Consider the following 144,179-nt stretch of genomic DNA (forward strand, 5'->3'; position numbering starts at 1 on the left):
AAGATTTGCTAGAAAAACAATATCAGGCCCACACCCTTGACTACAAGAGCCTAAGCTCAATTCTCAAAAATGATGCACCTCTGTGCCAGCAAAGTTAGATCCTTGGGTTGGTGCAGATTATCGACTTTTTGCACTTCATAAAGCCTTTCTCAAGTACGCCTGGCAAGTTGCCCCAGCTGCCAGAAGACATTTGTGATTTTTTTGTTATTTACTTAGCATCTTCCTGTGATTCACTATGCACGCAACAGCTGTCGGGCAGCTTTCCTTGGCACCTGGTCCCCGCATGCTCTTGACCAAACAATTTTTATTTCGGCTGTCAGGGAATTGACACTATTTTTCTTATCAGGTACATTTTGCTGAATTTGTTTCCGTAAAAGAAGTAGCACACTGACTTGGCCTTTCTCAGCAGTTTGCTCCTGTGAGTTGGTTGGCCTTCTGGAGTTGTGTGATTTCTCCTAATTCCTACTTTCTGGACTGAACAGGCATTTCTTCGTCCCAGTAGTGTTTTATGTCAAAGCCAATCGAATCAGGAGTTCAAGGTTCATAATAACCGGTTACTTGTGTAGTGCATCATCATTAAACCTTCAAAATGCTGTGATAAGTTGACGCTATTAACCCAACCGGATGGTACTGATTTTATCAACATAAAGATGAATCTCTAAGTGGATTTGAAGGATTCTGACCTGTGCAAGTGAGGTTAAACCGATTTTTCTGCAGGGATGCATTAGTGCACTGAGATCTCTCATTGGATTTTTCTAAATGAATAAGCCCATTTCCTCATAAGCATACTAGACTAAATCCCACACCTGGAGAACCCCAGTGTCTTCAAGCTCCGCATTTAGGATCTGCTCTGCAAGCTTCATATTTAGGATCCGCTGCATCATCTATACTGTAGTCAACCACAAGACTTCAGCATCCTGGTGACCAAGAACAAGACACCCACAGGAACGTGCACAACACGCACCAGTAGCATTCCCTGTCTGGAAACAAGACCATGCAATTGGGAAAACATGATAAGTCTTCTCCTGCTATGTACCCTACGGTAAGGAATTCCACCCCAATAAAAGTCCATCAGGATCCAGCTCTTCCTCCAAAATCATGAAAAACCAAAGATCCATTTTTTCAAGCAACAACTTATTTCAAAATAAACATTCTCCTACTGAGCTTACTGATGAAGTAGTCATATAGGTACGCAAGGGTCAACCACATTGCCTCTACCACGCAGCCTGAAGCACAAATGTGCCTTAACCACACATTACTTTACCATGCATGCCTTTACCACGCAATGTCATGGTAAATGTATGAAAGGTAAGGGTGTATGCATGGCTAAGTGCGCCACTACTTTGATTCTCCTCCCCTCCCCTCTTCCCTAGGCACTGGTCATGAGATTTGTTATAAGTATGATAAGCTTACGAGTTGGTGATATTCGCCTGTGATGCTCCTGAGAGAGGTTTTTATACAGTTAAGTAGTCTACTTTGATCTAGAATCTATTATCTAGTTATCCTGAATTCACTAAGAATAGAAAGGTTAGGCTTGAGGCATACATCCATGTTCAGGTATATAGGCATGAACGCCCACTATGGACCTCCAACGGCAACAGTGCCTCTGGGTTTCCCTTTCATTGCCCTGGCATCACCCTTGCTACCATTGGTCCCAAGAGCCATAAACGTAAACAGAGGAATAAGGATCTGATTAGGAGTTACAGTGTAAATTCCAATCCTTATGAAAAATTGAGTTTGTATAAAGATTTAAATGACAAGATCTCTAGCTTTCACTTGGGAAAAAAATTGTAAATACAACAACCATTTCTGGTGGATGCCTGGAAAAGCACGAACCAGGCGGATGATTTTGATGTGATAAATACCTATATCCTGATGTTGTTGATGCTGATGTCAGGGCAGACACGTGTAACAGGACTATTAACCGTTCCCACTCAGCATCTATCTCAACCCAAAGTAACTGTATTTACGGAAACAGTTAATGTCTCTCCACGTACAGAATTTGGGATCATGTCTTTAAGAGTTTGTTTCCACAGCTAGCACCAGAAAATCTGTGGTAATTCAGGGACCATCTGCAGGACAAAGAGTTAACCCTATACTGTCGTCATAGGACACAGGGTGCGTGATGTCACTTTTGGTATCCCTGAATTCTAGACATCCAAGTATAATCCTTAGCAGCTATTAATGATAAGAGGTGACATGGGTTAAAAGCTCCTTAGAGATATTGTTGTCAAAGCCCACGGTCAGTTTCCAGTTGTTGTTACAGGTCTAATGTTATCTTGAGGTTCCACACAGTCTCTACAAAGTCAGTAGTTAATGGTGGTAAATGAGGAAGTAAAAATTATTCTACTTGGAGATGTACTGTTGTGATTTTCATACGACACCCCCAGAACTGCCCTGGGGCTCTGTTGTTTCATTTTTTTGATATTGTATCTAATAATTTGTAATAAAACAGAAATGAGGTTTCACCTGTCTGCTGTTTGTGACATCATGATCTCCAATTTTTACTGTTAATATTGGTTTCTCAAATTCCCCACTAAATATCATAGTATGCTACTGATGTATGGCGTTTTGAAGATTGTTCAACCACCAAATGGAATTGAGGGAAATCATATGCTGCAATATCCAGGAAAGCCAATTTCTCACTGTTGAGTTGCAAGTGATTTGCAGTGTCTCTCAAGGCTGGTAGAGGAGATAGCTTGTCAAGGCATGACTTTTAAAAACTATGCCAATGACCTCCAGCTTGCAATGCGCATCGATGGACAGAATTGGTAGGCTCGAGGACTCCCATTGCTCTCTGAAGGTGACCCATGACAGGCCAACAGTGGATGCTATATGACTGGTGCACCCTGAATGGTTCAACAATGGAGGGCATGAGGAGGCGATCCCTCTGCAATGTCTCTACCACTATATCTTTGGCTGACTTTGAAGAGTGACCACCAAGCTGGGAGAGTTAGTGCAGCAGCTCAGTATCATGATGATGCAAATGAGGTCTCCATGGATGTCAAGGTATATTTTGCTGCAAGACCAGGCAATTCCAAAGCGTCCTAAATAAGCTTGCTCCAGACTTCGAGTTACAATGCACAGCCCCCCTAGAAAAGGCTGAGATCATGTCCTGTCTTGATTATGGAAAAGCCACATTCAACAGGTTAGGAACTAAGGACCAGATGTAGTAAGAATCAATTTGCAAAATGTTGTCGCAAATTGCGCATCGACCTTTTTGCAAATAGATTCTGATATTACTCACCAACATGAGGTACTAATAGATTCCCATTTGGAGTGGGTCACAATTCAACCCACTTCGTAAATATTATTGAGTTACATAACAATTATGACTCATTCTAATTTGAGGACCTCACATGCATGGGGGGGATCTTGTTACCTGCCTGCTTTCCGTCTGCTGTGCCCTGTGTGCTCTTTGCTGCCCGCAACGCCGCATCTGTCAAATTTTAAACCTCTAGTGGTACGAGGGTCCCAGGGGCTACGCGGCAACCACTGCATCTCCCACAGCATCTTCTACCTTGCTTCACACACTCTGGGGAGGACCACAACCCCCAGAGTGCATTTCACCAGCCCGCAGCTGCCGCGAGTGAGGGGGAGGCAGGGCCAACACGCATATAGCGCAGCCTCTTCCACCGCGGCGTGGGACATGCACGGGATGCAGCCCGGACAAAGCCCAGACCAAGGGTGCGCCCGTCTGAGCCCATCAGAGGCTGAAGGAGGCTGGGCCACCCTTCTTTTGCTGTGCTAAGACTTTCTGAGCCCTGGACTTTGATCAACTCTGAGGTTATTTTTGCTTTTTGGCCATGTCCTCTAAACGTAAGGTTACTGGACTGAGGGTTGGGGGGTGTAGTGGGAATGCTGGATGGATCAAGTGCAGAATCAATTTTAATGCACGAAATACAGCTCACAGAAAAAAGGCTTTCTTTGGGGATGTATGCAGGGCAAAAAAGATCATCTCTGGGGGATATAACTTTGGTCAAATCTCCCTTGGGTGCCTTGCAAGCCATGGTCTGCCCAAGTTTGGATGCATTAGATGCCAGTTCGGCTGGGGGCCCAAGTTATGGCCTAAACTCTAAATCATTGGGCCTTGGAGGCGGACATCCTAGGGATCTCGGACTCACCCAAAGGCCAAGGTTGTGTTTTCCTAGGGATCAGTCGGTGACTGCTACTGAGGAGAAGTCCTATCCCAAGTTCACACTTCAATCACGTCTGGGGCAGCCCAAGATGATCCCGCCACCAGACCTAAAAGAACTGTTAGGGAAAGGGAAAGTGTGGCATGTTCCTCTAAATCTAGGTTGGGGGCTAATTTTATTTATTTATTTATTTAGTGTTTTATAGAGCGCGAACCAGACCCGTGAGGGTATCAAAGCGCTTTACAGAAGTATCAGGTTGGATACAGAACAAAGGGGGGGGAGAGTCCAGGGATAAGGAAACAAATAGAAACAATATATGGTAAAACAAACAGTCATAATATTCGACTACTCTAAGGGATAGGAACAAAAACGATGCAGTAAAACTAGAAAAGCAGTGTCATCACCCTGAAGGATTGTTCAAAGTGCAGGGTGGGTAATATAGGGGAAGGCAGCCATGGAATAGTGCCGTGATCATAGGTAAAGTTAGGTTGCGGGGGTGAATCTAGCGTGATCTTTAGGAGAGGAATTTGCCCATTAGGAAGAGATTTGGTCTCCTTTTTTAAGTGGGCTAGAGACGGTATTATTCTAATGGCGGGTGGGAGTGAGTTCAATATTCTTGGGGCGGCCCCAGAGAAAGTCCGATTGTGTGTTCTTTTTTTCTTGAAGTGTGCGGGCTGGAGCAAAAGGGTTTTGACGGACCAGGAGTTTCTGATTCCTCCGGACAGTACAAGTTTCTGTGCGAGAAAAGCAGGGGACTTGGAATAGAGAGTGAGGGAGGGAACGGGGAACCGCCTGCAAAACACACAAGGGTGGAGTGGCAATGAGAAATAAGGCCAAAGCTAAGCTTAAACACCAAGCTTTAGGGACATGCGAGAATTACTCCCCAAAACCCAATGGTGATATGCCTTTTATTCTAAACCCTTAACCCCCGCACCATGGTGGAGCACGGAGACGACCCTGATCATTCGAAACGCTTGGAGACGTTCATTACTGTTCTCCTCGCGCCTTTCTTAAGCAAACTAGGGGCGATTAAAGAAAAATTGTCTCATCTTTTAAAATCAAGCAATGTTCGAGACAATCTGGAGGCATGTGAGTATCATAATGCTACGCGGGGGGAGCTAAAGCACCCGCGGTGCCGTCGCTGCCAGAGACCATTGGTCCTGTGGGGGTTCATAATAGGGATGTGGCCCATTGGGTAGGAAAAAAGCTTACTGGTAATGCATGCCCTGTTACGTCACGATCACTATGTTTGCCATCTGGTTCACGGGGGGATTTCACCCTATTGCCCAAGGGAGGCCAGGGGACAGGTGGCCCGGCGAATTTCTTTCGCCGACATGAACAGAACCCGCTCACGCCCGTGGGCTCCCTGAGACCATTATCTGTTGAACAGGCCAAATCCATCTCTAACTCCAGTAATCACCATAGAGATGATCCCACTATGTCGAATGCTGTGATCACGAAGATCTCTAGGGATGGCTTAGATCTGCCACCGGCTGCATGCCCTTATGTCTTGGTTTTGGCTGGTGTTCCCCCGCTCAGACCAGACCAATCTGAATCTTGGACCCAATTGCGTAATAAAACCGTAGATTGGTTATCCAGACATAAAGGCTTTAGGGTACCTATGAGTAATAACATCATTATGGTACGTAGAGTTGGGTGGGTGGGACGGTTGTTAAAGAATATTGAGGGGGATTGTGTGGTTGTCAACTTCCGAAATCCTTCAATTGTCCAGATGATTCTAAGGGCACAGGCTCCGTGCCCTATATCTGCCTCCTCCATCTGGGCTTTGCCATTGGGATATTTCTACAAGCCCCTATCGAGAACTTTGATGGATATAGCTCCCCCATCCCGGTTTCAAATAGGTTCCAGGCACTCTCTCGACTAGATACCCAGGACTGACTACCCATTAGTAACACAGTATCAGCGGTTTTAGATAACCTGGAGGAAGTGATGGAGGATGAAATACATGCCCCGACAGTTAGTTCACCACTTTCGATTATATTTCCCTCTTTGAACTGCAAGCCCCCTCCAGCTGGTATTCAAACCCTAGCTCTACCCGGGCATTAACTGACGGAGGCAGTATGAAACTTTTATCCTGGAATGTTGCTGGCCTAAGGGCCAAAAGGTGTGACGCCAATTGGGAACGTTTCCTTGCTACTCACCATATTATAGCACTACAGAAAACATGGGAGGCTAATGAAACCTATTTTTTGGATGGGTTTATATCCTTTCGTAAATGCACTATACCATCCCGCATGGGGAGAGCTAGGTGGGGGCTATTGTTGTTGTTTAACCTCAAATTATTATATAAAGCAAAGTTGTTAGATACATGTGCCCCTAATATTTTGGCAGTTGAATTGATAGGGAAGAATCTACCAACTCTTCCAGTGGTAAATGTTTATAATTCACTCACTAGAAGCGATGAGTTAGAGCATCTAAGAGCCCTCACTGCCTTTCTGGACAATCATGCTGACAGCCCTGCAACTCATTATAATATATTAGTCCTGGGTGATTTTAATATTCATGTTTGCCCTACCAATTGTCTAGCAAGACTGGAAGAGGAGTATGGCCCCCAGGGGTTAACTCATTTTGAACATACCCCTTCTGGGACCTTCTTAGAAAGTTTTTTATCAACCCATAATTTGATCTGCCCTGCACAGTCGGATAGGATACTTCCTGTACCTACATACATTGGCCAAGGCCGACAAAGTATAATTGATTATATTTTAGTCTCATCTTCATTGTTGTCGTCACTAGGCACATTAAGTGCAACAAATGATTGTTTTAGTGACCACAACCCGTTGATACTGGACCTTAATATTTGCGCTGTTAACAAAGGAAAGCCTATGGGGCAACTTACCAACGCTAACATCGCACCCGTAGATCAAGCGCGCAGAATAAAGTGGGAAACGATCACCCCTGACAGCTTTATTGACAAACTAATCACTGATTGTGCACAGGACTTTGGGATTTGCTCAGATCAGGACTCCCATCCACTATCAGTCCTTGGTGCCTTTCATCCAATCACAAAGCAGGTTGCCTCAAACCTAACTGTATCCCGTAGACCAAGGCCCCTAACATATAAAAAATGGTTTGATGAAACCTGCATGAGTACCCATAATGAACTCATGCAGGAACTCAAGCAAAAACCCAGGGTAGCCTTAGGGGTCAAGAATGTAAGGAGGGCATACAAACTTGTGATGGAAAGGAAGAAAAACAACTATGGGAGATGGTGTGGGAGGAGCTCAGTCAGGCCAGTGTTCTGGAAAATAGTACTAGGTCAGAGGTCTTCAAACTTTTTGATGCCGAGACCCCCCTGTCAATAAATGTTAGTCATAAGGACCACCTCTGACAAAAAATTCTAGAACTTTGTACTCATCATCATCGACAACCAAAAGCACCCCCCAATTACCACGGCAAATCATTTTACGGTGGGAAAATAGTATTAAACAGTGTTTAGCAAATAAAAGGTTTGTGGGTGACTGTGGTTCTTCACAGGGTGAGAGTCAGAACAGAGGTTGTGAAAGGTAGCAAAACACACTCGTCTAGAGATGGAAGCCAAAAGACACCAGTTGTTTCTTTTTTGTGGGTGAAGTTCATTGTACCCAGAGGCTGGTAATCTAACAGACAGGTAAACTGGATCATTCAAGATCACACAGGCAGTCGGCGAGGAGCTGAATAGCCTCCAAATTAGAACACACAGCGATTCTGTGAGAGACTGGCCTTGTCATGAGACAGACAGCTGTTTACCGCACACCATTGTCTCCTCCTTCTCCCCTCCCCGGTACCTGGGTGATTTATGATTATTTATTGCTGACAAACTTATAGACCAGTCATGGAAAATGATGCCACGAGAGAACAGTTTTGGCACACATTGGTATTCAATACCACAATGACACAGCATATATGCGGAGGAACCATTCAACGTTGAGTCACATGTGCTTAGTTTAGGACACAAAATCTCATTGCAAATGGCAGATGTTTTTCTATATGAACTGAAGATCAACAAAGCATTCACTGCTGCTGCAGTGTGTCAAAGGTATTGTATTGTAATTGCATTTATATAGTGCTTATTACAACTGACGAAGTGTCGAAACACTTTTTCAGCGAGTAGCACGCTTCGCCAGAACCCTTAACGGATTAGTGGTGAATTAGTATAGTGAAAAAAGGAAAGTAATTTGAGTGGTGGATATGGTATTATGTTATTTGGATTGAGAAGGATAGTGGAGGGATGTTTTGGAGCTCATAGCTGTATTAGGAGGCTTGGGATAAGTAAAAGGAAGACGGAGGGGAAAGAGTCAGAGAGAAGGGTTTAGAAAGGCTTGTTTTGGGGGGTCAGAATAGTAAAAGAGGTATGAACAAGTTAAGAATGAACTAATTTTGCCACGCTTGCTGACTGTTATAATTTTACTCATGAGAAGATACTTATGCATTGAAACTGTAGTTGTATCTACATGGTTGACTAAATGTTTTGGCATATTCTTATGTTTTGCTGTATTAACGCAAATAGTACTTTCATTGCTTGTCATTTATAGAAGCTTTCTTAAAACATTTGAACTACACAATTTAAAAAACTCCATGTTTTGGAATCTTGTTTCTTTGCAAAACACATGAACAAAAGATAATTTTGTAATTACAAAGGTTGTCATTAGGTCTCACCTGCGATTACAGCGCGAAAAGCGCTGTCTCGCTGCGAGACCTATAGTCACCGGCTCTGCTTCCCGGGAGACAGGAGATGGGCACGCGCAGCCTCAGGAATCGGATCAGGTCACGCGCAGACAGCATGCCTGAAACACACGCGTGCACACCCATCTCCTGTCTCCCCTGCAAGCCTCCTGCTTACTTTCCCTTTCCCTCCCCCCTCCGCCGTCGGCTCCACTGCCCATCACCGCGCACAGGAGTGCTCCTTTCACATAGCACAAACCTCCCCCCATGGCCCCCACACCGAGGACCCTCCTCCCCACTGCAGTCAGGAGAAACGGGTTATCTCAGCTGATCCGAGACGTTAATGAGGACTTTCCCTCCAATACACTGGCAAGAGGCCCCAGAACGCTTCAAGGAGGACCTTGGTGGAGAAGCGCTCAGCGGCGTGTTGGTGCTCCCGGGATTGGGGAGGGGAGGGATCTTCTCATTAGATATAGCTGGCGCCCCCCATGATGGGTGCACAAACGCAGGGCAAGGTATTTATCGGGCAGTGACTCACCCGGTTCTTGGATCCTGTGGAGTCGGCTACCATGCACCAGCTTGCCCCGCCGGAGGCTGCCTCTTGTCTTCTCTTGACTCATTGTACATGGCCTCACTAAAGGCGTGTCCTCTCTCTATATCGATGCCGACTTCCGGTGGTGACAGGAAGTGGTGGCGGATTTGAAACTGCTCCTATGGATAAGCTAAAAGTTCTTTCTTGGAACATTAATGGCTTGCGTTCTAGTCCAAGAAAGTGGAGGATTATGCAGTACCTTCGCGATTCTGACGCCCAGGTACTCATACTTCAAGAGACCCATCTCACAGAAAAGGAAATTCTTGCTGTTGTTAAAAAAAATAGTTGGGTTGATTTCTGCGAATCTACTATGCAAAACTCTAACACCAGAGGAGTGGTGATTATCTTTAAAAAAATCCTTAAAAGCAAGACTAGTTGATAAACTTGCAGACTAAGGGGGCAGATGGCTCATTGTCTCGGTAGCTATAGCTCGGGCCTCAGTCACCATAGTGGGCTAATATGGGCCTAACCAGGACGATCCTTCAGTTCTGAGTTCAGTGTTCTCTCATCTCCTTCTTTACCCGGAACCAATCATTTTGGCCGGAGATTTCAATGTGGTACTGGATCCTAATCTAGATAAATCTCTGTCGAACAGACCGACACTTCCATCTAAAACCAGGGCCTTCCTAATTGAAAAAATGAAGGAGTTTGGGTACGTAGACATATGGAGACTTAAACATGGGCTAAAACTGGGCATCGCATTCTGAAACTATAAGTACCACCACCAGTCAAGAATTGATCTAGCGCTGGTCAGTCAGGTATTAGTCAAACTAGTGCAAAATGTTTATTTTCTTCCTTTTCATTTATCAGACCACGCAGCATTGTGCCTGGAATTGGTTGGCCTGTTGAATACTACACCCAGAATATGGTCGTTTGATCGCTCCCTCCTTAACGCCCCAGACGACATTTCCTTTTTAAAATCAGAAGTACATGGGTTTTTTGATAATAACATCTGGTCCGCTTCCCCAGGCTGCGTCTGGGATGCATTTAAGGCTTTTCTGCGAGGCCTAATTACCAACAAGGTCTCGTATAGAAGGAAGATCTACAGAGACACGGTCACCTCGCTGGAAGCCAAATTGGCTAGGGTGCAGGAAAATATACTGTTTCATCCTACAGCAACATCTGAAATTTATAAAGACTGGCAGAATGAGCTAATTACATTAAAAAGGAAACTGGGTTCAACTCTGAATGCACGAGTTCTCAAGTGATGGGAGGCCAGTAAGATGGCTCACTTTGAATATGGAGAATGTGCAGGTAAGCACCTGGCGTGGAAGTTAAAAACAGATTGTGTTAGAAACAACATAGACCATATTAAAGTTGAAGGAGTCGCCCACTTGGAAGATAGCGACATCAGAAATGCCTTTCGTGATTTTTTTAAAGACATCTATCAAGAAGATGAAACTATCGAGGTGAGGCAAGTGGATGATTGGCTGACTGGAATATCCCTTCCTTCTCTTACGCCCGACCAGAAAACTACCTTAGGCAGACGCATTACAAATGAAGAGGTCATTAGTGCTATCACAGATAGTAAGAGGGCAAGGCTTCAGGTCCTGATGGCCTCCCCTCGGAGGTCTATCTGGCCCTATTACCAACAATAGTCCCCTCCTTAACCCAGTTATTCAACCAGATCTTCCAGGAGGGGTTGCCCCCACCTGATTCCTGGAATGAAGCTTCAATCACTTTGATATTGAAGCCTGGTAAACCAGCTGATAGCTGTGGTTCATATAGATCGATCTCCATTTTAAATTCAGACTACAAACTTTTTACATCTGTCCTTGCCAGAAGACTGGGGCAGGTGGCACCCTGTATTCTACATCGGGACCAACGAGGCTTTGTGAAGGGTCGTCAGCTCTTTGAGCTGACTTACGATCTACTGGGAGCCATTGAAATGGCGACTGCGGACTCCTTGCCCCTAGCTGTGATCACGTTGGATGCCACCAAGGCCTTTGACAGGATGAATTGGGCATTCCTGTTGGGGGACTTGGTGAAGTTCAACATTGGGGAGGGTTTCCGCAGAGCAGTGAGCATACTGTATCGGAACCCCACAGCTTCTTTATTGGTCAACGGGGAATTGTCAGCCCCTTTCAACATCACTCGGGGAACGCCTGTTTGATTTATATACCAACCCCTTGCCCAACGGCTGAGGGACGAGGTTAACATCAAGCCTTTTATCTATGGGGGATGGGAGAGGAAAGTAGCCCTGTACGCGGACGATATCCTTATTTTCTCCTCAGATCTGCGCACAGCACTACCCGCGCTCATTAACTGGCACATAACTATGGCGAGATATCTGGATATCAAATCAATGCATCCAAAACTGAGATGATGCTGTGGAATGAGGCTGAGCCAGTGGCAGGGGCTCAGTTAAGCCATTCCATGCGTTATCTGGGACTCACCATTGTAAAGGACATTGATAAGATCGTACCGCTGAATTGTGACATTGTTGCGAGGGACTGTAGAAAGCTTATGAGGTCTTGGTCTTCGCTCCCTCTTTCCATCTTGGGTAGAGCAAACCTGGTTAAAATGTCTATTTTACCCAAAATCACCTTTTTGTTTAATACTGTTCCGTTACATTTTGAACCCTCTATCTTAACAAAACTTCAAGGCCATATTAGTTCTTTTATTTGGAATAACCACATACCACGGATAGCATGGAAAAAGATCATGCGCCGAAGAGAAAAAGGGGAATTGGCAGCACCTGATCTACAACTCTACGCCTGGGCTTTTCAATTTTCCCATGCCAGGATGCTGCTTAAAATGCCGGCTAATAAGGGGGTAGGCAGTATGTTTGCCGCACTACTTAGAGGAGAGGGAGTAGGCCAGCAGGGTTTTTTGCTTAAATTCAGGGATCCTAAGTTTAAAAAAAAAGTTAAGTTGGAGATTTTGTTGGGCTTTACAAGGACATGGGTTAAATTAAGAGGTGCCATAAAGGCGGGATACTTTGCAAGTAGGTCTCCACTGTGGGACTCTCCAGGTTGTCCGGCGTGGCTTCTTGACAGCCTGGCAACACCTTTGAGAGAGGCTGGCCTAGAAGTCTGGGGGGACCTTTACCGAGACGGTGTCTTGCTATCTTGGGACTACCTATCAGATAGAGTGGGGATGGGTCTCTCTAGATTCAAATATCTACAGATAGTGAGCTGGGCCCAGGCACAGAGTACTGTCAGGGGCAGATTACAAATTGGAGGGAAGAGCAGAATACTGTCCCTGATACTGGACAAACCTCCTGTAACTAAAGAGATCTCATTTTGGTACAACCTGTTACTAGAAGAGGTCGATGGAGATTTCAATCTACCCGAAACATTGTGGAGTTCCTCATTTATTGGAAAAGATCTTGAGAATATCTGGTATTCCTCCTTTAAGATCCTCTGGGATACAGTTAAGCCAGCGTGGTTGCGTAGGAACCATCTTTTCATGCTACATAGGGCGTACTATTCTCCACAGAGGTTTTCTACAGACTCCACGGTGGCGTGCCCTAAGTGTGGGGTGCCAGCAGCCTCAGACCTACATATGTTCTTCGAATGCCCATTGTTGTCATCTTATTGGGACTCTATCAGTACTCTGTTGTCAACATCTTTGGGGTATCAAATCTCAATCAACACAATGCTTGCAATTTCCGGAACATATTTGAAATCCATGGTCCTGTTAAAAAACTTTTGCTCTATTGTATCCTATTGGCAAGGAGAGAAATATGCAGGAAATGGAAAGAGCCACTGCCCCCGACCCTGTTAGATTGGCGTATATCAGTCCTGCAAACGTCTAAAATCGATCTATCAAGATCTGGTAACCCAGAAAAACGTGGCTTTTGGCACCTTTTGAACTGGGCTTAAGGAATTGTTTATTTGGCCCGTGGGTTCCCCCCCACCAATTCCCCCCCCCTTCACTATCCGATGATTAACGCTGCTTGGTTTACTCTCCTCTCCTCGACCTACCCAAAGTTATGGCCTTCCCCGGTTCGCAATGGGTTCTGAATAGTAGCAAAATTGCTCCTTCATGGTTAACATCCCGCGGCGCACTTTTTGGAGAGTTTGAACAATACTGAGTGTCAATTCCGGTTGGTTGATGGCACTACCAGTTTACCTGTGACAGTGTCGTTCATCTTCCTCTCCTAGTGTTCCTATGTGGTTTTCCAAGAGCAAAATGAGGACACAAAAAAAAAGAAAAGGTAGTGCCGCTGTGCTGGGGCTGTCATGGCAGAGGTATGCCCCGCCGCTCCCTGGGCCCGAAGGAGAATAAGTCGCTGCGGCGGTGGCTCTCCCCGCCCCGGCCCCGCGGCTCTGCCTCGCTCATGGGCCGTGTCCTGCGCACCCTCACCACCCTTTCCCGGCTCAGCTCCGAGCCCCCTCCTGGCCCTCCAGCACCCACTCCTCCCGGACCACCATCCCCCCGGCTCACCCCGGAGCCAGGTTCCCCGCGCATCCTTGACCCCCCGGGGCTGTCCGGCCTGAAGAACCATGGGAACACATGCTTCATGAACGCCGTGCTGCAGTGCCTGAGCAACACCAACCTTTACGCAGAGTATCTGGTGCTGGAACAGTACCGGGGGCGGAGGGGGCTGGAGAGCTCTGAAGTGCGCTTGGAGGGCCTGGATGGGCTTGATGTCTCCGAGTCTCTGGACCAGTACCGGGGCAGCACCGGGGGACGGGGCCCGAGTTCACCGAGCAGCTGGCCAGCCTCTGGACCCTGGAATACACCCCGCAGCACAGCCGCGATTTCAAGGTGAGGAGGAGAGGGGACCGAGGGGGCGGGAGAGCAACTAGCTATGTGCGTGGCTCACTCTGTCAACATATCCTCTTCTACACTGTGGATGAAGTTTAGTACATAGCCAGTGGCCATAGATCACTCGTCACCCAACCATTAATCTCCCAGCCATTCGTGTTATTTGCGCTGATATTGTTTGCCCATCGCCAGGGACACCTCGCTCTGCGACGATCTGATTTGCTTGTCTCCCGTGACCCATCGCTAAGCAGGTGTGCCTCCCGGCTTCCCACTTTTCTGCGTCCACCTGCCCCTTCCAGTTATCCACTTCTATGCTTCAGTGTGTTCTGGTTGTTACTCAAATTTTGCTGTCCGTCTCAGTACGCGCCCGTCCTTTTGATTTAGTTTTTGTATTATTGGGAGTCTCACAATTGTAATGGGCTCCTTCTTTGGTAGGTTCCTATGCCTTTTGACAACCTCGCTGTGTTGTCATTTGTCCATATTATGTAAAATTTACGGCAGTTGAACTGCCTTATATGTCTTCCTTTTCTGAGTCTTAATTTTATGAATAGACACCTAAGGGTTTATGCGACTATTATATTTAAATACAAATTGATAAAGGAAGTGCTTTCCTCTGGAAATTTAACTGTTGCTCAGATCACTAAGATTTTGGTTATTCAGACCGGGTTCGAGCCTCGGCAGTGGCGCTCATGGGCAAATCACTTAATACCCAGCTGCCTAACACAATCGATAAATGTGTGTCCTCATGTAGCGCAACTGGTGCTCATGTAAAGTGCTTTGATCCTTCGGACCTAGTACGCGCTATATAAAACTTCAAAAAAAATAAAAGCTAGGGTGGAATAGGAGCTGAAACAAATGTTATTTTCATTTTTCCGCAAAGGATGATGGAAGTTTCCCCGACAACCACAATGCCCTCCCATGCAACTTCCATTAAGTCAGGTGTCTTGGGGAGGCTGCCTTAAAACTGGCTCGACTCTCTCCGCCTGTGGCCTGCTGAGCCCAGCCCAGCCGAGAGCTGCCACTTCCACTAGTGCAGCAAGTACCGTGGCACGAGGCTATGCTGCTGCCTGTCATTCGTCCTGAGTGGCAGCGAGCAATAAATGGAAGACCAAGTCATGCTCAAATCGCTGGAAGTCCAGCGCTGAGAAGCAGAACATCGGGGCGCAGGGAACCGAACTGTGCATCTTCAGTGAGAACATTAGTGCGCTGACTCGTGCAATGGAGATGGGTGGGGACAAACTACCCTTACAAACTGCGCGGCCCCCTCGCCCCCTCACAAAGGCAAACACTCAGTCCGGCTCCCACAGCACATCAGGGGACATAGTGGGGGTCACTGGGGTGGGGGGGTCGCCCACTTTTAAAGGGCTCAACTCTGCTGTACCACACTGCTTTCAAGAACAGCATACTCTTGCACACACTCTCACTGCTCACCAATTCGAAGTTTGCTAAAAATGTAATGCAACGCATTGTCATACACAATGCCAATAACTCAAACTTTAATGCTGCGAGACCTATCGCATTGTAAATGCTTGTTTTTCTAATGTGTATAGCACCAATATCTTTAAAATACATTTCTTTGCAGGACATAATTATCTGTTTCTAACCACAGCTGAAATTTAGAAGGCCATTAAGGTTTCAATGAGCCCATACTCACCAATCTAGTGATTAGCGAAGTTATAAACCACAACCAATGCCCTCCTGTAGGTGGAATCTATAAGTGGGTGGAACAGCCTATGAATATTGAGACTGCATCAGGTGTTAGATCAAAACCTAGACAGTTGGTCCAATATATATAAGAACCTGCTGCTAATAGATTGGAACTGGGAAAGTACATAGAATGTGGATCTGATCTACATAGCCTTGACATCAGGGACATGAATTTGTGATCTCTTGTTTACATTTATGAAGACGCTCCTCCCAGGGTAACCTCAAAGAGTTAGGAAGGCCCGAACTGGTGGGCGGCGTTTTTCAGTCACCGCTGCAACCATCTGGAACTCCCTGCCGATCAGTCTTCGCTCCGAACCGACCTACTTGAAGTTTCGTAAACTTCTGAAGACATACCTGTTCCCACAAGATTCATAATATCACCTGTCACCCCCCCACCCCCAGCTCCCTCAGGTCCCATAGGCACCCCAGCGCTGGGACGCTCCCGGGCAGCCATGCGCTTTATAAATCTTTTTTCATTTCATATACAAGGATATTATAGATCAGCCATTGGCTGCAGGTTTCTGCAATTTGCATCACGCACTATTTTAAGAGTGTGATCACAAGCTTCATTCCAAATTGCCGAGTTAAGTTCAAGGACAGCTTCATTTTCCCTTGCCTTTAGAATTCTCTCTAGTCACTGCAACATCTGCACTAATATTTCATTGCACCTCCTAGTGAATTTAATAAACGTTATTTTGCCTATTTAAAAAATACTACTACATGTAATAAAAAGACATGAGACGCTATTGAGGCCACCAGTCTTATATATTGTGATTTTGTGAATATTTACTATTCAGAACTTTTTGACAAAAAATGATGTCCTCAGATGAACTCTCCCACACAGTTTTTAAATGATTCTTCCACGTGATACATTTTTTTGTAGTACAAAAACCACCACATCAAGTAAGGTGCAATCATGGATGCTTTACTCATAAAGAAATAACCATAGCTTTTTTTTTAGAGTGTGGCAACTGTAAGAACACGGAAAATAAACATTTCAATGTCAAACAAATGAATATGAAACTGCTGCTACAAAATCAGAAAGTACACAGAAAATAAACACCATTCCACAGTCATAAAAATTACCCTTAGACTTTTTCCTGCCTCCCTTTCCCCCCACATGGCTCAATCAAGATAACAGATCAGAATCTGTGTGTGTGTTTTTGCGTGCAAGATAGTTTCAATGTATGTTTGCAGCTGAAAAGCCAGGGCATGGGGGATGAGGAGGGGGCTTACCTAATTATTCCTGGAAGCTTTGGGTTGCCTTGGAAACCAGCCCGGAGGCACCAAAGAGCCACGAAGATGAGTTTGAAAAAAGAACTCGAGGTGAAAGCAGCCAGGGTCAAGAAAGACAACTGAATCCAGTGAAAGGCAGCAGTGACGGTGCAGATGAAGGTGCTGGTCCATCTTTATGGGCAAAGTTCGCGGTCATTTCCTGATGTGCATGCTGCAGTCTCTCTGATTGGAGGACAGGCATTGATGATGTAGCCACATTTTGATTGGCTTATTTTGCTTATTTTGCCCTGTCCTGTAATCAGAGAGCTCCAGAGATGTAATTATTTCGAATCCAAAACGAAACGTAAAGTTTTGGATTCGAGGTAGCAGTGAGGCAGGTGAATGCGTGACCCCTTTCTAATGACTCCACGCCCACCCCTGGGGGTCGCGCCCCATAGATTGAAGACCCATGTACTAGGTTCTGGTCCGTTGTCAATAGCCCAATGTTTGATGAATCACCAAACTCCAGTAAAGACTGTTTAGTTCCTGCTGATAGGTGGGTTCAACACCAGGCCCGGACTGGCCATAGGGGGCACCGGGCAATCCCCCGGTGCGCCGCAAGGGTGGGGGCCAAAAACCAGCCCTGGCAAAGCACTCGGCGGCACCTCCAACCCCGCCGAGTGGGGAGGGGGGGCCGGCCGAGCACTTTGCCAGGGCCGGTTTTGGTTCCCAGTCCGGCCCTGTTCAACACTTTGGGAAAGTGTATAGTGAAGTGATTATCGCAACACCTGCAGGGTCAGTAGGTAGTGATCGTGTTTCATATCCCTTAGTTTTTAAAACGGATGAAGTTATTAAGGCGATTATATCAACGTCAAGGGGTAAAGAGCCGGGTCCTGACGAAGTACCGGCCGATCTCTATAAAGCAGATCCTAAGCTATGGGCTAAAATCTTAACTCAGTTTTTTAATGCAGCCACCCTGTCTTGTTTTCCCCTGTTTTAGGCCAAGGCGGTTATTATACCGATCTTTAAGAAGGGAGCCAGAGATGACCCGCCCTGCTATAGGCCTATTTCGCTTCTTGACTCCGCGGCCAAAATTATGGGGAAAGTTGTCCTTGCACGCCTAACAGAGTGGCTTGATCAGGCAAACATAGTCTCTGACCTTCAAAACGATTTTAGGCAAGGGAAAGGTACGCTGGGCCAATGTCTCAATCTCCATTTGGTGATAGGGAAGTACATAGTCGCTGAGCACGGGGGACCTCCATCTGGCTTTTATGGACCTAACCTCGGCTTTCAACCTTGTCAATAGATCAAACTTTGGGCTACCCTCCAAGACATAGGGCTAGATGCTGACCTGATCTCTTTTTTGGTGGCCATCCATGAAAATACAACAGCGGCAGTGCGCTTTAATGAAGATGGTAGCCTAACTGATTCTTGAGCAGTTAAAAGAGGGGTCCGGTAGGGGTGCATTTTGGCACCCTTGCTGTTCACACTCTATATTAACAAGTTAGGGGATGCCCTGATCTCTTGCTGCAAAGACATCCCTCGAGCTGGCACTAAAATGATTCCCGCACTTCTGTACGCCGATGATGCGGTGTTGATGGCAAGGACTGCAAGGGGGCTGCAAACACTTTCAAACTGTTTTATAGATTTTATGGAGTCCCTGAACTTGATTATTAATTTTAAAAAGTCACATGCTATGTCCATAGGTTCAAGGAGGGCAATGAAGGTTGAATTCTAACATCTTTGCAAGGATCTAGAACTAGTAAAAGTTCCCGCTTTTCCATACTCAGGGGTTCTTTTTGATGATAGGCGTTCATGGTCCATGCAGCACACACACAAAAAGAACGTATGAGCTAGAGCTTCGGGGACTATCCTAGACTTTGCAAAAAGAATTGGATCTAAACAACTCCCAGCACTCATGAAGATCTATAACGCCAAGTGTCTCCCCATGGCGACTTATGGGAGCGACATCTGGGGATATATAGATGTCAGAGAAATTCAGGGGGCCGAAAATACTTTTTTGCACCGATTGTTATTGGTCCCGGCTTCCATGACAGTTTTTAACATAAATGAGAAGCTAGGAGCAGGTTTTATTTCCAACCAGATTGTGGTTGCCCCTTTACTGTGGGGCTGAGAATTTGGGCATAACCCATGCCAATTCTCAACCAACTGATCATCCAAGATAGCCTCTATTAGATATGGTGTTAATATCCCATGGACTCGATACATTAAGGTCCAGATGGAAATCCTTGGCTGTCCTGACCTATTCTAGAGCCCCATAGCATTGGGCAAATCAGCCATTAGGGACTTTAGGTGTCAGTTTTTGGATAGATGTATGTCATTAAAGGAGCAGAATGAATTGGTAAAACCTACGGTGAGAAGTTTTGTCACACTGAGTCTGGGCACACAGCTGCAACCATATTTATCCTATTTATCCTATATAAACAAACCATACCACTTGTTTGTTTTAATAAGATTTAGGCATAATAAGGTCCCCTGGCTCTTAGCATTTCCGAAAGGGTATTTTAAAGAAGGAACCTTAAATCCTTGCTCATGTGATAACTTCTCAGACCGGAACACCCGCCATTTAATATTTGTCTGTGCTTATTACAATCCATTACGCAGGAAATGTATTATTCCTTTACTTAGAGGCTGTAACTTTGAACAAGTTAAGCCGGCACCCGCATATTTTGCAAATGCTAGCGTCGCCTATGGTGTGCTTTGGAGTAGCAAGTTTTCGAACAGGAGCAATCAGGCATAGGAACAGTCTACCATTGAACCACACTGTGGACTCTGTTTTAAATCATGTTACTTAGTTATCTATTTTTAATGTTCTCTTCATATGACAGTGGATAAGAGCAAGATGGGTTAAATTTGATCTCATTTATTTATTTAATTCCCGGGACTAATTATTTTTTGTTGGAGTGCTGTATTTTTATTTCCCCTGTCATAGATTGACGGGGTGTTTATGTCTGCGCATGAAGTCTAGTGCAATTCTGCGAAGTGTATTTTAACCTCCTGTAGTTAATGACCCTGAGCAGATTAAGATGTTATGAAGTGTAATAATTGTTTTAATTGTCCTTTGTTAAAAAAACGGATGTCTGTCACTCTGTTATGAGTTGGGCGAAATTAAATGAGTCTACATTTATGTACTTAATGTATGTAGTTTTGATTGGTTTTGTTTTGTTTTTTGCACTTTGCTGGTTTTAATTAACCGAATAAAGTTAACTTTGAACTTTGAGCATGGTGGCCTGCTAGCATCAGTAGTCCACTATGTCTGTGATGACCTTTAAATAAGGTAAATGTTTTTTTAATGCAGCCTATTTTCCTTAAAGGAATATGAGGAGCCTTCAAAAAGAAAAGTTTAATAAAAAAAAATAACATCTTTGAGAGTTGTCAGTGGTCTTATGGTCAACTGGCTACTCCCTAATAAGCTTTGTCTAACAATCACAAAGTTGAAGGGTATTCTAGAGGATCACAAATGAGTTACGGCCTCCTTTGCAGTGTTGTAACTGTTCAATGGTTTATGACCAGACTTACAAGCTCAAATTATTAATGCATCAGATACCAACTTGCAATTTTGAAGGGTCACTCTTAACACAACCCTTTCAAATTGTAACTCAGTAGACATGTTTAAACTAATTTTGTGATTTGGTAAGCCATTACTGCATTGTAAAATAGGTTCAGTGAATACCAAAAAGCCACAGAGTGGCCCCAAATCCTTTAATTTTGCAAATTAAAGGATTTGTGATTGCAAAATGGCTTAGTACATCTGGCCCTAAAATGTTTGCAACAGCGTTCTTTAGTTTGACACCCCCAGGTTATAAGTATCCTTGTGGCTCTAACAGCATGGCAATATACCGACCCATAAAACTGATAAGAAATTGGATACCTATGACACTCACTCCTCCCTGTGACAATCTGCAGATCTTTTGAGGCAGTCCTCTTTATTTACAGGAACTAAAACATTGAACGTCTGGCCCGACAACACATCACACAGAAATTCGCCATATATGTTTTAAACTGCAAAGAAACATTTTAGTTTAGAGCAGGATCTACTGCTTTAAGTTATGTTGACCAAAGAAGGATATTACTTCCTAGCTCATAGTCACTTAGGATGGTATTGTGTGCCATAGTAATCACACCAAGTATTAAAACGACATGATACCCAAGAACTGAATGACATGGCAGTGTGTCCTCCACCCAATACAGGCACCAAGTCCACGTCCCAGATAAATGGGCCAAAGAGGTGGCGTTAATAATTGTTGCACGAGTTTCTAAAAATGGGTAAAGCTATACATGCTACAGGTGTTTAGGCAGGTAGGAGACAGAGATGTAGGAAAGAGGATCCTATACTGAAGGCCCCCATAAAGATGTTTTGAATAGTGTAGACGTATTCTCCAGACGATACAGAACACCGCCGCCAAACTTGTTCTTGGCATCCCCCAGCACAAACACATCAGCCAACACCTACGAAGACTCCACTGGCTCCCCATGGAGAAAAGGGTCACCTTCAAAATGCTCACCCACGCCTACAAATGCCTACACAACACCGGAACCAAATACCTCAACAACAGAATCAACTTCTACGTACCCAAAAGAAACCTCCGATCTTCCAACCTCGCACTTGCTGAAACCCCACGCATCCACAGAGCCAGAGCAGGAGAAAGATCCTTCTCTCACACTGTGACCAAAACCTGGAACGAGCTCCCGGCAGACATCAGACTCCCCCTTCCCTGAACACCTTCAGGAAGGCCCTGAAGACCTGGCTCTTCGGCTAACGGATCTGCGAATGCCCCCTCCCCCTCACTCCCGCTCAGCACCTTGAGACACTTACGGGTGAGTAGCATGCTTAATAACCCCTGATTGATTGAGTGATTGATTCTTGAATTTTCAAAGCTAGGCCTATCTATTTTGTAAAACAAGTTGCAAGAGTTAATGGGACGTTGGCATGTCCATGTATTATGTGTGGTGGGATGTTATTACTACGGGGAACTTCATTTACGATGCGGTTTTTACACCGCAGTGCCTTTACCCCGCAGCTATTACAACGCAAGTCGTTACTACGACTTGTGCTGGATGGCGCTGTGGGATAAGGAATCTTGCAATTTTATATTCCAACACCTTCCCTACTGTTACGGGGACTGGTGTCCGAATATAAAATTATAAGATTCCTAAATCCACGCCCTCCAACGCAAGTCGTTGTAACGACTTGCGTTGTAAGACTTGCGTGGTAAAGGCATGCGTTGTTACAACATGCGTTGTAACAACGTACATCCTATTACTACATATAGGATCCAGACGATCTTTATGCCTTTTCTTAAATGATTAATATCATACTCCTAACCCTGTGGTTTTCAAATGCTTGACATTTGATGAGGTTAGGTGCAGTCCCATTAAAGGTTACGTGTATCAAGGAAAGAGATGAGCTTCTAGGTTGCTTATTGGGGTCTCTGGGTTTTTTCATTACTGATGGAGAAATCTAAAATATCCAGAGAGAATAGTAGATCTTTTGTTTGGGGTCCCCAACCATGAGCACTAAGGCATGACTGTTGTCATGTACATCAGTGGATATCAGGTCAACAAGTTTGGGGTGCATTGATTGATACAACTGTGTTGTAAGACCCTTTCCTTTGGTGGAATGTTGTTTTTCTCCTAGTTATTGAGTTGAATTAGCAGAACTGCATGATAGTTTTGAACCTGATTGAGGTGTATAAGTAGAGATGGCTGGGCTTCCTGGTCTTAAAGAGTAGGGGGTGATAGTGTCTTGGTTTGAGGTGCATTGGCTGACCTGCTCTACAGCATGGTTGAAAGAAGCACATGATCCACCAAATTGAACTTCTTTGATTCTGAAACTTTGGGTCAGTTCTTCTGCCACCTCCAGCAGCTGGGCAAGGGGCACACTATTACTCACAAGGATCATAGAAGCAAAGGTTGATGTTAACTAGGTGGGGAATCCCCCCCAGACCAAGTCATAAAAACTTAATTTTCAGTATGAAGTTCAGATAAGTTCATTTGTCTCCAGTAAAGTTCAAGCAAAGTTCATTGATGATCTTTGATACTGCATCCCATCCTCGTCGCCACTGTAAAGACTGGAGATACGTAGTATAAAGTTGTTAAGTAGGTTTATTAGTATAATCAACCCCTTCAGGCATCAAGGTCCTGCTCCTCCATTAACTCAGTCAGATCTCTGCCACCTGGATTCTACATTCCAGAATCCAGTAAGCAAAGTGAACATTTGCATATACAGTAACACACACATTATTTAAGATATAACAAGATACAACAATAACCAACCCACCTCCTCCTTGGAGACTCTGACTGGCTAGTTCATCTCATGTCTGAGATCCACCTAAAGGCTGTCAACATTGCTGCATTTCCTCGAAAGAAAAGCCTTAACAGGCACGTATTGGACCCAGTTTAGGCACGAAAAATCATCAACACTTAATCATTTTTTAGAGTACTCTGTTTACTGTGGTTTTCAACCTTCGATGTTTGTACAAAAAATCCCCACAGAAAAGGCAGCTGAGTTGTTCCGAGTGGGCGTGTAGCCTGTTGGGTTTGTCTAAGACTAATTCTACACAGGCAAAACAAATACAGAATATGCGTGCATGAGTATGTGAAGCCAGGTAGCAACAGAGTCTTTTATTTCCCTTGTGCTAACTGTCAACTCCAGGGTTTTGTTTCTTCAGGCGCTAATGTGGCCGAGCCAGTTATGGAACAATTTTTTGCTGCAGCTCTGCTTGCACGGCCTTTATAAGGAAGCCGCCTTCAGGTCTACGCGCAGTCTCCTCAAAGCAATGTTCTTGGCTGGTGAATTTGCTACAAGTGCAAGTTTCTTTCAACACTGAGGATCAGATCCTTTAGCATCATGTTTGCGCGGCCAACAAACTACGAAGCCCATATTGGGCCAGGAGCCAGAGGGCCACTGAGGTCTCCAAGTATGGGTGGTGCAGTAGGTGGAAGGGAGTCCAGAACCTCTGTGGGTGCTGGTCTCTTCAGCACTCTCAATGGAGGGGGTAACATTGCCGGCTTTGGCGCCAACTTGGGGTTCAGCGACAGTGAATTTAGCATTCTCAGCAACAACGAAAAATCAACTATGCAAAACCTGAATGACCGTCTAGCTGCCTACCTGGAGAAGGTAAGATAGCCCCCAGCTGTAGGTGTGAGTGTTGACCAGCATAAATATTTATATTTTTCTTCTCTGTCCCTCCATTTTATGTTTGATGTAACCACTTTCATTAGATATTTCAATAGGTCTGGGACAAATAATCTTGTTGTTTCTGATTTGTGGGTCCCATTGTAACTCATGGTCAGATTTGAGCAATTGGATGGATAGAGAGAGTTAAGATTTGTGAAGACAATCACATGCCTCTAGGGACTAAAAGGAGCCTCTACGGTGTCCTAGTGTAGAAAGCGTGTGAAAGTGAAAACAATATACCCCCTTTTTCATAGGTTTCAGGAAGCAAATTATTTTTAAGGATAAGTATTTTCCATGGTAAGACAAAAGGTTGAAAAATATATTATATTATATAAGGAATTATGTCCCATTCCTGCATGTTCAAATTGCTCTAATTAAATCTTGTCTCGGGAAAGGAGGCAGAAGTTACCTTCCCTTGGGTCCCACCTTTCTCAGGGCTGCAAAATAGAAGACATTGTAGGGTTGGGGTATTTTATCAAACCAGTGAAAAACTATGTGTTCCTACCAGTGGTGGAACTGCCTCCACTGTAATGTATGGGGAGGGGATACTCTCCATCCAGTTCTAACTTGGGCATGTGGCAGCACAGAATAGGACAGGTCACTGGTGGGGTCTACTAATCCTAAACTGATGAAAGTGGACTACGTCTTCTCTCTTAATGAGGTTTGCAGTGTACCCGGGGCTCCCTCCCGGTCTGTCATGTATGCAAAATGAGCCTGGGGCATTTCTCTATGGGGGGAGGGACAGGGGGGGGCACACGGGTCACATCATGCCTCCTCCCCGGGGTGCCCTGAAATCCAGTAGCAAAAGAGGACATCCAGGCACTGATGCACTAGTTCCACACTTATAACTGCACGCACAATGTAATCAACAGTGCTACTTGAACAGGTACCCTGAGGCATCGAGTACCTGCACTTCTTAAATTTGAAAGGCAGGCATGCAATTTCTTTAGTGGGAGAGGAATGGCAAAATGTGTCCAGTGTTCCACCAAGCTGCTAGGCATACACACCTGATCGTAAAGGTGCATCAGAATGTGTATTCTGATTGGATCCCTGTCCCCCATTTTCCTTCTGGGGCCCAGCTACCCCTGTAATACCACTGGCGGCTGTGGTCAGGGAGTGGAAAGGTGGTGGTGGTTAGGTGTAGATCTCGGCGGAGTTGGGACTCTGCCTTGGTTTTAAAGGTGCAATTGAATGCATTTCTCTAATTTGCATCAGTATGTGGTGGAAGGGAAGACTTTCCATGAAAGAAACCCATTTCCTATGAAAATAAGAAAGGCATCAAATAGATTTTAAAGTTTGTCTGAGTTCCCTAACTCACCACTTCTGTAAGTGCACAAAAGTGGGAAGGATTAAGTTTGACCAGCCACTGTAATGGACTTTGCTGGGACAGCGCAAAGGCGAGCGCCTGTTTTATGCGGTTGTAGTGCATGATAGTTTAACTCAAGATTTTTGCTTTTTTTTCAGATGATAAAGCTGAATTTTTTTTTACGGTTTACCTCCGTTCTGAGCGGTGCTGTCTGAAAATAAACCACTAGCTCAGAGAACTATCAAGTTACATTAATTCACTTTATGCCCAGCAGGCGCCTAAGTAGCCTCTCTGCGCTGTGCCATCAAAGCCCATCATCAGACAGCACTAGAGGTATTTACTCTCCACATGAATAGAGTAAGATGAAAGTAGGCAGCGCCCCAAGGAAACTAGAAGGCTGTGCTAATATGGGGTGGGGGGGGTGGTTGCACTATCGTCCCAAACATGTGGGATAAAGCTTGAGACTAAAGATGCAGTCATAGAGATTGTGCACAATGACTTATCATTAATGCACTATCCAAAAGTTACATTTACTGTGTAAGTGAAATCAAAACAAGAAATTAAAATAACCTAAGGCAAGATCGGGCAAGGTGGGGCGGAGAGCAGACAGGCAGCACAGAAATTTCAGGTGAAGAGCTTTCAATGTCTTGCTGACACTCTGTGTGATTCTGAGCAACTCTCAGATAATCTATGCTATATTTGACTCTATTGCTGCAGGCATCACATTATCAGTTCTCTTTAACCTGACGACTATCCTTGCTGTGTGGGTCCCAAGACTGTAAGGTCTTGGTCATTTCAGTTTTGGAATCTCTTTGCTGACAATAGCCAGGGCACTTGAGTATGTGCATTCTGTAGGAAACGTCTGCTGTGTTATTTCATGACTATGATGGGGTTTATTCACAAAGATACATTCACAAAAAAGTAAATTTAAATACGAAAATTTACTTTTACGCTTTGGAGTACATTTATAACTTTTTGCTATTCACCTATTCCGAGTGAAAAATGTACTCCAAAGTGTAGACTATTTTCCAATGTAAAGTTACTATTTGTAACTTTTCAACCCATAGACGGTGATCTCTGTCACCTTGGTGGAGATCTCCACCTCTGTGGAGCAGAACTCTGCCACCACGGTGGTGATTCCCCAATGGGAACGAACAGGGCAAATGATTAAGGCTTATTCATTTTGTAAAAATATTTAATTTGTCAATTAAATGCAAAACAAATTGAAATAATTATTTTTACACTAGTACTAATAAAGTACAATGTTAGAGCACAACCCAGCTTTAAAATAAATGTTTACTAGATAATCTAAATATATTAATTCATTTTATAAATAATAATTTTTAAATGAGATAGATGTTCTGTATCAGGCAATTTTATTTGTGGTTAACAATTAGTACATTTAATTAAATGGTGTATTTAATGTTTTTATTTTTAAATAAACATTTAAAATGTATTTTGGAGTGTGGGATGGCCTTAGAATTATCCCCCAAGATATGTCTGCTCAATACATAGGATGCTACAGACTTCAATCAAATGGACCAATCATGGGCAGCCACAGGCTTCATGCTAGCGAAGCGTACTATTACCTGCAGATGGGGGGGTCTACGAGCTGTCAACTATAGTTGACTTGGAACGGGATGTCGATTGGTGCATGTTGGCTGAACGTGCAATCTACACAAATAGAGGATGCCCTAAGAAGTGGGACAAGATGTGGGGGAAATGGAATACATACCATGCCAATATTTACACCTCCTCATTGGCGTTAGATTAGGGGCCGACAAGGATAATTCAAAATAGGAATCCTGGATGTGGGAGGGGAAGGGAGGGTGGTATAGGAAATGTCTTGTGCTGAATTGTACCATCTGTTCAAGATCTATCGTGACGCATTAATTGTAATATGTCTTTAATAAATGCTAATAAAAATTTTAATTAAAAAAAGTATTTTGGACATAATGTAAAAGTTGAAACAACTTAATGACTTTAACATTATTTCCTATGAGGTGGTATATTAATTCCTATGGGTTGTTAGCTGGAGTCCCTGCCTCCATTATTTTCTATAGGGCAATAGAGATGTGTTGCAGTTCCTAGGAGTAGCCTCATGTGTTGCTAAACTTACTCCAAAGTTATCCTGGAGTATATCCACTACTGTTTTGTCACCTTGAAGGCAGTACTACCTTTAAAGGTGCAGTTTATGGAGAGCAATAATCATGCTCTCTGGTGGTATGGCTTAATAGCATGCCCTGCCCTAAACTGCTCCTTACCGCTTTGTAAACCCACTCATTTAGTAGTAAGTTTGCCCCATTTTACCACCACTCCCCCAGTCCCTCCCACATTTAATACTATGTAGTAAACTTAAATTGAAGAGATCTCCCCAAAGAAATTATAGGAGAGGTGAAGCCTGAGATTTCCACCTGTAGGTTTGTGAATTTAGTAAGTCGTACAACTTTACATATTACAAAATGGAGTTTGTGAATCAAATCCCTATGGGTTGTGGCACCATATTCTATAAAGTATTTGATTACGTACTGAGTCATAGATTGGAAGGCAGCAGGATCATTTTAACCCCTTGTGTGCGCATGACGGAATCACGCCGTCATGAGTCACGGGCGGCGTGTGCTCATGACGGCGTGGTTCCGTCATGCGGATGCCGCTCCACTCACGCGGCATTAATTCCCCGCCTGTGCGGGCGAATTAATGAGCGGGCGGGGCCGTGACGGAACCATGCTGTCATGAGCACACGCTGCCCGTGACTCATGACGGCATGGTTCCGTCACGAGCACAGCAGTGCCGCGCTCACCCCCGCTGCGCGGCAAAATTCACACCGCAGCGAAGGGGTTAAATGTTAGTATCTCAGTAATAAACTATTCTGCTTTCAGAAATTTGCCTCTAAAATTCCTCTACTGCCACTGCTGGTTAATAGTATCTTTTTCCAACAGTGTACTAATTGGACAGTGCTTGAATAATTGTCCAATAGCCGGTGCTGACTGTAACATTGCTTGCACCCAGTGAGACAATCTTTGTTGGCTCCCCCTTCCTCATGACCTCCTTTTCATAGATTTCCAAACTACCACCCTCCAATAGTGTTCCACATCTCGCCTTAACTCTTCCCTCACATTTATTTACTTTGTAGCGCTACTTATCCCAATGTACAGTGTCAGAGCGCTTTATATAAAAACACATTGTACAGTGAAAATAGGTCATGCAAACGTGTGAATGAATATGTAATGTTACGTAAGACAGTGAGGACTGCAAGGTGTAGTAATCAATGTCATCCATACTGGTGGGCTTTATATGTTAAAAATTCTTGGTCTGTAGAAACAGAAAGTGCACAACAATATCAGATCTACTAAGAGATGCTGCTGTTCCTCTCTCCTCTAGTGCCAACTTACTTAATGATTGCCTTGCACCAATGCAGATTCCCATACACAATAGTGCAAAGGTGTGTCTATGTTGACAAGTATGTTTTTTATAATGGAAGGGTACCGTTCAAGCACAAATTTGATGCTTTGACACAGTTTAATATCTTCACCACTTTAAAGCACGCGTATAAAGTTGGAAAGGTTCTTAGATAGTAAATCGTTTCTCTAACCTCGAGGGTGTGTTATTTTGTATGCAAATTCCAATGTACTAAAGTTAGTAGATAGGGATTTGCATCAGAATCCATTGGTAGGAGCAAGGGAATGTCCATGTAAAAACTCATAGCATGCCTTATTGATGCAAAGTAGTATATAGTACTACTTATGATACCTTATTGCAACTTTCCAACACAATTCAGGATTTGCACTGGAAAGAAAACCCTAAAACAACACTTTGCAACTGGTTTGCTTCACTTCTGTAATGAACATCAGGCAGAAAGTGTTAGTAAATCTGCCCTTTAAACTAAGGATTTGAAAGGTAACTCCATATTAGGGGTGTCATTTTAATAAAATGTTATTGCTACTTAAGGAAACCACTTTTATCAACGTTAGAATAACTAGGGCCGGTCGGTAATTTTAGGAGGCAGGGAGGCAGACGGGTGGGACACACATGCACATGCACACATACACATATGCACTCACAGCCATACATTCACACACCCACAAACACATCCATTCACAATTCTCATTACCAAACATTCATGCACACATGCACGCAAGCATGCACCAAACATTAATTTTTTTTAAAACACACACAGCTCTGCCTTAGGTCTCTATAAGGGAAGGCAGCAGTCCCAACGTCATCACAAACTGTGATGGGGTCAGTGAGACCGCTGACCCTACCCCACTCTGTGATGAAGTGTCACTGATTGACACTCAACCATGGCCGCTTCAGGGTTTAAAACTGAAGCGCCCAGGTTCGAGGCAATCAATGACGCTACCCCTCGTCACTGAGTGGAGGGCCTCAGGGACCTATGCTGTGTTGAGGAGGGCACACCCACAGGAGCTGTGACTTCCTCAGCCCACCAAATTTCAGCTCAGGCAGCCCGGAGCCTAAGCATTTAGATCATGTCTTGCGCCTGGCTGCCTCACCTGAAAATGAGCAGCATCTGTCAGGCTGACCCTTGTTCAGCCTGACAGACACTGTTCGTGAGGGGCAAAAGATAGGGTGGCCTGGCCCCACAGCCCCAATGGACTGGCCGCGACTGAGAATAACAAAGATTGAGGAGGAAAGCAATAAGGTTATAAATCTATGCCTTGCAATTTGCTTGCAATGCTTTGGTGCCAGTTCAGGTTGTACGCCGGTACAATGCAGGTAATTACTATGCATGCCAATACCACACATTGTTTTTAGATTTAAAAACAATGTATTTGTGGGGGGAGACCCCCACCTCCAATTTACCTTAAATGCATGGTATTAGCATGCATTGTAAATGCATATTCGCTGTAAAAATATGCGTGCGAAAAAATGCATGGTAAAGGCACAACGAGGTAAAAACCTTGTTGTAAAGGCTGTTTCCCACAAGGGTTATATGACGGTACAGTGCAGGTAATTGCTATATTAGAAGTTATGTAACTTAAGAAGTCCAAAAAACAAAACAATCTGTTTGACAAAAGCCGTACCCCTCTGAGCTAGCTACACAAAACACAAATTTGTGATTTTAAGCAGGAACATTACACTTGTATGCTACTTTAGCATGAGTCTAAACAGATCTCTCCATTAAGTTTAGTAACCACCAGAGTTACCGTGCTGTTATTAGTCCCTGAAAAATGGTAGGCACAAAAAGATTTCTGTAGGCCGCTCTAAACTTGCCTCAGCATGTCAAAGGGCGCCCCCTCGACCTTGACACCTGGTGCGAGGGCACTGATCGCACCACCCTCACAAAAGCACTGACCGTTTGAAATGTAAAACACAGTAATAATCAGGGTTCAGTGGACCTCTTGGCTCCAGTGCCACTGCACCTTCTGCACTCAGTGTTTAATTTGAACCAGTGGTTTCCAGTGCTCGGCACTAATTGCCAACACCGGGTCTTATGACAGTCTGCCACATGGTGGTAGTGTTTGTGTTTTTTTTTAGAAATGAGCACAACAGTTGCTTATTAATTTAATATACATTAAATGGCTAATACCGGCCACCCAAGCCATTCTTATAGCTTTGGTGACCCGGCTGAAGTGTCACACCTGAATGAGTTCAATGTTCATAGGTGTGCTTGTACTGTCACCGGCAGCCCTGGCCGGAAGAATGGGTGGTGCAAGCTGCAGAGGCCTCCCAACGACAGCCATGGCACCTATTATTTTTTACAAATTAGGTACTGGCTGCACCAATAGAAGCTATACACCTGCATGCAATTTACTTAAGCAAGTGATAAAGTAGGGGTAGATTTGCATAAAAAGGGTTGTATGACATTACAACGCATGCTTTTACATCGCATGCTTTTACAACGCGGTTTTTACAACGCATACCATTACAACGCATAGTGCTTTTAGGCGCTGGATAGTGAATTGTTTAATTTACTATTCCAACTCCAGTCCCCGTGGATAGTAGGGAAGGTGTTGGGTAGTACATTAAACCTATTCCCTATCCTAGAGCGCCCACCAGCGCAATGCGTTGTAATGGTTTGCGTTGTAAAAGTTGCGTCGTAAAGGCACTGCGTGGTAAAAGTTGCGTTGTAAAGGTTGTTTACCCATAAAAAGGAGTGTGGGAATTGGTTTGCCACCTTTCCCAGAGAAAAATACAAGTCATTTGTTCACGTATTAATATTCTTTAAAGGCCCAGAGATGAAACTTAAATAGAACTTTACATATATTTAAATACATATACATCATTATACATATACTTTCCAACCATCCGTCTAAAACAAATTTGGGAGCTTAGTGAACCACAGTTCCCAAAGATACTGGGCTCATAAGTAAACACATAAGTAAACACAGTCACGCAATGCCACCATATCACCATGTCACCTTTTCAAACTTTACAAAGGGGGCTTATTTGGAATTTCGGTATACCTAGGCCATGACTGGCAGCCTCACTCTATGGCATTAAGGGAAGAGTTTCAAAGCTGGGACTTTCATGTGACAACCTTATGAGTGGTCGATGTTTATTTTGTATCCATTGAACTAATTAAATGAACATACCCAATGGCGATTGTTTGTGTGGTAAAAGCACATAGATTGAATCTGAATGTGTCTGCAATGGAGACCCCAAGATTAGAGACCATTCTACTGCTTACTCCCAAAGGGTGTATTCTGATTGGTCTGAAGGCTTTGCCTTTCCGGTCTTTCACTAGAGCTCTATATTAAGCATGGATTGCTTCCTTTCTCAATCAGTCAACAGTACATAAACAAGGGTTCTTATGAGAGCTGTGCGAATTAATAAGCATTTATTGTAAAACGTCTAACCCATAAAGACCTCAGGCAGCTGGACATTTTCTGTACAAGCCTCCTGCTTGTGGAATTGACCTCAGACAGATGGACATTCTCTGCACAAGCCTCCTGATGGTTGAGTTGACCGCAGGCAGATGGACCTTCGTTGCACAAGCCTCCTGCTTGTGGAATTGACCTCAGGCAAATGGACATTCTCTGCATGAGCCTCCTGATGGTGGAGTTGACCTCAGGCAGATGGACATTCTCTGCACAGACCTTCCACTTGTGAAATTGACCTCAGGCGAATGGAGATCTCTGCTCATGCCTCCTGCTTGTGGTATTGACCTCAGGCAGATGTGCATTCTCTGTACAAGCCACCCACTAGTGGAATTGACCTCCGACAACATGACATTCTCTGTACAAGCCTCCTGCTTGTGGAATTGATCTCAGGCAGATGGACATTCTCTGCACCGACCTTCCACTGTGGAATTGACATCAGGCAGATGCATGTTCTCAGCACAAGCATCATGCTTGTGAAATTGATCTCAGGCAGATGGACATTCTCTGCACAAGCCACCGACTTGTGGTTTTGCTGACCACGACCATGAACATGATCAACCGTGCGGTGAACCCCATCTAAGTTTATGCTAGAGTATGGTTTGGCTCTTTTAATTAGATGCTTTCATTGTACATCGACAGTTAGGCAGTGCCCTCCACATCAACAAACCACTCCTGTAATGGATATGCAAATTTATGAATAACCCGTTCAACATTACATAAAATAATATCTCTCCCCTACCTCTAGTTCTTTCCGATAGGTCCAACAAAGGACGTGAACGCCGGTACAAGAAAAATGGAACTCTATTTACAGGGCTGGCCTTTTTCACAGGCACCCATCAGGCAGAACTAGCGAACACATCGCCTATGCTGATGTGGTCTTCCACCTGTGATTATTCACACACAGTAGACACCTACCCACTTGATGAAACTGTAAACAATGCAATAAGGCAGTGCAGGTATGCAATGTGTATTGATCTCACACATCACAGTGAATCATTTAAACATAGTTTGTTAACAATCATTTAATTTATTTGTATGTATATTGAGTTACCTATTTAGTAGCATGACATTTTGAACAGAAATATGTTACAATAGAATATTAACAGTATAGAGTATCTTAGGTGATGTGGTAGTTGACATGAAAACAATTTTGAGCGTACGAGTATTTGTTGCTGTGTTTGAGTCTGAGCAGCAAACACACCCAGACATACTCATGAATGATAAACTACACTGATCCTCTTCTATTAGTAACACTTAGCAGCTTCTCCTGTTTGGGATTAGGTTTCTAAAAGGGCTATAAAGTACTGTAATACCAGTTACAATGGATGTGAACGCTCCATCCCTCATCGGTATCCACTGTTGTCATTAGATGCACAGATGTAGTTTGTGGTTAACAATCCAGCACGTCTCATAAAAAGGTGAATACCTCACTAATGCAGCCTTTCTTTGCAGCATCCGTCCCCACCCAGACGGACATGTTTTCACTGGCATGTTATATAGAGCTCAGGAAGGATAATGAAGGAGGCTCTCTTTGTACTTCCGGGTTATGTCCTGTCTGTAGGGACATTGCACTCAATTTCAGTGATATCACTCTCAGCTGATGTCCAAAGTTAGTTCTCCCAAAAGTGACACATCCACCTTGACCTTCCAACTTACCACATATAGAACGCTGTTAAATCTGCTCCTTAGACCTATTCTGATCCAATCAGTATGTATATTCTCACTTGCAATATAGAATTATAGGTGAATATCATGGATGTTTTCTCACAGAGGGGGCCTAAGTGACATCAAAAAGACAATGAGAGCAAAGCTCAAGCTATCCACGCTGTCAGTCAGACCCAGAGGTGAATAACATCAAATATTTACTTCTTATTGATCTATCATTTTATGTTAATTATAGTCTGCTAAATTATCTGTCATTGCTTTCAACTGCTACGCAAGGGCAGAGCAGTACATGACATGGGCTTTCCTCTGTGACCCAAAATAAATATAAGTATCTGACCTCTTCAACCCACCACTCTCTGTGCCTTCCCTCCCCTTCTGAAACTGTACGTCCTGCTCTCCAGCCCTGCACTGACAGGCTGCCAGAGAGGCTTATCAGAGAAACCTGGAATTCCTTTGTAATTAAGGAAAAGTAGGTAACGAGTTCTATTACCCACTGTCATATGTCAATGTCATAGAGGTGAATTTCTTGATTTAGAGTCCAGTTGCCATGCTAATGGACCGTAATAAGAGCCATGAATAACAAACGCATTAATATCTATATGGCTCATCTCTCCATTGCTGAGTGACTTCTTGACAAGCGTAATGCATCAGAGTACCACCAATAGGCAGAAGGAAACTACATAATCTGGTGTGACTTTATTTTACGTTACTTTACCCTCTAATGCTTAGCAGAGGATTTAGGATGACTCGAGGTACCCCCTATAGATGGAATGTAGCCTGCACAACTGCTTACGAACAGCTGAAAGCGGCCATTTACACACACCCTCAGTCAAGACAAGGAGTTAAAGATGCTTTAGAGGTAAGAAAAAATGAGGTACAACGAGATGAGATAAGGGGGATGATCTCTAAGAGGTGGTAGAGTGAGAGATAAAGGAAAATTGTGGGAGGTAGTAAACTGCCCTTTCTTTTCTGAATATGAATCCCCGAGGGTTGAGACTTTAATTCCAGCTGATTTATAGGTGACCCATTTCTCAACGATGTTTCAATCTGAGAACATGTAGGTTACTTACCCGAAACAAATAATAATTTGCATATGAATCTTCAAAATCAGCAGGGTTTTCTTAACTCAATAGAAGTCTGGAAAGTAGCATTAGCAATCCGTAAGGGCATTGCAGGGAAGGTACCCGGGCCAGATGGTGTACCAGTTGATATTTTTTAAACAATATTAAATTATGGGCACCACTGCTAAGAAATGTAATGAGAGCATTAGCGATAGGCCCTATACCTGTTTTACGTGGAGGGGGATAGGTTTTCACCATTCTGCTATCACCCAATATATTTAATTGGGTCTAATGCCAAGATCTTGGGTCGGGTACTTCTGTCCTACTTGAAAGCCTGGGCGGAAGAAAAAGACATACAATCAGAGGGCAGTAATAAACGATATACGAACAGATGTACAGTATTGGGTCAGACCTGGAATTGGTACTGTAGAATAATTCCTCAATCTCTACTTACTGCTGGGGAAATATGTCATGGTCAAGGAGAGCACTTTACACTTAGACTTTATGGACCTCTCTAGTGCCTTCGACCTGGTAAACCATTTGAAACTCTGGATCCTAATTGAATAGATGAGTTGGAAAATTAATTGCTCAGCTTAATAAGATGCCTGCATCACAATACATTGGTTAAGGTCTGTTATGGTTTACTAGGTGAATATACCTCCCAAATTAGAACCGTGAGGGGCATGAGACAGGGGAGCATCTTGCCCCCCTTTTAATTTTATTATATATAAATGGGATTAATAACCATTTATTATGTAAGGGAAAGGATATGACTCGAATGGGAACTAAGGGGCATATACAATGGTGATAATGGGCTTGATAATATGTCCTTGCGAATTCCCATAGCAACCCAGGTTCTGGTTTTAACCTGGGCTGCTATGGGAATTCACAAGGGCATATTATCAAGCCCATTATCGCCGTTTTAAAGCGGTGATAATTTTATAGCAGTTCTTGATAATATGCCTCTAAATTCATTCGAATTTTATTGTATGCAGATAATGGGACTGTCTGTTTACTAATTGTTAATATTTTATCTGGTTACTAGCAGCCCGTCCCGACGTTGTCCGGGTATGAATTGCAGCCGGCCAGTAGTATATTGTTTTGTAGGATTTCGTTTTGATAGCATTTCTTATCTGTGAGAGGCCTGTGAAACGCTCCGATTCACAGTGCACTGCTGATGCACTTAAGAGTGCGCGTTCAGTATTGTGTGAACTCGAGTTTCCCTACTTTATTTTTCCTTGCAATATTATATAGCGCGAACTCGACAACATGGCATGAGCACAATTTACATTACAGAAGAACACATTCATTGTGGCAGGCACGGGGAGACAAAGCGTTTTGCCTAGAATCACAGGATGTTGAGCTGATGGCGAGATTCGAACGTAGCTCCCCAGCTCTAAAGTTCGCAATTCTAGAACTTGTGGCGGGAGGTGTGTCTAAAAGTGTATGTCGGTGCTGGCCATCAATGAGAGAGACCTGTGCATTTTTCAAATCGGTGGTGAAAAAATATGAGTATGTGCTGGAGATGTGGGCCGCCGTGCCACCAATGTACTTACCGGGGGAGGGTAAACACCCATTATTCCGCAACTTTCTTTCGCATACCATCACTCCGCATACTTTCATTACGAAAGTACCATGACTCCGCAATGCTATTATAATGCATGGCATGACATTTTATATGCTTTGACCACGCATACATTTACAACGAAATTCGTTGTAAATGCATGAATGGTAAAAGCATGTTTTTTTTAATGTTTGGATAAGGTAAGTATGGGTATAGGGGTATATGTTTTGGGGTACTGAGGTATATGTTTTGGGGTGTTTGGGTATTTTAAGGGTTCAGATATAGTTTTGGGTTATGGGGTATAGGGGTATTTTTAGGGTTCTGGGGTATGTTTGGGTTTGGGGTACAGGGGTATTTTAAGGGTTCAGGGCTAGGTTTGGGTTTTGGGGTACAGGGGTATTTTTAGGGTTCAGGGCTAGGTTTGGGTTTTGGGGTACAGGGGTATTTTAGGGTTCAGGGGTAGGTTTGGGTTTTGGGGTACCGGGTTATTTTTATGGTTCAGGGCTAGGTTTGGGTTTTGGGGTACAGGGGTATTTTTAGGGTTCAAGGGTAGGTTTGGGTTTTGGGGTACATGGGTATTTTAAGGGTTCAGGGCTAGGTTTGGGTTTGGGGGTACAGGGGTATTTTAGGGTTCAGGGCTAGGTTTGGGTTTTGAGGTACAGGGGTATTTATAGGGTTCAGGGCTAGGTTTGGGTTTTGGGGTACAGGGGTATTTTTAGGGTTTAGGGATAGTTTTGGGTTTTGGGGTACAGGGTATATTTATAGGGTTAAGATGAGTTAGTGTTTAAGGGTGTTGGGGTATTTTAAGGAGTAAGGGTGGGTTATGATTATGGGGTGCAGGGGTATTTAAAGGGAGCAGGGTGGACACCCGGAGCTGGACTGTACAGAACCTGGGAAGAAAAAACAATGAAATATTGGGCACAACGCTCGCTTTTTTTCCGTATTCCCGTGCCCAGCTCACGCCCACCCCCCCCAGCAGACGCCCACAGCACATGATATGAGACATGGCATAAAGGGCAGAACGTACCACACGCCCCCACCGTTTGTCACGCCCCCAGCACACACCCATAGCACAACGCAGACACGCCCACAAGGGACTACTTTGCTGGCACGGTTCTTTTACCTTTTAAATGTATATGGTGGGCGTCTGCATAGCCTATGTCCTTCTGCTGCAACTTCCCTTTCCAACGCTGTATTGGGTGTTGTGATTGGTGCTGTGGCTCCTGAGATTACCCGCCTCAAAGGTTTGGGCTCTCTCTTTATTATATTAATATAGATTGCTCATATCTATGAATTGCATATATTGTGCTTTTTATACTTTTATGGCATGTGCCGAATAAATGTTACTGACAGAGTGACTAAGGAGTAAAACTTCCTAAATTCTATACATGTTTCTAACAAATCATGTTATTGCAATGCACTCAGGGATTAAACAAATGACAAATGTTGTGTAGTAGCTAAAAAATATCATACCTGGCTTCTGATTGCTAGGCCCCGAATAGAAATACTCTCAGAGGAACATTTTAACAGAAATATAACAAGCAGTTTAAACATTAACAAATGGAAAACGTTAGTGCCTGCTGCCATACTCAATCTGGTTGACCGGTGCACTGTTAGATGTGTCTCGGCTGTCAGAGGTTAGATCAGATGGGGCAGGGTCAACACTAATTTGCATATTGCTGGGTCCAAACTGAGGTGACATGGTGTACAAAAGAACGATGGGTGGAGATGCTACCCCGAGCAAGTGCTGGTGGTTAGACAAATTTCAAGTATTCCTCCCATCACCTTTTGTATGATTCATTTACAACCCTCAGTGGCATGGATATGCCCGGACATGGGTCCTGTACTCACTGTGTCATTGGAACTACTGATGAGTCCATAACTAGGGAGTAACCAGTCTTGGGTTCGGGAGGACTTGGCTTGGTAGTTCAGGCTGGACTATTCCCATGAGGAGCAGTGTCAAGACTGATTTGCATATGGCTGGGTCCAAACTGAGGTGACTTGGTGAGCAAAAGAACAATGGGTTGGGATGCTTCCCCGAGTGATTGCCAGTGTTTAGACAAATTGCATGCATTCCTCCAATCACCTTTTGTGTGTTTCATCTCCCACTGTGAGTGGCATGGGTGTGCCCAGACGTGGGTCCTGTGTTTACCGTGTCACTAAAACCAAGCTGTACCAGGTTGTTGAGCCCATAACTAGGGTGAAAAGGGTCCTGGGTTGCTTGTGGTCCAACTCATTCTGTCTTCAGAGCTGTATAGCTGCCTGAAGCAGTACACAGATATTCAGAATGCATTTGCTTTTGATTGGTTTTGACTGTCAGAAACATCTCCTTGCTGTATATAAGTTCAGTGATATTATTGCACTCCCAATAGGTGAGGTCTCTAGAAGAGGTCAATCAGGAGCTGGAACTTAAGATCCATGAATTCCTGAAGACAAGATCACCAGTGATCGACAAGGATCTGAGTGATCACTATGCCAACATCAGTCTGCTCCAATCACAGGTACTGTAGTGGCTTCTGTTTTTTGGCTTTGCCAATGCCTATTATGTTTGTGAATATTTTAATATGAAGGCAGGTATTTATTAAAAACCAAGCATTGCACTAGTAGCTCCTGGCACTGAAGAGGACTACTTATTAAGCAGTTGTGCACATTGTACAAGAGCTAAATTCTGTCACTCACATAAAGGTAAGCCAGTGGCTGAAATGGGCTGACCCTGTGCCCCGTGCTGTATGCTGTGGTGTACAAAAGCAAAATGTGAATGACATTACAGCATACCAATGGATGTAAATGGCTGACTGAAAGTCCCATAAGTAAGTATGTATAGTTTACATTCTTATTTTTTTTTTTACGTCTTGGCTAATACAAGACCTACAAAGGCTGGGTGTCTGCTGTACGAAATGTACAGACTCCATCAATCAATCTTTTCAGTTGTATGCATGAATAATAGCCACACTGCAGCTACCTGGACACTTTGAGTTGGTGGATAGAGACAACCATAAAACCCACAGTCCTAAAAAAATGTACCTCTCATTTTTTGTCTTTGCGAAATCCAAGCAGATGTGAAAAATCCCAATAATTCATAACTGGTTGGAAAGCTCTGCTTTGTGAGATGGTTCCAACATAGGGTTTAGCTTTTACTTTTATTTCCTGATCTAATTATTTATTTTCAAAAGGAAAATACACACCTACATTTCCTGATTTTTATCAAATTTTGTGATCTAAAAATACAGCAGAGCCAGCAAAATAACAACCAGATGGCAATTATTAGGGACGTAGGGCTAAATCCTAAAGCTGGGCCCTCCAGATGTTTCTTTCATTTTTGCCAGGTGCTAAAAGCACCTGTTTCCAGGTAATAAAAATGCGCTGAGTGAAAGAGAAAGCATGGTGTCTGTCCCCATCTAGTTATATGGCCATATACGTTGCCTCTTTTATTTAATGAAGCTGGCAGGTTGGCTATTATTTAACTATCTATGAATACCTTTTGCTGAAGCAGTGTGTGGCCTTGGAAATCGGAGGGGCTGGGGCATAATTCCTCATGTATCCCTCCTTCTGACAGTCCTGTTCTAAATGGATACATTTTTAGAAAGGAAGATCAGTATTTGTCTATTAAATGTATAAGGATGAGTTCAGGTCACTTGCTCGACATAGGAGCTCATGAAATTCTCCTATACACATATATAGAGCGAGAGAAGTGTGGAAGGGCGGGCGTCAACAAGCAGTTTTCCATCTGAGGGATCTCAGTATCGTCATAGACAACAAGAATTTTGCTTTTGCTCTCTTTGTCTACAATGTCACTTGCAACCTCTCTGTGTAAAAAAAGATAAGCGGAAGGTAAGTGGTTTTATGCCTACCCAGTTGTTTGTTGACTCCCCCGACCCTGCCTCACTGCTCTTACCTGTGCTGGCTGCCACTACCTGTCACCTTCACCCACTTCCCTTAGACATTCCCTTCCGCCTAAATGTCCAAGTAAAACAATACCTGGTGTCCTGACACACTGCCTCACTTCACGTGGGCTTCCCTCACTTCATTTTCCCATATATGAAATCATATTTGGTGTCTTACCACGCCTAGTTGTTTATGATGTTAAATCAATAAAATAAATGAACTCATCCTTCTACTCCAATTAAACTAGGAGTGTGTGAAATTTGCGTAATTTGCTTTTGTGTAATTATGTGAAACTTCGGGCAAATTAAGCAAAATTACATGTAAAATCATATCTATCAGTTAGCACTATATTTTAGCACCAAATGCACCCTCACATCAATTTTTGCCATGTGAACGCATTTTGAACAAAAAAATGATTGAAAAATACAATTGCAGCGGACAACAACAGTTAGCGTTCTGATTGCTTGCGTCTCGCACAATAATTTTGATGCAAATAGCTGCATAATTACGTAATCTGATTTAATGGTGTTATTTCAAGAATTTCACCTAACTAGCGTAACACCATATTCCTGAAATCACGCAAATTACGTCAGCTTAATTTAAATTTCACCCAGGCTTAATTAACCCCTCCATATGCCCCTATGAGTAAATCAGAAAAGCAATTTAACGTGGCTATACACTCAATAAAATGGGCATATTTAAAGCCATTGTCTAAGGGAAGCATCCAACTTGAATCCAGGACTGAAAAATTTGAAAAGCCCAAATTAATTTGTAAAATTATAAATACTGGTGGCCAAAGTTGTGCTCGGAAGCCGACGCAACAAATATAGGGTTGCTGAACACCAAAGATGCTTAGTCTTGATTCCATCTCATATCACTTTCATCCATCACCAAACACTCCCTGCCTCTTTATCTCACTCTTGCAGGTTCATGCTTTCTCCCTTTATCACGATTTTCCCATCTTTCTTTTCCTCCTTTTTCCCCTGGTGTGTTTTTCTCTCTTTTGCTCAAGGTGAAAGTCTGACGAGGAAGAATAACTAAGTGTATCAGTGTTGAAGAGTGAAACGGTTGATAAGATTGGTGAAGATCCACAGACAAATTCAACAAACATTTGCAGGTAGCTTCCCACATTGAAAATTGTCAGAGAGTTACCGCTACGAAGGGCAGGATTAAATCGGTTTTCAAAATGGGAAGGAGACACACCAAAAATAATGGCGTGTAGGGTGCCGGATTTCTTCATGGAAGCACAAAAAGTTAACAAATGCATTTTAATTTGACATACCTGCATGAAGAACATAAAAAATTGCATTTTCATCAGTGTCATTGAATGGGTGTGTGAGATAGTCACAGCTTCAAAACAGTATTCCTGATAATTCAACAACATTCAAAAATGTACTCAAGACATAGGTGAAGGCCTGTATCACCCACAAATCTTTACACTTTAAAAACAAGTTCAACTTAGAAATATTTTTTCATTTTAGTATCTAAACAGACAGTCAAGTGAGGAAAGTGGTTGTGAATCCATGGGTTCCTGTGCCAGTCCTATCAAGTCTTCCTACTTCCCCTGGCACTGCCCTTGCTCTCAATGATGGGTACTTTAGACCCAGTACTCCATGCATGTGACTTCTTGTCTTCCTTACAGATTCAGATGGCTACCATGGAGAACTGGGGGTTAATGCAGGAGATAGACAATGAAAGGCTGGCCATGGAGGACTTTAAAATGAAGTAAGTGATCTCTGCTTGTGCAGCACCATCTTAAAAAATAACACCACATGCCCAATTCACAAAGGTAAACTTAGACCTGAAGTCTAACTTTAGAACTGAAGTCTAAGTTTGAACCTGAAGTCTAACTTTAGACCTGAAGTCTATGTTTAGACCAATCTAAGTTTAGACCTGAAGTCTAAGTTTAGACTGAAGTATACGTTTAGACCTGAAGTCTAAGTTTAGACTGAAGTATACGTTTAGACCTGTAGTCTAAGTTTGGACCTGAAGCCTAAGTTTAAACCAGAAGTCTAAGTTTAGACTGAAGTATACGTTTAGACCTGTAGTGTAAGTTTGGACCTGAAGCCTAAGTTTAAACCAGAAGTCTAAGTTTAGACTGAAGTATACGTTTAGACCTGTAGTCTAAGTTTGGACCTGAAGCCTAAGTTTAAACCAGAAGTCTAAGTTTAGACATCAGATCTTAACTTATACTTCAGATCTAAGTTTACTTCTGTGACTTCAGGTCTTCACTTATACTTCAGGTATAAGTTTACTTTTGTGACTTCAGGTCTTAACTTATACTTCCGGTCTAAGTTTACTTTTGTGACTTCAGGTCTTAACTTATACTTCCGGTCTAAGTTTACCTTTGTGAATCGGGCCCTGAACCTATACCATCAACCTCTATAACTCATACTATACACTATCTTGTTTCTCTACGACTTAATTGGTGATCATTGGGGAAGAAGAGGGGAACTTGGGTAAAAATTTTTATTGGAAAAGTGATTTTCGTAAAGAATGGACGGAGAAAAACAAGTATTGAGAAAGCCTATGAATTAGCTTTTTTTTATTATCACAACATATAGGAATGTTTTGACACAGACAAATACAGAGACGGACTGATGAACACAGCCACAGGCCTCCATGCCCACTCAAATTGAAAGACTCATACAAGTACCTAGGCATAGAAGGAACATAAGTGCAGTCCCTCAGAGCCCTACGAACAACTGCCCTGTAGACCTCCAAGCACACTACACATATCCATGGGTCACAGGTACACATTTATTGATTTAGATCTCCCATATAGAGCCAGAACGCGTAGTCTTGTGGGCACTATAGAATATTAAATGAAAGAGAAGCAATCCAATGTGGAGGAAGCAGCATCCTGCTGAATGTGAGATGAAGCATTCCTGTTCTCTAGTACTGTAACCCTGCTCATGAGGATGGCAAGATCAGATGATAGCCTGTTTAAAGTGTCAATCTTCAGAGGTTTTGCTGAATAGCAAACAGACTGAGCTCTCTGGCTGGTATTCCAAAGTTTAGGACTTTGGACACCCTGGTACCTGCCTTAGCGTGTTTGTCATTGAATCAAATGAGGTCCTTTGTTTGAGTAGGCCTTGTGGATGGTGCATAGTGCTTTTGAATTTAATCCCGGATTACACTGGTTGTCGGTGGAGTGCAATGAGATCTGTTTTCACATTGTCCTGTTTCCAGAGGATGAGTCAGCATCTGGCTGCATGATATTGCCGCTTTTACAACTTGTCAAAGAGCTTTTGTTTGGTGTCTTGAATAGGTAGCCTGGTAGTAGCACTGGCAACCCATAGAAAGGGCTCTGTCAGTTCCAATAGTAGATTATTTATTGTTTTTCATTAGTGGCAGGAAGTCCCTTAGATTGGACAATTGTAGGTTAACACCACTAGATGCAGCTGTCACTTGTGCAACAAGTGAGAGGTCTGCGGGGAACGTTATCACAAGATTGTTTACTTTCTGAGATGTGGACATGCCAGAAAGGCTCCTGGGCCATTCAAAAGTAAGATTTCTATTTGGCTCTCCTAGATCTAGGAAGTCTGATTTAATTCCATTTAGACAAATAAAGTTTTCTCTTTTCTCAGAAAAAGAGTTCCCTCTGTATTTTGTGGCTCGGCTCCCAGAGTTGTAGTCTATTCATAATGGATTTGGCTATCACCAACATAGATTTGGAAGCATATCTGATGAAGCTCAACATGTGTGTTAGTGGAAGCAAGGAAATGTTGAACTGTAGCAGTCAGTAGAAGCATCCTTTTGGGAAACCCCAGGTCTCCCTACAAATTGACAATTCTTCTATTCCAATGCTCATTTGACGGCTTCAGTTGTAGGGGCGAATACATGGATTCACTGTTCAGCTCTACCAGATTGTCAGTCCATTCACTGAGTCTTGACAAACTGGCCGGACAGCACACGTACAGGCACACAGACAACGTGGAGATTTTCAGACACACACAACATGTATACAGACTAACACTACACATACAAACACACACATAGACATGCACTCACAGATGAATGGATTGATCATAATAATATACAAATGGCTTTCATGAAATTTCACTTGTTTTTGTTTTTGCATTCTAAATAATTATGAATGTGTGAACACTGAGTAAGTTAGTAATATTGTAAACATCAACAAATCATTTTGTGACACCATCCAGAGATAATGACCAGTGTAAAATGAATACTTAACTGCGATACAAACCAGGTATTTGAGTTGGAACCATTTTATTCTATTTAGAAGAAAAAAAACACTAAATTCTACCAGTCATGCATCAATATTTTATCAAACATACAAAAGGTGATAGGGGGAGTAAATAGTCTACACCATTTGCAGTAGCTCTGATTAGCATTCCAATCCATCGTTTTTCGCCTTCAGTGCCACTCTAGACAAAGCTCTGCAAGAAGACTATGGGCCAGAAGCATCAAGCATAAAACCGGTCGCAAAGGGGCAGATTCTGAGAATCTGCCCCTTTGCGACCGGTATTTTTGCATTTGGGATGCATCATCCCAAATGCAAAAATCGCAAATAGAGAATTCGCTACATTGCGATTGTTTGCATTTAAGGAATCTCAAATCGAGATTCCTTAAATGCAAGGCATGAAAGTTTCAAAAATAGCAAATTCGCTAATAGGGCACGCAAATTACCACGAAGTACAACTTCATGGTAATTTGCAAAAACTTTGAAAAATGCACTTTTGTGCATATTTCAAAGTTTCATGTTGCGCACACACATGCCCTAAGGGCATGTGTGTGCGCAACATATGTGCATAGATCAAAATCAGGGGTGCAACAGGGTGTCATTTTGACACCCTTGCACCCTTGAAATTGCATGAGCAATTTGCGAGTACCTACTGGTACTCGCTAATTGCTCATGCAATCTCCAATACATTCCTATGGGCCTGTAGGCCCATAGGAATGAATGGGGAGGTATTCATTAATTGCGACTCCCAATTTGTGAGTCGCAATTAAGGAATTCTAAGGAATCGCTATTTTTGTAGTGATTGCTTGATGCATTCCATTTTGCTATTCCTTATTAGCGATTCCTTATTTTTCGCTAATAAGGAATCGCAAAATGGATGCTTGATGCATCTGGCCCTATAACAGTTACTGATCAAAATGTGGCTCTTATGAGAGAATGCAATGTTATAACTTGCAAAGTTGGTGAAACAATCTGCCTCATATCAGACTGTTGAAATAGTAATGTCTTGCATGATGTTTAAAGTCCTTACAGACAACCAATAACAAAGCTTAAACCCACACCTAGCAACTGTAAAAGAAAACAGGCACTTGCAAGAGCACATGGAAGCCTTGCACGTTTAAAGCAAAAATAGCCTGCAGGCAACAAGTAAAGGCAATATGCCAAATCAATAGGCCAGAGCTCCCCCCATGTCAACTGGAGCAAAGCAATGCTAAAATCCATGCATTGTGGTGCCACGGTTACATACTTTTTCTCTATATAAGTGAATGTAAGCAGGAACATGTGACAGACAGAAACCTGGGCTCATTTCGAGGGAAGAATGTGATAAGAGCTTGGAAAAATGTACCAGGTTTCCCAGATGAAGGCTGACTATTAGTTTCTGCAATCCTTGCTTCGTTGCGTCAACATTCAGAACAAGGCTTCGCTTACTAGAAAATGTGCAATGTACACCACAGGTTAACAAAATGATAATTTGTTTAAAATACTTAAAAAGGTGCCATAGTGATAAGGCTTTAGTGAACGTGAAACTCGTACAAAACAAAATCGCAATAGATTAATAAATTGTATAATCACACGTTAAGGCACACGTAGATTTACGTTCTCACAGCGTACAAGCGATTAAGGCATATATGTGGATTCACGTTCTCACAACCCTCTGACCATTTTCTGTATGATTATAATGGATTTGTGGCAAATTGCACTGAAGCTCCATTAATCCAATCCATAAAGGGTTTCTTGTCTTATCCTGACAGAACATATAGGGTCCAACATTACTGCCTCACCTAAATCATTGCTACCTAAACGTTATCTGCTCCCATCATAACCACCCCATAGGGCTAACACTGATATCTAAATAAGACATTTTTAGGAGCGTTGTGGTGCTAGAATCAAGAGTTGCAGAGGTGTTATGTGAACTCATTTGTCCAGACAATACATTTGAGTGGACATCGCCTGCCGCATCAGCCCAGTCCAAAGAGGACCAAGATGATCTGAGCTATGAGAAACTGGAAAACAATCACACCATAATGGCTGAAGCCCTTTGAGCCCAATGGGCTGTGCACGCCTAATTCCTTCCATCAACTCTCAATGAAGGGATAGAAAGAGACAGCTCCGAAAAATCAATGTTTGAATATCGACTGTGTTTCTATAACTAATAGGTAAAAACATTTTTTTTTTTAAGTTTGAAGTTTATTGAAATATAAAGAACCAAAGACAGAAAATGAAGAAACAATCAAAAGTTATGCGAAAAAATGAGAGTAATCTTACATATTAGCGAAATACATTTAGGATATTGAAACATAAAATATGAAAATGCAGGCAATGAGTATGAGGAACATAGGAGGATGAGAAGACACCTTAAAATACGAAAACAGATTAAAAATATGATAAAACATTTGCTGTAAATAATAATATGATAATCGAATAAATTAAGGTAATGCATTCATGGAGGTTTACAAACTTCAACCATACGTAGTGGAAGTGGTGGAGGAGGTTTAGCCACTGAGGAGAGATAGTCAGTGAGGGGAAGCCATAAGAGATCTCGTTTGATTGCTAAGGAGATAGGGGAGACAAAGTTAGTGTCAAGTCGGTGATTAAAGCAAACTGCATTCCACCATGCAGTAAAAGAAACATCCTTAGCTTGCTTCCAATGCGATGTGATATGGTGGAAAGCAATGGCTATGCATAAGTCAAGTAATTTGTGGTTGGAGTCGGAGTCAACAAAGGTAGGGGATAGGGAACCTAAGAAAATGTGTGAAATGGAGAATGAAACCGTAAATTTGAAATTTTTTTGTAACTGGGACCAAACTAAGTGCCAAAAATGTAATATAGGGGGACATTCAAATAGCATGTGTTTCAAATCAGCTGAAAGGGATGTGCAGGACCAACAAGTAGATGGAGTGTCTGGGGAAAAGGAGGACAGGAGCAATGGAGTGAATAATGCACGATTATAAATGAAGAATAAGGTTTGTGTGGTATTTGCAGCTCGGGACGTACTGTGAACCTTGGACCAGATTTTGTCCCATAAAATAATGGACCATGTGTGAGATAAATCTTCTTCCCAGGCCAACTCAACCTTAGATTTGGAACGATCAGCAGAGGATTGTAAAGATTTATAAATAAATGACGCAGAAAGAGATTGATCGATAGCATTAGAAATCGAAAGATGTGTGGTAGGAATAAAATTAGAGGTTGGGAGGGAAGAAATATATTGAGTAAGGGATGGAAGTATCGATAAATATTGTTTACGAGATGAGGCAGGTAACAAGAATTGAGTTTGAAGATCTTGGAATGAAAGAGGCTGATTATCCGAGAGAAGTTGTGAGATCCATTTTAGACCAAGGGAATGCCAGGATTTCCAATATATGGAACGATTGCGAATTTTGAGGAATTTATTATGCCAGATAGGTTGAGCGTGGGTGGAGGAGGCAGATGGGTAGGTGGATATTAAATATGGACGAAGAAGAGAGCAAGAGTGAGAAAAGATGGGGGAACCTATGGAGGACACCTTAGAGGTAAAGGATAGGACTTCTCGAAAATCGTAAGGATGTAGAAGAGAAGATTCTAATGTGAGCCATAACGGAGGAATTGGAGGAAGATCTGAAGAGAGCCATTTCATAGATTGTTTTAATGAAAATGCGTTATGATATGACTTAAAGTGGGGGAACTTGACACCACCAAGGGATTTGTCTTTTTTCAGGGAAGAGAGTGCAATCCGAGATTTTTTGCCTTTCCATAAAAATTTTAATAGAAGGGAGTCTATCGTTTTAAAGTAATGATCTGGAATACGGATGGGAATCATGGAAATAGAATAGAGGACTAGGGGTGCTAACATCATTTTAATGGAATCAAGTCGACCCCACCAAGAAAGGAAGAGAGGATTCCATCGTGTTATAGATGTACTGATTTTGTTAGAAAGAGAATCGAAATTAAATTTAAGAGTGTCCGGAATACGGGGGGCAAACCAGATACCTAAGTATTTAATCTTTATGGGTTGCCAGGAAAAACCAGAAGAGTCAAAAAGATGTTTGTGGCATAAGGGGTTTAAAGGTAAGATTTCGCTTTTATCAATGTTAAGACGATATCCGGAGACGGAAGAGAAAGAAGAAACTTGACTAAGGAAGGAAGGAAGAGTAGTTTGAGGATTTGAGCAATAAAATAAAATGTCATCTGCGTATACAGATAGTTTAGCTTGTTGGTGAGTACCATATTGGAAACCAGTAATTGTGTCATCAAGTCTAATCTTTGTTAAAAAGGGTTCTAAGGCTATAATAAACAATAAAGGAGATAGAGGGCATCCTTGACGAACCCCTCTTTGGAGAGGAAAGTAATCGGAAATCATACCATTTGCAAAAATTGAAGCATGGGGGCTTGAGTATAGTAGAGAAATTAAAGATATGAATTTAGGGGGGAAGCCAAACCAATGGAGAGCTTGGAACATAAAGTCCCAACCAATTCTGTCGAATGCTTTTTCAGCGTCAAGGGAGATAGCAGCAAGGGGGGAGGAAAGGGATGGAGCTTTATTCAAGATATTAAAGAAGACACGGGAATTATCTGAGGATAAGCGACCCTTAACGAAACCGGATTGTTCAGGACCTATAAGATCTGGTAATAAGGGATCTAGTCGGAGAGCTATAATTTTAGCGAAAATTTTATAGTCAGTGTTGACTAGTGATATGGGGCGATAGTTCTTACAAAGGGTGTGATCTTTATCTGGTTTAGGTATTAAGCAAATCAATGCTTCTTGAAAGGTTCCTTGAGAGGATCCGGAGACCGCAAAAGATTGGAATAGGGAGTGCAATTTTGGGAGAAGAAGGGAGGAGAAGTGATTATAGAATTCAATGGTAAAACCATCGGGCCCTGGGGCTTTACCTCGACGGAGAATAGAAATTGCATGAGAAATTTCCGATTGGCTAATGTCCATGTCCAATGAGTGAAAGTCAAGATGGGAAGCTTCTGGAGGAGGGATGTTTTGAAAATATGAAAGAAGATCCTGAGGATCGGGAATGGATTCTGGGGTGTAGAGAGTTTGGTAAAAGGAAACAAATTGATCAAGTATGTCTTTATCTTTAAAGAAAGATATTCCATTTGGGTTTTGCAAGGATTCAATTTTTGTACGTTCTTTACGTATCTTAAGGTAGTTAGCCAGGAGCTTGCCCATCTTGTTTTGTCCGCCGTAGTAACGGGAATTGCATTTTAAAAGAGAGTTAGAGGCGGCGTTGGTGGTGAATTTATTGAAGTCAAATTTGGCTGCGATTAATTCACGTAGAGAAGATTCAGAATTTGAGTTATAATATGCATATTCCAACTTCTTAATTTTATCCAAGAGTTGAGTTGACTTAGAGATTGATTGTTTTTTCTTTTGGGAAACAAAATTAATGATAAAACCTCGTGCAGCTGCCTTAAACGAGTCCCAAATCATAACAAAGGGGGATTCAGGAAGATGGTTGTGTGTAAAAAATTCAGTGGAAAATTGCTTAAATTGGGTGCAAAACTTAGAATCAAGAAGTAGGGAATTATTAAATCTCCAACGGCCTGAATGAGGGGAGTAGGGAATAAGATCAATGTCTACAAATACGGGAGCGTGGTCCGAAATTAGGATGGAGCCTATATCTGAATGAATGGCAAGTTGAGCTAATGGTTTGCTGAGAAAAAGGTAATCAATACGTGATTGGGAGTGATGTGTAGGGGAGTAAAAAGAGTATTCTCTGAGGTCAGGGTGACAAAGCCTCCAGATGTCAACTAATGCATTATTCTGTATAGAGGAGACAAACTGGGTGTGCATCTTGGAAGGAACAAATTTAACTTTCGAATTTCTATCAATAAAGGGGTCATAAACTTGGTTACAGTCACCTCCAAGAATAACGTATTGTTCATTGAGGGTAACAAGTTTGTCCGAAATAGCAGGCCAGAACAGTTTATCAACACCAGTTGGGGCATAAACATTGAAAATAACTAGAGGTATTTTATCTATAAGAAGATTAACAATTACCCAACGACCATCATCATCACATTCTTGAGATACGATTGAAACATTTAACCTTTTATGACATAGTATAACTGTACCGTTTTTCTTACCTACAGCAGGTGAATAGAGAACATGACCCACCCAACATCGTTTAAGTTTAGTAGCCTCTAAATCTGTAAGGTGGGATTCTTGAAGGAGGGCTACATCTGCTTTAAGTCTGGTTAAATGCGTTAAAACTCGTTGACGTTTAATGGGGTTATTTAACCCCTTAACATTCCAGGTGACTACTCGGAATGTACATTAGCAGGAGAATGATATAAAAGAAAAGATAAGGTGAAAGAAAAAGGTAGTTGAGCAGTGTTGAGAGAAGTAGTAAGATTGCAAGAACAGACGTATGAGAGAGATAGAGAGAAAAGGTGAGAGTAAGAAAAATATGAGAGAGAGAAAAGAGTATAAGGAAGATAAGAGAACAGAGCAAGAGAAGAGACATAACAACAAATACAAATGAGAACTGGGGGGTGACGACGCCAGAAGAGGACGACATCAACAACAGAAACTCACGTCATCGAACACCGGAGGAACCAGCTTAGGATCAATTGAAGGGAGCAGAAAACTACACCGGGATGGGGAACAGAAGGAGAGAATCTGTGATGAGACAAAAATGGAGAAGAGAGGTTAGGAGTACATAAGAACGCCAAATGTAGGAACTACGTAACATTATAACAAAAATATATATATAAAATATACAAGGGGTATGTGTGAACAGTAGGATAAGGGAAGTCGATACTAGGCACAGTAGGGAAACAAAAGGAGAAATACTGAATTAATCAAGAAAACACATGAATTATTAAACTGGTCTGGCAGTGTCCATGTTGATGGTTTCATGTCGACGGAGGAATTCTTCAAGGACTCGTGGATCTTCAAAAGTCGTTGTCTTTTCTTTATATGTAACCTTGAAGAGGCAAGGATGTAGGAGACCGAATCTGGCACCAAGGTCTCGCAATCGTGGTCGTAGATCCAGAAATTGTTTCCTTCGGTCAGCTGTCACTTTGGCTACATCTTGAGACAGATACAGACGATGGCCTTCCCAGATGATCTGTTTCTTTGCTTTGGCTGCCGAAAGTACTTGAAGTAAATCGGTATATTGTAGGAAAAGCATGATGACTCCGCGTGGTTTGGAGGAAACTCTCGGACCCAGTCTATGAGCTCGTTGAATGTTAAGAGTGACAGAAGGTGGAAGATCTAGAATTTTCGGTAAAAAGGTTTGGAAGAAGGAGGTTGGATTGGACCCTTCTGTGAGCTCTGGAAGATTATAAAGGCGTAGGTTATTGCGACGATTTCTATTTTCCAACTCCTCAGTCTGCCGCCTTAAGAGAGAGACATCCTTCTCCAATGTAGAAATTCTAGAACAAGAAGATTGTAGAGCTTCCGTTGATTGTTCCACTAACAGGACTCTGGATTCGAGAGTGGACCATTTATCATGAAGAAATTGCAGTGTTTTAGTAGTTTCAGCCATAAAGGGTTTAAGTGCTCGAAGTTCTTCAAGAATGAGATCCATGGATGCGGAAGGTGTCTCAGAACCTGGAGATGGAGGATCTTTCTTGTGACGTTTTGTGGAGCCTGGTTGTGGAAGTTTGCTGGTGACAGTAGCCTTAGGTATTGCCCCACGAGTGATATCCGTTTTAGAAGGAATAATGTCTTCCATAACGTGCGACGCTGAGTCAGAATCAGAGGAGAGAGGCAGTTTGGTTTTGGAAGCCGTGAGCTTGAGAGTGCGCAGTTTCCCCATATATGGTATGGGAGATAAATAATAATAATAATAATGTACCTATATACTCCGTAGAAATAAGTTGGCGCCCCTCAAACTGACAAAATAGCAGTGTTGTGGAAGGTAGAGTTCAACACAGTGATGTCAGGACCAGGTGCGCAAATGAAAGAAAATGCGTCACACAGAAGACATCAGTAAAATAAAAGTGCACACATAGCTGAAATTACACTGCATACGGTGAACGTGAGCAGGGAAATCGTCTGCATTCTGCGTAGGAACAGATAGAAATTATTGAGGGTAGCCAGAAACAAATGGTATGCTATTCGGTGAATGTCATTGAAGAGCGGCGTCCAAATGAGGAAAACAGCTTGAACATATCACTAGCGTGAAGAAAGCTAGAGGAGAAGGGTATACCACAGGCTGAAAAAGCGCCAGCAGGAAGAGTCAGCCAACAAGGAATAGGAACAGTGCGTAGTTTAGCATTGCTGCATTAAGCGCGTTTCACCTGGAAGTCACCGCGCTGTGGCGCAGGTTTTCCGCTGACAGAGTCCGGATACGCGGCAGAGTTGAGAGAAAATGGCGGCCGCTGGAAAGCGCGCCGCGTCAGTCACGGAGAAACTGCATTGAAACGGAGCAGAGGGTCGCAAGCGGTATCAGTCCGCTCACCTCATGTTCCGACGTCTGAAAATGCAGTCGGCGCCCAGAATGGTGCAGCAGGAGAGGAGAAAGCCGCTGGTGTCGGCACCCGATGCCCGGAGCTCCGCAGTTAAGCCGCCATCTTGTGCGGCGCTCAAGCCACGCCGGTAAAAACATTTTTAATGGTAAGATTTAATACAATATATCAAATGCTCTCATTCACACAAATTCCAAACTACAATATAATTTGTGAGAGGAGGAGCTAATTTAGTGGAGGTTACGTAGGGTAAAACTAATTTGTCAATACAAAAAGGGGGGGACTGGGGTAGGACAATATTTTACGGGGTCCAGTGTACTCGTCCAAAGACTTGTGGCACAAAAGGGGTGTACAAAGTTCCCCGGGAAGAGTGACGGAGAGGTGTGTGTGTGCTAGTAAGTGGGGGGAATCCCCTAGTTGAAACTAGAACCCTCACACACCCAGCAAGCTAGATGTCATGCTTCATCATATGGGCTCTGCTCCTCCTCAGACTGGCGCTGCAATGTCTGACGGGCTCCCGAAACCGGGGCTCTTTATCGGAGATCTTTTGTTCCCGCCATATGGTGCATGCGTGTGAGAGGGCCTGGGGAGTGTGGTCGTGACGTGAGTGCTTGATTAAAAAAGGTGAGTCAGTCCACACGCTAATTTTATTCCCGTGGTAGACTCCCTTGGTTAAAAACAGAGGGTGGTGGTGTATGAGGGGAGAAAAAATTACCCTAAGACTGTCAGAGTAAACTTAACTACTACCCTCAATTTATTGGTCAACATGTTTCATGCCTAGTGGCAATTCTTCAAGACCTAGTTAGATGGTACCACACAGTGAAAAATATTTAAGTGAAGGGTCAAAACTTGCAGATAGGTATACGACCTTATTTAGTCAATAATACCGGGGTGCAGGCCAATCGGTCCTGCTGCAGTATAGTTACCCTAAAAGGTTCCCTGACGGACCTCGCAGTCTGCTCCCGTGGGACCGGCTGGGGAGGTATGGTACCTTCGGCGGCAGCAGTCCAAACCGATGCACCTACCCCACGAGCGGCGTCAGGTTGATTTGTCCCCATAAAATACACATAACCTAAATACAGGCACTCCCATGGTTATCCTGAAACTTTGGTATGGATCAGGCATCCTTAAGCCACGGTGGACAAGTAAGTTCTACATTTTGGTGGAAAAAGTCATTTCCCATTCACTTGCAATTTGAGACTTTTGGTAAACTGAGCAAGCGGGGTCCTGTTTACACCAACGCTGCTAATGGAAGAGCCTTTTGACCATGCCTGACTGAGTAGATGGTGCTCTTGATGATAAATAATGTCAACTTTTATCTTCTTCCAAAAGACCGGATGGATTGACTGATTGGCTGTCGACAGCTAATTAGATAGCAAGGTTTAACTGCATGCGCGCTAGCGGTTTTCCCGCTGTGCGCTGCGTTTTTGTAAAAAACGCGTTACATGACGAGCTCAGCTCGTCATGAGCGTACAAGCGTCGCGGAAGGGGTTACATTTGGGGTCCCCAAACTAAAAGCCTCTAGGACTTTTATCTACGAGAAAGAGAACTTAACATCCATCCGTGTCATCGAATCAAGGTCATTTAAGGGTCAATCAAACACCCCTTTGCATCACTTTGTCAATACAGCGACCTTCACAGTTTGAGTGGAGGTCACCAATTTGGATAGACAGGATGGAGGCAGTCTTGAAGAGAGACCAGCTCAGAGGAATCTTGATTCTGTTTTACACAAACTAGAGGGCTTCTATCATTCACTGATTGGATCAAAGAAAGCAATTTTATTTAGACCCGTCCGTCATACCGCCATTTCATGATTGGTCAGCTGAAATTCTGATGAAAGTACTCCTGCTATTTTGGTAGAGGCACATTCAGTGACCCCTCACCCCCATTACGCATAGTGAAGCTTAAAAAATGGTATGTGGGGTAGAGGGGATCTAAAAAAATCATAAATTCTGTTTATCCAAAGCAGGTGGAAGTGAATAATCATTAAGATGGATGAAAAAATTAGAAAATGTATGACAAGGCATCATAGATCAAAGAATCAGTAACAAGAATAAGAAGATCCTGGAGGCTTGTAAGAGAGAGTACAACACTCTATTTTTATTTGTTAGATACGAGACATGGCTGATGGGGCGGAAGAGAGTGGAGCAGGAAATCAACGACCTGCGCAGAGTACGCGACGAGCTCACGCTGGTGAAGAGCGACCTGGAGATGCAGATTGAAGGCCTGAATCAGGAGCTGGTGGAGCTGAAGAAGAACCACGAGGAGGTAGGCCTTACTGCACCACCGAGCACTCAGGGGGCAGGACACACTGAGGGGTAGGTCTAACTGCACCACTGAGCACTCAGGGGGCAGGACACACTGAGGGGTAGGCCTAACTGCACAACCGAGCACTCAGGGGGGCAGGACACACTGAGGGGTAGGCCTAACTGCACCACCGAGCACCCAGGGGGGCAGGACACACAGCAGGGGTAGGCCTTACTGCACCATGGAGCACTGAGAGGGGCAGGACACAAGGCGGGCTAGGCCTTACTGCACCATGGAGCACTGAGAGGGGCAGGACACAAGGCGGGCTAGGCCTTACTGCACCATGGAGCACTCAGAGGGGCAGGACACACAGCGGGGGTAGGCCTTACTGCACCATGGAGCACTCAGAGGGGCAGGACACACAGCGGGGGTAGGCCTTACTGCAGCCCGAGCACTCAGGGGGGCAGGACACACTGAGGGGTAGGCTTTACTGCACCATTGAGCACTCAGGGGGCAGGACACACTCTGCGGGTGTAGGTCTTACGGCACCACCGATCACTCAGGGGGGCAGGACACACAGCGGGTGTAGGCTTTACTGCACCATTGAGCACTCAAGGGGCAGGACACACTCTGCGGGTGTAGGCCTTACGGCACCACCGAGCACTCAGGGGGGCAGGACACACTCTGCGGGTGTAGGCTTTACTGCACCATTGAGCACTCAGGGGGCAGGACACACTCTGCGGGTGTAGGCCTTACGGCACCACCGAGCACTCAGGGGGGCAGTACACACAGCGGGTGTAGGCCTTACGGTGCCACCGCGCATCTAGGGGTTAAGGGGGGCGGGGGTGGGACACTGCCTGGGTAGGTCTTACTGCGCCACAAGCATCTAGCGGGGGCAGGACCCTCGCTTGGTACTTCCCAGTATTGCACCTTTGTAACGATGGAAACCATGGTTATAACTACTGCTTATCTGAATAAGACTCGTTTTTTAAGTGAACTGGATGAATTGCTGGATATTTCCCTCTGAGACTTGAACCTCGGGGTTTTCACAGATCTCTGCAACAGATGCATTAACCCATAGAGCTATCGTATTGGTCATGCATTTATTCCTCGAAATCACAAACAGTAGCAGCATCATTTCCCCTTAATTCTCTGAGTAATAAAGCAACACAAAAAAAAGGAAACATTGGTTTCACTGACCAGTTATCCTGATTAAAGACATGCAAACCCCATGTTTTTATGTTTATGGGCAAACCCGATTATATGTGTTTTACTCGTGGTCAGGACTAGCTGAAGCTGGTAAAGCCTTGTTTTGACTACACATTTGACCTAGGCGGACAGAAACTGATTGCTAAAATGGGTCCAAAAAAGCAAAGCTATTTGCATGTAAGTTAAACTTAATTACGCAAATAGCTTTATTGAGGAGCGTGAATAGGACGACCAGATGGCTCCATGTCACCAGGACACCACATGTCCATTCCTGGACTTCCCTTTAACATGTCATTGTTTTCAGGTGTGTTGGTGCTTAATTTAAAAGCACCAAGACTATAACTCCCAGAATGCACTGATATTTAAAGCAAAGCCCAGGCATTGACGAAAGTGCTCCCTCTGTGTATTTCTGTTTGATATGGTGCGTGTCTCCCAGTAAGCCGTGTCTGCCTTCAGGGGTATCCATTCAGTGGGTTTAGAACTATAACCTGCTTCTAACACTCGGTTTAACAATTTTACAGGATTAGTTCCTTATTACATATATTTATGCCAATTAACACAAACATATTAGGGATGTTTGATAATGTTTGAAACAGTAATTTTGTTGAGTTATTACTGCATTAACTCTGGGGCAGCAGGACAGAATAATTAATCATTTTGAAGATTTCATAAGAATGTGCGAGCAGGTGACGAGGAACTGGGAGATCTTGTACATACATGCTTAATTACTTTTTAGGTGACAGCCTACCAGACAGCTCGTCTGGATTGCTAAAGACATCCTGGAGTCATTCAGAAAGTTGGCCTAGGAATGAATTCCACCTGTCACTTACCATTGGCTTTGTGGTTTGTAACTCACATTTTCTGGCTTTCTATTTGCTGGCTTTATTTGCTTTAGTCTGTCCAGCTCGAGTTCGTCCCTCCTGTTGCTCGAACATTGTTTACTGTATTCTTCCACTAACTCTCTTTCTTGAAACAGGCATTTAAATCTTGTTCTGATCTTGTCACATTTGCTGTGCCTTCAAAGGCAGAGGTGGAATGTCAGGCTGTGTCTTTCAGGGAGCTTGGTGTTTATTTTTCTTTCTCTGACTTCAAAGTGAGAGGATTTATGAAACAATCATGATTGCTAGTGGGGTCTTCTTGAGGAAGTCTGTACAAATGTTATATTTTTTCTAGCACATATCAATATTTAAATGTCTGTAAATGATCTGTGCTGATGATCAAATCAATACATTGGGTGATAACATTTCTACACATTATTTGTGCTCTGTATACTTTTATCATCAAAACTGTATGTGAGTGCAAATGTAATGGTGATTTCAACTGAAGATGTGTTGTCTGTAATGGCAGTACGTTACCATACTATGCAAACTCCACGTCACCCCACTCCACTCCACTCTGCACCACTCCAGACCACTGCACTCTACTCTACACCACTCCACACTACGCTACTCCACACTGCATCACTGACTCTTCTCTGCATCATTCCACTGTATGTCGCTCTACTCTACACCACTCCACTCTATGCTAATGCACTGTACCCCACACTACTCTACTATGCACCACTGCACTTTTCACCACTGCACTCTACACCACTCTGTGCCCCCCTAATCTGCAACACTGCACACAATGCCACTGCACTCTATGCCAATGCACTCTACACCACTTACTTAAAACCAATGCACTCTACGCCAATCTACTTTGCACCAAATCACTCCAGGCCATAATAGTCTACACCTCTGCACTCTACACCATACTATTCTACTCTACACGCTATGCCACTCTACTCTGCACCACTTGACACAATGCCTTACTACCATGAGTCACTCCACTCCATGCCACTTGACACCACTGCACCCTACAACAGTATACTCTGCAACACTGCACTCTCTGCCAATCTATGTTATGCCACTCTGCGCCACTGAAATCTCCACCACTGAACTCTCCACCACTGAACACTATGCCACTGCACTCTACGCCAGTCCACTCTAATCTTCTCTGCAACACTGCATTCTACAATACTCTAGTCTATACCATTGCACTCTAAGCCTCTTCCCTCTACTCTGAAACAATCTGCTCTGCCACTGTAGTCTACGCCACTCTATTGCACTCTTCACATGCCACTCCACCCCACTCCAATCTACACCAATGTACTCTACACCACTATACCTAAAACCAATACACTCTACTCCACTTCACTCTATGCTAATTTACTCTGCACCACTTCACTATACATGGCTTTATTCTGTTCCACTGTATGCCACTGCACTCTACACCAATGCATTCCACGTCACTCTACTTCACACCACTGCACTCTACTCTGCAGCACTGCACTCTCTGCCACTAAACTCTCTGCCACTGAACTCTGCAGCACTCTACGAACTCTATTGCACTCTACACCAATGCACTCTACACCACTCTTCTCTACTGTGAACCACTGCACTCTGACACTTTACTCTATGCCTCTTCAGTTTATTTCCTTTCTACCCCACTCTATGCACCATTGCACTCTTTGCCACTGCACTCTACACCACTTCACGCCACTCCACTCTGCAACACTGCATCTACGCCACTACCTTATACCACTCCACTATACCCTGCACCACTGCACTCTATGCCACTGCACTTTACACCACTCTGCGCCACTCTGCTATGTTCTACTACAATCAGTGCTTCACTACTCTACTCGGCGCCACTGTACTATACTCCACTATTCTATAGCACTACACTACTTTACACCACTCCCCTCTACTCTGAAACAATCCACTCTACACCGCTGCACTCTATGCCACTCTGCGGAACTCTACTCTATCCTGTCCACTCTTCCACTGCACTCTACTCTATGCCATTCTACACCTAACCACTGCACTCTACGCCAATTCATTCTACACTACTTTTCTCAAAACTATTGTACCCTATGCCACTGTATCTGTGCACCACTGCACTTTACGCCAACATACACTACAACATTCTACTTTATGCCACTGCACTCTACGCCACTGCACGTTACATCACTCTACACCATTGTCCTCTGTCACTGCACTCTACACCACCCAATTCTACTCCACACCACTGTACTCCTTGTCACTTCTCTCTGCAACACTCTATTCTGTACTACTCTACTCTGCATCATTGTACGCTACTGCACTCTATGTCACTATTCTCTGCAACAGTCTACTCTGCATGACTGCACTCACATCACTGCACTCTACGCCACTGTACTGCACTCTACACCAAGGCACTCTATGCAACTCTACTGCACTCTACGCCACTGTACTCTATACCACTGTGCCACTCTACTGTATGCCAATGCACTCTACACCACTCTACTCTCCATCACTCCACTCGTATGCCACTGCATTCTACCCTGCACCACTTCACTCTACTCTTCACCTCTCGACTCTATGCCACTTTACTCTACCTAACTCTACTCTGCAGCACTGCTCTCCTTGCTGCTAAACTTTGTGCCACTTAACTCTGCATCGCTCCACACCACTGTATTTTACGCCAATCCACTCTAATTTACTTAGCACCACTGCACTCTACAATACTCTACCCTATACCACTGTACTCTAATGCCACTACACTCTACTCTGAAACAATCTACTCTATGCCACTTCTGTCCATGTCACTCCATTCCACTCTGTGCCAATCCACTCTACGCCACTCAAATTTATACCGCTGCACTGCACTGCACTGAACACCAACGTTCTCTATACCACTTTACTCAAAACCAATACACTCTACGCCACTGCAGTCTATACCAATCTACTCTGCACAACTGCACTGTATGCCACTATAGTCTACTCTGACACTGTACTCTATACCATTTAACTCTATAACTTTAATCTGCACCACTCTATGCCACTGCACTCTACACCAATGCACTCAACGCCACTCTACTCTACATCACTACTTTCTACGACACTCTACTCTGCAGCACTGCACTCTCTGCCACTGAACCATTTTCTACTGCACTCTACAACACTACACTCGACAGCACTCCACTCCACTCCACTATACTCCACTCTATGATGCTCGACTCCATTAAACTCTACTCCACTCTATGTCACTCCACTCTACAGCACTCTGTGCCATTCTGCGACCCTACTCCCTCTTTACCACTCCATGCCACTCTGCTCCACTCTATTCTATGACACACTACTCCACTCTACTCCACTTTATGCCACTCCATCTATGAGAATCTACTCTGCTGTACACTACTCTTCTCTACACCATTCTTCTTCACTCTATGCAACACCCTCTAAACCACTCCACACGGCTCTACACCACACCACGACACTCTATGCCACTCTACTCTGACACTCTACGCAGTTCTGACACTGTGCTCCACTCTACACCACTCAACAGCAGGCCCTTCCGCTCCATGACACTTAACTCCCTCCATGGCACTCCACAACATTGAACGCTACTCCATGACACTGCACTTCACTCCTCTCCACACCACTCAACTCTACTGTTCGCCACTCTATGCCACTCCAATTTATGACACTCCATGCCACTCTCCTTTGCCCTGCTAACTTTTAGCCATGCTGGACAGCACCCATTTTGTTGTACAACATTGCTAAAATATATTGGCAAAGCAAATAGTTCTTGCATAGGTGAGACCTATTGGCTTTGCCAATGCTTGTTTTCAGTGCATCACAGGCGTGTGAAGGGGCCTTGACATGTGTAGTGATTGTTGCAACATTATCTTGGTTAATTGCTTTCTGAAAATATTTTAAAAGGGCAACCGAAGCTAAAAATAGCCACTTCTTCCTGAGAAAGAGTTTACTGCAAACTGACAGGTGACGGTGAGACACGTAATCCCACAATGGAAGGCGTCTCTTCAAAGCTACGCGTAGACAAGAAAATCAGAAGACAACAACACAAGGAACCAAAGAGCAACGCTATGCTTCATTTGATTTAACACAAACACAGGTTAAATAAAAACTGTAAGGGGCGAGAGTGCCTACGCAGATTCTTTTAGGATTGTTTCACAAGGTTTTATTTCTCAGTTATTTCGTTGACGGTTGGCGGCCCACAGGAAAATACAAAAACTGCCGTGGTTGTGTTTACACGCAACCAGCCAGTCCCTGGTGACTACTTCTAAACTCCTACCCTCATTTACCAGGGGAATGTGCTTGTTTTGTTTTAGCTGCAAAGATGGATGATTTAGGGTGTGGTTGAAGGCAATGGTGGAGTAGAAGACTCGCCACTTCTTGTTTTTGGAATAATGAATGGATGAATTAGCCTTTCATTCTTCCTAAATCGATAAAAAAAAGTGATGACTTTTGGTACCCTTCAAGTGCCTAAAGGAAATTCAGTTAGAGGCATATGTCGTATAAATGGCCAGTACAGACAGAAGCTAACCCCACCTAAGGTCATAATATCATGTTTCATTTTCCCTTTCTCCATATCCCTTCTGCCTCCTATTTTCCGTGTCCTCTTCATTCTCCCTAACCATCCCTCCTTCACTTCTTCTTGCCTGCTTATCCTCACTTCCATCCCAACTTTTTTCTTCTACCATTCGTTTCATTCTTCAATCCATCCCTCCTTCCCTTTGGGTCTTCCACAGGTTTTGACCCTGGGATTTGATGATGTAAAGGGCTTTACAAAAAGCATCATGGCTTGAATAGCATGATGAGAGAGGCATGGTGGGAGAAGGGGGAAAAAAACGATCTTGAGCTGAGAACATTGGGATACTAGGCCATCAGGAAAAAGCGGCCATTTACATTGGCATCCCAGGATGGCACAATAGGTCTAAACCTTGTGCAGGGAAGCGATACACTATAGTGAGCTGGGGCGGGCAGTGGCTGGATGATCCTTTTGGCCTTCTGTCTCCTCCTGGCCATTCTGATGGTCTTGTGGTACTTACAGTCCTTCTCCTACCTGCTGCCTGTCTAGTGACGTTCAATATTCACTAGGGAGCCCATATGTCCCCTTGGCATCAGGCTCCACTTTTCAATTACTGGGTTTTCATTTAACAAATCAATGCACTCTGGGAGTTGTAGTCTTGGTTTCATTTGTTACATACTTGATGACAATTGTTTGGAAATGGAATGGTCATATATACAAAATGACAATCCCCACCCATAGACACTTGAAGCCAACCCCACGTTCAGTTTTGCCATCATCTGAGAGGAGGGGCTGTTCAGTTTTCATGCTTTGACCTGCAGAGGAAGCTGCCCAGAAGTATGGACCGCATCAGATGCTGGTTCACAGTCATCGTCCTTGAGGAGGAGCTATGTCTGGATTACGCAGGGTCACTTATCACAGGCAACCTTGGAGCCTGCAGTGCTGGCTGCTCCAGCCCTGCCACAGCACCATATCCTGTGCAATACCCCTTAAGTGGGGTGTTGCCAGCGACATGCTTGATAATTATACATGGCTTCTCAAGGCGTTTTTCCTCATTACAAGGCTTTCCTAGTTTTGGTATTTTCGAGGATTTCTCCACTGTGAAATTTTGGCAGGTCAAAAAATCCAAAAGTGCAGTCTTCTTCCCACTGACGTGAAGTTCTAAGGTCTGACTCCATTTTTAATAAACCCCAACTCCATCTTAGGTACTGGAGGTCTCTATCTTCTCAATTTTAGGTAAAGGCAGTCACCATTATCCTCAGATTTATACACAATTATTGTCATGTCTTCCATTGACGTAGATGTTGTTGGACATTATCTTTCTAAGAACTTTCTAAGAACTATGAAAGTATCAAGTTACTCGGCTAATGAGACAGATAGAAAACCTGATGTGACATCAGTCTGGGACAGGTGTTTTCTTATCACAATATCAAGGTCCAAAAAGAAGAAATACAGACATATAGCCAAAATAGTGTAGTCTGAATTGATGTCCTTTCAACTTATATGTGTATAAGGAAACATCAAGGATGCACACCTTGAGGCACATAATCTATGTCAGACATTCCTAAACTTATGTCAGGAATTCAAATCTCTGATACGATTTAGTATATAAGGGCTGCCTCTTGACCACTTGTCAGGAGAGGCACTTAGCCCAGGTTATCACATGAGAATCTGCCAGAGACGGTGTAACTTACTGCCAGCGCACTTTGAAGAGGCTACGTCTTGCTTGCTACAGATACAGTAGAGTCCCAGTGGAAAGTTGCTCCCCAGCCTGTGTCTGCCCTTCTCACATGCCTCGACGGATAATGATGGATGCTGAAGGTCTTAGTTAGGGGCAAAGAGTGGAAAGTACAGAAAGTAAAGGAAGCTCAAGACCCCTGTCTATGTTCCATATATAACCTCTGAAGCTAGAGGTACCAAATGTTAAGTCAGGAGTGGCATCTCCGTGACTTCCAAGGTGTCATGGAAACCGTTGTTCTTTTAGATTTTATTGGTAGACGTCCACACTGTCGACCCTACTATCCACCCTGCTAGATTGTACTGGGCCTGCTTAAATTGTTTATGGGAGTATTTTATCTTCATTTATATAGAGTAAAACTAGCTATGAAATGCAGCGGATCCATTTCCATAGCATAACTATATTTATTTAATTTCATTTGTCGGTTTTGTAAAGGACTGTAACTGATCATGTGGTTGCATCAACGAGCTCTCACTAGGGAAAGCAGGAAGGAGAAGGAAGGCAAAATCTTGGTGGTGGACGGACAATGGAACAGACAGCAAGAAGATAGACTGACATGACCCTTCAACCATTGCTTGGGTCTGCTGATGAAGCCTTAGGAGTTTCAGCAATGTTCACAGGCCTCAACTGTTGAAGACAGTAGCCGGTCTTAGGCTTCTGATTAGCAGGACAGCATGGTTGGAAGACAGGTGTAAATGTAAATTTGCATTTGTAAAGCGCTAACTACTCACCCTTACGAGTCTCAAGGCGCTGGGGGCCGTTGTGGAAATTAAGTGAGCCATTGCCCAGAGTCTCATGGTGCTGAGCTGAGCTTCTAAGGGATCCGGGGATCGAACCGTGAGCCCTGTGAGGCTACTTTACAGAGAAAAATCAACCATAGACCAGGCTGAACAGAAAATGTAATTTCATTGACATTCTGAATGAACAAAATATATTTCCCTGTCTTAACTGGTACGGGGAGGGATTTCCATAAAGAGAAGCTATGAATATCCAGCAAATTGTTTGGAGAGTGTGAACTAAATGAAGTGCAGTTTATGATTTGCAGTACGTAGAAACAAATTTGGAGAGGTAGTATGCTTAGTGATTGTAACATGGGTTACATTGCAGGATTGGTGATTATAAACTTATACAATAGTGATTGATGGTGTGTAGTATGATAATCCTCATTCGCACAGAAATTGGGGTTTCAGCTCAAATCAGTTTTACGAGGTATGCAAAGAAACCTACACCTATGTGATTTACCTCAGGTAATTTCTGACTGTTAAAAATAGGCAGAATTTGTCTTTGGAAAGTCCTTGGAATGATGGGAATCTCTGCAGAATCAGTGTACAAACACCGTACTCAAGTTATTCTTGATTGCGAGTGGGAAAACTGGTGGGACGGTTAATTTCCATGTCAAGCGATATTGGTTAATGTGGGTGCAGTAATACTGCTTCCATTTTCTCTTATAATGAAGCCCTGTATATCATGTTCCTTGAGTAGCTCTCTCTCTCTGATCACCCAAGACTCCTCATGCTGTTTGTTACTGTGCTTCAAACTATCTATGTTTTCCAAACTCAGCATCCTGTGTAGACCTGGGTGTGAAATTCCCCTCCTCTTGCGGAGTTTGCAGAGTTTTTCCCACTTTACGCTTCTCGTATGGCACGGAGTCCCGAAAAACTATGCGTTGTGGCTTACCAGTGTTAAGTTGGCGAGCAAGGAAAATCTTACTCTTGACTACCTCCTGACTAGATTTCTCAGCACAGGCGTTCACAGCTGGTCGCAAAGGCTCGTGTTGAGAAACCTTCCACTCATGCTGAGGAAGCTGCCTCTGGAGTAGAACATCTACTCGAGTGTCAGAAAGAAGCAGCACCCTCTCGTGCTGTGCATGGTGCCGTTTGGGCTGATTTTACAGCACAGGACAACACCCCATGCTAAAAATCAGTGCAACTAATTCCACAGCTTATGGAACTCTGCGTAGCGCAGCTGAGTTTTTTGGTCACTTCGCGGAGTAAACCATGCAGGCTTAACCCTGTGAGCCTAATTCTTGTAGGAAGTTGTAAATCTGTTCTAGTTGCTCTATATTGTTACATGTGTGCAGTGTTTGAAGAATTCACAAAAGTATCCAAAGGTATGCCTGGAAACCTGCAGCGGCTATTGGTTTTGCAGGCATACTCCTGGAAAACTTAGAGAAATGCCCTTTTTGCATGAGGATAACTATTAAGTAAGTGCAAATGTACTTACTAACTGATTTTTTTTATTTTTTTCTCAATAGGTAAAGTATGCTCGCCCTACACCCCATCAATTCTGTGAGTGCTCTTAAACCTTTCCTAGCCTATAATCTCAGGGGTAAATTTCCTCAAAATTTCCAAGGTGTAAGGGTTGGAGAGAGGTTTGTGATTTCAATCAATGTGTTGGTTTGTGGGTGTATTCAAACCTGCAGAGAACACCCTTTTGATGAACATATTGCACCGTGAGCAGATTACTCAATTGAAAATCATTTTACAAGAGCAAAACTAACTTTTGTAAACTGCAACTTGTGTAAGTCAAACGCATACATTTAAATAGCTTTGGGAATCAGGCCCTACATGTTCACGTGCATGAAACTCTTCACATTTGTATGCTTTTCTGCCTCAAGCTGCTCACTTCCAAGTATCTGAAGCTGCATTACCAAAAACTATTTCATACGGTGTCTTCCTCTACTAAGCTCACACCCTTTGTGTATTCTCACACTTTCTGTTCATGAGATTCAAGCTACCTCATTCACTATGGGCCATATGCATGAACACATTTTCCCATAGACCCAGAATGGGCAAAACCCTTTGATGCATCTAGCCCTATGTGTGCTCACATGTCCCAAGTGCCTCACACCATCTGTTCATCTAACCAAAGCTACATTACATTGGCATGTGCTCTTCTTTCCTCACTCTTTTTATTTGCCAAAACCTCCCTACATTGTCCATGTGCCAAAGCCCCTCAGACAATGGGCTTAGAAGGTATTTACACATATAAGTCAGATCAGATGGATCAGCCCCCAAACATAATTTTGCAAGAGCAAAACACCTTTTTGTATTTAGAAACTTTGATTTTGCACTCATAAATTGAATTTCTTGCATGAAGGTTTTGTATCACTAAATCTACTCTTGTGGTTGCCCGTGGATGCTCTAGAGCAGGAAAGCCCTAGAAGTCGGTGAACACCCACAAATTTACACGTTGGTGGGATTCAATATTCATTTTCGGACCTGCTCAACTCTGCAAAAAGGTCGGAGATTTAAGTAAGTCATGGACAGGAATCAATCTCATTGCCTTGTGGAAAAGAGTAGGCAACATGGTGGGGGTGCAAGGAGGGTGTTTCTGTGCAGCAATACTATTTGTTCACATGGTAAACAAAGATAAAAGGTGGCATTTGCACTTTCTCAATTTCTTTTTTGCAGGCTGGATTATAAGTGTTTATCTGCTTGTATGCGAAGAAGATTTTCAGCTAACAGTTCTTGGATTAGGCCTGGAAAGCTTTGACGTGCCCACGTTTCCATTTGTGATCTGGAAATGTTTTGTGAATCCCTGAAATGGGTATCTCTAGTCTATACCCATGTGAGGCAGTAAACCAATGGGTTCAGATTTACCTCATTTCTTTAAGAATGATAACCTTTATATTCATGCTCCTAAATCGCCCCAAACTCTTCAAATGCCTCCAGCTGCTCACACTGCCAGTCCATGATCCAAAAGTGGCATCAAATGGAGGAGACGAACTGCCACCTCTACCCGGAGATTTAAGAGATTGCGAGAGAACAGTATGTCAGCAAGTGACGTGGTGGCATATTGGCTGCCGTGTCGGCATATGACATAGGGGTGCACGTTCGGCGAGACAAATCAATTCCACGTCTGAGGCTCACCCCCTGCCCTAGTGCAAGATTGCCTCTTGCCTGGAAGCTGGTTAGGCAGGGGGCATGTTTCTGTATTGTTTGTTGTCCCAGTAGGTAAACAGAGAGAGGGCTCGAAATAGTCGGGGTAGCAGGAAAGATCTTCAGATTGGGATTGTACAGAAGAGAATGTTTCAGATGAGGTAGTAAGAGGCAGCCTTGGCACTAGGGGAGGTATTTAGACAGAATTTGGAAAGCACAAATGTTGTGTGACAAAATATTGTGTCAAACATATCGAGGACAAAACTATTATGAAGGTAAGTCTCTATAGTTAAGTAAGGTTTTACTATATATAACTCTACTTCTATGTACTTTGACGATATATATATTTTCAAGGTATGTAGATGTGTATTTTTTTTATATAGCTAAAACTCGATCCGAATGCACCAGTTACGTTACACAAGGACACATTCATTTTTGGTAGGCGCGGGGAGATTGAGTGATTTGCCCAGAATCACAGGATGTTGAGCTGATGCCCAGGATTGAGCCCGGGTTCTCCAGCTCCAAGGTCGGCAGCTCTGACTGTTACACCACATCCTCAGTTAAGAATAGTAAATCTCTACTTACCTTGTCGATATCTCGATCCTTGATATTTTTGACACAATATTCTGTCCACAAGATATTTGTGCTTTCGATATACTTTCGATATTCTGTCAGTGATCCATTAGGGCATGCATGCTGGACGCAAATGCTTTGAGTGTTTGAAGATCAAAGGGACAGAAACAGTAGCCTCTACTGGTAAGAATAAGACATGGGATGTTTTGAGATAGCTGATGTCAAAGCAAAATGGCTTTACGAGGTTCATGGGCCAGAATGTATTAGGGGAGGGAGGATTAGGTTAGTTGTTGAAATTACAATGTTAGTGGTGTCATTTTAGATTGAACAGATACAGCCAAAGGATGAATACAGCATGTTACATTGCATGCTATTACATCGCGTTCTAACAACGCGGTTGTTGTAGCAACCGCGGTGTAAAGGAACTGCAATGTAATGACTGCGTTGTAAACGCTGTCTCCCATTGGTATTTTATATTACCCCAAAGCTCCTCACACAATTATTCAGGAGCCTTTAGCCCCTCACACTGTACACATGCTGCATCCCTGATCGGGTGGGTGAAGTGGCACTGCGTTGCAAACCTTTTTTCTTTAATTCTCATTCAACATTAAAAATGCTGAGAACATCCACCAGGCAGTTTCTCCAAGTGCCTTCCCTTGATTGTTGACAAAGATATCAGAAGGAAGCTGATTTGTCTGGACATGCTTGTTCCCATTCTAGGAGCAAGCTGATCTTCAGAACCACATGGGAGGTGAAGTCAACGTAGAGCTCAACTGTGGACCTGGTCTGGATCTGCTCAAAGTCTTAGGAGACATGAGGGAGCAGTACGAGGCTCTCACTGCGAAGAACAGAAGCGATCTCGAGAAATCGTATCAGGTGCAGGTGAGTGACCCGTCAAACTGACAATAGCCATGTAGGCAATTCTGCAGAAATGCCCATAGTTAAACCCCAATGTTTTCAAATTAGGTCAGCTTGCATCCTTTAAATGTATTCCACAGAGTTCAGATTCAGTCTTATACATTTATCCACCTGAACAATTTCTCAATACTAGAAATGATTTGACCAATGAAGCTCTCCAAGTGCATATGTGATTGCTGAGCAACTGACGGCATCAGTCCATCACTATAAACTCTTATTTGAAAAATTGCTAGGAGCTCCTTCTCCAGCAGAGCTCCTCAGCAATTTGTCTGACAAAGACAACTTTTGTCCATTTGTCGAATATAGTATGCGATCTAAGGACTTCAATTGTCACTAATTGTTATAAAGTTATTAAAGGAGAGCAATGACAATTCTCTCTCTCGCTGACCGTCGAAGCTCCCACTGAAGCGGTCGCTCCCCCACACTCCCTGACTCCTGAATTCCACAGCGCCACACTCCTTCGTGCAGCCTGGTATCGTTGCGCTCAGTGCTATTTAGTAGCTGAGCCTGATTTGCATGATTTGACTCCCGTAGCGCCTAGAAGCGTAGCGCTTGCTTTTACTTGCCTACAGTATTGTTGATTGGCTGATTTGACTCCCGTAGCGCCTAGCATCATAGCGCTTGCTTTTACTTGCCTACAGTATTGTTGATTGGCTGAATATTGGTGTAGTGCAGTCTCGTACCTTGCTGAACTGCGTGTATCATTTATTTTAAAGTGCCCGCTCTGTCTGCATTTGTGCCTGACTGTGCTCAGAGATCATAGCGCTATCCCGTGCCCCTCTTTCGCTTTCCATTCCTGTTCTACCATCTTGTTGTTGTGATCCCTGGCCAGTGTCTCCTCCCCGCTCCCGCCTCCCAGCTGACCCCCCTCGCCCCTCCCCTCCCGCTATCCACATGTGACAGCTGCATTTGCGCGCAGCGTTCACGCGCGATCGCGCCCCAGTCGCGCCGAAGGTGCGCCAAAGGTAAGCCTGTCTACGCCCGTCCGCGCCTGGACCGCGCCCAGCGCCAGACCCCCTGGCCCCCGCAAACCGCACTCCACACGCATAACGTATGACGCCACTACCCTCCTAGCCCTGAACCCCGGACACACACCGCAATGCTACGAAGCTGCCCCAGGACGCACCCACGGCCCCTTTGCCTGCCACTCCTGCAAGTTCGCCTGCATCGAGACCCACGCCAAATCCAAGACCTCTGAAAACAACTCCGACTCTAACCACCTGAAATGCATCCTGTTAAACACCCGCTCGATCCACAAACACGCCACAGAACTCTGGGATCTACTCGACACTGCGTCACCAGACATCGCCTTCCTCACAGAAACCTGGATGAACGCATCATCAGCACCCGACATCACCATAGCCATCCCGGACGCGTACAAGATCATCCGAAAAGACCGCACCAACCAAACAGGTGGCGGCATCGCCATCGTCCATAAGAACACCATCAAAATCACGACCAGCTCGGACGACTACCTTGCAACCGCCGAACACCTCCACTTCCAGATCCACACAAACCCCAGGACCACACTTAGAGGCACCCTCATCTACAGACCACCAGGAACCCGTAAACAATTTAGCGAAGACATCACTGACTTCATCAGCCCACATGCCCTCCCCTCCGAGAACTACTTTCCTACTGGGAGACTTCAATTTCCACCTAGAAAAGAAAAACGACTGCAACACCACCACCCTTCTGGACAACATGGCAAATCTCGGACTCAAACAACTTGTTGACACTCCCACCCACTTAGCCGGACACACGCTCGACCCTATCTTCACCTCCAGCAAACACATCTCCTTCAATCATACCACAGCTCTCCACTGGACGGACCACAGTTGTATTCACTTCAGCTACAAAACTACCACGACTCACAACACCCCACAACCTATTCCTCGAAGAAATTGGACCAAAATCTCCACCGACCAACTCATCACATCGCTCAACCAAAACCCTCCAGCCCTCTCATCGGACCCAAACGAAGCTGCCACCAAACTCAAACAATGGATTACTCACAGCGCTAACGAATTAGCACCCCTAAAGAACCACCAGATCAAAAAAGGAAGCAAAAAGGCCCCCTGGTTCAACGATGACCTTAAGAATTCCAAGAAACTCTGCCGTACTCTCGAAAAAACATGGAGAAAAAACCGAACCACTAACAACCTGACCATCCTCAAGACAGCTACCCGCAAACACCACCAACTGATCCGATCCACCAAGAAATCAGCTTTCAAGGATCGACTCGACAACAACACCCAAAAAAGCAAGGAACTATTCAACATCGTCAAAGAATTTACCAACCCCACCGCAGCCTCAAACGACATTACCCCCTCCCAAGACCTCTGCGACTCGTTATCCTCTTTCTTCTACAACAAAATCGCCGACATACATAACAGCTTTAAGAACATTTCAGAAGAACAGCCCACCTTACCCACTTCCAAACGCGAACCGCTCCCTAACAACCTAAACGCCTGGAACCCAATCACCACTGAAGACACCATCCGCCTAATGAACTCCATCCATTCAGGATCGCCAACAGACCCCTGTCCCCACCACATCTTCAACAAAGCAGAATCCATCATCGCACCCCATCTCCGTGATGTCATCAACTGCTCCTTCAACTCCGCCACCTTCCCAGAAAGCTGGAAACACGCCGAACTCACTGCCCTCCTGAAAAAACCCACAGCTGACCCCTCCGAACTTAAGAACTACCGCCCCATTTCCCTCCTCCCTTTCCCTGCTAAAGTCATTGAGAAAGCCGTCAATAGCCAGCTCGCCGCCTTCCTTGAATCCAACAACTCCCTCGACCCATCACAGTCCGGCTTTCGAGCCAATCACAGCACCGAAACCGCCCTCATTGCAGCGACAGATGACATCCGAACGCTACTGGACAACGGAGAAACAGCTGCCCTCATCCTACTCGACCTCTCCGCCGCCTTCGACACAGTCTGTCACAGCACCCTCATACAACGCCTCAGCAACATTGGAATACAAGGAAAAGCCTTGGACTGGATCATCTCGTTCCTCGCTGGGAGAACCCAGAGAGTCCGACTCCCCCCATTCAAATCAGAGACCACCGAAGTCATCTGTGGTGTACCACAAGGTTCATCACTCAGTCCCACCCTCTTCAACGTTTACATGAGCCCCCTCGCATCCATCGCACGACAACACAACCTCAACATCATCTCCTACGCTGACGACACCCAGCTGATCCTTTCCCTCACCAAAGACCCTAACACCGCCAAAACCAATCTTCATGAAGGCATGAAAGAAGTAGCCGAATGGATGAAAAACAGCCGCCTAAAACCTAACTCAGACAAAACTGAAGTTCTCATCCTAGGATCTTCACCCTCTGCCTGGGATGACTCTTGGTGGCCATCGGACCTGGGCGCAGCACCCATACCCACAAACCACGCACGCAACCTAGGCTTCATTCTAGACTCCTCCCTCTCGATGACCAGACAAGTTAACGCCGTTTCATCCTCTTGCTTCAACGTACTCCGTATGCTCAAAAAAAATCTTCCGCTGGATCCCCACCGAAACTAGAAAGACGGTCACTCACGCACTGGTCACTAGCCGACTGGATTATGGCAACACCCTCTACGCCGGAACCACAGCCAAATTACAGAAAAAACTCCAACGCATCCAAAATGCGTCGGCTAGACTCATACTGGACATCCCTCGCCAAGCTCACATTACCGGCCACCTGAAAGACCTCCACTGGCTTCCCGTCAACAAGAGAAGAACGTTCCGTCTCCTCACCCACGCCCACAAGGCCCTCTACAATATAGGACCCGAATGCCTCAACACACGACTGTCCTTCTACTTACCCACCCGCCAACTAAGATCCTCCAACCAAGCGCTTGCCGCAGTCCCACGCATCCACAGATCCACCATGGGAGGAAGATCCTTTTCCTACCTGGGGGCCAAGACCTGGAACTCTCTCCCCACTCACCTCCGCCTCACACAGAACCACATTTCCTTCAGAAAGGAACTTAAAACCTGGCTATTCGATAAATAATGCACTCCCTCCCACAAGCGCCTTGAGACCCTATGGGTGAGTAGTGCGCTATACAAATCTCTGAACTTGAACTTGAGCTTATTCCAGGCACATTCACATTACATATTTTGCCACAGTGTAGTTATATGTTAGGTCACAATTCCCATAGAAAGACCTTTTGTTATGTTTTGCTAATAACTGTTGCACAGTATGACGAATCTTTACAAACCGTTCCAAATAAGTTCATCCATATCAGCTCCTTCCTAAAACGTTTCAGGGTTCTCTATCAAGCAGGGGCTAAGAAAAAGGGGAGGGGGCTCCAAAACATCTTTTTCCCATGATAATTACCATAGGAATATTTGAAAGAATGGAAAGAAACAGCTGAACAGAATTACATCAGATTTGGCAGAAAGCTAGATCTTTACCCAGAAAACATGCTTGTTATTTGTTCAGTTGTTTTGGAGAAATTTGAAAAAAAATGCAATATCTGGAGCCGTGGGACTCCAGGAAAAACAAAGAATTTTGAATGGCTGGTCCCTCAGGAGTTCATCAAAACCGAAGGAGCTGATTGGTTGATTATAACAAGAATCAAAATGTTGAGAGTGCCATTGCAGGCCTCAGGGACACTGCCTCCAAGCCCTGAAAAAAAATTCAAAAAAATTTAAGGGGCCAGTGTAGGAAAACTCCTGCAGGAGTCAGCGTGGCCACAAAGTTCTCAGACAGGAGTCCCTGTGGCCAACCCAACGCTGTGCAAAATCTTTGTGGTACAAAAGGGGGTGGTGATGGACGGAGCATCTGAACCAATCAAACACTCACACCCAGTCAACAGATCTGGGTTTAATCCATCACCGTTCTTTAGCCAACTCTGCCACCCCAGTTCAGACATGGCCATATGCAAATCAGTCTGACCCTGTGCCTCATGGAAACAATCCAGCCCGAACTGCCAAGCCATGCCTTTCCTGGACCGGAAACAAGCTTCCGAGGACCGGTTTCTGGCATTTCAGCCGTCTTCAGCCCGGCTTGTTTGAATCCAGTGGCAAAGTGAGCAAGGGACTCACGTCTGCGCATACCCTGCCAATTTATGGCGAACAAAGTGGTACAAAAGGGGGTGGTGATGGACGGAGCATCTGAACCAATCAAACACTCACACCCAGTCAACAGATCTGGGTTTAATCCATCACCGTTCTTTAGCCCACTCTGCCACCCCAGTTCAGACATGGCCAAATGCAAATCAGTCTGACCCTCTGCCTCATGGGAACAGTCCAGCCCGAACTGCCACCCCAGTTCAGACATGGCCATATGCAAATCAGTCTGACCCTGTGCCTCATGGGAGCAGTCCAGCCCGAACTACCAAGCCATGCCTTCCCTGGACTGGAAACAAGCTTCCGAGGACTGGTTTCTGGCATTTCAGCCGTCTTCAGCCCAGCTTGCTTGAATCCAGTGGCAAAGTGAGCAAGGGACTCACGTCTGAGCATACCCTGCCAACTTATGGCGAACAAAGTGGTACAAAAGTGGGTGGTGATGGATGGAGCATCTGAACCATGCAAACACTCACACCCAGTCAACAGATCTGGGTTTAATCCTGGCCTGTTCCCATGAGGAACTGCAATGTAATTGACTAGCCTGCACACCTACCTAGTTTCAACCAATTTTATAGAATGTGAATCAAGTTTGTATTGTATGGGAGCTGTCCCAGTATTTGGATTGTGCCCACAATCCTATGTACAACAGCTCTGTAAGGACCTGGTTTAACCAGGTCGGACCGGGAGCTCAACCTTAGTCCATTAAAGGTTTCAAAAATGTATAAACAAATTTATATGCACTTGTCCCAATTTAAACATAACGTACCATACAAGATTGTAATTCAAAATATTCGTTTTTTACTATACATAATAAAACATATGCATGGAGTTTAAACAAATCTAAAGAAAGCGATTTCATACAATATACTTCAGCTTCATACTATGTTCTTTCACATATGTATGTGTCTTTTCAAAAAATACAAGAGTACATAATAAACTTCAAAACATATCCCAATGCATTTCGGGTCACTGCTGGACCCTTCTTCAGGGGTTGGTCTTTTCCATTCGATATAAATCCTTGAAATTCAATGTATGTTCTATTTGTGAGCACTTCAAAGTTGTGTTTCAGACACTGAAAAAATAATAATCGCCATATTGGGAGTGTAAGTATTTTCTGTGGAAGTCACTACTACACCATATCAAATGTAATTCATGATTAAAAAATGAGATGAGGAAGCCACAGTAGCAAGATTAAGGTGGAACAAACAAGACAAGATGGGGATATATCTGAAAACTCTTAGGAGGTGAACTGTAATTGTGCTAAGATGCCAACTAATGAGAGAAAACCTGCTACCACGTGTGTGTTGACCAAATACCAGGCACCAAGTGATGGAAAAACTGCAAACCAGTGTGACTCGTATTCACCTGATTCAGAAAGTAAAAAGTTAAACAATTAAAAAATAACAGCTTACCCGCCCAGGCAAACCTTTAGCGGACCGACTCAAGAATTCATCAACAATATCCGGTTCTGCAAATTACGTTAATAAATCCGTCAATAAACCAATAATGTGCAAAGCGTATCTAAACCACAATGTAAATCTCCTGGCTTACCAAAGCCCGAGCGTCGTGAGTGCAAATTCCATAATTCCCGCACTTTGCGGTGCATCAGAAAACCGGCTGCCAAAAGCGACCTGCAATGTAAAGGGGCGAGTCCGTAAGTATCCCGCCTTCATTATACCCGTGTGATAAAAAATCACAAGCAGCGAGAAGCGCTTAGGAGGTTCCTACCTTCGATCTCACAGCGTCCTCTGACCCTCGACCTCGTGATTGCTTCCGGAAACAACATCCGGTCCAAAAGACACTTGTTTATGTAGTCTAACATCCTGTCCTCTACCTAATATCCGGTTCTCAGTGCATGGAGTCTTAAAGGGCTAGATACTATTTGGGAACCTCAAATCCCGACGGAGAGTATTACAAAACATAATTGCCTGAACTATGTATCTCAATTCGGCAAAGTGATGTTCGGATGTGTCAGTTAGCTACTCGAATCTCAACATTTTACCAAAGCCATGAGTAATGTGAAAAAGGTGCCAATGTGTGTAAACCCCATCGTGAGCACGATGTGCCCTCTGCCTATGAGCAAATGAGTAAACAAGGAAAATGCTAAACAAAAGCAATAATGGAACATAAAAATATTTAGAGCTGAGGTGTGGTGCTCCTGACAACGAAATAAAGTACACAGTTATGGTATATGGGAAAGGGAAACATGAAAAATGATAAACGGTGCAAGAAACAACAGAAAATCTTTTCAAACTATTAATTGGACTGTGCTAATAACACAGGTACTATCCCAATGGCTACGTGTAGACAATAAGTTAAACAATTAACAATACAATAAGCGACAGGGGATGTGTTTAACAGTGTCCTTGAAACAACTTAAATATATTAAAACAGTACATGTTGAAGCAAGCTAATTATATGCAGTAATTTTCATAATTCATCATCAATTCACGGTATAAGCAAATATGTGTTACCACAGAAACATAAGGAACATTGCAAAAACGGTTTATATTGTGTGCAAAACGTATAAGGATCTAATCGTATGATAGGTTCCACAGTGGCATGATAGCGATGCCAGTACTTTCAGCTCATTTGCATACAATGATATACTGTTCATAAAAAACATAGCATCTCGTATTGATCATTGAGCCCCCCCGGTGTAAGGGTGCCCAATTTCTTAATCCAAAAGGTTTCTCTGCGTGACAATGCCACATTATGATCTGTTCCTGAGTGTTTCTCTACCACTTCTAGTACGGTGTATCTCAGTTGTGGAATAGTGTGTGATGCACTGGTCCAATGTGTCGCTAAACTGGAGGTGGTGGATTGGTTGCGTATTGTGCTTTTATGCTCTATGATTCGAGTCTTGATTTTTCTCGATGTCCGTCCCACGTACGTAAGACCACATGGACATTGTATAGCATAAATGACTCCTACAGAGTTACAATCAGCACTGAACTTCAAGACGATGTCTTTACCAGTTTGAGGGTGTGAAAAGGTTTTACTCACAATCGTGTTGTTGCACTGTCCACAATTATAACACTTTCTCATCCCTTTGAAAGTGTCCATCTGATATCTTTGCGGTTTTTTGAGTATCTCCCTGATATTCTTAGCTCGGGTGTGAGCTATTATAGGAAAGTTTTTAAATATGTGAATGAAATCGGGTTCATTGGCAATCATTTCCCACCGTTTCTTCAGTATTTGTCTAATCCTATGTGATTGAGTGGAATGTTTCATAACAAAAACAATGCGTTCACAGGGTGACTTCTCAGTTTTTTTCAACAGGCTCTCCCGATCGATTTGTTGTACTCGGAGATATGCGTCTTCTAGAACCTTTTGAGGGTAACCTCTGTCAGTATACCTCTTTAGTTGCTCTTTGATTGCCCTTGTACATTCACCTGTGTCCGAGGAAATTCTTTTAATGCGCATCAATTGGGATGTGGGCAAGTGGTTCTTCAAGTTCCTTGGATGTGCACTGGTGTAGTGCAACGCATTATTAACATCCGTTGCTTTCCGGTAGACAGTGGTTGAAATACCTTGCGGTGTTTTTTGAATTTCTATGTCCAAAAAGTGTATCCTCGACTCTTGAACATCATAGGTGAATTTGATTCGTGGGTTGCGTTCATTGAGTTCTTGAATTCTTTCAACTAGTTCCTGTTTGGTGCCCCGCCAGAGGACCAAAATGTCATCAATGTACCTTAAGTACAGTATCAAATTGTTCATCCATCTGTGATCAGTGAGTATGTACTGTTGTTCAAAGTATGCCATAAACGTATTAGCATACGACGGTGCTCCTGAAAACCCCATGGAGGTACCTGTTTTCTGCAGGAAGAAATCTGATTTCCAACTGAAATAGCTGTGAAATAGTGAGAAGTGTAGCAATTCTAGTAAAAACACACTCAGTTGTTGGTCTATTTCTGATTGTAACAATCTCCATTCTATGGCTTCCAGACCCTCCATATGAGCAATTGACGTATAGAGTGCAACCACGTCTATGGTGCACAGTATTGTCCTGTCGTCAATAAGGTCGTTAACTTCTGATAGTTTGATTAAGCAATCTGTGGTGTCTTTCAAATAGGTTCGCCATGATTGTACTAAGGGCTGTAAATAGAAATCCACATAACGTCCAACTGGTTCATGTATAGATCCACATCCAGCTACGATAGGTCGAAAAGGCGGGTCCTCTAAACTCTTATGGATTTTAGGGAGCATGTATATATGTGGAACTTGCGGTTCAGTGGTTTTCAAGAATCTAGCCGTGTTGATGTTGATTATGCCGTCATTTTCTGCTTTGGTGATGATCTCATCTAAAAGTGTACTGAAGTCTTGAGTAGGGTCCTTTTCAAGTTGAATGTATGTGGACATGTCACGTACATGCTCCTCTACTTTTCTATCATAGAAGGTGGTATCCATCATTATGAGTGCTCCTCCCTTGTCCGCTGGTTGAAAAGTAATGGACGTGTCCTGTCTCAAATTATTCAAAATTCGTTTTTCTCCTTTCGAGAGATTAGAGTGGTTGGGTATTTCATATTTAATGGATTCTAGATCCTTTTTTACAAGAGTTTCGAAGTTGTCCAAAACTTTGTGCGAGATAGGGGACATAAATTTGCTTTTGGGTTTGAATGTTTCCCTAGGTCGCTGTGATCCATTAGATGTTGTTGTGGAAAAGAACCATTTGAGTCTCAATTTTCGTAAGAATTTGAAGAGCGCTATTTCCGTTTCCAAACCATTTGATACATAAGTGGGAACAAATGAGGTCCCTTTATTTAAAATGTTCAATTGTTCTGTCGATAAATTTTTGCTCGAAATGTTCACCACTAAGTTACCTTTTTCGCGACTACTCTTTGTGGTCTTCCTCCTTCCGGAACTTTTTTTGTTACTTTGTCCCCTCCTGATCCGTTTGGTCTTACTTCCGTTGGTAAATCTGGTGGGTGAGTTGCTGATTGTCCTTCCGCTAAAAAAGAAGGTTTCACGCCTCTAGATGATCCGGATGCTGTGGGTTCCTGGGAATCTATGCTCACGACGGGAGCCGGTGCCCTTTGTAAGGACAAGTCTTCGTCCTGTACTATGCTTTCCTCTGATGATGTTTGTTTAGGAATCGGTCTACTTGTGAATCTTCTTTGTGCGTAGGCTTCCGCCCACGTGTAGACTTCGTCTAATTTGTAATCGATCGTATCCCTACGAAACTTTCGTATTTTACGATCATGCACTTCTTTCGCATGGGTATCCAATCTGCGATTAATGTCCTCTAAAATTTTTGTCCAATCCTCTGATGGCATGGTTCGAATTAATTCCTGTTGTAAGTTGTAAATATCTTCCTTTAACTCATTCAAAATCTGCGACAATTCTTCTATTATCAGGAGAATCAGATCAAGTGAACACTTATTGAGAATTGCCTGCCATTTAATCATGAATGCCTTATTAAATTTGAACAGCATAGGTTTAAGTGCAATGCGAAGACCTCTCGGTATCCTCTTGACTTTGTGGTATTCGATGAGTGTTGTGGCGTGAAGCCGTTGATTGATTTCTTTGCGCATGACATATTCTAGTTGCTTCAACATCTGTGCTGTCGTGCCTTTGGAAGTGCTGAACGTGCGAACCTGTTCTATTAATGAGTAGATTGATGCTGCCTCTTCTGTGCCATATGCTTTAATCTCTGCCTGATTCAATGTAAGGTTTGAGATTTCTTTAAAGGACGCCATTTTACGTCTGATTATGTGGGTGCTGGTCTAGTGTACGGGCAAATCAAATTCACCTATGATGTTCAAGAGTCGAGGATACACTTTTTGGACATAGAAATTCAAAAAACACCGCAAGGTATTTCAACCACTGTCTACCGGAAAGCAACGGATGTTAATAATGCGTTGCACTACACCAGTGCACATCCAAGGAACTTGAAGAACCACTTGCCCACATCCCAATTGATGCGCATTAAAAGAATTTCCTCGGACACAGGTGAATGTACAAGGGCAATCAAAGAGCAACTAAAGAGGTATACTGACAGAGGTTACCCTCAAAAGGTTCTAGAAGACGCATATCTCCGAGTACAACAAATCGATCGGGAGAGCCTGTTGAAAAAAACTGAGAAGTCACCCTGTGAACGCATTGTTTTTGTTATGAAACATTCCACTCAATCACATAGGATTAGACAAATACTGAAGAAACGGTGGGAAATGATTGCCAATGAACCCGATTTCATTCACATATTTAAAAACTTTCCTATAATAGCTCACACCCGAGCTAAGAATATCAGGGAGATACTCAAAAAACCGCAAAGATATCAGATGGACACTTTCAAAGGGATGAGAAAGTGTTATAATTGTGGACAGTGCAACAACACGATTGTGAGTAAAACCTTTTCACACCCTCAAACTGGTAAAGACATCGTCTTGAAGTTCAGTGCTGATTGTAACTCTGTAGGAGTCATTTATGCTATACAATGTCCATGTGGTCTTACGTACGTGGGACGGACATCGAGAAAAATCAAGACTCGAATCATAGAGCATAAAAGCACAATACGCAACCAATCCACCACCTCCAGTTTAGCGACACATTGGACCAGTGCATCACACACTATTCCACAACTGAGATACACCGTACTAGAAGTGGTAGAGAAACACTCAGGAACAGATCATAATGTGGCATTGTCACGCAGAGAAACCTTTTGGATTAAGAAATTGGGCACCCTTACACCGGGGGGGCTCAATGATCAATACGAGATGCTATGTTTTTTATGAACAGTATATCATTGTATGCAAATGAGCTGAAAGTACTGGCATCGCTATCATGCCACTGTGGAACCTATCATACGATTAGATCCTTATACGTTTTGCACACAATATAAACCGTTTTTGCAATGTTCCTTATGTTTCTGTGGTAACACATATTTGCTTATACCGTGAATTGATGATGAATTATGAAAATTACTGCATATAATTAGCTTGCTTCAACATGTACTGTTTTAATATATTTAAGTTGTTTCAAGGACACTGTTAAACACATCCCCTGTCGCTTATTGTATTGTTAATTGTTTAACTTATTGTCTACACGTAGCCATTGGGATAGTACCTGTGTTATTAGCACAGTCCAATTAATAGTTTGAAAAGATTTTCTGTTGTTTCTTGCACCGTTTATCATTTTTCATGTTTCCCTTTCCCATATACCATAACTGTGTACTTTATTTCGTTGTCAGGAGCACCACACCTCAGCTCTAAATATTTTTATGTTCCATTATTGCTTTTGTTTAGCATTTTCCTTGTTTACTCATTTGCTCATAGGCAGAGGGCACATCGTGCTCACGATGGGGTTTACACACATTGGCACCTTTTTCACATTACTCATGGCTTTGGTAAAATGTTGAGATTCGAGTAGCTAACTGACACATCCGAACATCACTTTGCCGAATTGAGATACATAGTTCAGGCAATTATGTTTTGTAATACTCTCCGTCGGGATTTGAGGTTCCCAAATAGTATCTAGCCCTTTAAGACTCCATGCACTGAGAACCGGATATTAGGTAGAGGACAGGATGTTAGACTACATAAACAAGTGTCTTTTGGACCGGATGTTGTTTCCGGAAGCAATCACGAGGTCGAGGGTCAGAGGACGCTGTGAGATCGAAGGTAGGAACCTCCTAAGCGCTTCTCGCTGCTTGTGATTTTTTATCACACGGGTATAATGAAGGCGGGATACTTACGGACTCGCCCCTTTACATTGCAGGGCGCTTTTGGCAGCCGGTTTTCTGATGCACCGCAAAGTGCGGGAATTATGGAATTTGCACTCACGACGCTCGGGCTTTGGTAAGCCAGGAGATTTACATTGTGGTTTAGATACGCTTTGCACATTATTGGTTTATTGACGGATTTATTAACGTAATTTGCAGAACCGGATATTGTTGATGAATTCTTGAGTCGGTCCGCTAAAGGTTTGCCTGGGCGGGTAAGCTGTTATTTTTTAATTGTTTAACTTTTTACTTTCTGAATCAGGTGAATACGAGTCACACTGGTTTGCAGTTTTTCCATCACTTGGTGCCTGGTATTTGGTCAACACACACGTGGTAGCAGGTTTTCTCTCATTAGTTGGCATCTTAGCACAATTACAGTTCACCTCCTAAGAGTTTTCAGATATATCCCCATCTTGTCTTGTTTGTTCCACCTTAATCTTGCTACTGTGGCTTCCTCATCTCATTTTTTAATCATGAATTACATTTGATATGGTGTAGTAGTGACTTCCACAGAAAATACTTACACTCCCAATATGGCGATTATTATTTTTTCAGTGTCTGAAACACAACTTTGAAGTGCTCACAAATAGAACATACATTGAATTTCAAGGATTTATATCGAATGGAAAAGACCAACCCCTGAAGAAGGGTCCAGCAGTGACCCGAAATGCATTGGGATATGTTTTGAAGTTTATTATGTACTCTTGTATTTTTTGAAAAGACACATACATATGTGAAAGAACATAGTATGAAGCTGAAGTATATTGTATGAAATCGCTTTCTTTAGATTTGTTTAAACTCCATGCATATGTTTTATTATGTATAGTAAAAAACGAATATTTTGAATTACAATCTTGTATGGTACGTTATGTTTAAATTGGGACAAGTGCATATAAATTTGTTTATACATTTTTGAAACCTTTAATGGACTAAGGTTGAGCTCCCGGTCCGACCTGGTTAAACCAGGTCCTTACAGAGCTGTTCCCATGAGGCACAGGGTCAGACTGATTTGCATATGGCCATGTCTGAACTGGGGTGGCAGAGTGGGCTAAAGAACGGTGATGGATTAAACCCAGATCTGTTGACTGGGTGTGAGTGTTTGATTGGTTCAGATGCTCCGTCCATCACCACCCCCTTTTGTGCAAAATCTTTGGCCATAGGGCGTAGGATTGGCCGACCCTGCGGCCAACCCTCCGATGCTCACGGCTGAAGGCTGTGCACAAGAGGCGTTTGTCACGGACATATTGTAATAAGATTATACTTTGTGTTGAAATCCATAGAAATTCACTGAAAAAAAATCAAAGTTAAATTGAAGTTGTACATACATAAGGTAGTAAGAGTTTAACTTATGTTAAAAAAAACACAAAAATGAATCGAAAGAATCAAGTTAAAATAGAGTTATATGCAGGTTTTTAATTAAAAAACTATTATTTTAAAACAAAAGAAAAACTGCCTGCAATGCATCAGTTGTATGCAACTGACATAAGTATAACTTTCACCGCTATGAGGCACTGCTTATGACCTCAACGTTTTAGAGAAATTAAAGTAAAAAAATAGCTATCTATTGCTGTTGGACTCCAACCCAGTGGGATAAAACAACAAAATAAAGCATTCTTGCTGGATCAAGATCTCAGATTGCCTTGCCGAAACATAAGTGAAATTTTGGGTCCACCATTACAGTACTCAAAAACACAGTCCCCAAGTCCAGAACAAGTAAACATAGAAGAGGGAGAGTAGGGAGACCCTGAAACCATAGCCCTTGAGGACCCAACACAAAGGGCCACATTTAAAATGTATATATATTTATTTGTTAGGGTCAATGGCTGGTTGGCTGATCATGTGAGGGAGGTTGGCCATCGCAGGCAAGGCCCTCTTGCCTACCTCATGCTGCGCACAGCCAAAGGCCATGCGCAGCGGGGGTTGGCCACCCATATGTTGTTCCGTGGGACTCCCGTGGGAGCCAGCATGGCCTGCCATGAAAAAAGGAGACTGTGGGATGGGGGTCCATCACTAATTAATTAAAATATTGTTATGAAGGTTAAATTAAAAATTTAATTCCCGCCTGAAGTAAAGAAATTAATTTTTTTTGTTATGCATTCATAATTATTAAAAGTGATATATAAAATTAATTAAAAGTAGTTTTATTATATTTTAATGGCAACATTTTACAATATTTGTAAATTCAAAAAAGGTTTTGAAATATTTTATAATTAAATAATAACTTTGCCTCATAATATGTTTTAACTTTAAACAATATTTATTTTTATTACTGACTGTTTTAAATAATTGAATGTAATGTAATATAATATTATTTCCTATGGGGTTTTATTTTAAGTTTCTATCTCCATTATTTACTATGGGAGGATGTTGTGGATTTTGCAGTTCCAGTGGATGGCCATCTGTTGTATTGGATTTACTACTGTTTCCTTTTTGGCAGTAGTAACTTACAAGCATAAAACTGGCTCCACCCTCTGTGTGAGGGAGTGGAGACATGTAAGTCTACACTTTTTAGTAACTTAGCCCAGATAAGAAAATTTACTCCAAAGGGTAAAAGTATACGTACATGTGTAGGTTAATCTGAAGTGTACGTTATCTTTATGACTACCTTCGATCGATATTCTTCTACTTGAGGATCAGAATGGTACTGTGTCACCCTGCCTTGTAGGGCTCTAAACAGCCACCCCAGATTTCTAGACAATTAAAGCTTTCCTTTGTGTTTTACAGAGTGCAGATTTGAAAAAGGAGGTGGCAGTCCGCACTGAAACCACCCAGACATCCAAGAGCGAGGTCACCGAACTAAAGCGCTTGCTGCAGTCGCTGGAGATAGAGCTGCAGTCTGCGCTGAGCATGGTAAGGAGAGCATTGTGATTCTTTTTGGTGCACATGAGATGGGTCCTTTCTTTAAATTCATGGAGCCTATATTGTATGAGAAGGGATGAGCTTACTTGTAGGGCCTGATTTTGAGTGCCCCGAATAGAATGGAATAACTATCTCATTTGCTAAAATCTGACTCTGAGGTGTTCTTAATTTACTGGGTGCAATATTTATCACCTATCCCCACTTTCCCTTACAAATGGAGCATAAATCTGCATGCCCTAGCATTCTACAGGTCTGTTTCACTCTTTAAACTCTGATTTGTCTTGCCGAAATGTAACGAGGGGTGTAGCAGTAAACATTGCACCACTTAATTTGCAATCTATTTGCACAGGGATTGCATTGTTTACTCATAAGAAGTCCCATACCATTTATAGAAATCGGCTCAACTCAACACGATTGGAGACAATCTGTGAACCTAAGTTGACAAACCACCAAGAAAAAATGCCTATGATGTTCCTTTGAAGACTTGTTCCTGTGTTGTCTGATAGTGCTGTGAAACATCTGTCTTATAGCTTTGTGCTGATTCTGCTTTCTGTCAATGATCACACCTGTGATCTACAGCACACAATGTTCCTTATTACAGAAAGACTCCACAGAGCATATGCTGGCTGAGACTGAAGCCCGCTACGGAGCCGAGCTGCAGAAGCTGCAAGTGACTATCACCCGCCTAGAGAAGGAACTGTCTGGAGTGCGGTCAGACTTGGAACATAACTCCTATGAGTACCAAGAGTTGCTGGGATTGAAGATGAGGTTGGAGCAGGAGATCGACACCTACCGCCGTCTCCTGGAAGGCGACGACTTAAGGTTATTGTAGCGCACTTTTCCATGTTGCAGAATTTCATAAATTCACACTTTCTCCATGTTGCTGAGCTTCATATTTTTACACTATGACCACATTCTTGCCGATCAACATAAAAAGATGTACTCAAATATATTAAAATATTCCGGTAGTAATGGAGGGTTTTAAATACCTTGACAAATATGTAAATGCAGAGCCTTATCTCTTCCACATACATTATCCTCAGAGAAATGGGACAATGGAGATCATTGCCACTCTCCTTGCTGGGATGAGCAACCCTTTTCAAAATGATGATGCTCCCAAGATTTCTCTATGCGTTACAGAACACGCTGTATCGGGTCCAAGAGTGTTGTTTCCAAGCCATAGACAGCGAGGTTATAATCTTTCTTTGGGATAGAAAACCTCCAAGGATAGCCACATGAAAGCTTATGTGAGGGTGGTATGATGGCGGTATTGCATTGCCAATTATTCAGGGTTACTATTGGGCAGCACAGTTAGCGGTCATCAATCAATGGGTGCACCGCCCGCAAGATGACCCTGCATACCGAGTGGGCAGATGTATTTTGAGTCCTGGGGGATACACTCAAGCACTATATACTACTCCCAAGCACCACAATATTACAGGACCCATGAAGCACACAGTCACACTTTAGCACTAGGTGCACAGGAAGTTGGGGTGGCACGTTAAAATAACTCAAGGAACAGCACTCTGGGACTGATTATATGGAACATAGAGCAATATCCCTGACTTACCAAAAACTGATAAATAACTGCCCTGACCCATGCCTTTGAGAATGCTGGCACACAGACTTGAGGGAACTGGTGGACAAAGACTGGGTAGAGGCATTGACATCCCCTAAGGAGTCAGCTATGTCGTCAAAACTTAGGTTAGTTTAACTTAGGCTACTTCAGAGATCCTACATTTTCTGTAACACCTTAGCAAAGATTGAAAGAGGTATCTTTTTACCATATTTTATGGGAATGCCCGGAAATTAAAACCTATTGGAAGGCTATAAGACAGTGCCTGCGAGAGGTGTGTGGGGTGGACTTACAAACCAAAAGTGGTGCCTTCTTAAAATATGGGATCTTAGCTGTAAAGAGCAAATCTGGGCAACTATGGGGACGACGATCGCTAAACGTAACTTAGCCTGGAGATGGGGGGCATCGACAGCGCCAACACTAAAAGAAAATAAGAAAGACATGGACTGGTGCATGGTGGCTGAGAAAGTCGTCTATGAAGGCAGGGGATGACCTAAGAAACGGGAGCAGATCTGGGGTTAATGGAAGACTTGTAGGGTGGGTGTTCCAGCTAGGTCTGCAGCAGATGGTTCCTTAGGGGTTCCTGTGGGCCCTCTTGCCACCTGTGTGATAATGGAACAGAAGATATTTCGAATCTACTCTGCACCTTAAAGGAGCTGCTAAAGGAAAGGAGACAGCTGCTAAAGCCTGCCTTTAACCAAAGGGGAAATCGCTCGCGGAGGCAAGCAGAAATGGCCTGCTTTGGTCCGGGGGACCCACAGCTGAAGTGCAGACTGGTAATATTTCTTATGCTAGCTGAAGAAAAAACAGCCACTGGCCTCCAACCGTGAAAGATGCCAGGTTGTAGCTATATGCACACTAAGACAGGGATTGTGGGGACACTGGAAAACTGTACCTATTCAAGCACTGACCCAAAGCATCAAAAGTAGCACACCTACATTTGTGTGCACAGCACTTATCGCTTAACAAGCATGAAGGTGATCAGTTATTCTAAACATGTCAATTTAAATGTATGTATCCTTACGGTTTAAATCCACCTGTTTTAATGCACTGGTTTTTATTAACTATTTGTATTTGTTCTGAAAGCAGGTAAGTGATTTGTACAATGAAGAACAAGGAAGTAGGTCTCAGAAGTTACCAGAAACTTTGTGGAAATTCCACCGCTTGAAACATTTTGATTGCCTCTAAACCCTTTTCTTGATTTTAGAATAAAAATTACAGACCAGTGTCGCTACTTTGGCAGAATATCCAGAACAGGTGTCAGTTCACAATAAACAATGCACCGTATCAGTAAAGTTGAGATTATCTTGGCATGGGCACCATATATCTTTATTAGTGATTACTGACTGAGTTTGCCACCCTTTCGTAGGACTCAACTGAATTTGAATTTGAATTTAAAAACATTTATAAAGCGCTCGTGTACTAAGCAGTTTCTTGGCGCTGGGGGCAACAATGGTAAAAACAAGCAGATAGAGAACAGTGGCTAATCATTGAACGCTTGCTGAAACAGTAATGTTTTTAAGGCCCTGCGATATTCCATGTAGGATGGCAGGAGCCTTATTGAAGGGGGAAGGGCATTCCAAAAGGTGGGGGCCAGAACTGAGAATTTCTGACCACTAGCTTTTTTCTTCTTAAAGCGTGGTACTGCCAGCAAGCCCAGAGAAGAGGAACGGAGAGCTCTTGGCGGGCAATAGTTCGTAACAGCAGCGTTGATAAATGCCGGGGCGGTGCCTGCTCGAGCTTGAAAAGTAAGGCATCCCAATTTAAACAGTGCCCGCTGCTTAATAGGGAGCCAGTGAAGGGCTTTCAGAAGGGGAGTGGAGTGATGTGACTTAGCCAGGCCATAAACCAGGCGAGCCGCCTGGTTCTGGACCAGCTGAAGCCGGTGGAGAGCGTATGCGGGAGCACCATTAAGGACGATGTTCCCGTAATCAATTTTTGACAAAACCATAGCCATTATGATCAATTTGAGGGCGGGAACAGAAAAAAAACGGGATATTTTCCTAATAGTTCGTAGGGAAAAAAACAAGAGGAAACAACTGAACTGATGTGTGAATGAAGTGTAAGTTGATGGTTAAGAGTGATGCCCAAAGTTTTAACTGATGAGGAAGGGATGGGGGGGGGACCTAAGGAAGGGGGCCAAAAAAGGGGTGACCAAGGATTGGCGACACCGCCTGTCAGAACCAGCTCCGTTTTGTCCGGATTTAATTTCAGATGGTTCATATTCATCCATTCGCGGATGAATAGCATCACGGACTGGAAGCTGGTTTGACCTGGCGAGGTCGGGGACAAATCAAAAATAAGTTGGAGGTCGTCGGCATAGTTGTATACCGCGACCTCCATGTGCTGCAAAGCAAAAATAAGAGGGAAAATATATAAGTTAAAAAGTAAGGGGAGAGGGAAGAGCCCTGGGGGACCCCACAAGTAATTACACGAGAGGGAGCGGCAAATTCTGCTAGATGGACAGCCTGGGAGCGGTCAGACAGGAAGGACTCCAACCAGGCCAAAGGGGGGCCCTCGATGCCTGCCGACCTGACACGGCGTAAGAGGATGGAATGGTCCACCGTGTCAAAGGCGGCGGACAGATCTAATAAAACGTGGGCCTGGGGCACGTTGGAGTCCAATCCCTCCCTGAGTCGGTCCAGAACTGAAATAACCACCCTCTCTGTGGAAGGGCGTGGGCGGAAGCCTGCTTGGCAGGGGGCAAGATAATTGCTATCCTCAATAAAGGAGCTTAAGACCTGAGTAAGATGGGACTCAGCAATCTTCCCTAGGAAAGGGAGGAGGGAAATTGGCCGATAGTTGGCCGGGACACCAGGGTCTGCCCCGGGTTTTTTAAGGATGGGGATGATCGTAGCAGCCTTAAAAGGGCGAGGGACAGTGCCCTGTTCAAATGATTCATTTATTAGGGTGAGAGCAGGGGAGGGACAATCTAGGAAGATCTGACTTAGTACACGTGCTGGGCAGATATCAGCAGGGGAGCCAGATTTCACCCGTCTGAGAAGAAGAAGTTGAACAATACTATAAGGCAACAGTTCCCACTTAGATTCAGGGCCCGATTATGATGTTGGCAGTGTGAGAGCGGGCCCCCTATGCCTGTGCCCCGCTCCCACACCAGCAAAGCTGTGTGATCACTGCCCACGAGATTATGAGTTTTCTCGTGTCTGGCAGGCGTTTTTTGGCAGTCCCACAGCATTGCCCCTGAAAAAGGGCACCGCAGTGGGAGCGTCAAAGGTAGCTCCTGCAAAGCATAGACTCTGCAGTCCATGCCGTATAGGAACTGGGGGGCATGCACACAGGGGGGCACAACATGTGCCCCCCTGCATGCACCAAAATACATGGGGAAAGGGAGCCCTGTAAGGACCCTTTGTTTGATGACCGCCAGCAGTTTAATGGAGTAAGTACCTCCATGAGACCGCTGGCGGTCTTGAAATTCATAATATGCATGGCGGTGCCGCAGCGGCACCACCAGCATATTGTGAACCCCTGACCACGGTACCACCACAGGGAATGTGGTTCCCTAGCGGTTGCGGAGGTCCAATGGCGATCCGAATGCCAAAGTTGTAATAGGGCAGTCAGATCGCCAGTGCAGCACTGGCACTACCACTGCCTCGCCCCATGATTTAGGTGGTCCGCGGACGCCAAGAGGCCCTTCTTCATCAATCAGTTCATCTGATATTTCTCGCAAAATAACCATGTTCTTTATTTATCCCCAGTTCGACCCCAGACATATTATTCTTTTCTTAAGCCAATCTTTCTCTTACGTATCATTTTGATATATCAAGAGATGGGCCAAGCAGTTGTAGCCAGTGGATGGTAAAAACTCTGCAAATTTAAAGTGCACATTTCCCTTCTGGAGTCTCGGGCGTAGGCCCAGCATATTATGACAAGGTAGCTGGCTGCAGCGCGAGCGCTTAGCGCGCTGTTCTAAGAGTGCTATTTTAAAGTGTACTGCGCATTATTCTGGTCATTAGGACATTGTTTTTAATTTTCCACTCACTTGCACCTTAATCTGTGCCCCCCACCGCCGTTTGGGCGGGTCTGGTCCTGGGTGGGTGCCTATTAGATCTTGGTCGCCATCTTTGAGTGGGGTCATTGGTTGGAGGCTGTTCGTTCTGCCTGCGCTTTACTGCGCATGCGCGGACTTGGAACACCTTTTTAAGGCGAGTCCTTCCTCACCTCGCCCCCTGACAAGGTAGCTGGCTGCAGCGCGAGCGCTTAGCGCGCTGTTCTAAGAGTGCTATTTTAAAGTGTACTGCGCATTATTCTGGTCATTAGGACATTGTTTTTAATTTTCCACTCACTTGCACCTTAATCTGTGCCCCCCACCGCCGTTTGGGCGGGTCTGGTCCTGGGTGGGTGCCTATTAGATCTTGGTCGCCATCTTTGAGTGGGGTCATTGGTTGGAGGCTGTTCGTTCTGCCTGCGCTTTACTGCGCATGCGCGGACTTGGAACACCTTTTTAAGGCGAGTCCTTCCTCACCTCGCCCCCTGACAAGGTAGCTGGCTGCAGCGCGAGCGCTTAGCGCGCTGTTCTAAGAGTGCTATTTTAAAGTGTACTGCGCATTATTCTGGTCATTAGGACATTGTTTTTAATTTTCCACTCACTTGCACCTTAATCTGTGCCCCCCACCGCCGTTTGGGCGGGTCTGGTCCTGGGTGGGTGCCTATTAGATCTTGGTCGCCATCTTTGAGTGGGGTCATTGGTTGGAGGCTGTTCGTTCTGCCTGCGCTTTACTGCACATGCGCGGACTTGGAACACCTTTTTAAGGCGAGTCCTTCCTCACCTCGCCCCCTGACAAGGTAGCTGGCTGCAGCGCGAGCGCTTAGCGCGCTGTTCTAAGAGTGCTATTTTAAAGTGTACTGCGCATTATTCTGGTCATTAGGACATTGTTTTTAATTTTCCACTCACTTGCACCTTAATCTGTGCCCCCCACCGCCGTTTGGGCGGGTCTGGTCCTGGGTGGGTGCCTATTAGATCTTGGTCGCCATCTTTGAGTGGGGTCATTGGTTGGAGGCTGTTCGTTCTGCCTGCGCTTTACTGCGCATGCGCGGACTTGGAACACCTTTTTAAGGCGAGTCCTTCCTCACCTCGCCCCCTGACAAGGTAGCTGGCTGCAGCGCGAGCGCTTAGCGCGCTGTTCTAAGAGTGCTATTTTAAAGTGTACTGCGCATTATTCTGGTCATTAGGACATTGTTTTTAATTTTCCACTCACTTGCACCTTAATCTGTGCCCCCCACCGCCGTTTGGGCGGGTCTGGTCCTGGGTGGGTGCCTATTAGATCTTGGTCGCCATCTTTGAGTGGGGTCATTGGTTGGAGGCTGTTCGTTCTGCCTGCGCTTTACTGCGCATGCGCGGACTTGGAACACCTTTTTAAAGCTCCTCCCCTAGCGCAGCGGGATCGCGCAGCGGGCGCGTCCTCGCGTGGCCGGAGTCGTGCCAGAGTCCTGCCCGTCTGCGCCCGTCCGCGCTAAGGACGCGCTGGACGTCGCGGTACTCTGGCTGGGGATTATTATTCTATCCCGGCTCTACCATGTTGACGTACTCGCGGGACTGCCTGCTTTCCATCGGACAGGTAAGCCGCTGCTGTACCCTTCCACCGGTACACCCACTGCGAGGCCCTTATCATTGCCTCTGTAATAGGTGGGCTCTAGACTCCCCGCGCCCCCTCTCAAGGACTGTTTCCTCGGAGACTCGCCGCATTATGGGTACCCCTACTACTTTGAAGATCCTGAACTTAAATGTCAGGTCTGTGCTGAAACATTATCAGCACATTTATGACCTCATTGAGGAGGAAGCTCCTGACGTATTGGCCATGACGGAAACATGGCTGCAGGACGCTGATACCGCTATTACCAATCTAGCCTGCCCATTCGGCTATTCTATGTACACCCTGAATAGGCCGTCTAGGGGTGGGGGTATCGCGTTAGTGGTAAAAACTATCTACCCTTGCGTCTGGAGCGCCCTAAACATCTCTGGGTGTGAAAGCGCCATGTTCAAGGTCTCTGTCAGCCCTGAGTTTAGCCTGTCCGGGATGGTCGTTTATCGTCCACCCGGCAGTGATGTGGCGTTTAGAAATGCCTTCCCCGACATTGTTGGCCCTCTGGCTGCAGATTGTGCCAACTTTTCTATCATGGGTGATCTAAATCTGCATTTCGACACCCTCTCTGGCTTGACAGTGCGTTCCATCTCCTCTGACCTAGAGGCCTTTCAACTTCCCCAGATGGTGTCCCAGCCTACCCATTCGGGGGGGCATATTTTGGATCCCTTGTTCACCAATCTGCCGGGGATTCAAATCACTTCTGTCTCTCCGGTGGAGTGGACAGATCACTTCTTGGTGTCCATTCTATGCCCTGTCTCTGCCACTCCTTCCATCTCTTCGGCTAGATGGGTTCAGAAGAGGGCTTGGAAAAAGCTTAGGTTAGAAGACTTCCATCGTCTTCTATTAGAGGAGCCGCTGGACCTCTTGACGGATGTAGAAAAGGGGTATGACCTCTTTTGTTCTTGGATCACCAGGGCCTTGGACTCTCTGATACCTATCGTATCAACCAAAATCAATTCTAGAGAGTCCAGTCCCTGGTACGATGGCGCACTTCGGGCCCTAAAGGGTGCCTGTAGACGAGCAGAGAGGGCCTGGAGGAAAACCTATGCGGCTGACTTAAAAGCCGCATATACCAGGTCCGTTAAGCTCTACCATCGAGCTATCTGCCGGGCTCGTGCGGCCTTCTATGCTACCGAATTCCGGAACAACTCAAATCCGTCAAAGGCTATTTTTAAGGCCGTAAAACAACTTATGGCGAAGCGGCCTACCACTATGACCGTAAGCTCCCTTTCCCATTGTGAATCCCTTGCTTCCTACTTTTTGGGGAAGGTCCAAGCCATTTACAGGACGTTCCCTAGCTTAGGGTCCACTGTGGAAAGTACTAATCGGGATCACCATCAGACCACACTGCTTGTTTTCCCCCCCCTTGCCTCGGATGGTTTTGACAAACTTGCGTTGCAAGTTAAATCTGGGTCTCCATCCGACCCAGTAAGGCCTGCTCTCTTTCGAGACCAAGCTTTTATGGGACGTACAGTTGTATGTTCCCTTGTCAATCTCTCCTTGGAAACGGGAATTGTACCATCTAAGTGGAAACAAGCCGTGGTGTCCCCGATTATTAAAAAGCCCACCCTGGACCCCTCTAAGCCTGAAAGTTATCGCCCCATCTCGCTGCTACCCTGGCCAGCCAAGATCACTGAAGCCCACGTCAATTTGGTCCTGTCTGAACATCTGACTCGGACCAATGCCCTCGACCCCACACAAAACGGATTCCGTGCTGGGCACAGTACGGAAACTGCGTTACTTGTGATGGTGGAACATCTCCGGGCAAGGCTGGATGCTGGTCAAACGGCGGCGCTTATTTTGTTAGATCTTAGCGCCGCCTTTGATACGGTAAATCACAGCATCCTCCTGCATCGGCTCGAGGAGACTGGCATTGGCGGTGTGGTATTGCAATGGTTCCGCTCCTTCTTAGACGACCGCTCCTTTTGTGTTGCCATCCCTCCCTTCAAGTCCAGTTACCATCCACTGGCCATGGGGGTTCCGCAAGGGTCCTCGCTGAGTCCCACGTTGTTCAATCTGTACGTGAGACCGCTGGCTGATGTCGCCAGGCAGTGGGGCCTTACCCTGGTCTCGTATGCCGACGACACTCAGCTGGCGGTTACTCTCAGCGGGGATGCGGAAATTGAGGCCCCCAGGTTTCAGTCCGGACTGAAGGCGGTGGCTAGTTGGCTGACAGGCAACTGCCTTCAGCTAAACGCCACTAAAACAGAGGTGTTGGTCGTCGGGAAGGGAGTAGAGCTGTGGGGTGATCACTGGTGGCCTTCAGAGTTGGGCCCCACTCCGATCCCTGTATCGGAAGTGAAAAATCTGGGGATTTGGCTGGACGCGGGCCTCTCCTTTATAGGCCATACGAAAAGAACTGCGGCCTGTTGCTTCGGTCTTTTGAGGGGCTTGAGACCTGTTCTCAAGTTCTTTGACGCCCCGACCAGGCAGCTGGTGATCCAGGCCACTATCATCTCTCGCCTGGATTATGCCAGCTCTCTCCTGGCTGGGGCCAACCAGGCGGAACTAACCAGGTTACAACGGGTTCAGAATGCTGCGGCGAGGGCGATTGTCGGCCTACCAAGATTTTGTTCAGTGACAGGTGTCCTTCGCTCCCTACACTGGCTTCCGGTTAGGAAGCGTATTCTCTTTAAAGTCCTGTGCCTCGCTTTCAAAATCTTGAGAGGTACAGGCCCGGAAATCCTGTCGAATTGTTTGTCTTTTTATGTTCCTGCCCGTTGCCTCCGCTCCCAAGGTCTGGCCCTTGCGGTGGTTCCCAGATTCAGGCTTAGCCGCATGGGAGGCCGCTCGTTTAGGGTAATGGCTGCGTCAGCATGGAACTCCTTGCCTGCTGAAATCCGTTTGCTGGAGGACCTTCTGACCTTCCGGAAGGCGATAAAAACCTTCCTGTTTTAGCTGTTTTCTGTCCCTGTTCCTGTTTTAGTTGCTCACTGGCCTCTTTTTATATCCCGTTGTGTTACGAGCTACCTTGTCTCTGCGCCGGGACGCTCCTTGGCTGGAGTCGCTGCGCGCACAATAAATAGACGTAACATAACATAACATTAAGGCGGGTGGCATCATGGCACCTTAGGACATTGTTACATGTCGCCAATTGTCTTCCAAAATTAAGCAAGACCACTTGTGTCTAGAAAATAAACTCCAGAACCACTGCAACCCTTCCTGGCACTAATAAGAACTTTGTGAAAACATTAAATTTATTTTGCTACTTTTACTGTTGGAAAGAAAATCCTGCATACATTTCAGACATTTGACAGGTGTTCAGCATTTTTTTAAAATATCGTATTCATTGTATTTTTAACTAATTACAACATTTTCTTTAGCCTAAAAACATGTTAGCACTGTTCAGAACAGCCTTCACATATAATAAAACTAAACGCTAAGGACTGACTCCAGTGTTTATTATGAAAAATATATTATTAATGTTTTATAACTTTTTAACTTGCAATTGTAAATGTTTGAAACAATTCCCACAGACATTTTCAAGGCATTCTAATCTCCATGGCAGCTTAATTAAAAATATAAGCTTAAAACGTAATCTTAAAAAAAATCAACATTGACAGCTGGTTAAACAATTATACAGAACAGAAAAAATGAAAAATGACACCCCCCCCCAGGGTGTTTCGATCATTACTATTTGTTTTTGGAGAAAAAAAATTACACTTTGAGAGTTTATTTTTGTGAAACATAAAAGTTGCTTAGCAGCTGTAAGAAACATGGCGGTTTTTCAGAATTTTTTTTGGGCCTTCAGAGCAGCTGCTATCACTGTAGTTCCTTTGAAGTCACAGATCTCCGCCACACTGACAGAGAACCTTAAATAAGACAGGCTGTATGTAGTCTCTGCCAGAGCTTAGGTAATTACCTTCTCCCCCCCCCCCCCGAAAATCGGAGGGGGGGCACCCACACAATTCTAAATCAGGCCCATAGCCTTCAGAGTTGCTGTCTTTTTCCTGACAGTCAATTTAGTATTTCTGATTGGTCTTTAAGATAATTGTAATGCTGAAACTGACTTATATTAATCATGTTTAACAAGTATTGAAGGAAGGAAGTAATTCCACTGGGCTCCTAAACTTAATCCTTAAAAACTGGAGTTCTGCCTGATACGGGTTGCTACAGATTCCTGGACATATAGAACTGGAAATTCAGACTACCCCCCCATGTCCCTTTGTGTATCATCATCTTGTCTATTATTAGAACATTCATGTTTATACCTGTGGGTAGGTTTTGGTAGTTGGCTATAACATTCTATGAACTGTTTACTGCATGTCAAATAAAAAATTTTTAAAAACAACTTTTGGGTTAGATGTACGAAACATTTTTGCATTCGCAAATGGCCCAAGTTGCAGAATCTTGCCATTTTGCGAACACAGAAATGCATTTTCTAATGTACAAAGCTGACATTGCCATTTGGTAACCTGTTATCGAATCATAATTTGGGTTTGCGAATCGATATCTGGCGGGAGGAGGGTGTTTGGGGTGTCCCTTCCAAATACGGATTTGCATTGGTATGTACGAATGTTTGGTACCAAACTGCGTTTGCAAAACATTCACACCTGCTCTCCATGCCACACAGCTCTACCCAGCTACACTCGTGCTCCCACTCTCGCTACCGCGAGTTCGAGCCACCTGTGTTGCCCCCCACCTCCTTGCTGCCGTATTTCTCTGCCTTTTCTTTTGCCCTCTTATCTTTTGCCCTCGGGCCTCTTGTCTGTAGTTTTACTCCATTCTGCCTACTTGCACTGTTTTTGCCGCTTCTGCCTTTTCTCACTTTTGCCCTATCTCAGCCTTCTGCCATCCACTTTTCCCGCCGCTGCATCCGCTGCGGCCCACCCCTCTTGCTCGCCCATTGGTCCTGCACTCGCCTCCCAGCTGCTCCTCCCTCCCACCCTTCTTCATGGTGGCCGCTGCGTGCCCGTGCCGCTGGTGCGCCGAATGCGCACCTCAGGCAAGCCGGTCTGCACCCATCCGCGCCTGGACTGCGCCCACTACCAGACCCCCTTGCCCTGCAAGCACCACGACACCAGACGCCGCTACGACGTCAAACCTCCTCCACGAACTCAACGCCGGCCGGTCTACCACCTGCTTCCAGGCCATCCCGAAGCGCACCCATAGACCCTTCACCTGCCACAACTGCAACTTCACCAGCCTGCTCCACCTCCCACCGAGGCAGACCACAACCATCTCCGTACCCTACTGCTCAACACCCTCTCCGTCCACAGGCACACCGTCGAACTCTGGCACCTGCTCGACTCATCCTCCCCGGACCTCGCCTTCCTGACGGAGACCTGGATGAACACCTCATCGGCACCCGACATTGCCATAGCCATCCCAGATGGCTACAAAATCAACTGCAGGGACCACACCAACAGACCAGGAGGAGGAATCGCCATCGTCCCCAGAAACACCCTCAGAATCTCGACCAACACCGAAGACACCCTCAGCACCGCCGAACACCTGCAGTTCTAGATCCATATCAATCCCAACACCACCCTCAAAGGAACTCTCGTGTACAGACCCCCCGGACCTCAGACACAGTTCTGCGACTCCATCACAGACGTCGTCAGCCCCATGCCTTTGCCTCCACAGACTACATCCTCCTCAGAGACCTGAACTTCCACCTCGAGAATGCCGCCGACAGCAGCTCCACCACACTACTGGACAAACTCACCAACCTCGGTCTCAAACAGCTTGTCACGACACACACCCACTCTGCCGGACACACACTGGACCCCATTTTCTCCGCCAGCAACCATGTCACCTTCAGCCACACCACCGAACTCCACTGGTCCGACTACCGCTGCATCCACTTCTCCTTCGAGAAAACCACCACACACAACCACCAGCAAAGAATCCCCCACCACAGCTGGAACAAGGTCACCAAAAAACAGCTAATTACCGCCCTCGCCCAAGACCTCCCACCCGACCACCCCGACACAGCCGCCCGTAACCTCAGGCAATGGATCAATGACTGCACCAACACTCTCGCCCCAATCAAGAAGCCCTCAAACAGACACACCGACAGAAGGGCCATCTGGTTCACCGCAGACCTCCAGGCTTCCAAACAGACCTGCTGAAAACTAGAGAAGAAATGGCGCCACAAGCAAACACCGGACAACCATGCAGCCCTCAAGAACGCCAGCCGCAAGCACCACCAACTCATTCGTAACGCCAAACGGACCTCCTAAAAGGAACGCATCAACAACAACGCACACAACAGCAAACAGCTCTTCAACATAGAGAAGGAACTCTGCAAAAATTATATCTCCAGCATCAACGGCATCCCGCCATCACAAGACCTCTGCAACTCTCTAGCCACCTTCTTCCACTGCAAGATCATAGACATCCACAACAGCTTCAACATCCAGACCCCCCAGACACACTTGCCTCCTGATCTCCTGGAACCAAGTCAAGGACCAAATCACCATCAAAACCATGAAATCCATCCACTCCGGATCACCGTCAGACCTCTGACCCACCACATCGTCAACAAAGCAAGCTCCATCATCGCACCCCAAATCCGAAAGATCTTCAAAAACTCATTTGAGACCGCCACCTTCCCGGAAAGCTGTAAACATGCAGAGATCAACGCCCTACTCAAGTAACCCAAGGTGGACCCAAAGTACCTCAAGAAATTCCGGCCCATCTCCCTGCTCCCGTTTCTGGCAAAAGTCATCGAGAAGGTCAACAGACAACTGTCCCACTTCCTCAAAGATAACAACACCATGGACTCGTCCCAATCCGGATTCCGCAGCAATCACAGCACGAAACCACCCTCATTGCCGCCACTGACGAAATCAGGACCCTGCTGGACAACGGCAAAACTGCGGCCCTCATCCTCCTAGACCTCTTGGCCGCCTTCGACACCGTCTGCCACCATACCCAACTCACACGCCTCTACAACGCAGGGTTCCGCGACAAAGCCCTGGACTGGACCACCTTCTTTCTCACTGATAGAACCCAGAGAGTCTGCCTCCCTCCATTCCGATCTGAAGCCACCAAGATCACCTGCGGCGTACCCCAAGGATCAACCCTCAGCCCGACCCTCTTCAACGTCTACATGACACAGCTCGCCACCAATGCCCGATCGAACAACCTCAACATCATCTCATACGCTGACGAGACCCAGCTTATCCTTTACCTCACCAAAGACCCCGCCACCGCCAAAACCAACCTCCACAGAGGAATAAAAGCAGTTGCCTGAAACTAAACTCTGACAAGATGGAGGTCCTCCTCCTCGGCCACACCCACTCCGCCTGGGACGACTCCTGGTGGCCGACCTCGCTGGGAGCCGCGCCAACATCCACCAACCACACACGCAACCTGGGGTTGATCCCCCGACTCATCCTTTTCAATGACATAGCAAGTCAACGCCGTCTCCTCCTCCTGCTTCAACATCCTCCGCATGCTTCGCAAGATCTTCAGATGGATCCCCACCGGAAACCGAAGGACGGTCACCCAGGCCCTTGTCACCAGCAGGCTGGACTATGGTACTGCCCGCTACACAGGATCCACGGACTAAACTCCAGAAGAGACTTCAACGCATACAGAATGCCTCCACACACCTCATCCTCAACATCCCCCGCCGCAGCCACATCACCGCCCACCTAAGGGTCCTGCACTGGCTCCCGTCTACAAGAGGATCACCTTCAAGCTCCTCACCCACGCTCACAAAGAACTCCACGACAATGGACCAGCATACCTCAACATACGACTCACCTTCTACACTCCCAACCGCCAGCTTTGCTCCGCAGACCTTGCCCCAGCCACCATTCCACGCATCCACCGAACGACCACTGGCGGCAGATCCTTCTCTCACCTCTCTGCCAAGACTTGGAACATCCTCCCCATCCACCTGCGACAGACCCAGGACCTGCTGACCTACAGGAGAGTTCTCAAGACCTGTATGTTCCTGTATGTTCAAATAGTAGCAGCTCCCCCTCCCCTCTCAGCGCTTTGAGACCCTCACGGGTGATTAGCACTCTCTAAAATTGTCTGATTGATTGATTGACACTTTACCACCAACTCAAAATTGATGGTAACCCATGCGCAAATCGACCCTTTCTCCTTTGAGAATGGTTGAATATGTATTTTTAAGAGCAGGCAGTTATCTGTCAACACTTAAAAAATAAAAAATAAACTGTTCATTTTTTATTTGAAAAGGGATCTCATTTTCCTTTAAGAAAAACGGGCTGCATTTAAAAGAAATGATTGCTATATTTAAAAGCTATAACAGACATGATGGTCTGCTGATCCCAGCAGGCCACTGTCCCTGTGATAGCAGAGAATCCCAGTAGGTCACAAATTGCGACCTACCTCGTTAATATGCATGAACTAGAGCTATTTGCGACCCACTACAATTTGCTATTTAGGGAATAGGGTCTAAATAATCCTTTTGTACATTAGTAATAGTGATTACAAATAGAGATTTTAAAAAAATCGTTATTTGGTAATCAGCATTACTATTGTTCCTTCATCTAGCCCTTAGCTTGCCTGGTTGATAGTCTTTTTGTGTGTACTCAGAATCATGTGAGCATTACATTTTATTTTATTAAAGCTAGACTAGTCAGGCTCTACCGAACCTAGCTGAATATTTTCTATTTTAGTTGTGAGTATTTTTATATATATTTTTGCATCAACACGAATCAACAAAAAGCAAAAACTCATATAGACCATTTTGTAGTGTTGCTATGAGACTTAATATAGGTTTGGATACAGATATATAAAATGAGACGGAACATATAATCCAGCTGAAGAGCAAGAATTGATGTACATTTATCTACACATTTCTAACAGAGTGTTTGGTGAGTCCACCTGGCCATTTTCTTTCAGTATTTTACAGCCAGCAGACGTGTCCTATTTCTTGCTCTACAATCTTACTTTGTCTCGTGGAGAGCAAAGGTTTCTTTTATTTCCTGTAGTGTATCTTCTTTAGTGTTCAATTATATTTATTGAGTTTTAAATGGTTTGATAGAAAGCTTAAAACTCTCTCACTATCTCAGATTTGGTATTTCTCATTTGTTTGACAGATTTTTGCACTCTCTGACTCTAGCCAAACCAGAGGTGGTGCAGCTTAGGGCTGATGTGGAAGCCTTAGGCCTACACCAATGAAGTATTGGCCCTACTCACCACTGGATTTGTTGTTCACTAACAATGAGGCAGATACTTGTGAAGCACCTTTGCCTGTAATTTAGAATGACCATTTTATAATCCCCGGTCAAACTCAACTTCCCTTAATAACCAAATTGTTGGATAACAGAAGAATGGATAAGACACTAAGAAGGTGAGTCGTTTCACCCTGTCTTACCATCATGTGTTTCTGATGTCAATGCATCATTAGAAAATCTCAATACAGCTCTACCAGAGGTTTTCAACAAAATTGCGCCTCCCAAAAAGATGAGCACCACAAAATGATGGTCTTCTGCACCTTGGTATATGACAGAGCTGAAAACTGCTTGTAAAAACTTAAGAGAGAAGATGGTGTAGAACTAAAAGTCTGCAGGACAAGGTTTCTTATAAATTAGCTCTGTCTAGATATCATCTCAACATTAGAGCTCGGCGTAAGCAGTTGACCTCTTGCCAAAATGAACAGGTAGGAAATACACCAAAAGTGCTCTTTGAAATCATTTGTGATTTTATGAGCCCTCAGGCGTGTGCGCAGCCCTCCTTAGCATCGCAAAAGCTGTATGAGTCTCTAACCACTTTTTTTCTGGAGAACATTTTATAGATTTATTTAAACTTCAACATTTCGCCAATTATAGACCCTTGCGATACCTGCAGTATGCCTGAAATGGGAGCAGTTGGGACTCAACACTAATCAGGTTCGAACCATTGTCTTTGGAGGAGGTCCAGAGGTCTCTGGGTTCGGCAAAATCAGGCTCCCCCCTAGATATCTGCCTTCCTAGAGTTATACTGTCACTATCTAGCCATCTTTCTCCAGCGACTTTATCTATATTCAATCTTACAGTTGAAATAGGCACAATTCCCTCTGAATGGAAAGCCTTGCATGTCCTACCGATCCTAAAGAAAGCTAACCTTTTCACAAACATCCTAACTAACTACTGTTCCATTTCTCTGTTACCCCTTCTGGGTAAACTGCTAGAAGGCCTAATCAACAAACAAATAAGCTTACCTAGAAAAGAATGAAATTCTGTATCTTCTTTAGTGTTCAATTATATTTATTGAGTTTTAAATGGTTTGATAGAAAGCTTAGAACTCTCTCACTATCTTAGATTTGGTATTTATCATTTGTTTGACAGATTGTTGCACTTCTATGACTCTTCATGTAAAAGCTAGCATTCTATGTGTTTATTTACTATTCTCTTAATATTTTTGTGTAATTCTTTGAGGTTATTATTAATTTTTGATGTTAAAGAATTAATTAAATGCTGTCATCGGCAAAAAGATACTTAAAGACTTACTCAAGCTGTACTGTTTTTCAGGTTCTACAGTTTTCCTAACAAGCTTCTCATGTGTCAGATTATGTAGTTTTTCATATCTGCAGCTACTTAACTATGATAGTCTCCTCTCTAACTACCTTAAAAGCATCTGATAAATTAGCCAGGTTCTTCAAGTCATTGGCCTCAAAGGGGTCATATTTTTGCCTTTTGTGTGTAACAGGATTTTCCGAATATCATACCTAAATCTTTCCCTTTCCCTTGATAAGATAAGTAAATTGGTCATAAAACTATGAACCATACTAAAACCAGCATAAAAAGCTGTCTCCATAATGTGAGATCGCTAGCTAAGCACTCAACTGAAGTATAGGGATATTACCATCTCTCTATCTCCATACATATGTTTTCTTACAGTAACATGGCTGAATGCCACTAACCTCTTGGCCATCACTCTAGACATCCCTAAGAACTGTTAATTAGTAAGGCTTGATAGAGACCGAAAAATAGGAAAGGGCATTGCCACAGTTTTTATAAACTCGCTTAAAGTCTCATGCATTAATACTTCTATTACTGACTCAATGGAATTAGGCATTTTTTTAAAAATAATTCCATCTGGTACGGAAAAATGGAAGGGTGCCTTGATATATCGCCAGCCTGGGACCAAGAAGGGTTTTAGCCAACGTTTGATGGAAGAAATAACCACTCAAGTCTTAGCTACAAATACTTTTCTCCTCTTGGGTGACTTTAATTACCATGGAGAAGATCTAGCCAACCCAGAGGTGGTGCAGCTTATGGCTGATGTGGAAGCCTTAGGCCTACACCAATGAAGTATTGGCCCTACTCATATATATGGAAAGCCGTGCAAGTCCTACCGATCCTAAAGAAAGCTAACCTTTTCCCAAACATCCTAACTAACTACTGTTCCATTTCCTGTTACCCCTTCTGGGTAAACTGCTAGAAGGCCTAATCAACAAACAAATAACAGCCTACCTAGAAAAGAATGACATTCTGGACTCTTTGCAGTCAGGATTCAGACTGGGCCGTAGCACTGAAACGGCCCCACAGGTAGTCACCGACTCTTTGAGATGCTCATTGAACGCAGGCACTCTTCCATGCTAGTTCGGCTGGATCCCTCCGCAGCTTTTGATACGGTCTCTCACTCAAAACTGTTGCAGAGACTTGTGAGATTGGTGTTTAGGGGACTTTCTTGGACGAAGGATCCCAAATGATCACTCTTGGCCCCTATACCTCGTGCAAGATGCGTCTGGGTAAGATTGTACCACAAGGCTCATGTTTGAGCTCCACCTTGTTCAACATTTATATGGCACCCCTTGTTAAGATCGTTGATCCTTTTGACTTCTGAATTGTATCCTATGCTGATGACACTCTGCTGACCTTCACTTATTATTCTGATTTAGATTTAACCAAAGATCGGTTTACGAAAGAAAAGTTGGATGACTGACAGTTCTCTACAATTGAACGCAGACCATGATTCACCAAGATCATGCAGTTTGGCAAAAGCCATCACCCTGTGGTCTAATGAATGGTGGCCCTCTCAACTAGGATCAGTCCCATCTCCCAAACAATGCGTGAAGAACCTTGGCATAAAAATTGATCAAGCCTTCTGAAAAATCATATCTTGGATACCACCGGCAGGTGCTACCATAATATGCATCTCCTATACAGAATATTTCCCTTTCTCCCTCTCTCTGCAAGAAAAACATTAGTTCAAGCCCTGGTAGTGAGTCTTTTAGAATACGTGAACGTTAGGCCTGGGCGTAGTACTATGCTGTGCTTGCAGAGCATGCGTAGTTTGCCCTACTACGCACTACGCAAATTGCACGTAGCACAGTGCAAAAGCGCGTAGCGTAGCAGGCGTTTTTTGCTTGCTCGCGATCCTCCACATCAAGTTGGCGACAGCGAGCGAGCAAAATCAACATCCCGGCAACACTTTTTCCTCGTTCGCGATCAGCAACATCACATTGCTGTTCGCGAGCGTGGAAAATAGACCTCCCAGCGAGATTCTCAACACAGAGCGGTCAGGTTTCTCATTGCGAGTGGTCGCGTATGTTCGTGACCGCTCACGATGAGAAACTACCAGTCTGCGTTGAGAAAGCTGCTGCTCGAGTACAAATCTACTAGAGCGGCAGAAACGACCACTTGCACTGTGCAAGATGCCGTTTGCAATGATTGCACAGTGTGGACAAGCATTCGGCACTGTGCAATCAGTGCGAACAGCATTTTCCCTACTGCACTACGGAGTTCCCGAAGCTATGCGTAGCATGCGTAGTGGCAAGTGCACTTCGCATAGCTACGCGTAGCACGTCTACGCAAACTACGCCCAGGGTTAGTGAACGCTCTACTGTCTGCAGCTAATAAGACGCTTGTGGCTAAACTACAGGTAGTGCAAAATACAGGAGCCAGACTTATTCTCAATCGTCCGCCACGTACCCTGTCGGCCCCTTCATTGAAGTCTTTGCACTGGCTGCCAGTAAGACAAAGGATCATTTTTAAGATCTGCTGCCTCACATCAAAGGCCATCAGGGGCAACGGCCCCAGTTATCTTCAACAGAAAGTGAAATCGTATGTACCCACCAGATGTTTAAGATCCAAGGACAAACCCTGTTGTGTGTCACCCACATCCGCCTTACTAGATGTGGTGGGAGAACCTTTTCTTACCTGACTCCTTTTTATTGGAGCAAACTCCCTGTGCATATTCGCACCTGCCTGAACTATTGCTAATTTAGGAAATTGTTGAAAGCCTCCCTTTTCCAAAGAGACCTCTTCTTGTAGATGCTTGCCTGCTACTGTTTGCAGCACTGAGATGCCCAAGGGTGATCCCAGCCCTATATTAAATGTAATTAACATAGCATAACATGACATAACAAAGCTAATGAAACATGAACAGATATTATTATAGGGTCCAGCTTCACTTCATCCAACTTTCCACTCAGATATATGTTTGTGAAAATATAATCTCTCCATCTGTGGAGTGGTTCACATGAACGAACAAACGATTTGCCAGTGACAAGTATTGCTCTTTAGGTCTCTTCTACACTAGAGGTTTTCAAACTGTTCTCGAGGCAAGCCACTTGAGAAAATTATTTTCAAGACAGGCTTCTCCAAAGTTTCAGTGACCACAATGGGCAGGGGACAGGCGGGGTGGAAGGACTGGTGAAAAAGAGAGCAGGGCTGGTAGAAAAGAAAAGTGAAATAATTAACAAACAACAACAGAAGATACAGGAAGAAATGACTTCTTAGGTACTTCCTAAGTGACTATGAAAGTAAATAGAGGCAATAGTGGGACACAAACAAAATAACCCTTTTAAGAGTCAAGGCATAATGCTCACATCTCCTTTGCAGCAGAGGTAGAATACATGGTAGTCAGAAAATGCTTATTTTATTGTTGCTTTACCTCACACAGGGCTTTCCCATTTATTGCCTTTTTAAAGTTTTTATGACACTGCATTGAACAAAGTATTGCAAATATAGCCGTTGGTAAAGAGATGCAGCTATGAGGTCTGCTGCTTCGGTTTTTTTGTGCAGCAGCAGCTTTGAGATGTGGTTTTTTAGTTCTCGGCTAGTAATCGGCTAGTAACGCATGAAGCGCGTTCTCGCCAGAGAACTATAGCTGTCGTCTCAGCCGACAACGAGCTGGAATGTGGAGACAAGACCTGGCCGCGCACGCAGCGTTGTCCCATAGGATAACGTTGCGCGCGTGAACTTCTGCCGACAGCATGGCAGAAAAGACGGGATCGCGACGCGCGCCTCGTGAACAGTTCACGAGTTTGGAATGCAGGGGTAGCTAGCATAGGGGCGCTGATAAACAGGCAGGCGCCCTGCGTGTGGGAGACAGGCTGGCGATGGTTTCGAGCGCTGCCTTAGACAGAGAGCTGTCCGTGTCTGTCTTCAACCCTCGCCTCATAAAGAAGTTTAGAGCTGCGGCTTGAGGGTTGTCATGTCTGTTTTATATAGTGCTGATTTTTGGTATGTAATTAACGATAAAGTAAAATTAGGAAGGTGGGATTAGAAATCAGTCCCCCACGCCGTTGCACAACTAGAAACTTCACCGCTTCTGATCCCAGCCTGTGCCCAGAGGCTGTGAAGTCTGTGGCGGGCGCTGAACCTGTGGACGCACGCACTTGACTGGCACACTGCGCTCGTGGTGACCTTTCACTGCAGGCTGCATTACTGCACGGCTATGCCAGGCATGCCCATCGCTGCATCTCACCAGCACCTGCTGCTTGCTGCGGGCATTGCACTATTGCACCTATTATGACTAGTTCGGGGCTAGCAGGCAAAGGCAATTCTCCAAACCCACTGCATGTGCCCATAGCGGCGAAAGTGCTGCTAGTCGCTGCGGACTACTGTCCCTCGCAAACAAATACACCTTAAGAATGTTAATCCCGTGCACCAGAAGGCGTATGCCCGCCAAGCTGTATTGCACCATGCCCACCTTGGGTATGTGGTGTATGCTGCGTAACTTGTGTCAGAACACTTCAGCGCTCGAAAGCAGCCTCGCTGGCAAGTGGCGCTTTACTGAACACATGGATTTTTAATGAAATGAACCAATTTCTGCAATTTATTTATTTGGCACATTTGTAGAGCGCTCTGTTACCCGGAGGTGTCCTGGCGCTGGTATGAAAGGGCTAACGTGAGTGAGCAGGCTTACTGAGTGAAGAGCCAAGTCTTGAGTCCTCTTCTAAAGGCCATCAGACCCTGAGTTTGTCTGAGCACAAGTGGGAGTTTGTTCCAGGCCTCTGCCGCCCTAAGGGAGAAGCTCCTACCTCCCCAGCGAGTTCTTTTGATTCTGGGGACCGTAACCAGAGCCAATTCTCCTGACCTCAGGGTTCGTGCTGGTTTATGCCAGCGAAAAAGCAATTTCATGTGTTTAGGGCCCATATCATGAATGATTACACATTTCTATAGCGCATGGTTACCCTAAGGCATCCCAGCGCTCATGAAGGGCTTTGAAGACCATGCATAGTGCCTTAAATGTAATTCTCTTGCGAATTGGCAACCAGTGTAGTGCCACCAGATCCTGAGTTACTGAAGCAAATTTGGGGGTATCGGTGATCAGGCGGGCGGCTGCATTTTGCAGTAGTTGGAGTTTATTGAGTACGCTCTGCTGGGCGTTTAACATCAGGCTGTTACAGTAGTCTAGGCGTAAGAGCACTAGCCCTGTAACAATCGTTTTCCTGTATTTCTTCTCCAGATACGGAAGGATTTTTCTGATGGTTTTGAGGGTGTAATGGAGAGAGGAAGAGAGTGCGTTCATCTGGGGTTTAAAGGATAGGGCGTTGTCCACCAGTATGCCCAGGTTTTTGACTTTGTCAACCGGCACGGGGAGTGGTCCCATTTCGTCTGGCCACCATCTCGGGGACCAGAAGTTCTCCCTAGCTCCAAAGAGCAAGACCTCTGTCTTCGAGGAGTTCAATTTAAGGCAGCTTTGTGCCATCCAGCACCCTACTTCGTGCATGCAATTTTTTAATCTGTCTGCTGTATTATCAGTGTTGCCGGGTAGGAGGGAGACCACGATCTGTGTGTCGTCGGCATAAGCCGTGAGTTGAAAGCCGAACGATCGGATCACCGGGGCGAGGGTCGACACATAAACATTAAAAAGGGTGGGACTAAGCGAAGATCCCTGGGGGACTCCACAAGGTAGTACAAATGAATGCGATTCATGACTTCCTAGCGCCACTGTCTGGGTTCTATCAGACAGGAAAGCCTGTAGGATTTTTTATGCATTTCCCTGGATTCCACAGGCCCTCAACCGGTCCACCAGCAAGTTGTGGTGGACCGTATCGAAGGCCGCGGAAAGATCCAACAGAATCAGGGCCGCTCTGCCTCCTGCATCCATCACCTGCCTAATGTCTTCCATTGATTTAATCAGGGCGGATTCCGTGCTATGTTCCGCACGAAAACCGTGTTGGGAAGAGTCAAGATGATCCTCTGTTTTTAGAAAGGCGCTTAGTTGTGCATTCAGGCTACCTTCTATTATTTTGGCAGGGAGGGGGAGTCGGGCGATCGGGCGATAATTGTTCATCTCAGTAGTGTCTAAGTTAGTTTTTTTTAGCAAGGGTAGAATGGAGGCACGCTTCCATCTAGAGGGATATTCCCCTTTCTCCAGCATCAGATTGAAAAGGGGGGTGAGTCCCCTAGCAATGGCCTCTGGTGCTAGTTTGGCTACTGCAGTGGGACAGGGATCGTGCGGGGAGCCTGATTTAATTTTTAATATGCGTCTCATCACTTCCTTTTCCGTGATGGGCTGGAAGTGTTGAAGCGTTACCACAGGTCTGAGGAGATCCGAGTCCTCGCTCGGGGGAGAAGTCTTCACTTGACTATCTAGGGAGAAAAAGATGTTCTCAACTTTTTCACGAAAGAAGGTGGCCAAACTATCACAGAGTGAAAGACTCTCGGGAATTTCTGTGGTCTTTGGGTTTGCTAGGGAAGAGACCATTTGGAATAGTTCTTTGGGGGTATTGCTGGCATCTTCTATCTGTTTAGTAAGAAAGGCTTTTTTTGCTTGTAGGATTCTCTCTTTATAACGTCTTTGCTCAGAGTTGAGAGTTTGTTTATCCGATTCGCTATAGTTCATTCGCCAGATCTTTTCGAGCTTTTTGCATCGTGTTTTATGTTCCCTGATTTGTTCTGTAAACCATGGAGCAGCGGGATTGGCCCGGGTGGAGTGGGTGGTTTTGGGGGGAGCCAAGAGTAAGCAAGCCTGGTCCAACCAAGCTGTATAGGTCCTAGCTGCTTCCTCCACGTTGTTAGGGAGAGGGGTCAGGGAGAATTTTAATATGTCGTCCAGAGTGTCCCCTTTAATGTTCTTCCATTTTCTAACTTGTCTCGGGACGTTTCTAGTGCTAGGTGGTTTTTCCGGAGTGGTAAGGGGAATGGCAAAGTGAATTGCTGAGTGATCTGACCAATAGACTGGTAAAACAGAGGTGACTTTTAGACTGGGCTGATTAGAGAAAATCCTGTCTAGGGTGTGTCCTGCTCTATGTGTGGGATCAGATACCAGTTGCGTCATGTCAATCCCCAGCAGTAATTCAATCAGTTCTCGGGTGTCTGTGTCTGCATTGCATTCTAGATGATAATTAAAGTCACCCAGTAGAGTGAACCTTTGGGTACATGCTGCCGCTTCTAGTAGTTTACTTAATGCTGCTAGAAATCTGGTTTTCTCACCTGGGGGCCTGTATACAAGGCAGCCTGTAAAGGACAGGTGGTTTGAGAGAGTAAAGTTAAAAAGCAGAGATTCATCAAGGCCAACGGGACCGGGTTGAAAGGAGCCTCTAATGTTTTTATGGTGGATGATGGCTAAGCCACCCCCTCTCCTCTTGTCCCTGTTTTGGGTGTGGCAAACAAAATCCTGGGGAGTTGCTTTAACTATATCAGGGCCTGATGCTGCATCAGTTCAAGATTCAGTAATGAATGCTATTTTTATATCTTCATCCTGGATTAGCTCTGCTATTTCCGAGCTATGTTTAACTAGCGACCTCGTGTTGAGAAGGAGGCAATTAACCAGAGAGTCTTTTGTTCTAGAACAGGTGCTTTGGTTTCCTTGGGGTGCTATAGGTAGCCAGAGGAGATTAGGCAACAGTTGAGAGCAGTTGGCGCAGTGGGAAGATGTAAATGGGGATTTCATCCCAGGTTCACATATTTTACATCCCTTGCTGGAGGACTTATTGTTTAAGGTCCAGAGCATCTCTCTGTTGTAAGTCTGTTTGGGTGTAGGGTTTGGATTGGGAGATGCAGGGGGTATGGCCCTGGGCGCGGGACCGGCGCGGACGGGCGCAGACGGGCTCGCCTTTGGCGAGCCTTCGGCGCGCCGCCGGCGCGCCCGCTGCGCCCGTCCGCTGCGCCTCCTAGTGAGGGGAGCCATTTAAAGAGGAAAGGGCGGGAGGGGCGGAGCACTGCACTGCTCGGCCAGCTCCCGACCCAAAAAGGCGGAACCCACAGGAGCAAATAGCCTCCAATGATGGGTTCGAGTCCAGAGCACCACAGTGGCAGTTATTGTGAAATAAGTCACACGCAAACACAGGTGTGGTTTAAAAAGTGTTATTTACAGGATAAAAACAACGCATCAATCGCAAAGTTTTTTTTTAAAGTAATATCGTCCCGGCTTTCCGCCTCAGGACACTTACTCCTCTCACGCTAGCACTTGCAATCAGTATGAGGCGTGGAGAGACTGAGTTTTAAAGAGGAAAGGGCGGGAGGGGCGGAGCACTGCACTGCTCGGCCGGCTCCCGACCCAAAATGGCGGATCCCACGGGAGCAAATAGCCTCCATGATGGGTTCGAGTCCAGAGCACCACAGTGGCTGTTATTGTGAAATAAGTCACACGCAAACACAGGTGTGGTTTAAAAAGTGTTATTTACAACAACGCATCAATCGCAAAGTTTTTTTTAAAGTAATATCGTCCCGGCTTTCCGCCTCAGGACACTTACTCCTCTCACGCTAGCACTTGCACTGCAATGTATGTAAATACAGTGCTCCATATTCAGTGCACAATTTAAAAAGACGATGGATAAAATGTACACCGTGGGAGTAAATAAATGGCTCCTCTGCTCTATCCAAACGCTCATAAATTCCCTATGAAATAAATCAAAAAAAGTCTTTCGCGTGGGCTATTTAATCCCGACTGGACATTTCAGCGCCTGTTTACCTTGCTTGTTTGAAGTAACTGTGCTTCTATGCGATGAGCTAACGGTCTGCTTTTGTTACAAATAGCGCTCAACAGTCGATCCAGCTTTGTTTCTAAACACTCTCAATTGCTGCAGATGAAGACCGTACATGAAAGCAATTTGCCCAGGAACACACCTTTTTGTGTACAGGGAAAGCCCGGATTGGAAGTCGGGTTTGCTCGTCTCCCCGCTGAAAACATTCTCCTATGTTTTACTGCTTTACAATTATTGTCAGGATAACATGAGCCATATTTTGTTAGGAACAACAGAAGTGCAATGGACACATTAATTTGTGAACCCACGAGCGAGTGATCAGAGTATCATTCTCGCGATAGAGGGGGTTCAGGCCCGCACACATAGTTTGGAGCGCACGTCCACCCCACTGTTAGTGAAGTGGGGGGTGGGGTTCTTTGCACCCCTCCCCATCCTGCTAGCACCCCAGTAAAGCATCTCAAACTTTGACACTCAGTCGATTCTTTCCGGAAAAAGTTTGTTGAACTCACAGGCGTCGTTCCATCTTCACCCTCGTGCAACTCCCTAATGAAGTGTGATATATAAATGGATATCCGCTCCATAGCGCACACTGCATCACTTCACTTTACCTCAGGGAGATAACACGATGGATTTGATGCAGGAATTGGACACAATGAAGTATAAATTATTTTTAGCGGCACTCATTTCATCCTTGACAAAAGGATGAAAGGTGAGTTGGCTCTGTCGGAGATCAGACCTGGGAGTTGCACGCGCCCCCTCGGCGGCGGGTGCTCGTGTGACTGGCACAGACCGTGCCACACTCCCCTGCCTCGCCCTGCCCCTGGAAGGAGCGCTGTGCTCCCACGGACTAGCGCTGTTGGCATAGACTTTCATGATTTGGTTCACCATACAAAAGTATGTTGCCTTTGTTTAGTGTTAACAGTACGATAATTGAAAGAACTGTAGGTCCTGTGGTGACACCTTGAGATTACTAACGGTATAAAACTGCCCTTCCGCCCTTTTTATTGATGGATTATTTGTCCTGCAAATATTTCTGCTGCCCCTTAATTGTGGTCCAGCCAGGGCACACCAGTAACCATGACAAAAGAAGAACTGTAGAAAAATATATTGCTGCTAAAATGCTGCTACATTTTGAGTTTTATGCCACTAAATTCTCATTTGTGTGCAGCTATATTTGCTAATCTGTGCCTCAATATCCTGGAGGTTCTGACAAATGCATCGTTTTTATGAGATTTTGGTTTTAATGTTTCGCCTGCATAGTGTTGGCGAAGTCTTTTGTACATTTTAAGCTATTGGCACTGTAATTGACAATGCCTATTATTTTTGTTTTTTAAAACATAAATAAAAGGCATTGTTAATTACAATGCCAATAGCTTAAACTCGTTAAACACTCGTAGCCTGCTCGACTTTTTATCACCGTGTCCTCATGTCTGCTCTAAAACTGCAGGTCAGGAGAGCACGCTGTGAGGTCATCAGGCAGCGACGAAGAGGCTACTTCGCAAATGTAACTGTTTTATTGAATTGCAGTGCTGAAGTTTGCATGCACCATTGTACAATGCACATTATACCAGTGCTAGATCTGGGTTGTAACTATATACCATAGGTTCGGACTCTCCTAATCTATGCAGTATCATATTTGTATTCAATTGGTAGGGGAAGCTTGAAGTTTCATTATTACAGCACACTTAGAGCAGCCTATCGCAATAAATTAATATTAATTCACTATAACTCCAGGGTAATGTTGGTGAATATTTTTGGGCCATATTGTGGGTAGTACGCACATATAGATGTTGTGTTGGCTGACGTGGCACTAACACAACTATCCTTGCTGCATGTCTAAGATGCTCTGAACTAAAGGACATTAAACAAAGCTTCCTGGAAGTAAACCTTTACCCATGCAGGCTGGTACAATTACATGAGGCACTACAAATGCGCGCCAAGTGCCTATCATGTGTATTGTTTTTTTATTTTTATAATTCTTTTTATTATTTTCAAAAACAAAAGGAAATAGACGCATCAGGTGCCCTACCATAGCATCACTACGCACCACCACAGCATCACTCAGGGGTACCACAACATCACTATGGGCTACCAAAATGCTTATAAGTACAACAGTAACTTACAATATTATTATAATATAATATTATTGCCAACATTGCTTAATATTTTGCAGCAGCTATCATCTTGCAAACCATCTTTATACACTAATACAGACTTTGCTAAAAATTTAATGCAACACATTGTCATATACAATGCCAATAACTTTAATGCTGCGAGACCTATTGCATTGCAAATGCTTGTTTGTCTTTCAAAGGATAGGATTGCTCGGATCTGCTGAGGTTTGCCCTGATTACTGTCAGATACGGGTTCCAAGGGGCCAGAAAACAAACATGGGCTACTACTGAGCCCCAAATGTGGCAGTCAACCGACAGACACAGTGTCCATCCAACACGGTGCTTACCTTTTATGTAAAAGAAAGTACTTTAATCACACAGCAGGCGTAATTACAATACAGGCCAATGGAATCTATATAAAGGGATGCAATTGTAATTGCTTTAAACCGAGAGATACTACATCCCCTTCTTCCCGTAATCCTTTTGCTATCTCCCTTTCCCATATCTCTAGCGCACTGCAAGCTTTGGGCAGGTTTGGTGCAGACGAATATGGTCTAAATACTCTCTGAGTCAAAATATGAAACTCAATTCAATGTCTCTTTACTCCTTTGGTAAACAGTGTGGCAGACTCATCTGAGCATATTTAGTCTCTTGTCAGGCTAAGAGTAAGACCCGCATTTTACCTGCTGGTTATAGGAGCAGTTCGGACTGTGGTCCTGGCTCCCACCCTCATGGCAGTGACTCCTTTCCTGTTGGGCCTGCCCTGGCAGTCTTGTTTGGGACGAATTTCACAGGGACAGTAAGTGCGACAGATCTGCGTGAAGTCATGAGGTTACTGAATTCACAGGAAACTGATTAAATCTACGATCATTAGCTCTCTACACTAAGAGTTCACTGCAGTCTGTTGTGTACATCAGTAGACTTATTAAAACTGCAAGTGATCTGCTAGGAAGGGTCCTAGGAACTAAATATTAGATGTACTAAATACAGTATAATAATACCCCATCTTTAATTAATTGCTTTTTATAAAAGTAAAGAAATACAAAAAGGATTTTTTCACCCAAGGTCATACACAACCCCAGACATGTGAAATCAATACTTCTCCCAATACACCATTGAATATGCATAGGCTGCAACAATGCTATGGTCAATAACATTCAGAGACTGATTCATTGCAGTTTGTTGTATACATTTGTAGACTGTATCAGAAGCACGATTGTGTTGCCTGAACAAACCTGGAAGCATTGCTTATCATCAGTGGCGGCTGGCACAGATCACGGTTGGTGAGGCCGGGCACAGAGGGGAAGGGGATTATCTTAACACAGGATGCATGTGCCAATAGACACTGATATGTAGAGGATATCATTGTAGCCCATATGTCCATTATGGATTTTATGGAGGGAGATATATTTCCATAAAATTCTTATTCTGAAACATACAATTACGTAGATGGTCTTTGCAAAGTGTTTATATCTAAAGCGAATCTTATTCTAGAGATTATGAGTTTGCACAGGATCTTGATATATGGTTTATGTCGTATTGTAAGGTATACCTTTTCATAATGCAATAATGTAATTCTTAGCAGAATTATCATCAAAGCACTCTTGTAACTGAGAAATATGTTTTAAGTGAGGGCACCTGGGTGGGAAAATGTTAATGATTATAGTGTTAAGACAACTTTAAATTCCATACCATGTGTTCACTAAAACATGTTTGTATGGCGAACCAAGCTTCTATTATGAAATTAAAACATAACTGTAAAGTAAACACAGCACCATTGAAGGATGGCAAAGTCCTGTGATTTGCAAATTTAACTTCTTACTTTTTCTTTTCATACCATGTTTACACAGGAGCATTTTTACTATTAATATTTTAATTTCTGTTAAATATTCTTGAAACATAATTAAAGAAATTACACGTTTGCCATGTCCATCTCTTTTGACTTTGCCAGTGCTTGGTATATCCCTGTTTAGAGACCCTCTATGGCACTGCTGTTAAGGTGTAATGAATATTATGCCTATTTGTCTTGAAATCAACTTTGGAACACTATACAACATCTGTAAATAATTGAAGATTACCTCATAACTAATCCCATGTAGATTCGCTACATTGTTTCAGAACAAATGATCCATAATGGCTGGCGTTATCATGTTGCAAACACCACAGAACAAAGTAAAAAAATGTCAATGCTTGCTCCCATCTTAGTTCTTTCATTCTTATCAAATTTTCATAAAGCAGAAAAACAAAAAGTTAAACTTTGGTGAATGAATGTATTTTTTCTTTGTTTGTTTTCCAGCTTTTCATTAAATGGAGAAAATGAAAGAGGTGAGTGGTGAAGCTTGGAAGGGAGGCGTCATAAGGCTGGTCTCCAGAAGTAGAGGTATCTTGGGCGCTAATGTCCACCTGCCCCAGTAGATGATGTTCTATGAAATCATGAATCAGTATTAGGTTTCCTCAGACAGATCGCTGTGATGTCTGCAGTTCTTTAATTGAGACACTACTCACCACTACCCAGGTCCCAGATTTAGGGGTGTGCAAAGTTATGTATATTTCTGTATGCACAAGTTATCAAGGTTTTTCTCTCAATCTCGCACATTTTTTTTACTTGGGGGAAAAACCCCTTGGCAGGAGAAATGTGCGAAAAAAGGTTTTGCATACAAATTGTGCTGCGATGTTGTACAAAATGTATAAACTATGTAATTTCGCAGTTGTTAGTTTGTAAATTTCACTCAACTTCACTGGCAGAAAAAAAAAATCGCAAAATTTTACCCATGTGATGTTTCCCTAATATCAGTACTTATATAGGCCAAAAAAAATTCATACGTCAACTGACGCTCCCTCAGCAAGCCCAAAAAATATGATGCAATGTAAGAAGCACAGAAAAAGTGCAATTTGGCCTTAAGGAATCGCAATTTACCACCAACTTCAAGTTGGTGGTAATTTGCGATTTCTCTGAAAAATTCACTTTTTTGCATTTTTCAAAGTGCCATGTGGCGCACATACACACCCTTAGGGCATGTATGTGTGCCACATGTGCACACATGCTCATTTCAGGGGTGCAACAGGGTGTCCTTTTGACACCCTGGCACCCTTGAAATTGCATTCTCAATTTACGATTCTCTGATTGAGAATCGCAAATTGAGAATGTCTTCCCTTCATTCCTATGGGTCTCTAGGTCCATAGGAATGAATAGGGAGGTATTCCTTAATTGCGAATCGCAATTTGCAATTCGCAATTAAGGAATATGTAGGATTCGCTAAATTATTTGCAATTCCTACATACATACAGGCACATGCATCAAAGCCTTTTGCGATCGCAAACGGTGCGATTCACAAAAAGCGGCCATTTTTGATCGAAAAATTAACTTTTGCGATGCATCAAGGGTCAAGGCCCTTGCAATTTGAGAATTCACAATTAATTGCGAGTTCTCAAATTGCGATTGCATTTAAGGAATCGCATTTTGCGATTCCTTGAATGCAATGCAAGAACCACTTTGAAGTCGCGATTTCGCTACTGGGGGGGCGCAAATTACCATGAAGTTGAACTTCATGTTAATTTGCTAAAACTTAGAAAAATGCACTAGAGTGCATTTTTCAAAGTTCCATTTTACACACACAAATGCCCTTGGGAATATGTGTGCAAGATGTACTCATATGCAGATTTAAGGGGTGCAACATGGTGTCCTTTTGACACCCTGGCACCCTTGAAATCCCATTCTCAATTTGCGATTCTCTAATTGAGAATCTCTTCCCATTCATTCCTATGGGCCTCTAGGCCCATAGGAATGAATGGGGAGGTATTCCTTAATTGCGACTTGCAATTTGCGAGTCGCAATTAAGGAAAGTTTAGAAATCGCTATTTTTTAAGCAATTTCTACATGCATAAACTTTTGCGATTCCTTAAAAATTGCAATCAAGAAATTGCAAAAGCCAACATTGATGCATGTGCCTGATGGCATTTTGCGATTGTCAAATAGCGATTCACAAAAAAATCGCAATTTGAGAATCGCAACATCAGAGTTTGATACATATGGCCCTAAGTCATAAACCTGCTCATTTGTTTCTCCTTTTCAGTGCATGAATTCTCTAAACTAGATTGCTCCACGTTTATCTTAAAGCCACTCAACAGAACAGACTGATAAGCAAACTGTAACCCTGCAGACCCTGCTAATTTTCTTGATTGCTTTTAGTTTTTCAGAGGAGTAGATCATGATAGTTTGCTAATAATCCAAAATCTAATTATTACACATAATTCTATGAGAACAAGAAAATGAAAATTCTTAAACCTTCAATCACATTTGTTACATATAGTTTGTAGTTCCTTCAAACTATTTGTTTAGTTCTCAGTCACAATGTCAGTAGAATTCTAGCATTTAGTATTTCATTCCGGTTGCCATGTTCTATTCTATTGGACTCTCTCCCCTTTGTTGTCCCCAATAGTAAGCATTTATTTCATCAAGCCATGTCCACTATATCACACCTTTCAGAAGCATATCTTGGTTTGGTTTGGAAATGGAATAGACAGGACATTCCATTTCACTATGGACACATTTATTGACAGGCTACTGTCTGCATCCAAAAGGGCATTGGAAGCAAATTTCAGACACTATTAACTAAATTAAAGATTTTCACAGGCAGGGGTTGTTATAAAAGCTTGATGAGATGAACACTGATCTAGAAATATTTGATACAGAACTGCATGATCATTGGCTTTATTTATAACTACAATTATGCAGCCACTGGACATTGATATATGGCATTGGTGCTGTTCAGATGGTAAATGGCCATTCATTGTTTTGCTTGAACATATTTTGTAGTGGCTTGGACAAGGACATAACATCTCATTGTCCCTTTTCCATGTTTGATCCATATCAATGTTGTGTGGGAGGTAGCCTCACTCATATCCATATGTACTCCTGCCAGAAGAAAGCACAAGCACCTTGCGTGCACAGCGACTATGCTAGCACTGCTTTTCTAGGCTAAATTGCCAATATGCATGGGTATCCCTTCCTCCGCTAGAGTTCAAGTATCTTCATCATTGAAGAGCACCAGATTGTGTGGAAATGTTTTGCAATTCAAAGTTTGGGAATCACACTCAAACAATGGACATGTATACACGCCTGAGTGTATTTAGGTAAAGTTTGATGCTAGCCCCTGCCTGAAATGGGATAGGAAATTTATTTAGTCATTATGATAGTTTCTGAGAATGAAACTTTTCAATAAATAACAAGCTGGCCAGAATATTCTGCTAGACAGGTGGATAGGCCTCACTGCAGGAATGATACTACCCAGCATATAATGGTTTGAAGGACAAGCATGTTGTAGAGTCATTCTTATAGTTCTGTGACATTTCCGTCCCAGTCCAAGCCTAGGTGTGCATATTCTGTATTTTTTCTCAAGTCTCAGTTAATCGTTGCTTCTTTTTTAGCCATTGGCAGCACTGTGAGCAGCACCATGAACAGCAGCCTCAAGAGCAGTACCACCGAGGCCAGCAGTGCATTCAGCGGCAGCATCAAGAGTGGTGCAACCACAAATGGAAACTCAATGAGTAGTGGTCAAGTGACTGACAGAGCCACACATAGCAGCACTCTGTCTGGCAGCAGCAAGAGTGACGGCACAATGAAAGGTAGCAGCACAAGTGGTAACTCCGTAAACGGCAGCATTGAGAGTGATAGCAGCAGGGGCGCTATAGCTCTAGATGGTAACACTTCGAGCAACAAAGCCAAGAGTGCTGATACTATGAATGGTAACACTGACAGTGTCAGTAGTGTGAATATCAGTGCTTTAAATGCCAGCTTGGAGAGTGGGAGCACAGGGAGTAGCACTGCTGCAAGTGGCAGCACTATAAGCAGCAGCACTATCAGCAGCAGCACGGTGAGTGACAGCTCAGTGATTGGCAGTACTGGGAGTACTCACAGTGTTACCATTATAAGTGATAGTACCATGAATGGCAGCATTAGCAATGGAACCACCGAAGGAGGCAGCACCAAGAAGGAAGTCACCATGAATGGCGGCACTACGGGCAGTGAGAGTGACCACTTCACTTTTGGCAGCTCCATGAACGGCAGCGCTGTAATTGATAGCATTGAGATTGGCCACGCGAATAGTGGTAGCATCGAATATGAGAGTGACAGCAACGAGAGCGAGATATTTGAGCTTGGCAGCCCCCTCTACAGCCCAGCGAGTGGCATCACTCGTAGAAGCATCAAGATCCGCAGGGTGAGGAAGGTGATCCAAGATTTGATCGATGGCAGAGTGGTGTCTACAAGTACTGAGGAGACGGAGGAGCCAATCGATGATTAAATTGTGCGACTGATCTCCGCATTGGCAAAAGATGAAACAAAAGGAGAATAAATGTTTAGGTGTGTCCACCTGCACACATTCAATGAATAAATTGGGTGTATGGGGCTATGGAGCTTAAACTTGAAGAGTGTCTTTCTCACAAAGAATATGAGCCAATAAAGTTAGTAAATGCTTTGATCAAAACTAGTGTAACGTTTTGTAAATCTGTTGTGGTCTTTTTACATTGTCACTGAGTCTCGGTTAAGTGGTAGAATAGCACAATGTATCAATGACTGTACTCAGCCCTGCTTTAAGAGGTATGAAAACACTGCATCTTATAGTATGTTCCTAATGAACAACAACATGCTATTGACTGACCTGTGTGTGGGAGTCAGTGCCTCTGCTATCTTTTAATGCGTGGAGATCTACACCTTCACAGCACACATCTCGACGCATGTAGGTAGGTATATGTTTTAGTTGTTAATGTAGGAGGGAAAGTGGCAAGTGGCTGGATTATAGGGACTATTTACTACTAAAAGGGGAAGAGGTTTGGGATGAGTAATGAGTTAATGAAGTGTTAGGGAGGGGCCCAGGGAGGGGCATGCAGCAAGCCATGAAGGAGTAAGCCCATTGATATTCACAAACTGCTCTTCTATAGTTTCAACAGCCAAAAATGACCCAAGATATTGTTTCGGCTCAGAGTTGGAGTAAGTCCAGCAGCACACATGGCTAGATACTGGTACTACATCACTTTTCCATATAAAATTATGTAGGTAGTAATTTAAAATTTAAACCCACTGGGAATACCAATGAAGTTAAGTTTTTTCAACTTTTAATGAATGTACACATTTATTTGAAGGTTAAAAATTAAATATTAAACATAAATGATGAACCTTTGTTGGTTTAGAAATAAATTTAAATTTACATTTAAAAAATGAATTATCTTAAATAAATGACATCCATACATTTTAGTAATACATAATAAATAAATATAAACATTCAATGTTGGATTTTTTAAATACATCTTTAAAAATATAAATGAAGTTAAAAGTGCAGTCGCATTTTTTAACATTCTACTACTACTAAATATATTACATTAATTTACATTTACTTGTATCATATAAACGTCACTATATAATTTTACAACTTTAATAACTTTACACATTTCCGTATACTTTACCAAAGGGAGGTCTTCGGCCCAATTGCAGAGGCCTCCATGAAGTTTGTATATTTCTTTTTACTTGAATTCATCCCCCTGTTGCACAGGGTGGGGACATATAGTACTACACTTTTGGGGAATAGCCAGAAGTAGCAAATTTACTGAAAAGAGTAAACTTACATGTATAGATTTACTCATATGTAAGTTTACCTCTGTGAATAGCGCTCTATGTCTATATTGACATCATCTCTCTGGCCACCACCCTCATTCTCAAACCTATTCAGCACCATTGGATAGGTCTACTCAGTCATTTGGAAAACCACTGCGATTCATTTACACCAACAATATCGCTCATTTGTACCAACAAAGATGCTTACCTGGACCACAAATGCCACCTGTTTTTGCCAACAATGTTGCTTGTTTGCTATCTCAGCATCATTCCTTTAGCTCAATATTTGGCTTATATGTATCAATGTAAGTCATTCATACCAACAGTTCACTGTCTTGGACCAGTGGTGTCATTCATTTGTTTCATCACGCTGCCTCATTTGGTTTAACTATGTCCCTCCTTTGTATAACAAACACACTCATTTGCTTTTTTGTCAAAACTTTGTGTACCTCATTATTTTAAGCAACGATGGCATTCATTTGTACGACCAATATCACTCTTATGAATCAACATTTCGAAATATTTGGGTGAACATACTCCCTCGTTGGTGCCAACGTCTTTACTCTTTCCCATCAATAATTTTGGCAGCTGAGGGTGACTGTCTCTAAACAACTATAAGACCATCTGGGCCTAGTCTCATCTTGCTATCTGGCTAGTTTTATGCCCGCATGAATGTTAAATGTTGTATACTTGTAAAGCGCACAGCTGCCCCAGCAAAGGGGCGTCCCGGCGCTGTATACCGCTGGGGAACCCGTCCTGGCTTTCCCTTTGGGATGGTCCCTTATGGGAATCCCCAAGGTGGAGCCAGGCATCCCCGGCGTTGGTGGGGCCGTTGTAGAGATTAGGCAAGCTAATGCTCAGAGTTGCCGAGTGGGACCCCAGGTTAGAGTAGGCACCGAGACGAGAATTGTCGAGTCCGCTGACCCTGGTCCACGACCCTGCCGCGTCGGGAATTGAACCCTGGTCCCGGGCCGACTTCTGCTCCCGGGTCTGCCGCCTCTAACCAGTGAGCCACACCACTCCACTTAAAACAAAAACAGAAGTATGTAAAAGTGACAGCAACATGGGGGGGGGTGGGAGAAGCGTATTGGGGCAGGAACAACATGAAGCATAGGGAAATTATGGTAAAATGTACGGAAATGTACACATGAGAGGAACACGAAGTGAGAGGGTGGGCATTTGGGACAGCACATAGGGAGACAAGGAGGGAGCTGGAAAACACATGCCCTCTAAAGGAGTACTTAAAAGAAAGATTAAAAACTGTTCCCTAAAAGTGAGTAGGGGATGGGTAGACAACAGACAAGCAGGGAGTCACTGTGGGTATAAAAACTAGAAAAAACATTGAAGCTGGTATTTGTTTCCCTTATCAGTGCATACTTGAACAGCCCTGACAAGTTTCCCAGGTCCATGAGTGATGTGTCTGTCCAGTCCAGGTTTTTTCCTTAAATTCTGGGACTTGTAGTCCAGTTTATTCCATTATAAAACAGGACAAGTACCAAAATGTAAAAGGAAAATACCTGGACTGTACCAGCACATCACACATGGAACTGTGACACTTGACAGATATACTTATATCAGTAAATGTTAGAAGAATGCACTTTAAAATGTGTACTACAGCTTCCTTTACAGTGGTGTAACAAATGCCCCTGCAGTGCAGGGGGCGCCAAGCTCCAGCGGGCCCCCTCAGCACAGTACCCTGGCCTGAGAGCTCCTGAGTGAGTCCAGAGGGGGGGGGGGGCCTCTTTGTACTTTGCAGGCCCACTCAAGTTTCGTTTCGCCATTGCTGCCTTATTGACCTTACTACTGCTTAGTTTGAACTGGTGGTTGCCGGTGAGGAGTATCAACTCTAACTTTGGTTGAAGGGCGCTTATCAGAAATTTCCAGTCTCACGCTGACAGTTGATAGCACTCTCCCGTTTCAGGCTGCTTTATTTGCTGGGTTTTTAGCTGTGTTTTAAAAGCTTTAACTATATTTTAATCTTCTCCAAGTGTTTCTCAAATCTTGCTTTGAATTTGAATTCGTAACTCGCACTTTGCACTTTCCCAAGAACATTGCTGCTATCTACAGGAAGTTGGGGGAGGGCTTTTGGGAATTTGGCCTCACCACTGGGACATCGAGCACCACCATTTCGGGTCGGTGTGCGCTCTAGTCTCAGATGCATAAAAGCGGAGACGCTGTGCAACCCCGCACAGTGGGGGTGCCCTGGCGCGCTGAAGGCGTGCCTAATGCAAGCCCGTCTGTGCCCGCCAGCATGGCGATGGCTCCCGGCGCCGGCCATGCTGGCCGTTGGGCCCCAGGTACGATGCACACCAGTGGTCGAAGTGGGGAAAAAAAAGTAGGGGAACTGTGGGTGGAGAATCAGGGGGCGGGAATAACTGAAGATTGAATCAGTGGGCGGAGTCAGGGGCGTGGCTAGAAATAGCAAAACATACTAATTTTTAGTACGTTTAGCATTTCACTGACCAGTTACAGCTTATAACGTTATTTAATTAAAACAATGGATAAACATGTTTGAGGTTTAATTCAGGAAAAAGCAAACACTAACCAGGAACAACATGTTACCTTAATGCTTTTACTCAATGTTCAGAAATCCATGATTATTTTTTGTCTCAAACATTGAGGTCATGAATACAGGGCTCCTCCTGTACACATGAGTTAAGCAGGGCTCAGAAGAGAAAGGAACTCTTCAGGAGAATCTAGACTCACAGAAACCCACAAAGGCTCCTTCATATTCATGTCGCCAGCCAGCTGCTCAATCATAATATAGCAAAAAGAACAACTGAATGCAGAACAATATCATACATTCACCCCAGTACAGAGATCTGGGCCTAAATCCATTGTTTCTTTGCTCACCATGCCATTCCAGTTTTGACCCTGCCATATGCAAATCAGTCTAGATTCTGCACCCAATGGGAACAGTCCTGCCCCCTCCCTGTCACTTCTCCTCCCCCGTCACTCCTCCTGCCCCGTCACTTCTCCTGCCCCCGTCACTTCTCCTGCCCCCGTCACTTCTCCTGCCCCCGTCACTTCTCCTGCCCCGTCACTTCTCCTGTCCCGTCACTTCTCCTGTCCCCGTCACTTCTCCTGTCCCCGTCACTTCTCCTGTCCCCGTCACTTCTTCTATCCCCTTAACTTCTCTTTCTCCTGTCCCTTCACTTCTCCTGTCCCTTCACTTCTCCTGTCCCGTAACTTCTCCTGTCCCGTCACTTCTCCTGCCCCGTCACTTCTCCTGCCCCATCACTTCTCCTTCTCCTGTCCCGTCACTTCTCCTTCTCCTGTCCCGTCACTTCTCCTGTCCCGTCACTTCTCCTGTCCCGTCACTTCTCCTGTCCCGTCACTTCTCCTGTCCCATCACTTCTCCTTCTCCTGTCCCGTCACTTCTCCTGTCCCGTCACTTCTCCTGTCCCATCACTTCTCCTGTCCCGTCACTTCTCCTGTCCCGTCACTTCTCCTTCTCCTGGTCCCTTCACTTCTCCTTCTCCTGTCCTGTCACTTCTCCTTCTCCTGTCCCGCCACTTCTCCTTCTCCTGTCCCGTCACTTCTCCTTCTCCTGTCCCGTCACTTCTCCTTCTCCTTCTCCTGTCCTGTCACTTCTCCTGTCCTGTCACTTCTCCTGTCCCTTCACTTCTCCTGTCCCTTCACTTCTCCTGTTCCTTCACTTCTCCTGTCCCTTCACTTCTCCTGTCCCTTCACTTCTCCTGTCCCGTCACTTCTCCTTCTCCTGGTCCCTTCACTTCTCCTTCTCCTGTCCCGTCACTTCTCCTTCTCCTGTCCTGTCACTTCTCCTTCTCCTGTCCCGTCACTTCTCCTGTCCCTTCACTTCTCCTGCCCCGTCACTTCTCCTGCCCCGTCACTTCTCCAGTCCTGTCACTTCTCCTGTCCCGTCACTTCTCCCGTCACTTCTCCTGTCCCGTCACTTCTCCGTCTCCTGTCCCGTCACTTCTCCTTCTCCTGTCCCTTCACTTTTACTGTCCCTTCACTTCTCCTGTCCCATCACTTCTCCTTCTCCTGTCCCGTCACTTCTCCTGTCCCGTCACTTCTCCTGTCCCATCACTTCTCCTGTCCCGTCACTTCTCCTGTCCCGTCACTCCTCCTTCTCCTGGTCCCTTCACTTCTCCTTCTCCTGTCCTGTCACTTCTCCTTCTCCTGTCCCGTCACTTCTCCTTCTCCTGTCCCGTCACTTCTCCTTCTCCTGTCCCGTCACTTCTCCTTCTCCTGTCCCATCACTTCTCCTTCTCCTTCTCCTGTCCTGTCACTTCTCCTGTCCCTTCACTTCTCCTGTCCCTTCACTTCTCCTGTCCCTTCACTTCTCCTGTCCCGTCACTTCTCCTGTCCCTTCACTTCTCCTGTCCCTTCACTTCTCCTGTCCCTATCACTTCTCCTGTCCCATCACTTTTCCTGTCCCGTCACTTCTCCTGTCCCGTCACTTCTCCCGTCACTTCTCTTGTCCCGTCACTTCTCCGTCTCCTGTCCCGTCACTTCTCCTTCTCCTGTCCCTTCACTTTTCTTGTTCCCGTCACTTCTCCTGTCCCCGTCACTTCTCCTGCCCCCGTCCCTTCTCCTGTCCCCGTCACTTCTTCGAGTGGAGGATGGGCACATTTACTTATTTTGCTTGGTGTGCATCAGAGGTTTACTGCAAAATGGGGGGCATTCTAATTTTCTGACTACTCCCTTGGTTGTATGGAGCAGTGAAGGCCGCTCTTTTAGGGAGTGCAAAGCACACTCTCATCACGTGCTGCTTGCCATTATAAGTGTAGTTCAAAGTTCGGGGCATTTTGATTTTCTGGCTTCTCCCCTGAGCAGAGCCTCACACCTTAAAGGCCACAGGATCGCAGAGGAGGGCTTAAGATCACGTTGTCCTCCAGTTAAAGGGGTCTGGCAGTTTAACCGCATGCGTGCTAGCGGGTTTTCCCGCTGCGCGCTGCATTTTTTAAAAACCCGCGTTACGTGACAAAGCCAGCTCGTCATGCTCGTAGCGCAGGTAACGCCCATGACGAGCTGGCTTTGTCATGCGCGCTGAAGGGGTTAAAGGAAAACCCCGTTCTCTTTATCACACCTCATGCAGATCTCACTGGCATATGCTAAAGGCAGTGGTCGAAGTGGGGAAAAAAAAGTAGGGGAACTGTGGCTGGAGAATCAGGGGGCGGAAATAACCGAAGATTGAATCAGTGGGCGGAGTCAGGGGCGTGGCTAGAAATAGCAAAATATACCAATTTTTAGTACGTTTAGCATTTCACTGACCAGTTACAGCTTATAACGTTATTTAATTAAAACAATGGATAAACATGTTTGAGGTTTAATTCAGGAAAAAGCAAACACTAACCAGGAACAACATGTTACCTTAATGCTTTTACTCAATGTTCAGAAATCCATGATTATTTTTTGTCTCAAACATTGAGGTCATGAATACAGGGCTCCTGCTGTACACGTGTTATGCAGGGCTCAGAAGAGAAAGGAACTCTTCAGGAGAATCTATACTCACGGAAACCCACAAAGGCTCCTTCATATTCATGTCGCCAGCTAGCTGCTCAATCATAATATAGCAAAAAGAACAACTGAATGCAGAACAATATCATACATTCACCCCAGTACAGAGATCTGGGCCTAAATCCATTGTTTCTTTGCTCACCATGCCATTCCAGTTTGGATCCAGCCATATGCAAATCAGTCTAGATTCTGCACCCAATAGGAACAGTCCTGCCCCCTCCCTTCTCCTGCCCCCTCCCTTCTCCTGCCCCCTCCCTTCTCCTGCCCCCGTCACCGCTCCTCCCCCGTCACTTCTCCTGCCCCCGTCACTTCTCCTGCCCCCGTCACTTCTCCTGCCCCCGTCACTTCTCCTGCCCCCGTCACTTCTCCTGTCCCTTCACTTCTCCTGTCCAGGGCCGGACTGGTTACCGGGCAGTTAGGAATGCTGCCGAGCTGCTGCCTGATTTTACTGCAGTGGAGGCGGATTTCGTCCATGGAGACCTGCGTGTGCTGCGAAATCCTGAAAGCAAAACGAATTTCGTTTAGCTCACGCAGGTCCCCATTATCGAAATCACCCCCCAGCTCAGCAGCATTCCTAACTGCCCAGTAGCCAGTCCGGCCCTGCTTCTGTCCCGTCACATCTCCTGTCCCTGTCACTTCTCCTGTCCCCTTCACTTCTCCTTCTCCTGTCCCTTCACTTCTCCTGTCCCTTCACTTCTCCTGTCCCGTCACTTCTCCTGTCCCGTCACTTCTCCTGCCCCGTCACTTCTCCTGCCCCGTCACTTCTCCTGCCCCGTCACTTCTCCTGCCCCGTCACTTCTCTTGCCCCGTCACTTCTCCTGCCCGGTCACTTCTCCTTCTCCTGGTCCCTTCACTTCTCCTTCTCCTGGTCCCTTCACTTCTCCTTCTCCTGGTCCCTTCACTTCTCCTGGTCCCTTCACTTCTCCTGTCCCTTCACTTCTCCTGCCCCGTCACTTCTCCTTCTCCTGTCCGTCACTTCTCCTGTCCCGTCACTTCTCCTGTCCCGTCACTTCTCCTGTCCCATCACTTCTCCTTCTCCTGTCCTGTCATTTCTCCTTCTCCTGTCCCGTCACTTCTCCTTCTCCTGTCCCGTCACTTCTCCTGTCCCGTCACTTCTCCTGTCCCGTCACTTCTCCTGTCCCGTCACTTCTCCTGTCCCATCACTTCTCCTGTCCCATCACTTCTCCTTCTCCTGTCCTGTCATTTCTCCTTCTCCTGCCCCGTCACCTCCCCTGCCCCGTCACCTCCCCTGCACCGTCACCTCCCCTGCCCCGTCACCTCCCCTGCCCCGTCACCTCTCCTGCCCCGTCACCTCTCCTGCCCCGTCACCTCTCCTGCCCCGTCACCTCTCCTGCCCCGTCACCTCTCCTGCCTCGTTCACTGCTCCTGCCTCGTTCACTGCTCCTGCCTCGTTCACTGCTCCTGCCCCGTTCATTGCTCCTGCCCCGTTCACTGCTCCTGCCCCGTTCACTGCTCCTGCCCCGTTCACTGCTCCTGCCCCGTTCACTGCTCCTGCCCCGTTCACTGCTCCTGCCCCGTTCACTGCTCCTGCCCCGTTCACTGCTCCTGCCCCGTCTCCTCTCCTGCCCCGTCTCCTCTCCTGCCCCGTCACCTCTCCTGCCCCGTCACCTCTCCTGCCCCGTCTCCTCTCCTGCCCCGTCTCCTCTGCTGCCCCGTCTCCTCTCCTGCCCCGTCTCCTCTCCTGCCCCGTCTCCTCTCCTGCCCTGTCTCCTCACCTGCCCCGTCTCCTCTCCTGCCCCGTCTCCTCTCCTGCCCCGTCTCCTCTCCTGCCCCGTTGCTTCTCCTACCCAGTAGCTGCTCCTGCCCAGTCACTGGTCCTGCCCAGTTCACTGCTCCAGCCCCGTTCACTGCTCCAGCCCCGTTCACTGCTCCAGCCCCGTTCACTGCTCCAGCCCCGTTCACTGCTCCTGCCCCGTTCACTGCTCCTGCCCCGTTCACTGCTCCTGCCCCGTTCACTGCTCCTGCCCCGTTCACTGCTCCTGCCCCGTTCCCTGCTCCTGCCCCGTTCCCTGCTCCTGCCCCGTTCCCTGCTCCTGCCCCGTTCCCTGCTCCTGCCCCGTTCCCTGCTCCTGCCCCGTTCCCTGCTCCTGCCCCGTTCCCTGCTCCTGTCCCGTTCCCTGCTCCTGTCCTGTTCCCTGCTCCTGTCCTGTTCCCTGCTCCTGTCCCGTTCCCTGTTCCCTGCTCCTGTCCTGTTCCCTGCTCCTGTCCTGTTCCCTGCTCCTGTCCTGTTCCCTGCTCCTGTCCTGTTCCCTGCTCCTGTCCTGTTCCTGGCTCCTGTCCTGTTCTCTGCTCCTGTCCTGTTCACTGCTCCTGCCCCGTTCACCGCTTTTGTCCTGTTCACCGCTCCTGGTCCTTTCACCGCTCCTGGTCCTTTCACCGCTCCTGTCCTTTCATCGCTCGGTCCTTTCACCCCTCCTGTCCTTTCACCGCTCCTGTCCTTTCACCGCTCACGCCCGGTTACTGCTCTAGCTCATGCCCCGTCACCTCCCCTGCCCCATCACCTCCCCTGCCCCATCACCTCCCCTGCCCCGTCACCTCCCCTGCCCCGTCCCCTCTCCTGCCCCGTCACCTCTCGTGCCCGTCACCTCCCCTGTCACCTCCCCTGCCCCGTCACCTCCCCTGCCCCGTCACCTCTCCTGCCCCGTCACCTCCCCTGTCACCTCCCCTGCCCCGTCACCTCCCCTGCCCCGTCACCTCTCCTGCCCCGTCACCTCTCCTGCCCCGTCACCTCTCCTGCCCCGTCACCTCTCCTGCCCCGTCACCTCTCCTGCCCCGTCACCTCTCCTGCCCCGTCACCTCCCCTGCCCCGTCACCTCCCCTGCCCCGTCACCTCCCCTGCCCCGTCACCTCCCCTGCCCCGTCACCTCTCCTGCCCCGTCACCTCTCCTGCCCGTCACCTCCCCTGCCCCGTCACCTCCCCTGCCCCGTCAACTCCCCTGCCCCGTCAATTCTCCTGCCCTGACACCTCTCCTGCCCTAGTACCTCTCCTTTCCTGTCGCCTCTTCTGTCCGGTCACAGTGGTCACTGCTCCTGCCCAGTTCACTTCACTCTGTGTACAACATTGACTAAGGTGTCAAGTTCCCCACAGTACTCTGCGTGGGGAAAGCTCCTCTCTAATCACCAACTCTGATCTCAGGGGCACTTGATATGTTAAAGGCAGAGGGCGGCGCATTGTCATTCTAAAGGGGCTAATCTGCCTCAGTCGGAATGACAATGGCCTGCCCTCGGTCTGTGCGAGCTCAGGGGGGGCGGGGGCTGCTGCAGCCTCTGGAGTTCAACAGAGAAGTGCGAGCAGCCCCTGGAAGCGGAAAGAATAAAGTTATCATTTTAAAGTTGGACTATTCTTGCCGTCCCAGGACGCTTTTTTGAAAGCAAGAAGTAGGGGAACGGACTGAACAATTTCTTAGAAGTAGGGGCACGCCGTGCCCTTCCGTCCCCGCCCACTTCTATCACTGGCTAAAGGCAGGCAGCGGGCAGGTGCATTGTCATTCCAAAGGGGATAATCAGCCTCAATCGGAATGACAATGGGCCGCCCTCGGTCTGTGCGAGCTCAGGGAGGGGCTGCTGCAGCCTCTGGAGTTGAACAGAGAAGTGCGAGCAGCCCCTGGAAGCTGAAAAAAAAGTTATCGTTTTTAGTAGGACTATTATCTCCGTCCCGGGATGCTTTTTTCAAAGAAAGAAGTAGGGGAACGGGCTGAAATTATTTTTAGAAGTAGGGGCACGCCGTGCCCTTCCGTCCCCGCCCACTTCTACCGCTGATGCACACCATTCAATATGAACAAGATGTATTGCTTTGCTTAGGCGCCCTTCATTCGTGCCGAGGTAACGCGGCTAGTATTGAAAATTTGACCATTACCCAATGTCCCCTTTGCAACTGGACTGGTCAGGGCTTGGGAGGGTCCACACATGGGGCCAGCACTGAGTAAGAATGAAGTTAATTTAGGAAAACAGGGGAAGCATTTTAAAGCAATACTGCTCAACACTCGATCCTTGCATAAACATGAGGCACAAATATAGGACTGTCCTACTAGATGCACGTCCTGACCTCCTGTTCCTTACCGAAACATGGCTGTCGGACACCTCAAATCCTACCTTTGCATCTGCCATTGCTTCTGGTTATAAAATTATGAGGAGAGATCGCCCGGTGAGGAAAGGTGGTGGCGTGGCTATTGTTTTTAAACAGGAATTGGAGTGTACATCTATCTTATAAGACACAGTAGAAGGCGTGGAGGAATGCCTGGGTTTCCGCTGTTCTCTTTCACCTCATCAATGCATTGCCGGGATTCTGATATATAGACCGCCAGGCATATCTAGTCATTTCATTAAGACTCTTCAGGAGTGCATTGCACTGCTTGCCCTCAGATATCTCCTCATAACATCTCCTCATCTCGGGGAACCTTAATTTACACATGGATAAGTCGTCGGACCCTCATGTTACGGCTTTGTCAGAAATAATGGCAGCACGTAATCTAACTCCTTTCATCTCTGCTCCTACACATAATTTGAGACATATTTTGGATCAAATGTTCTGTAATACGACTTTGAAAACTGACCCTCCATTCCCGATAACCTGGTCGGATCATCTCCTTGTCAACTTTAGGATATCTGACATAGAGAAGCATATTCCACCTAAGATGAAGGCAAATGAGCATAATTATAGAGCTCTAAATAAAATAGCCCTGCCATCTCTTTGGTAGGCGTTGGATTCTTCTGTTCCTTCCTTTTAGACAATCCTGAAGTGGATGCCTGTGCTTTAGAATCATGGCTCAGGATTAACATTGGAGCATCGCCCCTTTGACCTCACGCACTTCAAGGAGGAGCTGTCGCTCTGCCCCTTGGTTCAACGAATTCTTGCGAATAAGCAAAAACCAATGTAAAGGTCTCGAAAGAAGGAGGCACAGTCACTATCTTTCTGAGGATAAAATCATCATCTATAAGGCAGATTCAAAATCTCATTAAAAGAAGGTGAAAGTGGCCATGACAAGGTATTTGCAGACCAAGATTGTGTCCACTAACAACAAAGGCAAGGACATTTTCACCATTGTAAAGTCCTTTAAGACACATAAGGCGGCCAATGAGGAAGCCCCGCACACGGCGAAATGGACCAGACAGGTGGCCCACTCCTTTCATAATATATATCCATCAGTCCTTTCTTGAGGAGACTGAGGGTGACATGCCTTCTCCTCATATTTCCGATAGAATAAACAGGCCCCAGTCTCCCTCAGCACTTTCACAACTGCCATCCTTGATACGTTTTCCCGCTATAGAATCTGATGATTCACTTGCATACCTTAAGGGCCTTAAGTCGGGCTGATCAGCAGATGCATGCCCGGCTAAATTATTACCTGCCCTAGCATCCACTATAAACCAATCGGTTAATATGGTGCTGAATTCCTCTCTCCACAGGCATTGTGCCATCCCTCTGGAAGCAGGCAAAAATCCTGCCACTCCTAAAAAAAAACTAAAGTGGACCCAAATGTTTCTACGAACTATAGGCCTATCTCCCTCCTCCCAGCCTTCTGCAAAGTGTTGGAGAAACATGTGAATAAAGTGATCACTGATTATGCTGAAAGTCATAATCTCTTGCACCACACTCAATCTGGCTTTAGAGCTAATTACAGCACTGAAACAGCTCTGTTGGAGGAGACCGAGCATCTTAAGGAAAACCTTGATCAGGGGGGCAGAGCGATTCTCATACTACTCGGTCTGACGGCGGCGTTCGACACGGTGCCACCCGTGATGCTCCTCAATAGATTGTGGAACATGGGCATAGGGGGTCAGGCACTAGCCTGGATAACATCCTATCTGAAGGATAGAAAACAGGAAATATGCCTTTCACAGCCCCCATACCCATCATGGAGGTAGGAGTCTCTCAGGACTCTATTTTGAGCCCAACTCTTTTTAATTTATATATGTCCCCCCAGCGCCCTTGGCGGAAGCAAATGGCGCTAAGATAATTTCGTACACTGACAATACTCAGCTGTTGTTCTCGTGCGACAAAGGCACAGACATTGATGGTAACGCTATTAGAACCTGCATCACCAAGGTCTATAAATGGATGAAGGTTAACCAGCTCAAGTGCAACCCTGATAAATCAGAAATTGTTTTCTTTGGACTGCCTTCTGTGTGCAATTGGAGCCAATGGTGGCTGGAGGAAATGTCCCCCCAAGCGTTGCCCAATCCACAGTTAAAAACCTGGGAATCTACATTGATAATGCTCTCTCTATGAATTCTCAAATTCAGGCCCTGGTGGGAAACTGTTTTGGTCTACTCCGTATGCTGCAAAAAAACCTTCCCTTCTTTCCTCCGGACTCCAGGGAGATTGTGGTTCAGGCGTTGGTCACGTCTAGATTAGACTATGCCAACGTCCTTTACTTGGGCCTACTGGACTACCTTCTTCAGCACCTCCAGGTGGTGCCAAACTCAGCTGCTAGGGCGATTTTCAGACTGAAACCCAGGTTTCATATGGCCCCTCATCTCAAGGCCTTACACTGGCTTCCAGTGAAGGAGCGGATAAAATTCAAAGCCATGGTCATATTTTTTAAAGCCCTCCATGGCAAGGGCGCAGGATACCTTAGAAGGCGCGTCTGTATCTATGCACCCATCAGATCGCTAAGATCATCTTCCTCTGATTTCGCTTGCATCCCCATAGTCCGCTTGGCATGTAGGGGTGGTAAATCTTTCAGTTTCCTTGGTGCTCAAACATGGAATAAAGTTCCGGTGGCACTGCTAGCGAGCACTGATTTGACAACTTTTAAGAAACAGCTAAAAACATGGCTTTTTAAGAGTTAAGTCGTCCATTGGGTGCATTCATGTGTGAACCTTCAGTGCCGGGACACTCTTGAGAGAGAGCTGTATGCTTTATAAGTCCGCTCATTCATTCAAGAGAGGTGAAAATACACAAGGGGAAAGGAGGAGTAAGAGAAATAGGGAAAACTCATCACCAATGAGGAAAGCAGGAACCTGGAAGAGTGAGATAAAGCGACAGGGAGTGTGTGGCTGTGGATTCAGGACTGTGCAGCCTTGGTATACAGCGCACTAACATTTATTAGAACATTGGAATGTTTGGAGCTCCATTGAAAACAATAGAGTAGCTCTGGGCTTATAATGGCTGGTATATGCCTGGAGATCCAACATTCCAGTGTTTCTTTGTTCACAGCTCTGGGTGTAAACAATGGCTTCATGGAGCCTGAGGGAAATCCAATCCCCTCACGCTCCCATAAGCTTTGTTTTTGTTTGTTAGACCATTCTGCCCTCTAGTGGCAGAATGTTCTAATAGCCTTATAGCCCATTCGTAGCTGGGTTATACTGGCTATTAAAGTTCCTCTCCCTTGTTAAAGGCCCTCGCTTTCAGCTCGGGCCTTTAACGCTGGAGAGGGCCTTTAATAGCCGGTACAGCCCTCTACGGCGGGCTATAAGGCTATATTAGAACATTGGAATGTTGTGAGCTCTATTGAAAACAATGGAGTGCTCCGGGCTTATAATGGCTGGTATAAGCCTGGAGCTCCAACATTCCAATGTTTCTTTGTTCACAGCTCTTGCTGTGAACAAAGGCTTCAGGGAGCCTGAGGGGATTCCAATCCCCTCACGCTCCCATAAGGCTTAGTTTTTTTTGTTAGAACATTCTGCCCTCTAGTGGCAGAATGTTTTAATAGCCTTATAGCCCATTCGTAGCTGGGCTATACCGGCTATTAAAGTCCCTCTCCCTTGTTAAAGGCCCGAGCTAATGTTAAAGGCCCTCGCCTTTAGCTCGGGCCTTTAACGCTGTAGAGGGCCTTTAATAGCCGGTATAGCCCTCTACGGCGGGCTATAAGGCTATAACAGTGCCGGCCACAGGAGTCTGAGCAGCACTTATTCAGAAATGAAGAACTGGCCCTGACTGATAATTAAAGTAAACAGAGATAGAAAGGGCATGTTAGAAATGAATACAGACAATTTTGTGTAGAGTTCTACTTAAGAATCAGGTTCGGGCCTTTGCAGAATATTAAAACCTGACGAGATGGCCGGAACATGTCTCTGTGAAAAGTGGCAACCCTAGCCTCTGCTCCGCCGTTCCTGACTCCCAGCTGAACAGCCAATATGTTTTTATTTTGATTGAGCAATTCCTTTACCAGAAACATGCCAACAATTTAGAAGAGGAAGATTTAAAACATCTTATAACAATAGGGAGAATGTATTTCCTCCTTGACTTCTATTGAATCATAGACAATTTCAGGTGGGCAGCGGCAACTGCCACTAGAGGGCGCCAACGATCTCGAGTTCCTAGTTATGTGGATGGTAATTGTCAAAAGCAATTACAATCCACATAAGTTTTTTAAGAAAATTAAAAACAGGGCTTTAAGCTGGTCCCCTGTGCTGCCCTCAATATCTGGCTGCCTTTCCTTCTTGCTGAGGTGAGAGTCGGGCAGCCAGTCACTACTGAGAGAGACACAGGCAGTAGTGATCATGTGCAACACAGTTTTGTCCTTTTTCAAACAATCTTTAAGCAGGCTAAGGGATGACCTAGTGCCAGCCCTGGCCTGTAATTTTCAGGGGTCTGAAGAGACCTCCAATCCACCGTGATGTGTAACAGCGTCATATTTACAAGCAATCCTGGGCATCTAGGACATAAGAACTGTATTCCTGGGACTTCCTGTCAATCATTTCACATGCTGCAATCAACGCCCTTACCTAACTCGTCACCTGTGACGTGTTGGGGCTCGGTGTTGCTTGCATCCTGTGAAAGATGGAGGGCATGTGACTCGAAGCCACAGAGTCATGATACTCAGGGACCTCGAGCCACATGAATGCTGTAAACAGATACCCTATGCATGCTGTAGCATGCACAGAGTGTCTATTTAAAGCACGTAATTATAGTATTTAAAATAGCTTCCTTTGTCTGCTCTTAACAGGCGAGTGTTTCACTTTAGTACATCCGTTCAGATCACTATACTGATAGGCATGTATTACCAGTTTTAATAAATGCCTCTCAGTATTGTGATATTAACTGATGCATACAAGTGAAACAATCGTGCATGTTAAAAACATATGCAAGAACACTTTTAAATATGCCAGTTCAGGATGTGTGACATCCTGAACTCACATATGTAGAGGCCTCTTGTACGCTTTTAACAAGCGGGAGCGTTTTACTTTTGTACATCAGTTTATATCACTACATTGAGAGGCATTTATTAATGGGACCTGAATATCCCACGTCTGGTACAACCTCCTCCCAAACGAAACGAAGCACTGACAAAACGCAGTATTTTGTGGGACAAGTCATATTTATTACAGGTAAGTGAAGCACACAAAAGGAGCTTAACATCATGAAGAGTCAAACCCAAGTGAGATAAGATCACACAGTAAGCAGTGAAATACACTTTTAATAAAGTGATAATCGTGACGGAATCATAACAGGATAGGATCGAAGGGCAAAATACAGCATACATAAAAGGCCCCAGCAATGAACATTCTAACACTAGGGTCTTTGCTGACCCCACACAGGTGGAACCACCACCTGCATCTGTGAGGGGAGGTCCCCGCATCACTGCCCCCATGTCCGCCTTCCAGGGTCCCGCCCCTCGAACACCAGGCCGCTAAGGAGCTGAGATTAGTATTACCAGCAGCTACAGCCTCATGCCCAGCACAGGTAAACTGTGAGCCCTAGCCTCAAAGCTGGCATGTGCATCCTCTCCTTAAATCAGGATTGCTGCACCCTTCCCTCAAGTGCTGTTCTGGGAAGTATGAACCGGCGGACCACTCTGCTGACTAGAAGTGATCTTGGGAGTAGGGTTCCTGCCCTAAGGGCCACAGGCAATGTTGTTGTTTGCCCTCCCCATGACAAACAAACATTGGCATAGCCAATAGGTCTCGCCCTTGGGACTTTATAAATGTTTAGCCAGAGCTATTGGCTGTGCCAATGTGTTTAAGCTGAGGTGGTTCTGACGTGGTGGTGCGCTGGTGATCCTCAGGTGAAGCTGAGTGTCGTGTCCTACCACCCAGGAACTCACACAGGACACGATGTGTATCTTACAGGTATTCTTTTATTTGTTGGTTTACATCATGCTTGGATCATGACCTCCTGCCTCGAGGTCTAGCATCAGAGTGCCGTTCCTCTCCACCCCTTGACCGGATGTGGTGTCCGGTGTCCCCTCGCCCTTGCGCTGTCCCAGGGTCCTAGTGCCCTTGTCCTGGACACGATATCTCCCCCCTTGTTGCAAAACAAACATTTTTTTTTTTGAAGAAAGAAAGAAAGAAAGAGAGCGAGAGAGGGAGAGAGAGAGAGAGAGAGAGAGAGAGAGAGAGAGAGTACTTGTCATTCTACATTTCTTCATGAATCTAGTGTCTCCATCGCTTCCTTATCCTCTATCTTCCACCGTCCATGTGGCTGCCGTTGTCGCTGCCATTTCTTCTTCCTCCGCCTTCTTTGTCCTTGAAATGCTATCTGTTTCTTGTTATTCGTTGTTGTTCGTGGGCATCCGTTATCATCGATCCTTTCACTTTCGTCACCGCCAGTGACTCTTTGGAGAACTTGTTGTCTTATCATCTATGGCCCTATACTCAACACCTTTGGTCCTGGCCCTGAGGTGCCTCTTGCCTTTATTTCCTTGGTGTCGCTTGTCCGCTCTGCTCATTGCATGTCTTTGTCTTGTCTTTTTTTTTTGCTGCTCTTTCTCCTGCGGTATGTCTTTTCGTGTTGCTCCTTTTTACCCCTTTTTTTCTAGGCTCTCCTTGTCCTTTTAGCCTTTTCTAGGCTCTTCTTGTCCTTTTCTCTTGTGTCCCTTTTGTGTCCTTTTTTTCTTCTTCTTCTTCTGTTATTCTCCTTTTCTTTTAGCCTTTTCTAGGCTCTCCTTGTCCTTTTAGCCTTTTCTAGGCTCTCCTTGTCCTTTTCACTTGTGTCCCTTTTGTGTCCTTTTTTCTTCTTCTTCTTCTGTTATTCTCCTTTTCTTTTAGCCTTTTCTAGGCTCTCCTTGTCCTTTTAGCCTTTTCTAGGCTCTCCTTGTCCTTTTCTCTTGTGTCCCTTTTGTGTCCTTTTTTTCTTCTTCTTCTGTTATTCTCCTTTTCTTTTAGCCTTTTCTAGGCTCTCCTGGTCCTTTTAGCCTTTTCTAGGCTCTCCTTGTCCTTTTAGCCTTTTCTAGGCTCTCCTTGTCCTTTTCTCTTGTGTCCCTTTTGTGTCCTTTTTTCTTCCTCTTCTTCTGTTATTCTCCTTGTCCTTTTAGCCTTTTCTAGGCTCTCCTTTACTTTTTCCTTTTTTCTTTGGTCCCTTCTTTCCTCGTTATTTTACTCCTCTTCGTTATTTTACTCCTCTTTCTTCTTTCTTCTTTTCTTTCCTGCCTTGTAACTTCTCCTTTGCTCTTTCTTTGTCCTTGTGCAATCTTTGTCCTTTTCTTTCTCTTTGTTGTTCTGCTTTCTTTCCTTTTCTTTTCTTTTCTTTTCCTTGTTGTGTCTCTTTTCTGTCTTTTATTTAGCCTTCTCTGGCTTCTTCCACTCTCTTGTTCTTCTTTCTTATATATGTATATATTCTTTCCTTCTTTCTCTTTCTCTATTTGTCCTTTTGTTATTCTCTGGTAATCTCTTTTCTTATTGCACCATCATCTTCCTTTGCCTTATTGCTCTTTTGCCTTTTATTTATCCTTCTTTTTCCTGGTATGCACTTGTATTGTTTCTTTGTCTCTTTCTTTTATTTCTTTGTCTTCTCCTTTTCTCTTTATTTCTCTTTTTTTTTTTTTTAGGTGCGCCTTTTCTGGCACTTGACCTTTATTATAGATTTGCATGCATTCGCTGGCCTGCGTTATCCCCGACCTCTTGCTCCGAGGTCCTGATCCTTATTTTCTTCCTTTTTTGTCCTTTTAGGTCACTTCACTTTAAATTACCCTTTTTGACACTTCTTTTGCACTTTTCTTTTATATCACCACTTGTTGTTCTTGTATTCTTTCTTTTCCACTTCTTTTGTCCCTTTAAGTTACTACTGTTGCTTATTTTCCTTTAATTTACTTTATATCACCCTTTTTTGTCACTTCTTTTGCACTTTTCGTCCTTTCTCGTGCTTTGCCTGGCCTCAAAATGGCCGCCGCGCTGTTCCTCGCTTCCTATTGGCTCCCGCGCCTGACTTACAAATGGCCGCCGTTGTTCTCGCATTCTTTCCCATCCAATCGGGACTCTGCCTGGCCTTAAAATGGCCGCCCGTCTGTTCTCTGTTCCTATTGGCTCTCACGCCTGTTTCTAAGATGGCCCCCGAGACTCTCGCGAGAGCTCGCGCCCATTCTTTCAAGTCTTCGCGCTTTGCCTCGGCGCTTACCGCTTCACTTGGTCTTCTTTCTGCAGCGCTTGGGGTGGGCTCCCACGTCGCTGCACGTCTTCTTTCAGCACTTCCTTCTTCTTCTTCGCTGCACTGTGATCCAGGGTGGGCTCCTTATTTAAAATCACGATCTTTTCCACGTCGCTGCTGGCCTCCTGATGATGCCTCGCCTCTACCTCTTCTTGCGCTGGATACCGCATCCCACTCATCGTCGCCAGTTGTCGTGTCCTACCACCCAGGAACTCACACAGGACACGATGTGTATCTTACAGGTATTCTTTTATTTGTTGGTTTACATCATGCTTGGATCATGACCTCCTGCCTCGAGGTCTAGCATCAGAGTGCCGTTCCCCTCCACCCCTTGACCGGATGTGGTGTCCGGTGTCCCCTCGCCCTTGCGCTGTCCCAGGGTCCTAGTGCCCTTGTCCTGGACACGATACTGAGTGATGCTGAGGTAGTGCTGAGTGAAGCTGAGGTGATTCTGATGTGGTGGTGTGCTGGTGTGGTGGTGATTCTCAGGTGATGCTGAGTGATGCTGAGGCGGTGCTGAGTGAAGCTGAGGGGGTTCTGACGTGGTGGTGTGCTAGTGTGGCGGTGATGCTCAGTTGATGCTGAGGTGGTGCCCGAGTGAAGTGAGGTGGTTATGACATGCTGGTGTGCTGGTGCGGTGGTGATTTTCAGGTGATGCTGAGGTGATGCTGAGTGAAGCTGAGGTGGTTCTGACGTGGTGGTGTGCTGGTGCAGTGGTGATTTTCAGGTGATGCTGAGGTGCTGAGTGAAGCTGAGGTGGTTCTGACTTGGTGGTGCGCTGTGTCATGCTTGCCGCGTGAGCGGAGAGAAACACTTACATTGAGTGATAGCAGCCTATTGCACAGAGGTCGTGGTTGGCATTGGTTGGCAAGTGCAGGTACAGGGTTTGTAGCACATGCGCAGTGTTCGCGCATGCGCGGTAGTTAGACACTCGGAATTTAACCCGCCCCAAAGAACCAGGAAGTGCTTCGCGTTAGCTAGCTGTTTCCTGATTTCGTTCCGGGTCACGGTGTTGGCGTCCGAGGAGCTAGAGTGCCGGTTGGGGGTTTTGTTCGCCGGTTCCTGTGTTCGTGCGGTTCGTACTTTGCTTCTTTACAGTTCCTTGAAACGGCTGGTTTCTGGACTGTTATTTAATTCCGTATTTTTACGCATCTTTTTGATTTAGACCGTGTTGGTCTATTTAGTGTTATTGTTTAGGCATAAGTCTGGGTCTTTCAGGTACCCTTTTCCTCGGTTTTGGTATTACCACTTTGGAATAGTATTCAGTGGTTTACTGCTGTTAATCACCGAGAGATTGCATTTATCAAGCTACAGAGTTCATTATTCGATCCTGTGATTCGTTGTGTACATGTTATTAGCAGGCAACATCAGAGACTGTGGTGAGTGTTAGAAATAGGATAATATCTTCATTACTTGGTTAAGGAGAAAATTGCCTTATATTATTTTCTTATCTTTAGACGCTTCGTGTGCTGAAACACACCATACAGCCTGTTGTTGAACTCCAGGATTATTACCCTCTTTTAGTTCTAGTGTCCCTCCACACTCTGGAAGGTACCCTTGTTTTCAATTACTTCACATACCTTGAATCATACAAGCATAAAGGGGGGGGGGCTAGTTCTCACTTGTCTTTGCTTATCTTCCTATGTAGATCCTGTTACTGAAGACATAACCTGTTCAAACACAAAGAAGATTGTGGAGTCTTGTTTCTTTCCCTTTCTACCCTTGTTTTGTTCCACTGTGTTCCCCTTAGTTACAACTTGGGGTTCAGTGTATATTCCTGGATTCCGAGGGGTGACAAGGGGAATCAGGGTGTCTAGCGGCGTGGATCCAGGACGCTTCCGAGACAAAGGTGCATGCATGACAGAACGCGAAGCCTTTATCTAATTGTCTCCCAGGTGTCATGGATCTCACCCTACAGGACGTAGCCAGCATGGTTGGGAATTTACAGCGTGAAACCCAAGCCATTGCTGACAGACTGGAAACGTTGAGTCTTAATAGAAGAGAAGGAGCAGGGGCTAGTAATCAAAACCATGTAGTACAAGTAGTTACACCTCACACTATCCCTCTGGCTCCCCCTGAGAGATTTTATGGGGATCCTTCTAAATGTGCAGCCTTTCTAACACAGTGTCAGTTACACTTCCTATGTAAAGCCCCCTGTTTCCCGAACGATCAGGCCAAGGTGGCCTTTGTGTTATCATATTTGGGTGGTTCAGCGGCTAATTGGACGATTCCTTTAATAGAGAAAGATGATCCTTTGTTACTTGATTATGAGGCTTTTCGTAGGGAATTAAGGAAAATGTTTGACAAACATTCTTTCACACACACTGTAGATACTGAGTTGCTTTATTTAAAACAAGGTTCTAAGGACTTAATTACCTACATTTCTACTTTTAATAGATTAGTTGTAGAAGCCGACTGGCCCGCTGAGAAGCGCAGTGCTCTTTTTTATAAAGGCCTAAGGGATGAACTTAAGGATGCTTTGGCTCATGTGGTGGACCCATCTGCTACATGTCCAGAATTAATTGATCTAGTAGTGAAATTGGATCATAGATTAGGTGAAAGGCGTAAAGACAAAGGACGTTACGAGTACACTAGAATCAATACTAAGGAATGAAAAGTAGAGACTGAAGCAAAATCGGAAGAGCCAGAACCTATGCAAATAGGTAGTGTTAGAGGACCATTGAGTGAGACCGAAAAACAAAGACGCAGGGAGAATCGGTTGTGTCTTTATTGTGGCAAAGCAGGACATTTCCTAAGAGAATGTCCAGTTAAACCCAAACAGTTTCGCAAAGCGGAAAACTAACAGACTCGAAGGTAACAGAGACCTTACAGTTGGGTCCGAAGGTGCACATGGTCTCATCCATAATGACAAATATCGGACATTTCTTTATTCCTTCTACATTATCATGGTCTTCCAATACTATCACACAACCCATCATGATTGATTCAGGGGCCTCCGGAAATTTTATGGATTATCAATGGGCAAAGACCCATAACATTCCTAGAGTGCAGAAAGAGGTGACAGAAGAAGTATACACCATAGATGGGAGTCCTTTGAAAAATGGACCAATTACACATTCTAGTACCCCTTTGGAGATGACAGTGGAGTCCACACACAGGGAATCTCTTGTTTTTGACTTGATTGAATCACCCCAGTTTCCGGTAGTGTTGGGACTTCCCTGGTTGCGGCTTCACAATCCCCAAATAGATTGGCAAACCCCCAGGCTCACTTTTGGACTAGGGTGCGAAAACCACAACAGCCCGGGGATTGTGGAGTGTTTGGCTTTACCCGTACAGAACCAGGCCACATCCATTTCTCTAACATCTACGGTAGCTCTGAGTATTCCTGAAGACTCGTTTTCTGTGGAACAACCTGACAGTTCCTTACCTTCTGTGTACATTGAATTTAAGTCTGTCTTTGACAAGGAACAAGCAACCTGTTTACCCCCTCATCGAGTATACAATTGTCGTATAGATTTGCAGCCTGGGGCATGTATACCTACCAGTAGGGTGTATTCGCTTACGGAAAAAGAAAATGTGTATTTAAGGGAATACCTTGACACCATGTTAGACCTTGGTTATATTAGGCCATCTAGGTCCCCTGCCTCTTCATCGCTCTTTTTCATTCCGAAACGGGAAGGTGGCCTGCGCTGTTGCATTGATTATAGATCCCTGAACGCTATCACAATAAAAAACAAGTATCCCTTACCACTCATCTCCTCTCTTTTAGACCAAATAAAGGACGCAACATGGTTCACGAAATTAGATCTGCGTGGAGCCTACCACCTCGTCCGCGTCAAAGAAGGAGATGAGTGGAAGACAGCGTTCTGCACTAAGTTCGGTCTATATGAGTACATGGTAATGCCCTTTGGGCTTTGTAATGCTCCTTCAGCATTTCAATACTTCATCAATGAAGTGCTGAAGGAGTATCTTGATAAATCTGTCATTGCCTACATTGATGACCTATTGATTTATTCGAAAACCCTTGAAGAACATATAGGCCATGTAAGGGAGGTTTTACGCAGTTTACAGAACAATTTTCTGTTTTGTAAATTAGATAAATGTTTCTTTCATCGACATCAGGTCGCTTTTTTGGGGTTTATAGTGTCAGCAACCGGATTGAGTATGGATCCACAAAAAGTCCGTGCTGTTTTGGATTGGCCTCCCCCGAAAAACATCAAAGAGATCCAACAATTCATTGGATTCTCAAACTTCTATAGGAGGTTCATACACCAGTTTTCAGACCTTGTGGCTCCCATTACACACTTGTTGAAAAAGGGGGTTCCCTTTCTTTGGTCAGTGGAAGCAGACAGAGCATTTGTCACATTGAAAGATGCATTTACTAGGGCCCCTATATTGAAACATCCTGATCCTTCGAGCCCGTATGTGGTGGAAGTAGATGCCTCCCAGGTAGCGGTGGGTGGAGTCCTCTCACAAGCTGATTCCAACACGGGGGAACTCCACCCGGTCGCCTACTATTCACATAAATTGACCCCTGCTGAAGTGAATTATACTGTTGGGGAAAGGGAACTCCTGGCAATTAAGAAAGTGCTGGAGGAATGGAGACAATATCTTCTAGGCACTAATCATACGGTTACAGTATTGACAGATCATCGTAATTTGCAATATCTCAAATCCGCTAGAGCATTGTCAATGCGTCAATTGAGATGGACGCAGTTTTTAAACGAATGCGATTTCTGTATACATTTCAGAGCGGGCAGACAAAACGGTAAAGCAGATGCTTTATCCCGTTTGGGGTTTGAACCTCTGACATCAGACGATACACCTCCCTGTATTATTGCTCCTCAAAGAATAATAGGAGGTCTCACTACTGAAGTTGATTTTCTTCTGCAAGTTAAGAGAGCCCAACAGGAACCAGTTGCAAAAAATGTGTTGTCCCAACAACAGTCTCAGGTCAGATCAGATCTGCATTACGTTCACAATGGATTGTATATCCCCTCTGTACCCCTTCAGAATCTGGTGATGGAATGGTGTCATTCACATAGTGTTGCAGGTCATCCAGGGTACAAACGAACCCTAGAATTAATCAGGAGATATTGTTGGTGGCCCCATGTAGCAAAAGATGTACAACATTACGTTCAGACGTGTCATGTGTGTGCCCAGGGAAAGTCGTCACATCAAGGATATGTAGGCCTCTTGCTTACTCTGCCCACCCCTGTGGCCCCCTGGCAGTCTGTATCTATGGATTTTATTGTGGAGTTACCACGTACACAGAAGGGGAATAACACTCTCCTAGTTGTTGTGGACATGTTCACCAAGGCATCTCATTTCATCCCATTACAGGGAGTACCAACCTCATCCGTTCTGGCAGGGGTCTTCCTGCAAAACATAGTTAGACTTCATGGCCTTCCCACTGTCCTAGTCACGGATAGAGGCTCTCAATTTATATCAAAATTTTGGAAACAATTATGTAAAACTCTGAGTATTGACGTCCATCTCTCCTCGAGTCATCATGCTCAGACAGACGGTCAGACCGAGAGGGTGAACCAGAGTCTTGAACAATTCTTGAGATGTCAGTTGTTGCAGGAACAAAGAGAATGGGATGAATTGATTTGGTTGGCTGAATTGTCATACAATAACAGTCATCATTTCTCAACCTTATTCACCCCCTTTTAT

At 44.8% G+C, this 144,179-nt stretch overlaps 1 protein-coding gene across 1 annotated transcript; it reads left to right on the plus strand.

The window, feature by feature from the left end:
- The first annotated feature begins 23,834 nt into the window (after positions 1–23,834).
- LOC144753872 (keratin, type I cytoskeletal 19-like) lies at positions 23,835–119,597 on the plus strand. The gene is made up of 9 exons (XM_078641412.1): positions 23,835–24,172; positions 39,043–39,171; positions 42,198–42,280; positions 55,280–55,436; positions 68,892–69,053; positions 84,616–84,741; positions 85,352–85,572; positions 115,415–115,443; positions 118,546–119,597. Exons 1-9 carry the CDS (start codon positions 23,903–23,905, stop codon positions 119,418–119,420), a joined length of 2,052 nt encoding a protein of 683 aa, XP_078497538.1. The 5' UTR covers positions 23,835–23,902; the 3' UTR covers positions 119,421–119,597.
- The last annotated feature ends 24,582 nt before the right edge of the window (positions 119,598–144,179 follow it).

This window comes from Lissotriton helveticus, chromosome 5_1 (genome assembly GCF_964261635.1).
Source record: "Lissotriton helveticus chromosome 5_1, aLisHel1.1, whole genome shotgun sequence".
Taxonomy (NCBI): Eukaryota; Metazoa; Chordata; class Amphibia; order Caudata; family Salamandridae; genus Lissotriton; species Lissotriton helveticus.

Bases quoted from the DNA above. Each gene is read 5' to 3' on its own strand.
- LOC144753872 (XM_078641412.1), top strand. From the start codon at position 23,903: ATGTTTGCGCGGCCAACAAACTACGAAGCCCATATTGGGCCAGGAGCC. The intron at 42,281-55,279 runs GTAAGTGATCTC...TTTATTTGTTAG, and splicing joins ATGGAGGACTTTAAAATGAA to ATACGAGACATGGCTGATGG. The intron at 84,742-85,351 runs GTAAGGAGAGCA...TCCTTATTACAG, and splicing joins TGCAGTCTGCGCTGAGCATG to AAAGACTCCACAGAGCATAT.